Source organism: Pelodiscus sinensis, chromosome 21 (genome assembly GCF_049634645.1).
Source record: "Pelodiscus sinensis isolate JC-2024 chromosome 21, ASM4963464v1, whole genome shotgun sequence".
NCBI lineage: Eukaryota > Metazoa > Chordata > Testudines > Trionychidae > Pelodiscus > Pelodiscus sinensis.
The window spans coordinates 13,168,103-13,312,281 of NC_134731.1; the positions used below are offsets into that span (position 1 = coordinate 13,168,103).

Here is a 144,179-nt window from a genome sequence, read left to right on the forward strand (position 1 = left end):
GTCCTTTTGAATTTTCTCATAGTTAACCAATGCATTCTTTTTTTAGGAATCCACTCTAGAGAGTACCATACCATCTCTTTATAATCTAACAAAGGAACATTCAACCTCTTTGTGGCTTTGTTGCATGTGTTCATTTCTCCATTGTGCTACTAATTCGTTAATCTCTTATAGCTGTGTTCCAGTCAAGAGGGTCTCCTGCTGATTTCCTTACAGAACAATGCTTTGTATCTCCATGTTTTCTGCTTACTGTATACACCAAACAAGAAGATTATGACCTTTGTACAATCCTTCTCTTGTGCTTTTGTGTCATTTGTTTATCTTAGAGTAAAAATACAAGCTTTAACTACAGGAAGCTGCTATCAAAGATGACAATATTCATGGAGCTTTATTTTTCTCTCCCTCAATTATGGCCTCTTTGACAAATTTTCAAAGAGTCTTGGTAGAGCTGTTTGAAAATTTTTCAGTGAACTTCCCTTTTTTGCAGGATAGGGGTGGGGGCTTCTGCAAAATCCTAATATGTCAAAACCTATACTCTTTGCAAAACATAGGGGCTACGTCTACACTGGCCCCTCTTCCGGAAGGGGCATGTAAATTTCACTAGTCGTCGTAGGGAAATCCGCGGGGGATTTAAATACCCCCCGCGGCATTTAAATAAAAATGTCCGCCGCTTTTTTCCGGCTTTTAAAAAAGCCGGAAAAGAGCGTCTAGACTGGCCCCGATCCTCCGGAAAAAGTGCCCTTTTCCGGAGGCTCTTATTCTTACTTCAAAGTAAGAATAAGAGCCTCCGGAAAAGGGCACTTTTTCCGGAGGATCGGGGCCAGTCTAGACGCTCTTTTCCGGCTTTTTTAAAAGCCGGAAAAAAGCGGCGGACATTTTTATTTAAATGCCGCGGGGGGTATTTAAATCCCCCGCGGATTTCCCTACGACGACTAGTGAAATTTACATGCCCCTTCCGGAAGAGGGGCCAGTGTAGACGTAGCCAGGTGGTTTTCAGGTATCTACCAATGCAACCATTTTTAGGAGAAAAAGTTTCAAAGTTGATGCAGCATCCCTTTTTGACATTTTTGAACAGGAAAATTTCACTTTTCTGCACCAAAACAACTTTAGTTAGAAATTTTAGATTTCTAACAAAAAGTAGACACTGAAACGACGTTTTGCAATGATCAAATAAAACATCTTGATTGATAAAGAACAAAAATGGCCTATCAGTTTGTGAAAATAGTCAAGATTTTGATTTTTTTGTACCAATCATGTATGGGGAACGAAAGTTCTCATGAGACAGGAAGACAATTTCCTGTCCAGGTCATAAACAAGTCCACAGAACTACTGCTAGCATCCACAGTTTTGTAAGAGATAAATACCCAGCTACATCTACACTGGCATGATTTTCCAGAAATGCTTTTAACGGAAAAGTTTTCCGTTAAAAGCATTTTCGGAAAAGAGCGTCTAGATTGGCAGGAGTTCCAAGTCATGAAACTCCATAAGCATGGGTGTAGCCTCACTAAAGTCAGTATTATTCAATTAGTTAGCATGTGATTAAGGGTCTGTCTACACAATAATGACAAACACAAGACTGGCCCATGCCAGCTAACTCCGGCTCAGGGGGTTGTTTAATTGTAGAGCAGATGTTTGGGCTTTGACTATTCTTTGGGATCTTGCAAAGGGGGGGGGGGGAATCCCAGAGGCCAGCCTGAGTCCAAATGTCTTTGCCATCATTAAACAGTCCCTTTGTCCAAGCCCTGTGAGCCAATGTGGGTATCTAACTGTAGTAGATATGGCCCAGTCCAGTGTAGCACTTAGGGTAAGTGTTTAGTCCCTTGCAGGATCAAGTCCTTCAACCTCTATCTGACAGAGTCATTCAAAAGCTTAATTTTAAATAGTTGAGTAGAGCCCTGTGCAGATACAAAATCTGTATCCACAAATGGCGATCCACACTGACATCCACGGATGCAGATACCTGTAGATATAAAGCGGATATTTGCAAATGTGCAGGGCTCTATACATGGACAACCTCATTGATGTCAGAGGGGCTACTTTAAGAACATAAAAATAAAAACATACATAAGTCTTTGCATGACTGGGACCTAAAATTGCTTTTCCATGCAAACTCATGTTATTCTGTGTTTGTACAGTGCTCAGGCCCTGAGAAATACTGCAGCCCCATCACCAATCATGTTGTCAATACTTGAATGAAATCGCTTTTAAATGAGAGACATAAACAACTTTAAAAGTCATGAGTATGCGTCTTAAAAAAAAATCAATAAGACAAGCTTGAAGAGGCCATGGAAAACCTCCAAAACGGAGGAGAAGATCAAGTTGGATTTCCAACAAGAAGTCAGACGTTTTCACTCTGAAAATATTGTGGCCTGTGAAAAAGGTTTTGGGGAAAAGCCAAGAGGTTCACAAAAGGTGATACTATTAGCTCAGATTAGAGCCAATACGGCATGGTCTGAGGACTCCATATTCACCAGAGGCAGCAAAAAAGACATGCTGACCATGATCCTAAAAGGATAAAAGAAGCATTTGGAAATGCATTTAAGTATGCTCCCAAGCAGGGAAGCTTTCACTCAAGAGCCACTCTGGGACATTAATAGGGACTGAAGGAAGATAACAACCATTAAGAGGCAACATCAAAGCAGTAGAATAAACTGACCTTTCTGGGCCTGAAAATGGTCACTTCAGTTTTCTCTGAATTTAACTCTAAACTAATAACCCATTGCATGCTCCCACTTGGGCTCTTTTTGGCTATTTGGGCTTCAGACTCTATATCTGAAGAGGACAATTGGAAGTTTTACTTAGCTCTAGCCAGATATTTTGTTTAAAAAAAAAAAAAAAAAACAACCCCCCCCCCCAGAATTTAACAATTCCATGCCCAAGGAAATAAATACCTGTGGCCATACAATGAAAGACTATAGAATCCTGCCTAAATTCCAGTTCAGCAAGTCCATGTACGAGAGAGACAGCAACCCCTAAACTGCAAAGACTGCACAGAAGTATAAATAATGGCATGTAAATCACACTTGCATAGGAGTTAATATGTATTTTGTTTAAGCCACCATTTTTTCTAATAAATGTATATTAGTCACACTTCCCCCCACTATGAAATCAGTGGGACTAATTGTAGTAATAGCCAAGTATGGATATGGATGTGTGATGGAGCAGGGTATTATATTTCAACACATACACTTACCGTTCATTCATATCAGACACCCAGTGCTTCCCTGTGAAATATATGCTATATCTACTCTACATGATTATTATATACTCCTACCACCGCCAATTTAATATAATTGTATGTAATTGGCCTGGGTTTCCAAAAAGGAACGTAAAGTTGGCTTCTAAATCCATATTTAGGACCTGATTTTCTGGTCCTTCTTGGGGCAGCTGGCATTCCCTTAGGCTAGGTCTACACTACAGCTTTTTTTCGGAAAAGCTTTTTTTTCAGAAGAGGCTTTTCCAAAATTTGGCCCATCTCCACTGGTCCAAATTTCAGAAAATGCCCCTTTTGGAAGATCCCGTTTTCCTCATGGAATGAGGAAGACAGGACTTCCAAAAGAGCTCGTCTGCACTGGTGCAAAAAAAAGTGGAAGAGCAAACGCATTCCCTGGACACAGCAGAGTTTTTCTGGGATACTTGCTATATTTACTCTACATGATTATTACATAGTCCTACCACCACTAATCTAGTATTCCAGAAAAACTCCACAGTATAGACGTACCCTTATTGTCAATGCCTCTGCTATAGCCATCAACCTGAATAGCCTATTCACAATATGTTGGTCCGGTTTCAATGTAGATTTTACCTGGAGGATAATACTCAGGACACAGCACATATGCAGCATTCCAGCACATAGTCAACATCTATAACTTCAGATACAAAAATGGATACATGCATATAAAAAGGATAATCATATTTGATAGATTGTAATTTTTCCATTGACATCATAACCTACTTTGTACAATTGTCCAACAGCGGCAATATTAATGATATAAACGGTCACATTGCACTCATACAACATCACAAAATGTACGTGTCATTACTGTAACACAAATTAGTAAATGAGAAAGAGGGCGAATAGCCTGGCCCCATTAAAGTTGATGGGAGTTTTGCCAAAATCTTCAATACAGCCAGGATTTCATCTGAAGTGATTTTAAATGAATGCAGTAAACATTTCAAAACATATATCTAGGAGATGCAGTACAATAAATAAATTGAGCAGAACTGGCTGCAATGTTTAAAAGATCATACTATTCTGAAAGGTAGTAGATAGAGGGTTGCCTGCCTTAAAAATAGCACAGATTTTTAAATACAATTTCCTCATCTGAAATCCATCCATTATTGTTTTTCTTCTCAACTGTTTGTTTTGGCCACTGGGTATTGAACTAACACTACGCAGCTCTCATGGTTTTTCTGTTATTTTTGTAGTTGCTTTGTATTCGGCTCTTAGTTCCAGTGTTCCCTTTGCTCTTGCGGAACTACTCACTCACTATGTGCTCTGAGCAACTGTTTCAAGATAATTAAAGTTTCCCGATCAGTAATAGCCTGTCACTCCTCTTTACAGGTTGACTTTCCTCTTTGGTTTCCTCAGGGAATCCTACAGGAACTTCCACACTTCTCCTTATCAACTTCCATTTAAATGGCTCCTTTTCTAAGCTGATATTCACAGCCATGGGCATAGTAAGTGGGAACCTGCCTCAAGATCTAGGGCAGTAGCTGGTAACATCACATGGAGAGAGATCACGGTCTTACTCTGGTTTTCTACCAGATTGTAGCCCTAGATCTGAGATGATACAAAACCAGGACAAGACTATGATCTTTCTCCACGGGACATGACCAGTCACTACCCGCCTGGAAATACATTACGGATGTGATCTTCACCCGTCAAATCCATGCGAGTTTTCCCATTGACTTGAATGGCAGCAGGATCACCCTGTGAGAATGTTTGTATGCACAGAAGGCTAGCACAATACTCCAGAGGAGTCTCAATAGGGGCAAAGCACTTTACGCACATGTTTAAAGTGCAACTCGTGTTCCAATTAAGTCAACTGAAAGGGGATGGAATCTATAGGAGAAAACTGCTCCACACCATGCCTACGAATTGCTACAGCGTGAACCTCTCCAATCTGGCAGCCTCGGGACCTGATAGGGGCCGAACTAGAGAATTTGCCAAACCATGGGAGGTCGATCTCTTTTTATTTCACCAAGGTAAATAAAAGGAACAGAGCTTGCAATGCTGCTTAGTAATGTATGACTGTTCTGATATACTCTATGACTGTACTGATATACTCTGTATTAGCCTACACCTAGCCAAGGCTTATCCACTCTCTTCACAACAAAGTTTTAGTGTTACACAATTTTACTGTATGGGCACAAGGAAATAAGTAGATCAAGCATTACCAGCACTGCCACTGCTTCCTGGTTCTTAGAAAACATTTAGGGGTGATTTAGAGCTAAATAATAGCACAGAACACTGAGAGCCTGGACTGGTGTCTGTAAACAAACTTTATGGGACCTCGGGAAACTTAGACACAGCCATAATAAGTGGACAACCAGCTAATTAAAACCATGCCAAAATACGGATGTTACCAGACCAGAGTGTTCCAGACTAGAGAAGTTCAAAATGTACTAGATTTTTTTTTGTCAAAAAAAAATTGGAAAATGCCAATTTGTCAAAACTGAAACTTTCTGCAAGGAAGAGCCAGTTTGACTGTTTTTTCTACTTTTTTTTTTAAATTTTCAAAGTGAAACATTTAAATGAAAACATTTGGTTGAAATAATTGTTTACAGATGTAAGCTAATTACAGTAAAATATTTAAAAGGTCAAAATCAAACCAAAATGTTTTAGCCCAAACTACTATGCACATAGAAAGAGAAAATTTGAAATTTCAACTTTGTCTTGATTTGTGATAGGAGCAGGTTTTGAAATCTGTATAATTTTCACAGGATGGGAAAACTGTTTCCCACCCCAGTTGTAGCTAGCTTTGACCATAAGGTTTCCCTTGTTCATAGTAACAAGCCTATACCATTTGTCAAATTGTAACAACAAGCTTCATATTTGTCTTTGATTATTCCATTTTGTTTTAATGTTTCCCGCTAACAAGTCTCCACATTTGTTTTCTTTATTCCTCTTTTTTTAATAGATGTGCTGAAGATGAAACACCTGGCTTTCCCTTTAGTCCATCCGCAAATATAAAGTTTCAAGTGCTTTTCAGAGGTGCTATTGTAATTAGAGTAATTATTAAAGGGTTTACTGTAGCTGGAAGCAGTATATCAAAGAGAATATTATAATGGATCATTTTTAGTGTGGGCTAACAGGTCATTTACTAATCACCACTGATTCCATTAATTAGAAATTCTAAGTGGAAGGGTAATTAACAATGAAAAGATGGGTAGGAAGAAACAAACCCAAAGCTTTGATTAGAAATAGGTTTTAGGTATTCTAAAAAAATGCTTCAGTTCAAGAAAGCATTTTAGACCTTGTCTTCTTTTAAAATGCTATAGTGATGTTGATGGGCCAGTGGGGCAAATCAGTGTAGACAGCAGGGTTCTACTATGGGTGTCGACCTCCCCGAGAGGCCATAGCTAAGTTGGCAGAAGAATTCTTCCATCAGCTTTGTGCTGTCTATACTGAGGGCTAAGTTGGTTTAACTATGTCATGTAGGGGCATGGATTTTTCATGCCACTGAACAATGTAGTGAAGCAGACCTAATTTTCTAGTCAAGACCAGGCTCTTAGCTTTCCTGTTCAGAGCAGTACATAAACATGTCCTCACCTTTATGAATATATTAAATCCAAGTGAAATAAGAACATAAGAACAGCCACACTGGTTAGACAAAAGGTCCATCTAGCCCAGTATCCTGTCTGCTGACAATGGCCAATGCCAGATGCCCAAAGGAAGTGAACAGAACAGGTAGTCATCAAGTGATCCCTCTCCTGCCATCCATTTCCAGCCTCTGACAAACAGAGGCAAGGGACACCATTCCTATCCATGCTGGCTAATAAGTATTGATGGCTCTAACCTCAATGAATCTATCTAGTTCTTTTTTGAACCCTGATAAAGTCTTTGTCTTCACAACATCCTCTGGCAAGGAGTTCCAGGGTTGCCTGTGCACTGTGTGAAGAAAAACTTTCTTTGATTGTTTTAAACCTATTAATTTCATTTGGTAACTGTAGTTCTTATATTATGGGAACATGTGAATAACTTTTCCTTTTTCACTTTGGGTATGTCTACACTACCACCCTAGTTCAAACTAGGGTGGTAATGTAGGCAAACGGAGTTGCAAATGAAGCCCGGGATTTGAATTTTTAAATGTCCTATTCCAAACTACCATTACTCCTCATTTCACTAGGAAGCCTAGTCCGAACTACCTAGTCCGTGCCGCGTGTAGCCGCGCAGCACGGAGTCCGCACTAGCGGACATTTAAAAATGGCGGCACCCGGCGAGATGCAAATAAAGCCCGGGAAATTCAAATCCTGGGCTTCATTTGCAACTCCGGTTGCCTACATTACCACCCTAGTTCGAACTAGGGTGGTAGTGTAGACATACCCTTTCTCCATAACTATCACGATTTTATAGATCTCTATTATATCCCTCCACCCCCCCTTAGTTTCCTCTTTTCTAAACTGAAAATTCCCAGTCTTTTTAATCTCTCTTCACATGGGACCTGTTCCAAATCCCTGATAATTTTTGTTGCCATTTTCTGAAGCTTTTCCAATGCCAAGACCTTTTTGAGATGACACAACCACATCTGTACACAGTATTCAAGATGTGGGCATACCATAGATTTATATAGAGGCCATAAGATAGTCTGTCTTATACTCTATCCCTTTTACAATTATTCCTAACATTCTCTTTGCTTTTCTGACTGCCAATATCAATAGGAATAAAAATATAAAGATAAAATCAGACATGCTTAAATGCTGTCTTGGAGGGGGCTGCTTTTCTGAATCTGTTCTTCTGTCTAGAAACTCATTTCTGTGATCATAGAGCTTTAAATTCACCACTACACTCGAGGGATACAAAGGAGTCACCCAGCAAGCTTTTTGGAGCAGGGTCTGCCTTTTACCATAGGCAAGTCTAGACTTAACACTGCAGTGAAGATGGGAGGGACTAAACCACTTCCCTGAGAGGTGGTCACTATGTTGACAAGTAGTGCTGCCCACTCCGGAGGTTAGGGAAATATAACAAAGTGGTAAGAAACCTGCAGCACCTCCTGGTAATCTGATTGTGGGCCAAGAGAAATTTTGCTGATGTTGACCATCTGCAGGCACCACCCCTTCCATTTCCTAGTGGCCGTGGTTTGCCATTCGTGGCCAACGGGAGCTATGGGAACAGCGTTTGCAGGGGAAGAGACTGCCCAGACGTGCTCCCATTGACTTGGAACAGTGAACCACGCCACTGGAAGATGCAAGGGGCAGTGCTTGTTCATGGTCCGCAAAGTGTCTCAGCCCACACTCAGAATATTCTGATGGCCACATGCAACCTGTAGGTTGCAAACCACTGCTAGAACTACATTGCTCAGGGTATGAATTTACCACCTCCCTGAATGATGTAGTTATACCACTATAAGTTCCTATAAGTTCCGGGTAGCTAATTTTTAGTGTTGGTATAAGAATATAAGTATAAGGATGGTAATAAGTCCTTGGACATGCCCCAGTCATCTTAGTAACTCCTGCCTCCGCAAGAGGCAGTACCTATGGCGGCAGGGGAAGCTTTTAGGTCAGCATAAACTATGTGAGTCAGGTGTAGATACACATTGCCTCAGTTAAGAACTACCTTGATAACAGCCGCATTGCACGGATTTCACATTGTAGCAAGTTTGTGACTCACCACTGTGGTGCCTCCTGCTGGTCATGCTGGGGATTAGATCAGTCCAGCCTTGGAGTGCCCTCTCCTGCTGTTGCCTTCATATCCATTCTCCACCACTTGTCTGGATCCATGTCCCTCCCTTCCCTCAGGGTATAGCCCCACTGTACTGCCTCTCAATTTGGATCCTCTGCTACCAGGGAACCCCAAACCGCTTATCACCACATCGTCCCAGTGACCTACTGCCAGTTGTCATCTAACCCCTGCCTCAAGGCAAACTGCAGTCTGGAATAGCCACTCATCATTGGCAAGGGGCTGTGGATCTGCTGCCTTCAGCCTTGGCTGCTCCTCTGCAGCCCTAGGACCTCCCTGGGCTCCTGTCCCTGGGCCTTTGCTTGGGGTTTATTAGGGCCTGAGCTCCCCTGACTCACCCACTGTGCTCTGTCCAAGGTCCCCTCCTAGCAGGTCCTTCTCCCTCCAGAGCTGGAGCAAGAGTGAGTTCCTTGTGTCCAGCCATCCTTTTCGAGACAGCTGATTGGCTGCCACAAGCCTTCTCCTAATTGACGCCTAGCTCTCTCCCAGACTGTTTTAACCCTTTATACTCCCATGCAGGATAACTGCCCTGTCACAAGCATAAATAATAATAGTCTCCTTGTTTCGCTGACTAGTTAAATTGGTGTCATGGGTATTTTACATGTGTAAAGCAGTGCAAGCCAGCCAGAGTGTGCCATTTAATCTGGCCCAAGGCCTTAAAATGTGATCTCTCTCTCAATTCCCATCTGTCACCCTTTCTTTAGGAACTAGGCAGCAAATCACTTCCTCCTTGCTACAGTCTTTCCTGTGATGCAACATCTTCCCTTTATACAGTGCACACAATAGCTGTTGCACAGGAGTGGGTCCTTGTGATGATCAGAGTCCAGACACTCCCTGGAGGGAACACTGGGTCTGAGCCCCAGGGAATAAGCAATTGAATCAGTGTATGGATGTAAACTTTCTGCCAGGTGGAATCAGTAGCTACAGGGGCCATGTTCAATATCCAAGGGTCCCTCCTACCAATACAATACTGAACTGGCTCGAGCCCCCACCCTGGCCACCACTAAGAGGTAATACTTCCCCACCTGCAAGCATTGAGTCTGTGTATAGCAGATAAAACTTGTAATACAAATGGGAAAGACCCCTGGCTTTAATTTGGGGGAAACAACCATGATTTGAATACCTCTGGCCATGAACAAAACTCTTGTTCTAGAGTCCATTGGGCTGTGTCTTTTGCCGCAAGAAAGTGTTGGTCGGTTTTCCAGTTTTAGCAATGTATCTTGGAATTGTGACATGAAAAAGTAAGTGAAATAAAGATACAGCTCAGAAAGAGTTGGTTGTTCATCACTTGCTGTTTCGTCTTCCTGATCAGAAATAATATTCCATATTGCCACATAGCAGTTGTCAGAGCCAAGTGACAGAAAATAAGCTTTTAGTGGTCACCAATTCAAAAGCAATCTCTCAACTTCATTAAACAAACTAAGCCATCAAGTTGGAACGTGCCTCAAGTTGGAACGTACAGATCTTTCGGAAATAAAGTGTTTTCTGAAAGATCCCTTATTCCTCTTAAAAAAAGGAATAAAGGATCTTTCGGAAAAGGCTTTATTTTCCGAAAGATCCCCGTCTAGACTGGCGCTTTTTTCCGGCAAAGCTCCGAGCCGGAAAAAAGCGGCAGCCATGTTTATGCAAATGAAGCGGGAGGGATTTAAATCCCCACTTCATTTGCAATTGCGATGTGTCTAATTTGCATCCTTTTACAGAAAAGGGATGCAGTCTAGACACAGCCGAGATGTTAAAACGTATTTTGTTAGGTGTGTAACTGCTAATACAGAGGCAGTGGGGTGGGGGAGGGGAGTAGTAGAGACATTGTTATATAAATGACAGAGCTTCTCCCACCAACTTAGTTATCTCCTGGTAGCACTCAAGCACCTTTGCTAAAGAGCTGCTGGTGCAACTCAAAACGGAGCCCTGCTCTCAGACCTGAAGAAGAGCTCTGCATATAGCTTGGCTCTCATTAGTGCTCCCTGCCCATAGAAGGGATCCTGGGTCACAAAGCACCTGAGTCCTGCCCAGCTCCACTCCCCACGGCCGGATTACACAGCTCAGAGCGGGCAGGAGTCAGGCCCTGTGTGGCTACTACCAGGAGCCACCGAGCTGGGAACAAAGGGGGAAGGCAGCAGAGCCTGCTCTGCAAAGCAGCTGCCTGCTACCCAAAGCAGAGAGGCAGACCCCAGGGCAACATAATGGCAGGGCGGCGGGGGGGCAACCATGGGTAGGAAGGTGACTCCCTCATAGCCAGGTCTTTGGGTGTCCCAGTGGGAAGAAGCAGAAATTCCACCCCCGTCAGTTTTGGCTGAGCGCCCATGGAAGGCACCTAAACGCAACCACAAAGCACCTGTGGGCGTCTCTCCTGCACTACGGCACCACAACGCGCTTGACCAGCGCTCAGGAGCAGGGACGGGGCTTCTCCTCCTCCCCAGACGCAACCAGCGCCGATTGCACCCCGCCTCCCAGCCAGTCCGCCTGCCCCCACCCGGCTTCTGCACCCAACCAGAGGCTCCCAGCGCCAATCGTGGCCCCGCCTCCCAGCCACTCCCCCGCCTGGCTTCCGTCGGGGTCCCAGCCGGAAAGCCACAAAATACCAGACATTGCACATGTCCGGTATTTTCTGAATTTTTTTACCTGACAAAGGGCAGAAAAACCAGACTGTCCAGTTGAATACCAGACACCTGGCAACCTTATTCCCCAGCACTGCTCTGATCTGAGTCCCTGGCAGCCAGGTCCCTCCTGCTTTCAATCCAGAGCAGCAGTAAGTTCTTCTGTCCCTCAAGAGCCCTTCTTTATATAGCCCCCAGCTGGGCCCTCATTAGCAACCACTGCCTCAGCTGGGGCTTCACTCTCAGCCCTCACTCAGGGCTGGGTTTTTGCCCTTAAAGGGCCAGTGCAGGGCAAGCACCCTGTCACATAGTGTTAAAGAAATTACATAATACACAGGTAGAGTTGCCAGGTGTCCAGTATTGACACGGATGATCTGGTATTTTCGCCTCCTGTCTGGAAAAAAAATTCAGAAAATACCAGATACCTAAAATGTCCGGTATTTTCTGATTTTTTCCCAGCAAGCAGGCGAAAATCCCGGGTGCTTACTTGGTTCTGCAGGGGAGCTGTCTGCCCCAGAGCAGGGAGACAAGATGGCGGATGGCCCCCAGCAGCCTGTTAGGGCCAAAAAGCCACAAAAGTGTTTCTTAAAGGGGCCACGCTGGTTTATTGTTATTATTATTGTTGTTATTGTTGTTATTAATAATTAATAATATTTATTTATTTATTTATTTATTTTTGCTTAACAACTCGGGGTGGGGGGTCTTTTTTTTCCTCAACAGAATTTTTTCCCCAGTGTTCTTTTTTTGGGGGGGGGGACGTGTTCGGAATTTTTGGTTAAACCATCTGGAAACCCTATACACAGGCTATAAAGAAAAGGAAATTCCGCACATCTTAGTGTCGTGATTGGATTAACTACGGATAAAAGTTGCTTACAGGTCATAATACAGATAGTACACAATCAGCAATAACTATGTAATAAAATGTAGGTGCATAAATTTAACAATACACTTCAAATATTTGAATTCATTATGCGGGTACATAACTCATGGAAATTTTCACAGGGAATTGGTTGTGGAAAGCACATATAAGCAAAGGGAGAAGATTGTCCCTCAGCAAGTCAGAATTTAGGGTGGATTGCCCACTGAAAAATCCAGTGCACCAGGGAAGTATTTGAGTTACCTTTCTGACTGATTCCCTTCAGCGTTCCTCTTCATCCCTCCTATTATGGCCAATGTTGGGTGATATGTTAGAGGTAGATGAACCTCAGCCACTCGATCATGAGTATCTGAATCAGCCGAGCTTAGCGTTGTCCAACTCCACTTTTGCTCAACACTTGCCCATTATTAGGGTCCCATGTGCCCAGAGCTCTGATGATCAATGTGTGGGTATGAGCCTCATTGCTAGTGAATGTGTGGCATGTAAATAGCATGTGAATGTGTGTTGAATATTGTAATTGTGCAGCCACAGCATCTCCTCACAACAGGAGGTGAAGTAATCAGGCAGGAGAGTCACTAGCCAGCCTAGTTGTTTACATGAAACACACTTAAAGTATCCATCAATCTTCCAGTCAGGAAGACACAATGGTGGATCATTAGTTAATGGAATGACACTGATGCTGAAAAGAAAACCTGTCATGGGGCACGGAGGGAATATGCCAGGAGAAAAAGGGGGTGACAGGCAGATAGAATAAAAATCTTTTAAAAACAGGTTTGGGTTTGAGGTCTGGTGTCCAAAACCTGAGATCCAGGATTTAAGTGAGGTTCTGTCCAGAAAGCTGTCCTGGGACACAGGGACTGTTGGGAAACTATCCTGGCAATAGTCAAGAAAAGGGGATTTAGCTATTAGACATGTGCAAAGCGTTTTGAATCACCACACCCTAGGGCAGTTCCCCTCTTTGTCCCTCCTCTTGGTGGGCCTGACCTGAAGCAGGGCTCTTGCACAGCATGCACACCAAGGGGGACTTATAATTGGGAGCAGGTTTCATGCTGACAGGGATGAAGAACCCGAGAGGAAACTCTGAGGACCTGGGCGCTAAGAACTCAGCGAGGCTGATCCAGAGAAGGGAAAAAGACCATAACTCAGGACCAGAAGGAATTATTAATAGTTACCCTGCCTGAAGTCACTAGTTTTGCGGAAGGCAAGGCAGATCCTTTCATTTGTAGTCTAGCTACTGGGATCAAAGCATTGAACCATAGCATCATAGCATTAAGACACCTCAAGTTCTTAAGGCAGATGGTGACAGAACCCCTGATTGGCCTGGGTGACCCTTAAAACATCACAGTTATTGCAGATTAGGTTTTCTAGGCTGCCTAGGGGATTTGGAAGTCCGATTCATTTTATAATATAACTAGAAGATTTACCCAATGTTGTTCGGGACCTTAATTCAATTATTTTTTGGTTTTTGGAAAATAAATGGCAATATATATGCATCATTACTCTGGGGTGGGGCTGGGGATGAAGGGTTCAGTCTGCAGGCTACTCTGGGGAGCGGGGACTAACCCAACACACTCTCACCGCAGCAGTGTGGGGCCAGGTGAAAAATGCCTCTCCATGGCTGCTGCTGCTCCAGCAGGAACAGCTGGGGAAGGGGTGCCTGCTCCCTGGGTGGGACAGGTCCAGGTTTGTCTGCACTTTCCTCTCACTCCCTGAGGAAAGGGAACAGCCAGCAATGTTCCTATATGAATCTGGAGTTGAAGGGCACATGGGGATGGGAGGCACAGGGTTGAGGCAAACCCAGACAGGAGCTAACCCTTTTTATCTGTCTGGTGAATATGTCTCTTTTTTGTATGGTATTATTAGCAGCAATCCCGTTCCAGGCACAGCCCATTGCCCTGGCACAACTGAACTCTTACCCTGATTTAAGTGATGAGAAGAGGAAGTTGTATACCGAATGTGGTGGTCCTAGTTCTTACCATTTAGGAGGAATTCAATCAAACTGACAGAGAATATCTCACTTCCCCTGTATAAAACTATGGTATGCCCACATCTTGAATACTGTGTACAGATGTGGTCTCCTCACCTCAAAAAAGATATTTTGGCCTTGGAAAGGGTTCAGAAAAGGGCAACTAAAATGATTAGGGATTTGGAACGGGTCCCATATGAGGAGAGGTTAAAGCGACTGGGACTTTTCAGTTTAGAAAAGAGGAGACTGAGGGGGGATATGATAGAGGGCTATAAAATCATGAGTGGTGTGGAGAGGGCCGATAAAGAAAAGTTATTTATTAGTTCCCTAAATAGAAGAACTAGAGGACACCAAATGAAATTAATGGGTAGCAGGTTTAAAACTAATAAAAGAAAGTTCTTCTTCACACAGCGTGTAGTCAACCTGTGGAACTCCTTGCTGGAGGAGGCTGTGAAGGCTAGGACTATAATAGAGTTTAAAGAGAAGCTAGATAAATTTATGGAGGTTAGGTCCATAAAAGGCTATTAGCCAGGGGATAAAATGGTGTCCTTGGCCTCTCTTTGTCAGAGGCTGGAGAGGGATGGCAGGAGACAAATCGCTTGATCATTGTCTTCGGTCCACCCACTCTGGGGCACCTGGTGCTTGCCACTGTCGGCAGACAGGATACTGGGCTAGATGGACCTTTGGTCTGTCCCAGTACAGCCGTTCTTATGTTCTTATGAGAAACTCTGTCAAATATATAGTAGATATAATGATAAGGGCAATTGGTTTCTCATACCCCAAGAAACCAACTGGAAAGGTGCACCTCACTCCATCCAATCAGTAAACGGGACCTGTCACCTTGTCTTGTTGGCAGGATTCTGTAGTTCATCCTTTGGAGTTCTCACTGAATTGCCTAGCCTGGATGCTGATCTGCAAAACAAGAAGGTGTGTGAGATGAACAGGCCGGTGCCTTCTGAAAACACATGACAAATGGCACCGGCAGCAAAAAATGATAAAGTTGACATCAATGCTTTTAACAGAGTAAGACCAGAGGTTTTAGTGAGACGATTCTCGCCCCTTTGTCACCTGCAAGGAATAATCATCTAAAAAGGTCAGGAGATTCTATTACTAAGGCAAAGGACCCTGAATTCTGATTTTAAAATCAGAGATGTGGATTCCAACCAGTGCCTTTGTACATTATACATCACAGATCTTTGAAAGCTGAAGGGCACGGAGCTGCATGGAAACAAACGAAAACTCTGCACAATAGCTGCATTGCATGTTATATTTTCAGCAAGTCACTCCTGAATCTGGCTTTGCCTGGTTTCCAGCTACATCACATTCACAGAAGCTTCTCACTGCTCTTACGCTGCAAACTCAGTGCCAAATCATCATGGACCGGCAGCAAAGGTCACAGTAATTGTCAGAGACAAAGGATTCAGGTTGAAGTGCTTAGCAAGCATTTTCCTTTATTCTGCCCTGCCAGTAAGAAGGGGAGGGAGGAAGGAAGAGTTGCATTTTGATTCAATATGTTATTTTTCTTTTTTGCTTAAAGCAGAAGAGAGCCTGCCCCACAGCAGACTACATTTAAGGCCTAATCCAAAGGCCACTGGTGCCCAGGGTCATCTTTCCATCAGGCCCCAGTACTGAATTTTACAGTTTTGGATAGTACTTTGTGAGAGCAAATAAAGGAATTGCAGGTTCGACCTCCCTGGTCCGGCACCCTCGGGACCTAGCCGGTCCTGAATGCGGGAGTTTTCCGGACTAGGGGAGGTCAAATCCAGCTTCTCTGCTGCTGGCCTCTGGACTCTTCCTCCTGGGCTCCTTCCTGGCCACTGACCCCGTTGCCAGCTCAGGTCACCAGACTCCACTGCTGGCCCCAGCTGGTCTTCTTGTCTTGGGCTGTCAGCCTGACTCTGTTGCTAGACTAAGCCAGGCTCCCAGCTGCTGGCCCCTCCATCTCCAGACTCCCAGCTACCAAGGCTGTCTGGTCCAGCAACATCCATTGTCCTTCTGTACCACGGGTGTTGCCAGACCAGAAAGTCCTAAACCAGAGGGATTCAACCTGTAGTATGGTATAAAATTAACGGTTTGTTTTGCACTGTGGCAAGACCAGTTTACTTACTGTACCAGCTACGCTGGAATGTCAAGAGAATATTGGATATTATTAAAGCAGAAAGAAATGAAAGTGGATCCTTTCCTCAGCTAGCAATTAGCACTGAGACTGCTGCAGAAGGCACATTTGTAAAAAACAATGAGCCACATATATCATTCAGGTCTTTTGCACTGCCATGTTTGTATCCACTTCTAGTGGGGTTGTAAAAAATACAATTATGTTAATCGGTATGAAACCAGAAAGAACTACACTTTGTAGAAAGAGTGTAGAATAAACTCTGTTCCCCAGTGGAACAAAAGTCTGTAGAAGTTTCTGCAACCTGCAAGGTTTCTACATTCTTTAGAGCTGGCCCAAGGCAAGCAGCCTGAGTATTCCTTGCTTATGCTTAGAAATGTTGGCGTCTCTAAATCCCAAGTAGCACAGTGATGCAGCAGTTCCTTCTGGTCAACAATTTTTATTTCCTTCCCCCAGAGTTCAAATCGAGGGAACAAACGTCAACCTCCTCTTCAAGAGAGTGAACAATAGAACATAACATAAGAATGGCCGTACTGGGTCAGACCAAAGGTCCATCTAGCCCAGTATCCTGTCTGCCAACAGTGACCAATGCCAGGTGTCCCAGAGGGAGTGAACTGAATGGGCAATGATCAAGCAATCTCTCTGCTGCCATCCATCTCCACCCTCTGACAAACAGACGCTAGGGACACCATTCCTTACCCATCTGGGCTAATAGCCATTAATGCACTTAACCTCCATGAATTTATCTAGTTCTCTTTTAAACATTGTTATAGTCTTAGCCTTCACAACCTCCTCAGGCAAGGAGTTCCACAGGTTGACTGTGCGCGGTGTGAAGAAGAACTTCCTTTTATTTGTTTAAAATCTGCTGCCCATTAGGGGAACAATCAACCTCTGACACTTCACAATGGCTCATTTGGTTTCATTGGTACTTCTTGTGGACAGGACTAGAAGTTTGCATTAACGAATGCTTCTTGTTTGGTGATGTGATGGGGTGGACTAGACCCCCGAGCTCTCTGCTGGAGGCCTTGCCACACACTCCTCCCCAGAAAGAGAGCAGTAGAGAAAACTTCTAAGCGCCATGGAGTGGCAGGTGAGAGGTAGCCAAGCAGGGCTCAGCAGGTCAGTATAAAGAAGGCTGCTGTACAGAGCTTGTCAGTTCTTCTTTGGAGTTCAAGGTGTGTAGACTAGGTATCTGGCTGACTGAAGGAGCAGAAGTGCCATGGAGAGCTTAGTGCACACCAGACTGTAGCCTAGGGTAGCAACTGAAGACCAGGACTTAGCTTAGCTGATAGGAAGAGCTGCAGAACCCAGGATAGAGGGCTATTGGGACTTTGAGACAAAGAGCTCAGGCAAGTAGCTGGGGAAGGGGTGCTCGTGAGAGGTAAGTGCAACCCCATTACAGGTGAATTATACAATGGCAGAAGTTTACAAAGCAAACCCTCAGTATAATTTTATACTCTGGGCTAGAAATGTCAAAAATGAAATCCACACATGAAGCCTCTGACAAGCAGTCCACTGAGTCTGAACACATTCTTATCCTTTAAAATCTATTTTTTAAAATGCTAACACATGGATAATCCAGGCTTGTTTTCAGCTTCTCACTGCTCAGTGGGTCCTAGAAGCCTTGCATGAGCTGTTACCTGGTCTGCCAATGTCACATCCCTCAAAGCTACAAGAACAAATGTCTTTTTTACAGTTTAAAACTCAGTTGCTAAGACAAGGATTTAAATTTTCTGAATGTCATTTTTTCTTTGTTGCATAGAGGCTCTCTTGTTCACTGTGTGTCTCAATGCACAGTTGATTTAAGAAGAAAACACCCATGCCACTATTTAAAAGGCTGGAAGCATAATAACAGCATGGGGCATGCTGGCCTGCTTTCCCCTGCAATAATCTTTTTGCCTCTTCCAAAAATAAAACAAAATCCCAACTCCAAAAAGCTCACAAATCCCTCCATACACAAACCCACAGTTTGGCCTTTGATCCGATTTATTATGAGGAAGTAATCCAGTTCCCCCATGGACACTGTGCTACAATGCTATATCGTTTAGGAATGGAGACCCAATTCTTTCCAGACACAAATATACTAATATTCTAATATACTAATAACAATCATACTTACAATAAACAAGTGTACAAAATGGCTAAATGTACTTTTCAGTGACAGGCAATACAAAGGTAATCGGTACAAAGAAAAACCCATAGCAGCTGATCTCATAGTTTACATTAGGTCTGTCAAGTGATTTAAAAAGTTAATTGAGATTAATTGCACTATTAATAATAGAATACTATTTGTGTAAATATTTTGGATTTTTCTTCCTTTTCCAGTATTTTTATTTCAATTACAACACAATATGAAGGGTACTGTGCTCACTTTCCCCCCCAAATATTTGCAATGTTAAAAAAAAGGAAGTTTACTTTGAATGTTTCATTTAGTGTGACAAGATAGCAAGTGTGAAAAATCAGAACAGAGATTGTGGAATAATAAGTGCCTATATAATTAAAGAAAAACCTTCAAATATCAGGACTGGCCCTATAAAATTCAGAATATCTGGTCCCCTTAGTTTCATCTAATCTTTTCTTTTCTATTATAGATGCATCCTTACCTTGAGTGCCTGGAACTATTGTATATAGATCATCACTAATACCATTAGTGAAGAATAGGCTAGCCTTTCACCTGGATTCACCTGGATTCGTTAGGTTAGATCATGTAACAATTTACATGAACTGAGGCTCTGTCTCTTTGATTTCAGATGAGCCATATACCATCTGAAGATGGTTCTACAGCACTAACGATTAGAGCTGGTCAAATTTTCTAGTAAACCACCATTTCCCTGTGTGTGTGTGCGTGGGGGAGGAGGGAAACCTTTAGTCGAAACCAAAATTTTGAGCAAAACAGTGTTAAGTTTGACAAAATATCTCCTCCCTCCAAAAAAAAAGTGGTTGAAAAAACGTTAAGATAATTGAAACCAAGTTTCACTTTCAAGGTGAAAATGACTATTGTGAAATTTTTGTAAATTTGCACTGAAAAAATCACAAAAACTTTACCACAATGAAATGTTTGACCTTAATCTGAATTTTTATAAATAAAGATTCAGTTTTCAAAAATTTTCTACTATTTCAACTGTTAGCTCTGATTCAGGACAGGAAAAAGTTCAAAAAATATTAAAAGATTCAGGCAGTTTTTCTTTAGCAGAATATTTCACCTATTAAAATTCTGGTCACTTTTATTAAGTGTTTTGTAATTTGCTTGGATTGATCCATAAACTCCAGCATGATACTCTATAAGCAGGCTACATTACAGCAGAAAGTCGACTTAAGCTATGCAAGCTATGCATGAATAATGTAGCTGAAGTCGATGTATGACAAGTTGTGTTACCGTGGGGTCTACACCATGAGCGATTGATAGGAGAAACTCTCCCATTGACTTCCCTTACTTTTCTCATCTAGGGTAGAGTAACAGGAATGCAATCTGCTGTCGATTCGGTAGGTCTTCACTAGACCTTCTAAATCAATTGCTGGTGGATTAATCTCAGAGCACTGACCCACGCTGTAGTGTAGATGTAGCCTTAGTATATTATTGCATACAATGAAGTCTGTAAAGCTATAAAAGATACAGATAGGTACATTTTTAGTAATGCATACAACTCCAATTACAAAAGTGACATTTGTGCTTTGAATTCTCCAGGAAGATATTGTTTTCCATAAGTGTTGTTTTTAAAACTAACTTCTGGACATTGGCACAGGAACCTATTAACTTCAAAGCTTTATAGTCCTCTGAATATTCGGTTTTATTATTCAAGCTTTCAAACTGACACTATATTGCTCCCCAGCATGGCAGCCCTACTAAGCTTTTATTGCTTGCTATGCACTTTGCTTTTGACATTGTAAAGGTGAATAGAAAATATAAAGTTTTGTAGGATAAATGCAATTTATCATTTGATATGGAATATTATATACCCCTTTCTGTCATTGCAGAGATATGTGATGCTGGGAGGGAGTGCCTCAGCTGGGGGTAAATCAATTCAGCTCTATTGACTGATCAGAAATCTGCCTGCTGTTCGTTTCTTAAACCATGCTCTGAAATACTGGACTAGATGGACTGGGGATCTGCTCAGCATCGCAATTCCTTTCTTCCTCTGGCCCCATTATTTCAGTGGTGTTATGCATCTGAGGTATTCAGGTAGATGGAAATGTATCCAGGTGGATGAAAATCAAAGCACAGAGCTTTTTCTTTCTTCCCATATTCATCAATATTAGAATCTACATCACGCATATTTCAGATACTACAAATACAGTGTGATTTTGTTGCTATTTATGCAGTCACTTCAGTGTACTAGCAACAGCAAGGTTAGCATTACTTCAAAGAAAATAAAATCAGATAAAACATGATCGAAACAAAAGTGAGAGGAACTCCTAATTTAAAAAAACCCATAAATTGCTCTCTTTGTATTTACTTTCATCTGCTGGATCTTAAATTTGTTGGCAGTCGGCTGGAGACTAAGCAGGTCATTCATAGAATGTTTGCAGAATAATAGGCATATTACAAAAAGTGAGACTATACATAGGATGAAATCATAGGAAGCCTGAGGCACACTATGACAAACATCATCTCTTGGGATACGATTGAAATAAAGATTCGATATTGATTAGGGCTAGATTATTAAAAAGAACACTAGTGGTGATTAGACAGTAAATGGAAGGATACAGACTATTGATGGGCAAGTACTTGAAATCCAAAGGTTTTACATTTTATTATTTGGTGGCCCCATTCTCCTGTATTACAAAGACTTAAAGAAAAAGGGCCTTTTCCCAATTGCACATAAATACATTAAAAATGGGCCTCAGAAACCTGCAGAAAATGGACTACATTCTCCAGTATGTCCCTCGGAGTCTGCAGAAAGCCTTGAATAGGTCCACAAAATGCAAACTGCTTCCATTCAGACAGGTGTGTTGACTTTAACCTAGTGGCAAGTTAAAACATCTGTGTTAATCATTTTGCTGCTGACCAAAGCACATAGAACAGAGACAGTCATTTTCTGAAGATTGCATAATTGACTGTGAATAGCACAGTGACATTTGGGTAACACAGGTGGACACAGCTTGGTCTCTAGATAGAGACTAGACCACTCATTTTTCCCTTCATTTCTCTGATAAAGCGGAAAACATAAACTTTCATGAAGCATCAGACAGATTCCGAGCTCAATTACTCTGGTTTCATACTGATGAAATATTAGCAAAGCCAGGGTGCTGTATCCTCTGGCACCATGTGTTAAAGTGCTGCTCTGGAGCGTCTACTTTTTGAGTTGGTGACACACCCAATGTGGAAGTTTCAAACAAGGATAACTTTTATCTGGGTTCACAGGTCTGTTTCATTTACATAGTGATCCTAAACATTCATTTAAAATACCCATCACCTGATGTTTTACTTCCCTTCCTATTTTCCTGTTTGTGGCTTTATTTGCTTTCTGTGTGACTTTATTGCTTATTTTTACTGCTCTGTGTTTGTGCACTATTAATCAAATTAAGAGTTGTCATCCCAGAGAAGCTGTATAAGCCTGTATCCTTTCCAGTATAAATAAATATTGTATTAATATTTGCAGGGAGAGCATGAGTATTTCCAGTTGACTCAGATTGCTTTAGCATCTTAAAGCTGAGCTATGTGTGGGATAGTAGGCATTTTGGTGTGTTTACTAGCTTGAGTTGTTAGGATGATAAACTACATGTAGTCCAAGGGTATAGTTAATTTTCTTTTTATTTGATATTAAATAAACATCATAAGCATTACTGCTTGTTAATTATCCCTTGTTTTAAAATTTTTGTCTTCCATACATACAAGCTATTTAATATATATGTAACCCTTCTGCCAGGTAGGCCTGGCAGCAACCAGGGCCGGGTTCAAAATCTTGGGGTCCATCTCACACAGAACTGGCTCGAGCCCCCACCCAGTAACCTGGGAAATTCACGCACCCCTGGGTGCCTCTGAGAGGCAATGCTTCCCCACTCACAAGCGCAGAGTCTGAGTGTAGGAAAAAAACATTTAATGAAACAGAGAGAGAAGTCATACAGCATTAACTTGGGAAAATACCACAAACAGTTCATAACCTAAACATGAGCTAAGCCCCCGCCCCCAGCCAAGAATCACCCAAAGTCCCAAAGTTTGACACCCCAAAAGTCTCTGTCCCTGGTCAGTGCCACTCAGAGTCCAAAAGTTCACCCGCAGGGTTTCACCTCCCAACCTGGGTAGAAATGGGGGTAGGGGAATAGATAGGGGGCACCTTACGAGTCACTCTGCCACGCTCCACCAGCTGTCTCGTTCCACGCCACCGGATGCTACTCTGGTCGCCTGCCGCCGCTCCTACTTGCCGTGCCGCACCGCTGGTCACCTGCCACCGTTCCTCATCTGCCACTGCTCTTACCAGCCATGCCATGCCTCTGGTCACAACTCCTCACTTGCTGCCGCTCCACACCTGCCACCGCTCCGTGCCTGCTGCCGCTCAGCGCCATGCTGCTGGTCGTTGGTCCTCACCTGCCGTCGCTCCATGCCCCACTGCTGGTCACTGGCTCCTCGCTGGCTGCAACGGGTCTGTCTCCCAGCCAAACCAGTGATTTCAGCTCTTTGTGATTTCAACTCTTTAGCCACCACCTGGACTGGCAAAGTATTCCAGCTTCCACTGGACTAGCAAAAAGATTCCTCATGGAGTCTGTTTTATGTCTGCCCTTAAAACAAAAGGGGAAAGGGGCAGGTTGAGACAGTCTTACAGCTCACACCTGGCAGGTGTGAAGCAGGCTGACTCAAGCCCTTTAACCCTTCCTCCCAGCTCAGTTCACTCGACTCTGGAAGGGGGGAGGCTTGTTCCTTGGAGACTTCTTACCATGATGGTGGTGTCTCTCCTGCAAGCATTGGTGGCATGTTTTACAGTTCCCACATTTAGGGGTAGCATGATTCGTGACCCCCATAACATCCCCAAATTATTTACAATACACCACATTCCATTCCAACACTGACCCTCCATCAGCCCTGGCTGAATTGGATTTACATAGTCACACCTCGTATTCCCTTCCCATCCTGGCATGAACTGTATTTACATATCGACAATTAACAGTTAATTACCTTGCACAGCTAAACAATTGTAGTGGGCACACCCACCCCAGGGCAGCTCTGTCCTTTTAGCTGGCTGATAGCAAGCAGCAGTTCAGCCCTGCTTACATATATATTTATATCTAGGTTTTTTGTTTGTGCTGGTGGTGTACATAAGAAAATTCAACCCACCCAAGGATGGAAAATGTTAGTGGGAACTCTGCTTATTACTGTGGTGTCTGCATTTCTCAGTTGTTTCAGAAACCCTAGGCTTCTATTAAACACTGTTTCTGGCAGAAATGGATGGCCAGCATCAGCCAATGTACTATTATTTCGTAAATGATGTTGAACAATCTTGAGACACGATATTGCCAAGTTATCAGCTCTGGGGAGCAATGCACTGCTCTGTGGGTTATACAGTCGTAGCGGTGGCAACATCACCTCACTTTTCTCCTTATCGGCCAATTACTATCAGGAGAATCCTAACTCTAATGGTAGTATACAGCAAAATGGATGTTATTTTGAAATGAAGTACCATGAATTTCTCACTTTCAAGAGAGAAAATTAAAGTGGGTGATATTAAGTGTCTAGGTGATTGGGCATGTTTCCCTTATACATTTCTATATAGTCTAATTTAAGGGCCTACACTTATGAGAGTGCCTAAGGCTGATGAAGAGTTTAATCCAGCCCTGCCACTAGGGACTTCTCAGAGACCAACTCAGCTCTGAGCACTAGACCAGTCCAAGGCCTCTCCTAAGCGACACAAGCTGCTGGTTTACTGGAGAGCCTGGCACACGGTGGCAGCAGAGGTCAGGCATGCCACACTCATCATGGCAGCTTGCTCAGCTCCTCTTCACTCCATCCTGTCCTGCAACCCATTTCCCAGTCCTCTGCGCTCTGCTTCCCCAGGGCAGCAGGAAGCAGAGTGCCCTGGGCCCGGGGCCAGGTTTCTCCACTTGCTGCCACTGTAGTGGAGTGCAGCAGGCTGGGAGGTAGGCACCAGAGCAGGCTGCAGGGTCACTCTGTCTCCCACCACCATAGTGAGTGGAGGGCACTAACCTCTGTTGGCACCTCACCCCAGGCCTCCCAGGTAATGCTCTGTACATAGGACAGTTGAGGCATATTGCCATAGGGCTCCAAAAGCATGGGGCTTTGGGCAGCTGCCCCAAACCATCCTCTGCACACCACTACCCGGCCTTGGCCGAGGAAGATGACAATCTAACCAGTGGACTAAATGTGGTGCTGAATCCTGGACACGTGCCACCGAAGGTATATTGCACATGCCCTAAGAATGAGAGTGAAGTGAAATATAGATGTTGTGGAAGAGTCGGATAAAAGTGAAGGTATTTCCTTGTGAGAAAATTAACTTACTAAACTTAAATGTCGTCTTCTAGCACAAACTCAGGCGGGGTGCTTACTAGGGATGTTAGATATCAGGTCATTGAAAAGTCTTATTGGTTACACAACTATTTGATAGACCCCCGGAGGCAGGGCTGGCAGCCAGTGCATTCTGGCCCCACTCCCAGGGAGCTCCCTGTCAGAGGCAGCAGCACGGAGTGGCAGCGGCCCCTATCTGGGCAGCAGCAAGGTGAGGGGAGGGCAGGCAGCACCACAGAGCCACTGTTGAGGGGAACTAGCTTTTAAGCTTTTAAGCCAGCTTCTGCATCCTTCCTCCTTTCTGCCTCTGATACAGAGGCAACAAGTGGGTTGGGGAGGCGAAATGCATGTAGTCAAGAAGATTAACCAATAAGCCTGCGCTTATCAGTTGATTATATAGTTGGCACCACATTGACATCCCTAGTGCTCACAGCTTTACCACATGCTCAGTGGAATAATTCAGGGCATATAACTTGCAGACACTGATTTTATCCCCTCCCTGTTCCTCACCAGCGCCTCCACCCAAAATATTCCGCAGAGATTGTGTTACATGACTTAAAACCATGCACCGTCATTCCAGGAGTGACTTGATAAGAAGATTAACAGCAGTGAAATTCCTCTGGACAATACACAAAATCCCACAGAAGGTGATCAATGTCATATCCAAGTCATTGCCCATAAATGTGGCTGTTCCGTTTATTAATACATATTGGCTGTGTCTAGACTGGCAAGTTTTTCCACAAAATCATCTGATTTTGCGGAAAAACTTGCCAGCTGTCTACACTGACCGCTTGAATTTCCACAAAAGCACTGACGATCTCATGGAAAATCATCAGTGCTTTTCCGGAAATACTATGCTGCTCCAGTTCGGGCAAAAGACTTTTTCCAAAAGACTTTTGCGCAAAAGGGCCAGTGTAGAGAGCATAGAACTGTTTTCCGCAAAAAAACCCCGATCGTGAAAATGGCGATTGGGGTTTTTTTTTGCGGAAAACCACGTCTAGATTGGTCACGGATACTTTTCCTCAAAAAGTGCTTTTGCGGAAAAGCATCTTGCCAATCTAGACGCGATTTTTCTGAAAATGCTTTCAACGGAAAACTTTTCCGTTAAAAGCATTTTTGGAAAATCATGCCAGTGTAGACGTAGCCATAGAATTTCTCACAGTTATTATAGGCATGTAATAAAAATGGCAAAAGCTGAAGAACCCATATTGCTCTTAGGACCAACACCAGCTTTCCTGTCAGGGCCCAGCTGACTCCAACTATGTGAAGACGTGGCAATCAGCTTGTCACTCCTCAGACACAGACTTTCTGCTTGCAAAATGCAGTTCCTTAGGTAACCCACAGCTCCAGATGCAGCGTATGAAGGGCCATCCCTACAATGACGCATGAATAGAACAAGAAGGATTTAAAAAAAATACAAAACCCACCATCATAAAGGGCTCAAGTCTCCCTTGCCCTGACTTTCCACAGTCATATACTTGCTAGAAGTGGGGAAAATATGCTGATCAGCAGGGCAGTGTGATAAACATACAGCAAAACCTGTGTTATCTGGCACACTCGGGGATTAGGGCATTCCAGTTATCTAAAAATTCTGGTTATCTGAGGGTCCCATCAACCAATGGAAAAACCAATGGACAATAATAGTAAAGCTCAAGATTTTGATATTGGTAGTTTTATAGTGTGAGACAATTGGTCTCATTTCTATTTTAAGTTAAATGTTAAATAAAAATTGTGTTAAGCCAATCATGGTAAACCAATCCAGGCCTGTGCACCTGAAGATGTAACAGTATTGTGGCTGGGGGCAATGCCGGTTAACAAAGTTTTCTGGTTAACAGAGTGCTGGATAACAGAGGTTTCACGGTACAAGGTTCAGATCACTGTATAGTCAGGCCAGTAAATGCGGAGCCCAACCCTGCACACCTCACTGGATGTTTTGGTCCTGACCCACTCTTACCCAGAACAATATCATGTCATGTGAATGAATGGCAATGAATGCCACTGAAAACATCATGGCAACCTCTCAGCCACATGGAAATCATCTCACATTCAAGGTCTCAGGGCCATTAAGGTGAACGGCTCCATTCTTCTGATACAAAGCAAATGGTCTCCTGGGCCTTTTCAATTCAAGGATCAATTTTGCGGGCGGGGGTGGGGGTGGAGGCAGTGGTTTACTGTGCTCCCTAAGAACTAAAACAACCCTCCCCACTCCAATATGAAACGTGAGAGCAAGCGTCATTCGTGGGCTTTTCATCATTCATTCTTTTTAACTGCTCAATCAGCCACAGGGACAGTATAGAATCATAGAATACTAGGACTGGAAGGGACCTCGAGAGGTCATCGAGTCCAGTCCCCTGCCCTCATGGCAGGACCAAATACTGTCTAAACCATCCCTGATAGACATTTATCTCTGGGTACCTATTTCCACACCAAATAATTCTATCAGTAATAATTACAAGCGACATAACACCATATTGCGGAATGAGGAAAACAGAACCACAGCTGGCCCCTGGAAAATTCACAGCACTGGTTTAACCTGCTACCCACTTAAGTCTGAATCAAATTCAGCACTGATTGAAACGCCTAGTCAAGTGCTTTCTCATGGCTGTTCTTATGTCTGGCTCACAAGAAATACAATTTACCAATTAGTGATCACAGATCTTGCATCCCAATGGCTTGCCTATGTGTATGCAAGCGAGAGGGAGAAAGGAACAGGATATAAACCAGCATGAATTTGCTCTCCAACTATTTTCAAAATTGTCTTACACACACACACACACACACACACACACCTCCTCCAGATAGAGAGACCTTAGAACCATTTGGAACACATAAAAGCCTGGACAATATTTGTCATGTGTTTAATACACAAATACAACTCTTTCTTTGAATGCTTTTAGTTTTCTAAATAAAAAACAGTGGGCCGCAGTTCAGTAAAACTCTTGAGCACATGTATAACTCCCGCCCTGTTAGCAAAAGACTTAAGCACGTGCCTAAAGCTAAGCGCATTGCTGTAGCCTTGGTGGCTTGTTGAACCAAGCCGTTAGCAATGGATAAGTGCAGTAGCTTAATACCAACAGCCAATGAGCACCGACTAATCATCAATGGCTTTGCAATGAGTATGGATTAATAGCATCTAACAGCCAGTTTGCATTTACCTTTTCACTTTTTTATTTTAAACAAAGCCCCGTGGAGTTTTCAAACCATTAGAAGTGGGAGACTATCCATTGACTTCATTGAGCTTTGGATCAGATGCTTAGGGGTCACTATCTCAGGGCAGGGAGTGAAGAAGGGCTGCCAACTTTCTACTTACAAAAACCAGAACCCTCCTGCCCTGCCCCTTTTCCAAGGCCCTTGCTCTTCGACCCCCCCTCACTCATTTGCTCATTTTCACTGGGCTGGCTTTGGAGTGGGATCAGAAATGAAACGTTCAGGGTGTGGAAGGGGATTCTGGGCTGAGATGGTGGTTTGGGTGTGGGAGGGGCTGAGGATTCTGGCTGGGGATGCCAGCTCTCGGCCAATGGGAAGTACAGAGCTGGTGCTTGGGGCGGGGGCAGCGTGCAGAGTCTCTTGGCTGCCTCTGTGTGCAGGAGCTGTAGGAGGGGGCATGTTGTTGGTTTGGGGACAGTCACAGCAAGTAGGAAGCCTACTTTAGCCCAGCTATGCCGCCAATCAGATTTTAACAGCCTGGTACACAGTGCTTACTGGAGCCACCAGGGTCCCTTTTCAGCCAGATGTTCTGGTCAAAATCCAGGCACCAGGAAACCCTCAGGTTCATGTACAAGGTATTACAGCAGGCGGGGTGTATGGGGTGTTCAGGGAGGGGTAGCACCTCTGATGTACGGGCATGTCGTGTCCTTTTAGGGCAGCTCGTCCACCTTTGGTCCCCACTTGTCACTCAACTCTCACCTGTGGCTCCTAGTAGCTGTAGCATGTGCAGCGGCCACACCCCGGGCAACAGCTTCGACAGGCTGGCTAAACCAGGTTGAGAGTAGCCGTCGGGTCATCGACCTTCGGTGAGATAGGGACTTGTCTATCCCGAGCATGTGAAGACAGACTCCGGCGGATCGAGCGGATGAGACCTACTAGAATAGGACCAACGGTCATGAAGGTGGTTTCTGCAAGCGATGTGGTACGCTAAGAGCACGGCAAGACATGAAAGATGCCCTGGTCAACCACTGCGCCCAGCCCATCTCCAACCGTCTCGACTTTAGTCCTGCCATTGGAGTAAGATGGAATCTGGGAAGAGAGAGTGAGGCTGACTATGCGCACCTCTCCCTCACTTTAATCCAATTCACGCGCAAGTCTTGACATCTCGACATCTCCTAAGTCCTGTGGCGACGGGCGAGCGACGAAGCAGCAGGTGTGGATACACTGGGAGCTGTAGCCGCGGACCTGCACACAGGCGGCTCAGGTCTAATGGTCGTCTTCTTGCTGGTGGAAGCAACAGCTGGATTCGGTGTCTACCTGAGTGACTGAGCAGCCCTCTTTAGGATTGCACTGCTCACCTCCGTAGTAAGAGGAAGGGGCTAGAAAAGGTGCCCTAAACATTGTTTGCTTCACAGAACCCTGGCCAGCTTACCGCGGCTGGAGGGGATCCCATCTCATGCGGTCGAACAATAAAATTTCGAACAAAATGCAAGGTGACACCACTCACTATTGGCACATGGAACGTACGCACGCTTCAGGACAACCCTTCAGCAGACCGCCCAGAAAGAAGAACAGCCCTGGTCGCCAGAGAGCTCACAAGATTTAACATCGATATTGCGGCACTGTGTGAAACTCGTCTAGCAAATGAAGGTCAGCTCATGGAAACAGGAGGTGGTTACACATTCTTCTGGCGTGGACGCAGCAGTGACGAACGTCGTGAATCTGGAGTTGGCTTTGCGGTTAAGAATCATCTTGTCCGCAAACTTGCCAGTCTTCCCAAGGGCGTGAATGACCGACTCATGACACTGCATCTTCCACTACCGAGAGGAAAGCAAGCCACACTGATCAGCGCTTACGCGCCCACAATGACGAATCCGGATGAAGTAAAGGACAAGTTTTATGAAGATCTCGATGCCCTACTCTCATCCGTGAAGCGCACTGACAGGCTGATTCTACTTGGCGATTTCAACGCGAGAGTAGGATCTGATCACACTGCCTGGGATGGCGTCATTGGAAAAAATGGAATCGGTAAATGTAACAGCAATGGCCTACTATTACTGAAGACATGTGCGGCTCATGATTTGATCATCACCAATACCATCTTCCGCCTGCCCACTCGCAAAAAGACGTCCTGGATGCACCCACGCTCTAAGCACTGGCATCTCATTGATTATGTCATTGTGCGGAGGAAAGACAGACAGGATGTAAGGGTGACCAAGGCCATGCCGAGTGCTGACTGTTGGACTGACCACAGACTTATCATCTCCAAATTAAGCTTTCGCATCAAGCCAAAGAGACGTCCGCAGGGAAACAAAGCTGTGATGAAAAAGATCAATGTCAGTAGACTGAGGAACCCCAACACAGCAACTTTACTAGCAGAAGATCTTGGCAACCAACTTTTAGAGCTGCAATTAGAGGAAAATGCTGAGAAGGACTGGGAACGCTTCCGGGATATTGTGCACTCTTCTGCACTAAAGGTTCTTGGACCCTCACACAGGAAACAGCAGGACTGGTTTGATGAAAACGATGAAGAGATCAAGGCCATACTTGCTGAAAAGCATTGCCTTCACCGTGCTCACCAGAATGACCCATCGTCAACAGCTAAGAAAAATGCCTTCAACAACATTCGCAGGATCGTACAGAACAAGCTTCGTAAGATGCAGGACTCCTGGTTGAGTGCCAAAGCAGATGAAATCCAGAAGTTTTCTGATAGAAACGATGCCAAACGGTTCTACGAAGCCCTTAGATCCTTGTATGGACCTCAGCCCTCAGGGAGTTCCCCTCTACTGGACTCAGATGGTGCAACTCTCATTACTGAGAAGGCTCTGATTTTACAGCGTTGGGCTGAGCACTTCCAATCCGTACTGAACCGCCCATCTTCCATCAATAATGAGGCGATTGATAGAATGCCCCAGGCGGATATCAACCACAGCCTGGATGTCTCACCATCAGAGACTGAAACCTTACAGGCCATCAGCCAGCTGTCCAGTGGCAAGGCCCCAGGATCTGATGCGATTCCAGCGGAAGTCTATAAGGGTGGTGGTGCAGTGCTTGTCAACAAACTCACTCAGCTGTTCCAGTCCTTCTGGAATCAAGGATCTATTCCTCAGGAACTGAAAGACGCGTCTATCGTACACCTCTACAAGAGGAAAGGAAATCGACAAGTTTGCGATAATCATAGAGGAATATCACTGCTTTCCATCGCAGGTAAGATCCTTGCACGAGTGTTGCTGAATCGTCTGATTAACCACCTGGAACAGGGTTTATTACCCGAGACACAGTGCGGCTTCCGCAAAGAGCGTGGCACGGTGGATATGATCTTCGCAGCCCGACAGCTTCAAGAGAAGTGTCAAGAGCAGAATCGTGAACTGTACACCACCTTCGTGGATCTCACCAAGGCTTTTGACACTGTCAGTCGCGAAGGTCTGTGGCGCATCATGTCGAAGTTTGGGTGCCCTGACAGATTCATCTTGATGGTACGTCAGTTCCACGACGGCATGACGGCTCGTGTTTTGGATGATGGAGAAGCTTCAGAGGCCTTTCCCGTCACAAACGGCGTCAAGCAAGGGTGTGTGCTGGCACCGACCCTGTTCAGCATAATGTTTTCAGCCATGCTGTCAGACGCCTTTCAGAACAGTTCCTTGGGAATCAGACTGAGATACAGGACCGATGGGAAATTGTTTAACCTGCGAAGACTCCAGGCTGTCACCAAGATAAAAGAGACTGTGTTACGAGATCTCCTTTTTGCTGATGACTGCGCCCTGAATGCTGGATCAGAGCAGGAAATGCAAGCCAGCATGGACAAATTTGCAGCAGCATGCGACAACTTCGGCCTTCTCATCAACACAAAGAAAACCGAAGTGATGCACCAGCCAGCTCCAAAAGCTCAGCATCAAGTGCCCACCATCACAGTGAAGGGACAAAAGCTGCAAGCAGTGGACCAATTTACATATCTTGGCAGCACCCTCTCCCGCTCAGTGACAATTGACATCGAGGTCAACTGCAGAATCGCCAAGGCAAGCTCTGCCTTCGGCAGACTGTTGACCAAAGTGTGGGACCGCCGTGGAATAAGCCTTGCTACAAAGCTTAAAGTCTATCGAGCAGTAGTGTTAACTACCCTGATGTACGCCAGTGAGACTTGGACTGTATACAGGAGGCACGCTAGGCAACTGAACCACTTCCACACGATTTGCCTCCGCAGACTTCTGAGGATCCGGTGGCAGGATAAGGTGCCAGACACAGAAGTCCTTTCTAGAGCAGGTCTGCCGTCAGTTTACACCCTGCTGATGAAAGCTCAGACACGCTGGGCAGGCCATGTTGCAAGGATGCCAGATCATCGCATCCCTAAACAGCTCTTCTATGGTGAGCTGTTTCAAGGGAAGCGATCGCACGGGGGACAAAAGAAGCGATACAAAGATACGCTTAAAGCCTCTCTCAAGTCCCTGGATATTGACACCACCTCCTGGGAGACCCTGGCACAAGACCGATCAACATGGCACACGTTGATCTACCAAGGCTGTCAAACATCTGAAGCCAGAAGGACAACCATAGCACAAGAGAAGCGAGCACTCCGTAAAGCCAGAGTTGCAAAAGCTGCAACAGTGGTGCCCACACGTCTGCCCGACCTGTGGTAGAACATTCCGTGCCCGTATCGGCCTTATCAGCCATTTGCGGACACACCATGAACAGTCCATAACCTGTTAGATGTCAAGGTCCTCTTCGAATACGATGGACGAACAACAACAACAACATTACAGCAGGCTACACAGTAATTTACAACTGCTTTAGTTGAAGGTATATTTCAATTTAGGTTAATACATTCCCTTCTCAGATAAGGAAGACACAAACTTGAGACAGTTCACTTACATGACTTGAAACCCCTTTATGAATATCCTTGTTTCAATTTAAGAGTGGCTTCTTTTGAATTAGCTGCACCTTGATCCTACTTGACTTAAGTTAAGCTAAAGTAAACCACTTTTAAAATCAAATTAGATTGTCCACACAGATGTTTACACTGGTCTAAATAAATCAGTTTTTTAAAAATCACATTTTAACTTCTGTTGGTGCAACTCTGCATGCATGTAAACCCTAAACTATATTGAAGTATGCCAGTCAATCCAAGTAAGTTTATATGCACACACATGTATAATGGTTTAATTATGTAAAACAAGTAGTCCTGTGGCACCTTAGGCTATGTCTACACTACCAGGTTATTTTGAAATAATAAGTCCCAAAATAACTATTTTGAAATAAGCTTATTCCTCATCACAAGCAGGAGTTATTATATTGAAATAACAAGCCCCTTATTTCTCAAGGTAGTGTGGACGCTTGCCTTGTTGTTTTGAAATAAGTCCCCAGTGTAGACATACCCTTACTACGTCTACACTGGTACCCTTTTCCGGAAATGCTTAAAACGGAACAGTTTTCCATTATAAGTATTTCCGGAAAAAGCACGTCTACATTGGCAGGATGCTTTTCCGGAAAAGCAATTTTTCCGGAAAAGCATCCGTGCCAATGTAGACGCACTTTTCCACAAAAAAGCCCCGATTGTCATTTTCGCGATCGGGGCTTTTTTGTGGAAAAGAAATCTGTGCTGTCTACACTGGCCCTTTTCCGAACAGTTTTCCAGAAAAGGACGTTTGCCCAAACGGGAACAGCATAGTTTTTCCAGAAAAGCACTGATGATTTTACATTAGATCGTTAGTGCTTTTCCGGAAATTCAAGGGGCCAGTGTAGTCAGCTAGCAAGTTATTCCGGAAAAGCGGCTGATTTTCCGGAATAAGTGGCCAGTGTAGACACAGCCTTAGGGTATGTCTACACTGCACACTTATTTTGGAATAAGCTATTCTGGAAGATATGTTCCAAAATGGCTTCGTTCGAAATAGAGCCCCAGGAAGCACTGAAAAGAAACTACTTAGAAAGGCCCTGGTGAAGAGCTATTTCAAAATAGCAGCAGTGGAGCATCCACACTGCAGCTATTTTGAAATAACTATTTCGGAAGAGGAGTTATTCCTCATGGAATGAGCTGCCCATTATTTCGATATTATTTTGAAATAATGGAATTGCTGTGTAGATGCTCATATTGTTATTTCAGAATAACATTAATTATTCTGAAGTAATGGTATAGTGTAACAAAATATATAGATATAGTATCATAAGATTTTGTGGGCAAAACCCACTTCTTCAGATGAGATGATCTTCCAAACAGATATTAAATTAATTCAGTGCAAGCCTGTGTGTGGACAGACCTGACTCTACTAGTACACCAGCAAAAGCATGAATGTACTCACTAATAAGAGTGATCAATGAAAGAATAATTATACTCTGAGAAAAGCTATTTTTGAAATTGTGTTCACCCTGAATAGAAGGCTGGCGTTATTTTATTTTTAAAGTTTGTTCTTTCATCTTGGTTTCAGCTACAGCTGGTACAGATTTATCAACAGCATCGCATTTCCCAAGTTTCCAAGGTTCTTGCATTATTCAAAAGGCAACTCTTTCTGTAATTCATTCTTTGCAGTGAATAGGCAGCTTACAAGATTATCCTTAACAAGAGGCAGTAGTGTATGTACAATAACTGACCTGCCTGATAACATGAATGGTGATAGCTGTGGGAGATGTAGCTAGACCTTCGGTAACCAGATGTGCAGTAGAGTAGGTATGTTGATAACACTGTTATGAGAGGCCCATAAAATCATACTGGACTAGGTCTTCCTCTCTCCTCTGACTGGTTGCATAAAGGTGGGAGAGATGTGATCTGGAAGACTCCACACACTATGGACATGAGAGCAGAATCACTCCCAAGTAAGTGCTCAAGTGAAGGGACCAGCCAATGCACCAGGAGGCCCACAAGTAACAAGTCTGCCCAGATGCGTGTTCCCTCAGGATTACTCCTCAGATCCCTGTCCTGGCCAGCTTTCCCCATAGGATGGGTCTCCTAATCGCTCTTCACTGGACAAAGGAGATTTTTAACTAATCGCTTGTATGCACAGATATGTACATAAAGAAACAAATTGCTAAACAGACTCAAAGCCCAAGCATTTAAACACTGGGGCACAATGCAGCTGAGTCACAACAGCAGGAGTATCGGGAAGGACTCTACCTCAGTAGGCCTTAAACCTGACTCTGTTTGTTGTGGCGTGAAGAAAGTGAGTACAACACGACATCCTTATACTGTAGATGGTATGGCCAGACCGTAACTTTATCCAGTGGTGGATATAGGGCAGGGCGAGTGGGGTGGCTATTCCGGGCCCCTCACTTCAATAGGCCCCAGGGCCGGACTGGCCCAGTGGGATACCGTAAATTTCCTGGTGGGCCGTCCGCTGAAGGGCCAACAGGCAGCTGTTGGAAGAGGAGGGGGATTGTGACGGGGCACTGCAGGCCTGCACTTTAAATTCCCTGGTGCCGGCCAGTATGGGCCATGTGGGTCTGAGGGAGCGCATGCGCACTGTGCTGAAATGCCATGCAACAGCTGAGAGGGGAGATGCCCAGGCGTGGCATGACATCACGGCCCAGGACTTTAAAACTGTGTAGCCCAGCATTGCACCACTCGGTTCAGCATGTGGTCTGGAGCCTGGGCCGGGGTCGCGGCTGCCCTGCAAACTGGAAGGCAGAAGGTGGATGGCAGAGGAAGGGGCTTGTGCTGAGGGGAGGGGGGCAGGTCAGGAGAAGAAAGGAGAAGGCACCAAGGGACAGAGTAGAGGAGAGACAAATGCCAGGGAGCGAACTGGAGACAATGAGGAAAAGGGCAGGAGGGGAGGTATCAGTGGGAGGGGGGACAGGGCGATGCTAGGAGAGGAGAGGGTAAGGGCATTGGGGCCTAAAGAGGAGAGGGGAGGTGCTGGGAGAAGGCTTGAAAGGAGGGGTGGGCATGAGGAAGGCGGGGATGGAGCAAGGCATGTGTGAAAGCATGAGGGCAGAGGGTGGTGAGGGGGTGGGCATCAGGGAAAAAGAGGGCAAAGGGCACAGGGGCAGTGAGGGAAGGGGGAGGCACCAGGAGGGTGCAAGGGTAAGGGAAGGTGCAGGTGCCAGGGGATTCTGGGGGTGAAGCCGAAGGGCAGACACCTGCAGGGGAGGGACCAGCACCAGAGGAGAGAGGCAGGGCAGGTGTGTAGAGGGAAGTGATAGGAGAGGGGATGAGGAGTGGTAGCTCACATGATCAGAGTGGGGCTACTGGAGGAGTGGGCACAGAGGGGATGCCTTTTTTCTATTTTTTCTCCAAAGGGGTGCCCCGCGAAATTGTGCTGCCCTGGGCTCTGCAAAACTCTCATCCGTCCCTGACTTTATCCCTCTGTGCCACCTGGATGTGCCACCTCCCCCCCCCCCCCCAAAATATATAAAATGGCAGCACCCATTGAGCTCCTATCAGCTCAGAGGCTGTGATTGTCTCTAACCCTCATTCATGGAGCACAATGGTGACAAGTTAGTCCATCAGGTGGAGTCACCATTTCACTATCATCTTATTCTGTAGCATTTTACAGTCAGTGCAAGGCAAAAAAGAGTCAGATCTTTTTCCTCCCTTCCTTCCCAGTGCCTTATAGAACCTTGCATATACAGGTTGAACCTCTTTTGTCCGGGACTGCTGGTCTGGCAACATCCATGGGGTATGCCTACACTACAAAGTTAATTCGAACTAACAGACGTTAGTTTGAATTAACTTTGATAGGCGCTACACATACAAACCGCTAGTTCGAACTTAATTCGAACTAGCGGTGCACTTAATTCGAACTAGGTAAACTTCATTCTACGAGGACTAACACCTAGTTCGAATTAAGTAGTTCGAATTAAGGGCTGTGTAGCCCCTTAATTCGAACTAGTGGGAGGCTAGCCCTCCCCAGCTTTCCCTGGTGGCCACTCTGGGCACCACCAGGGAAACTCTTCTGCCCCCTCCCGGCCCCGAGCCCTTAAAGGGGCATGGGCTGGCTACGGTGCCTGTGCCAGGTGCAAGCCTGCCAGCACCCAGCCAGCAGACCCTGCACCTGGCACGGCACGAGACAGCCACCTGCTGCCACCCAGCCCTCCGCCTCTTCCCGGGACCAGGCTGGCGGCTCCCGGGAGCCTGCATGGGGCCGCAAGAGGCGGGCGCCCGCCTGGTCTAGTGTGGAGATCGTGGACCTCATCCACGACCTCTGCACTAGGCACAGGAAAGTGGCCGTCTAGGGCAGGAGAGCTGCCAGCCTGGCCACCCAGGAGCAGATTTGCATGAAAATCAAGGTGGTCCAGTGAGACCCCCGACCCTGAGCCCTGAGCTTAGAACGGTCGTACTGGGTCAGACCAAAGGTCCATCTAGCCCAGTAGCCTGTCTGCCGACAGCGGCCAACACTAGGGACCCTGGAGGGGATGGACCAAAGACAATGACCAAGCCATTTGTCTCGTGCCATCCCTCTCCAGCCTTCCACAAACAGAGGCCAGGGACACCATGCCTACCCCCTGGCTAACAGCACTCCATGGACCCAACCTCCATGACTTTATCTCACTTCTCTTTAAACTCTGTTCTAGTTCTAGCCTTCACAGCCTCCTGCAGCAAGGAGTTCCACAGGTTGACTATTTGCTTTGTGAAGAAGAACTTTCTGTTATTAGTTTGAAGCCTGCTACCCATTCATTTCATTTGGTGTCCCCTAGTCCTTCTATTATGGGAACTAATGAAGAACTTTTCTTTATGCACCCTCTCCACACCACTAATGCTTTTATAGACCTCTATCATATCCCCCCTCAGTCTCCTCTTTTCTAAGCTGAAAAGTCCCAGTCTCTTTAGCCTCTCTTCATATGGGACCTGTTCCAAACCCCTGATCATTTTAGTTGCCCTCCCCTCTCCCACTCTCTCTCTTCCCCACCTCCTTTTCCCAGTCTTCCCGAGTTTTGTTCAATAAAGAGAGTTTCTATATTTGAACACACGTGTCCTTTATTTTGTACATCAGGAAGGGGGGCTAGGGAGGGGAAAGTGGAAGGAGGTGAGGGAGGAATGGGGCATGAGCCCCCGATGGGGAGGACTGGGCTGGCTCTGCGGGCTCCTCCGCGTGGAAGCTCTCCTGCAGCCCCCTGATTGACTCCTCCCTGGATGGCAGCCTGCGGCAAGTGCAGCCGGGCTGATGGCCGAGTGCTGTGATGTGCCGAGTGTGGGCACTCAAGACACTCCAAGCCAGGACTGCTTTGCAAGCGGGGAACCCCTGAGAACTGTCTGTCCAGGGTGGGGGTCGGGTTCCTTTAAGCACAGCCCTCGGCTAGCCTGAGACAGCAGCTCCACGCACTAAGTCCTAAGCTGATGGCCTGCCGGCACTGCTTCCGGCCAGACTTAACCTCAGTTCAGGGTCCACTCAATGTGGACATGCTAGTTCGAATTAACAAAACGCTCATTCAAACTAGTTTTTAGTTCTAGATGCACTAGTTCGAATTAGCTTAGTTCGAATTAACTAATTCGAATTAAGTTAGTTCGAATTAGTGCTGTAATGTAGACATACCCATGGTGTGGCAGGATTTTAGCCAGTTATCATGGGTCTGGCCAAGTTTCCCATGGTCCCATCAAGTTTGTTTACAGCCACCAGTCCTGGCTCTCAGTGTTCTATGCAGTTATTGAACTCTGATTTATCCTCAAAATGTCTTCTAACAGCTCAGTGGGCAGTGGAAGTGTTGGTAATGCTGATAGACAATATTGACCTCCTGTGGTCTGGCAAATTCTCTGGTTCAGCACCGGTCAGGTACCGAGGGTGTCGGGCTACAGAGGTTCAACTTGTATAGGAAAGTGCATTGTCATCTATGATACTTTGAGCCTGTGACTTTATTATGTGCGATTTCTTTATACTGCAGTCTGGCATGTAACTTTTTTAACATGTTCCCTCCAGGAAAGTATGGCTTAGGAAAGATGGTTTTCTTTCTTCATTCTCCACCCTGCTCGCGATCCTCCCAAGCTCATTAGATTCTTATTATAAGCAACCTGAGACCGAACGAGAAATGAATGCCTAAATGCTCCACGCACCAGTGTTTAAGAAGGATTTAATGATTTCAAAAAGTCTTTTTAACAAGTCGCAAATGCATTTTGCAAAGTCCCTTTGCTATATGTAATTGATGCAACTGATGAAAGGCAATCATTACACTGAATAATTTTTGCCTGTTTAAAAGTGTTTTTTATTTTTCATTCTTCCAGAAGGGTGCACAAAATACACTTCTACAGGAAAAAAGACTTGATACTGACATACAGCCGAGTTGTGAAACATCAAATTTGCCCCTTGAACAAAAATTTGCACAGATTTTTTAAAATGTATCTATAAACTCATACTGGCAATAAACAAGAATGATTGTGATAACGGGGCCAAACTGATCCCTGGTGTAACAGTCTCAATGACAATACATCAAGGATTAGTCTGGCCCTATGTTGAGTTTTGTACAGATTGAACATCTCTAGTCCAGCATTCTCAGAACCTGACTGGTTCTGAATCAGAAAATTTTCCGGATCACAGGAGATCAATATTGTCTAGCACAGTATTTCTTAAACTTTTTAAGACTGAGGAACACCAAACAATATTTTTTTTAATGCGGAACACCAAGGATTTTTTGGTCCCCTTTAAGGGTGGCCATTTTGAATTCTGTTCTCCGCAGCACACCTCCGACTGTCACAGTTTAAGACACACTGGTCTAGCAGCATTACCAACACTTCCTGCTTACGGGACTGTTAGAGGACATCTAAATTGAATTAAGTTGCGCAACTTCAGCTATGTCAATTGCATAGCTTAAGTCGAAATAGCTTAATTCGGCTTCTGGCACTGTTTACACAGCAGGAAGTCAAAGGAAGACCACTCTTTCTTCCCCTACTCTTCATGAAATGAGGGTTACCATGAGTTGGAGTAAGAAGTCCTCCGGCTTGACATTATTTCAAAGTAAAGGCTTGTAGTGTATATGCACACTATGTTATTTCGGAATAATGTTATTCTGAAATAATGCTGCTGTGTAGACATAGCCTTAGGGGTAAATTGGAGCTAACTAACAGCACAGAACACTGAGAGCCAGGACTGGTGGCTGTAAACAAACTTTATGGAACTGCAGAAAACTTGGCCACGCCCATGAAAAGTGGACATCCAGCTAATTAAAATCATGCTGGACGACGTCTGTTTCCGGACCAAGGAGCTCTGGACCAGAGAGGTTCAACCTGAATAACAGAGAATAAAATTGGGCGAAAGAGCAAAAAGAAATTAAATAACTTCTTATGGGTGGTAAGAACATAGGAACAGCCATAGTGTGTCAGACCAAAGTTCTAGCCCAGTATCCTATCTGCCAACAGTGGCCAATGCAAGGTGTCCCAATGAGAATGAACAGCACATCAAGTGAACCATCCCCTGTTGCCCATTCTTAGCTTCTGACAAAAGAATGAAGTGAGAATGGAAATCTTCCAGGTACAACATCAATAAGCCCTCAGGACTCGTAGCCATACACCAGGACACAATTGCAGCAGGCAATTCCCCCAGACAGCAGAACGTTAAAGCTCACTAGGGAACTTTTCAAGCACACCAGCAGGGTCCCCAAGGATCATTAATGTGTAACAAGTTAGAAATGAGATCCCCATAGTGCACATCAATCCACCATGTGGACAACCTCTAAGAATCAGCCTCAGTGGACATGATTTTCTCCTGCCACTCACCTTGTGCTATTCCTATGCCCTTCTGAGCGGGTTGCATTCTGCACTCCATTTACTACAACAGCACAAAGCAATGGAGAATCTGGTCTGCTGTCTGTCCTGTTAGTCTTGAGTGAAAATATTTTGCCTTCTATTTCTTCTGTGCAGTGAAATGAATTGTGATGCAGTAGAAGGTAAAATAACCTTCTTTGTATAATTAGCCACATATAGCACTTATAGCATTTAGTGTGCTTGATGGTTCTGTCACCATAACCATGTTGTGATCTATAGCGACAAGGAGGATCAAAATTAAAATGATTATATTAGTCACTTTTAAACACTCACTGACAGGTTTACCCACATTTAAAAGCTTCATTTTTACCACAGTCAAGCACATCCATAAACTCAGGCTAATGAGTTGTATTTAGCCTCTCTTCTCAGTGTTCTGTTGGTGCAGCAAACAGCAATGGATTTTTTAGAGGAGAAAAATGTTACTCTCGGTTGATCGATACATCCTGTGGGCTGGGATTTTTAAAACATTTTGGTGTTCAGTTCCCACAAGGTAAAATCCCAGCCCATCCAATCTCAATGGCAGAAATCCCTCTGTGGTCAATGGAACCAGGAATCTATTTGTCATATTAATGAAATTTGAGATACAAGCTTCCGTTGTCTCTTTTGAAAATCCCAGTGCAGTCCTTACACAAATACCCTCTGACTCCAGTGGGATTTTTCCTGCAGGCTAGATTGGTGTGGCCATCAGTGTTCCCTGTAAGCTGAGCGCTTGCACGACCACCCAAGAGAGATTCAAATGCCTCCCAGGGATTAGCAGAACGCCCACAGCTGGCAGGTGTGTTTCTACTGGTAGTGCACATCCACACATTTCTCAGTGCACATAACAAAACTGATTCTGCACATGGATGGAAAAAATTAGAGGGAACATTGGTGGCCATACAGGGAGAAAGGAACAATGAATATGTTTTCCACCTTGCAGGGCTACTCAGAGCGTATACAGTGAAAATTCAGTTATCCGGCATGTTGGGGCAATGGGATTGCTGGTTAATTGAATATTGTAGCCAACTGAGTGTTATACTATTCCAATGGAATATCAATTTTCAAAGAATTAGAGTGCAATAAAATGAATAAAGTATAAAATAGTACACAGGCACCCACCAATCCAGCAGTAGTACTGCACTTTAAGGTGGCTGGTTTCTTGAAACACTTAGGGTTATGCAAGTAAAAAATTTTATACAGTAGGTTATCTTAGGCTTACCACTATGGGCAACTCATGGCATACACCCAGATCACTAAACATACAGGCTGTGTCTACACTGGGCCACTTATTCCGGAAAGTCAGCCGCTTTTCCAGAATAAGCTGCGAGCTGTCTACACTGGCCCTTGAATTTCCAGAAAAGCAACGATGCTCTACTGTACAAAATCAGCCACTATTCCGGAAAAACTATTCTGCTCCCGCTCGGGCATAAGTCCTTATTCCAGAACACTGTTCTGGAAAAGGGCCAGTGTAGACAGCCCAGTAGTCTTTTCCGGAAAAAAAGCCCCAATCGCGAAAATGGCGATCGGGGCTCTTTTCTGAAAAAGCTCATCTACATTGGCCACAGACGCTTTTCCAGAAAAAGGGCTTTTCTGGAAAAGCAGCCTGCCAATGTAGACGCTCCTTTTCCGGAAAAACTGAAAACGGAATAGTATTCCGTTTTAAGCAGTTCTGGAAATTCATGCCAGTGTAGACACAGCCACACTGAATACTAAAACTATCCTGAACATGATTTAGTTTTTCTTTGATGATTTGGAAGGCACTTCTGGATCTTGCAGTGCTTCAGGGTCATCATTATCAGCATCAATCATTGTGGATGTAGAAGGTGTAGGAGATACGGTCATTACAGATTCAGCCCAGTGATACTCCCTCGAAACTGCTTTTTTGAATAAAACCCTGATTCTAGCTTGCTTACTTGTCTTCTGCTTCTTGTGCACAAAAGTAGAGTACAGAATGTGCAATGTGTAGACGGAGCTTGGTCCTGCCTTGAGGGCGGGGGGCTGGACTCGATGACCTCTTGAGGTCCCTTCCAGTCCTATTATTCTATGATTCTAATTGCATAATGTGCTGGGCAGTATTCTAGTCCCGGTGGTTACTAGATTGAAGATTTATATTGGGAGATATCAGAAATGCTAGTCAATTGAGCTTCCTGGTTAACTGAGTGCCAGATAACAGAGTTTTTACCATACTGAGTGTAGGTACTGACTTGATCTTGCAACATTTAAATTAATGGAAAGCTTTCATGTTCCCTACAGTGTGTTCATGTCTCCAAGTGGGCAGGAAGTGAGGAAAGAATAGCCCTAATTTCACCCTCCATCTACCAATACATTGACTTACAATGATAAGAGGAAGAGATGACTGCCTTGGAGATGAGCAAGGCATAAGCTGGACAAGTGTGCAGCAAATAATTTGCTCAAATTGCAAAGGAAGAGACTCGTAACTCATAGAATCATAAAACTGGAAAGAACTTCAAGAGGTCATCACGTCCAGTCCCCTGCACCCATGGCAGGGCCAAGCACCATCTAAACCATCCCTAACAGGCACATCCCAAGAACTGTGTCTTAGCGGGATGGCTCTGATGCTGTCTGCGTCTTGGTCTTCTCCTGGGGGAGGATACATCTACATGTTGCCCCTTTTTCACTGTGGTACATAAAGCACAATTTTGCTTTATGAGAGGAATGTGAGAGCAGAGCCAAAGAAAATGTCACTGTGAAGTACAAATCTAGCCAAGAGTTCATGCACCTTAATAGTCTCTGGCTTAGAAAAATTATAGGAACTTGAGAAACCCAGTCTGACCAGAAATTCACTTTCTGCATTTTAAAGGGAAAAAAATCCCACACCAGTAAGAAGTTCCAGGCTTGACCAGTGAGCAGTTACACCTTGTAATCATATGTGAATGGGGCTCATCCTCTTGCAATCACCCTTTTGTGGCCGAGGGCATGTCTGCAACTTCTCCGCCCACCTGGCTCTGGGAATGGAGGTGTCCCAGATTGCATCCCTGGTTGGTCGCTTGAGGCCAGACTTTTTCCTATCCCCCTTTTGTAGCTGGTGGACTGTGGGGTACCCAGGCTTACCCACTCGTCTAGGTCCCAGCCCAGGCACAAAACTAGCAGTTGCCTGCTAAGTATCACTGGGGTCCACTGCTACATCACTTCCTTGACCACTTTCCCAAGAATCTGCTCTGCCCATCCCTGTCATAAATAGGAGCTCCTAAGGAGAGTCTGACTTACTTGGAGAGTGAGGAAAGGGTTAAGCAACTGGAGATGCACCGGAGAGAGGGGGCTTTAGTCAGTCAGCCAATAAAAATGCAGATAGGAATTTCAAACTGAGAGGGGAGTGGGGTGTTTCTTCCTCTCTTCTTTGTTTAAGATCAGATCAATTTTTCCCAAGTATGGAGGGAGACGGGCTTTCCCATGAATGGACTTCTTGAAATGTGTAAGCAGGGAAAAGTTTAGTTTAGATAGTCCATCAGGTTTTATTATTTTCCCTGTTGGGGGTTTGGAAATCATGTCTAAGCTGGTTAACTGTTTTTCTCTTTGTAACTATGGATTACAACCCAGGGATTTCCCCTGAGTCTATTTCACTCCATGGCTTTTTAACACCCAGTCATTTACTAAGCTTGCAACAGTAGTTTTGTTTTGATAATAAAAGTGTTTTCTTTTTTGTTTTGATTAACCAGTATTGGTTGATTGTTGTGTCTTTAAGCCTACATGCCTAAATTGTCCAGGAGGAACAGAGCCCATTGTTCTCTGCAGATTCCCTCTGTTTGTTTTCCTAACTCCAAGCAAAATGGAGGTTGGAGTATGGGGGAGAGTTTTGCCTTACGGAGGGGATTCCCAAGTGATCTCCTCCCTGGAAAAGGGTTCATTTTATTTTATTTTTTTTTACTCTCTTGGGTGGCGGTAGCGAGTGAATCAGTCTTTGTCTTTTTGGATCACAGGGAGATTGAGACCAGACAAGTTTGTCTCTAGGAGTAACAGAGACAGATTTTACAAAGTTTATTCTACTAGCCGATTCCCCATCTCTGCACCCGGAGGCTATGTCTACACTCGCGGCTTCTTGTGCCAGAAATATGCAAATGAGGCTAAACATGGACTATCGCTGAGCCTCATTTGCATACCTAATCAGCCACCATTTTTGCAGAAGAGGCTCTTGCACCAGAAGGAGCTTTCTACACTGCACCTTCTTGTGCAAGAAAAACCCTCTTGTGCAATGCTGTTATTCCTGAAAATAATCAGCGTAGTGATAGGAAAATATGCACTCCTTCTGCATAGTTCAGCAAATCAGCATAAAGCTTTCAGCTCATTACCCAGCCAGAGATAAGCAAGATAACACTCATCACTCTGATGGTTAGAAGGAACAAAAATTTGTTATTAAAAAAACCATACAAAAATCAATATGCTAGCATGTGGGCCTTTTCTTCTCATAGTACATCTCCCACTGTCAATAAGGTAAACCCACACTCACACAGTGTTGCGATCTGTCCCCCTCTAGTTGGGGCTGGGCCTTTGAGAAGTTCATAAACCTAGCTAAAGCTAACAGGAGTGTTTCTTTTAGTTTTGGTAGAGACTCATGTTTTAAGATCCAAACTCCCAACTTCTATCCCTGCTTATGGCCCATGCAGGGCAGGTCATAATAACACATTCTATGGCCCATATTTTCAAAAAAGAGGAGCGGTTTGAGCTGCCTGATTGTTTGGGCCTCCAATATGAGGCATCTTAAATGGGCTTGATTTTCAGAAGGCTGGATCTCAGCAATTTCTGATAGTGATTCCCAGGACTCACCAAGCGGCGGTGAGCCCCGCTCGCCAGCCATGCAGTTTTGCACTGTTCTGCGTTCTGCGCAGATCGTTCTGCACATGCGCAGATCGCTCTGCGCCGGCTCTTCTGGGTTGTAATCTACTCGCCACAGGCGAGTAGATTACATTATTTGTCGAGCCCTGGTGATTCCCATTTAAGCTGCATGCCTGTCAGGGGGTTCACGCCCCCCAGTGTGCCTCAGTGCCCCTTGACTGTCCTCATATGGCCCTTCTCAGGGTAAGTTACAGTCTGTATGGGTTGCTCATCATAGGCACAAAGCAGTATATAACTGGCCCTTTAAGCAAGGCCGAGTCCACAAAGCAGTTTATAACTGTTGTAGCGGGGCGCACCCAGGTAGGGGGACCCAGGCCCACCCTACTCCACTGGGTCCCAGCCCAGGGCCCTGTGAGCGACCAAGTAACGGGTCACTCCCTCGGTGGGGCCATCCAGCCGAACGCACCGAGGTTCTCGGGCCAGGAGGGGCAGCTTCCGCTCCTGCCCTGGGCCACTTCCTACCTGGATCCCCGGGCTTCCTTCCCCTGGACTCGTCCAGCTGGCTGCAATCTCCAGGCCGGCGTCCCCTCGGCCGGCAGTCTCCGGGTGGCGCCAACTCATCTCCGTCTTCCTCCCGGCCCCTCCTGGAGTCCCTGGCAACCACTGGGTAAGAGCTCCCTGCTCCAGTCCTTCTCCTTTGGCTGTCTCACTCCAAGGAGATCATGCTCACTCTGCAATCAGCCCTCCACTCGCTTCCTTAAGCAACCTGTGCTTCTCTATATATACCTGCCAGCTGGGCTCTCACTCCCCTAATGGGTTCAGCTGGCTTCCCCAAGCCAATTGTGCTGCCCTAGATAGTTGCTTGCCAGCTGGGCTCTCCCTAGCCACAAATAGCTCCAGCTGGCCTCTTTCTTTCTAGCCCCGGCTCCGGGCCTGAGTCCTGGTCTTAAAGGGCCAGTGCAGGGCAGGCGCCCTGTCACAATGCCCAAAAACAGAGACCGCCCAAATCACTGGAAGATTTTGAAAATGTAAATCTAGATGATTATTTTATAGAGATTAAACCTCTGACATATTCTCTGGGAGCTATTTTGGAGGATGGCTGAATTAAAGGAGATGCATGTTCAAGCAGTAGTATTTCCGGAGTTTTAGTACCAAAAAAATAAAATAAAAAAATACTGCATGTAGTTGATGAATACCAGAGACATACAAGAATGAGAATATGCAGAAGTGTGGACATGCTATTTTGAAATACTTATTTGGGGAGTCATTATTTCAAAATAAGTTATTTTGAAATAATTTCCTAGTGTAGACATGCCCATAGTTAGTAACTGTGACAATGAGTTCAGCAGTTAACAGGACCATGGGCATGGAAGCCCATAGGATCTCACATACTGGACACCTACACAGATGTGAGACCCTATTTGCACTGTTTAGCATGTAGCCATAAGGCCAGGACCAAGCCTACGGTAAGTCTGGGTATTCATGTGTCTACTCCATACAAGGTGACTGTAGGATATCCCATTAATAGGTAGCTTAAACAACACTAAAATTACATTCAGCAAAATGCAATAAAGTCTTCCATATTTCACACAGAAAAGGTAGTCCGTTTGAATACTAATAGGCAAATCTTTTCCTTGTAAGCCATGGTTCAGATATGTAGTCAGGTAGAGAAGAAGGAGAAAGAAGTGACCTCATTTCTGACAGCCACATCATTTTACAGTTCAAAAGTTATTGGAACCTTTCAAAGCATAATGCCCAACCATTTGCATTCCAAATACCTCCCTTATAAACACGAGGATTGCTAAAGGTTACGTATCGCAGCTTTTGCGCCTGTGACCTTTCCTCAAATTAGCGACACAATCAAACACTGATGAGATCATATCTTTGACACAGAGCAAAATTAGGGTAACATTCAGATGTGCTCTTCTCCGATATGACTTCTCCTTCTGTGGGATTAGACAAGAAAAGGAAATTAAATTGTATTAGAGAAACTGATATTCAGCCTTCAGCAATGTGAATCTATTTGAGCACTATGCAGAGTATGCTGTGAAAAGAAAGGGTATGAAATGAAAATTTAGAAAGAGGAACAGGAATCTAAGCAACCATGGAATATAATCCCAGCCACAATGGAGAGCTGATTATAATTCTAGGTCTTGGACATAAATGAAGATGACTGAATTAAGATTTGGAGGCTATGTATGGATACATGATTTGAAACTGTGCTTACACTAACTGAGGATCTGGCTTAATATGTATGAATGGTAGGCACTGAATAGTTTATATTTTGCCTATGATTTGCAACTGTCCAAAAACTCATTTACATGTTTCCTTCTTCCTCTTAGGGGTCAGAATAATTTACCACAAAATAAAATGCATGATCAAGATTAATTGTAAGACTTCCTGTGCAAACAGTACTTCCAGAGAATTGCTGCGAGTGTACAGGATGCCAGAAAGTGAAAAGTTGTACTATACCACACACAGGCTCAGAAAGAAGTTAAGAATTTGCACTGTGATAATTCAGATCCCAGTCCTGTGAGATGTTGAGTTCTCTTAATTCCAGACATCTTCGCCTTGAAGGATCAGACTGACAGTAGTAATGAAAAAAGGAGGAAACAGCAAGAGAAATCCTATTAGTTAAGAAGAAGAAGAAGAAAGGGCCATAGGGAGCACATTGGGCTATATAACTCAAATGACAGAAAATCCTTTCAATCCTAAAACATCACAGAAGGTCAAGTGTCAGCAGAAAAGCAGAACAAGTTGAAAGAGAAAAAGCTATCCATAAAAATGCTTTCCAGATAGCACTATGTTTAAACAGATTTACTCATGTCTCATGTCTAGTTCCCAACAATTCAGGTCACACAACAGTAACGAGAGATGACATCTAAATTCTTATCATGCACTTATCCCCACAGTACTGGATCCCCTTAACAAGGATATTAAAAAAGATCTGTGTATCTTCTCTGTGTCTTTCACTAGGATTTCTTCCAAATATAACAAATCCATACAGTCCAGTAATGAAAAAGAAACACCAAAAAAGCACCAAGTAAAAAAACTTGAGGTGCTCAAAAGTTTGAGGCTGAATTCTCACCTTCCCCAAAAAACCTCCAGCAATAGACTTTGTATGAATGTTTTCATAGGACACTTTCAATTTTTCATCCAGCTTTACCTATATCAAATGAAAGAAATCAGTTTCATTTTCTTCTAGAGAAAGATGGCTCTGGTTCAAGGCAAGCTGGGGCATATCTGTATACAGCCGCTCTCCGAGTTACGAACAAGTTACGGACCAACACTTGGTCTGTAACTCAAATTATTTGTAACTTGGATCCCATAGAGTTACATGGCAACCGCACTGTTCGTAAGCATGGATCGCCGTTCATAACTCAGATCCACATTTACAACCGCATTGGTCGTAAGTGCGGATGGTCGTAAGTGGAGGTGGCCGTAAGTTGGGAATCGGCTGTACAACATTGGTGCACATCAAGCAGAGTGTAAGTGTACCCTATCTAGCCTTCCCTACACCACACGTTTGAAAGACAAACCTCATCTGAAGTTGCATGACCATGTTTCAACTTAGTTCAAGATCCTACAGTCTGGATGGATTTCTTCACCCACAGAGAACACCACTTTGACGTCATAAAGCATTATGGAACAGCTCATGGACCAGACTATGTCTGAGAGCTTAGAGGTCTCACTCATGCCAGCTGCTGATCTGGGCATCTCAAGGCCCATTTCCGATGCCTCCTGATCTGACCGGATGTAAGGGAGCAGAATATCCTCCAGGTGTCCGTGTTTTGCGTGCTCCACAACCTCTGTAAAAGTAAGGGGGAGGTGTTCCTCCCTGGTTGTGGGACAGAGACTGGCCGTGAAGGCAGAGCCTTTGAACAGCTGCACACAGCTGCCATCCAGCAGGCCCATCAGACAGGGATGCTCATCTGGGAGGCCCCAAGGGAGTGTTTCTCACAAGGACCCCTGTGGCAATCTCCCCAGGGTCTCCCCTCTAGGGGCCTGTGCCTTGCCCCTCTCTGCCTTTCCTCCAACAACCCCTCCCTTCCCACCTCCACCACTCTCCCCTGCAGAGATAACACAGAAACATTTTTGGTTTTGAAAAAAAAAGAACTCTTTGGTGATTTATTTGGGGTAGAAGTAACTGGGGAGGGACTGGGGAAAGAACCTGGAAGAGGGGAGAAGGGAGGATGAGAACCTTGGAGTGGGGAAGAAGGAGCTGAAAGAGGGAGGAGGAGGAGGGGAGGCTCAGGGTTGGGGCTGGGAGTGGTGCCTGGCTCGGTAGTTCTTCCGCCTCGTGTGCGGGGACCTCAGTGCCCACGGGGAGTGGAGGGAGGCTACGAGGAAAAGCAAGACAAGGGCTGGAGCAGGGGCAGGCATGGGAGAAGAGGCAGGACCAGGAGCTGGGACTGGAGCAGGAGTGGCAGCTGGAGCAGGAGCTAGCTCCGGGTGGGCGAGGAGAGACGGCACTGTCACGCACGTGTTGCATTCTTCCTGCAGCAGCTCCATCCAAGTCTCTCTCTGCCACTGCATGTCCTCCCAGAGCCTCTGGGCCAGCATCTTGCGCAGGTCCCGGAGTATGGAGACGTGCTCCTGCAGCAGTTCTTCCTGCATTCTCCAGTGCCTGCAGCTGCCCTGGTGTCGGGTGACAGCCTCGGGAGGTGTTGCCCACCCCCCTCTCGCAGCTGGTCCAGCTGGGGAGAATAAAAAGAGAGGGTCAGTCATCCCTGGAGACACTGTCCCTGAAGCCTTGCCCTCATCTGTGAGCTGAGACTGACAGTTCTTGGGTCAGATGAAGGTGATGTCCTGGGAGCCAGGCCATATGAGGCCTAGACAGCAGGCCCCTTCTTACAGAGGCCTAGATGTCCCTAGGAGAGCATGCTTCCCACCACCCCACGTCCCAGGCACAAGCAGGCATGGGAAGTTGCCAGCCACATTTTGATCCTGTGGACGGGAGGGGGGGGTTGCCTTGGTGCCGTGCACATGGTGGGTCTGGCAGTGGTGGCATCCCAAGGGGAGAGAACTTGTATCCATGGCTGCTGGGGGAGTCGGGGTGAAGGTGTAGGGGGGGAGGTGTGTGTGTGAGCAGCAGACACACCTACACTTGGCAGCGCTGTCCCTGGCAGCGGGTGCTGCCTTGAGTGTGCAGGCATGCCCGTGCACCATGTGCGGCACTCCTGAGTGTGTGCGTGTGTGTCTTATCCCCAGCCTCCTTCTAGTGGTGGTTTGTGGTGAGAGGGTGTCCCCCTCAGGGGTCGGAAGTGTGGCTGGCCTCTCCAGACCCTGTGAGAAAGAGCCCAGGGGTGCTCCGGTGCTGCCTCCCCGGGGTGTGTGGCCCAGACTGCCACTGCACATGCATCCATATGCACGGACTGCAGCAGGATTCCCCAGGCCAAGAAGGCCGAGCATGGAGTATGCGCCAGCCCCTCACCACCACCCTGGCTGTGTCGTGCCTGAGATCACTCACCTCATGTTCGCTCCCTTGCGTCGGAGGATGCCTGGGACACATCCAGACTGTGGGATGAGAGCTCCAGTCACCCAGGTCACGGTGCTGGCTGCATTGGGGTCCTTCTCCTCCTCGTCCTCCTCCTCAGTGGCTCTGGCCCCCAGGTGGGGGATGACAGGTGTCTTCAGCTCCAGGTCAACCAGCAGGGGTGGGGAAGGGGCTGCACTGCCCCAGGATGCTATGCAGTTCAGGTCTTGATAATAGGGGCAGGAGTGGGGTTCTGCCCCTGAGCAGCAGCTGCACTCCCTCGCCCTGGCATAGCCCTGGCATAGCTCTTAAACTTTCATCCGGACCGGCTCCTGGGTCCGGATGTGGCCCTTAGTGGGCAGGCTATCAGCCATGCGGCCGTAGATGGCTCTTGGGGGACTCAAGGGTCAGCCATGGTGGCCAGACAATGTGCTGTGCCCACAGCAGCATGGTCGCAAGCCCTTTCCCCTATGGCTTCAGCTTTAAGGGCTGCAGGGGAAGAGGAACTATAGAGTCAGCAGGGACTGAGTGGTCAGCAGGGCACCTGTGAGATTTCCTGGAGGCTCTTTATTTCGAAATAACTCCCCGTGGCACATCCACACATGCCCTGTGCTGAAATAGCTATTTTGGAATCAGCGCTATTCCTTGTGGAACAATGTTTACAGAAATCGGAATAAGCCGTCCGTTATTTCAAATGTATTGCGAAATAGCAGAGTTGCCGTGTAGACACTCACATTGTTATCTCGAAATAACAGTGCAGTGTAGTTGAACCCTTAGGCTCCTTTGAAAATCACAAGTGCTGTACTGAGCCGATATAGATGAAAAAAGCCCCTCCCTCACCACCTAGCAAAAGCCACTTGCTACTCAACTCCTTGCAATAGAATTATCTATTAGAAGCTTGTAATTTCCCACTACTTGTGCATAAAACTGGGAGGCAGGCTTTTCCAATCCACTGCATCTCTGTCATTAGCCTGCTGTTTTTACACAGTGCCTCCGCATGCCAAATTATTCAGGCTGTGCATTCCCCTGCCCAGATCTTTATGGCTCCGTAGAAACTGTAGAGCTGGGAATGAAAACTTTACACAACCTGCTATGATGGATGCAACTTGACTAATGCAGAAGAAAAAAAAATGAAAGAAAAGAGGGCAAAGCCTATACATATATGCAACCCAGCTTTCCAAAAAGCAGAATATTATTTTTCGTTAGCTGCTGATAAAATCTGTGTAAACCAACATTTGTGGTCAATTTAGTTCTTGGATTTGCCAGAAACAAAACAAAACAAAAGACAACAACAACAATCGAGCATTTCAATGAAAATAAAAATAAGAAATATAAACATATACACACCTATGAGACTATAGCTAGATTCTTAGCTCATATAAATCAGCACAGGCTTAACTAAGGGAAACACGGGGCCCATAAGAATCATGGAATCATAGGGTTGGAAGAGACCTCAGGAGTCATCAAGTCCAACCCCCTGCCAAAACAGGACCAAACCCAACTAAATCATCCCAGCCAGGGCTTTGTCAAGCTGGGGCCTAAAAACCTTTAGGGATGGAGATTTCACCACCTCCCTCGGGCACCCGTTCCAGTGCTTCACCACCTTCCTAGTGAAATAGTTTTTCCTCACATCCAACCTAGACCTTCCTCACTGTGACCTGAGACCATTGCTCCTTGTTCTGCCATCTGTCACTACTGAGAACAGTCTCTTTCCATCCACTTTGGAACCTCCCTTAAGGAACTTGAAGGCTGCTATTAAAAATCCCCCCTCTTCCCTCACTCTGATCTTCTGCAGACTAAATAAGCCCAAATTCCTTAGCCTCTCCTCATAAGTCATGTGCTCCAGTCCCCTAATCATTTTTGTTGCCCTCCACTGGACCATCTCCAATGTGTCCACGTCCTTTTTATAGTGGGGGGCCCAGAACTGGACGCAATACTCCAGGTGTGGCCTCACCAGTGCCGAATAAAGAGGAATAATCACTTCTCTAGATCTGCTGGAAATACTCCTCCTAATGCACCCTAACATGCCATTAGCCTTCTTGGTTAAAAGGGCACACTGTTGACTCATATCCAGCTTCTCATCCACCGTAATCCCCAGGTCCTTTTCTGCCAAACTGCTGCTTAGCCAGTTGGTCCCTCTCTTGTAACAGTGTTTGGGATTCTTCCGTCCCAAGTGCAAGACTCTGCACTTGTCCTTGTTGAATCTCATCAGATTTCTCTTGGCCCAATCCTCCAATTTGTCTAGGTCACTCTGGACCCTATCCCTGCCCTCCAACATATCTACTTCTCCCCGTAGCTTAGTGTCATCCGCAAACTTTCTGAGGGTGTAATTCATCCCCTCATCTAGGTCATTAATGAAGATGTTGAGCAAAACCGGCCCCAAAACCGATCCTTGGGGCACTCCACTTGAAACTGACTGCCCACCAGACATTGAACTGTTGATCACTACCCATTGGGCCTGGCAATCTAGCCAGTTTTCTATCTACTTTACATTCCATTTATCCAATCCATATCTCCTTAACTTCCTGGCAAGAATACTGTGGGAGACCATATCAAAAGTGTTGCTAAAGTCAAGGTATATCACATCCACCGAATTTCTCATGTCCCCAGATCCGGTTACCTCATCATAGAAGCTAATCAGTTTGGTCAGGGCATGACTTGTCTGTGGTGAATCCATGTTGACTATTCCTGATCACTTTCCCCTCTTTCAGTGCCTCAAAATGGATTCCTGGAGGATTCCCTCCATGATTTTTCTGGGGACTGAGATGAGGCTGACCAGTTTATAGTTTCCTGGATTGTCCTTCCTTTTTTTAAAGATGGGCATGAATTTTCAAAGATAATGGCCAAAGGCTCTGCAATGACATTTGCCAACTCCCTCAGTACCCTTGGATGTATTATATCTGGACCCATATATTTGTGTATGTCTAGCTTTTCTAAATAGTTCTTAACCTAAGGCATTTGGATAACTGCACCTCTTTAGTGATAGATCCAAAATGGTTCTTGCATTTGTTTTCTGTTTCCACTGTGATGTGTATGAAACTGAGCTCATAATAGACTCAGTCATTCTGAAATAATTGTAAGGGTTTCGCCGATATATATAAATATATACTGCTATATATTGAATATTTCACTGGAGCCAAAACTCAACATCCTGTAAATATTTCAACATCATCTCTGGGGACATGAATCACCCACTGATCATAGAAGCTTTTTTATTAAATTACCTTCAGTAAAAGCGAGCGATGAAGCTGTGGCTAGAAGCTTACACCAGTATCTGGGGAGTTGTAAGCCTAAAGGAACTAATCTGTGACGTGGGGGAAGATAGCCATCCATTCTCTTGCAGATAAAGAGAAAGAGTGGTAGATGTAATGTTCAAGTATTCATTACCCAGGAGAATGGGGGCCATTAATAAATAATTGAAATACTGTGCTACAGGTGTTGCATTAATCATAAAAGGACCCATTTTTAATCACATACTGGATAAGGCATAAGAATTTTTGGAGGAACTTTCTTTACAAAGATTGCAAAAAAGTGCAAGGATGGAAGATAATTGAGTGGCTGTATAATTTCATGATTTTTCAAAGCTAAAGTAAGTTGTTGGGCTATAATACAGATCTCTGCCACAAGAGCTACAGTAGCAAGTGAGAACTCGGATGTTTTTTGAAGTGAGTGATAGAACCCCAAGGCAGGCTGTAACCATAGTTATTGTAGACTTCAGCACAAAAGCTGGAGCTGAGGCAGATAACAGAAGATCCCCAGGACAATATGGACAGTGGTTGTAGCTCTTACGGATAGCATTCTTCATAGCATATTGAGATCCTATTTCTCAGAGCTTCTCACACTGACATTAAGAGCAGCGCATCTAAAAATCAGTGACTAAGGATACACGGTGCAGACAATCTCAGAGTCAGAATAATGTATCTATCTATATTTTGCCTATTCCGATGAGAAAGATATGGGGAATTTATGTACCAACCAAGTGAGATAAAATTATTTTGCCTGATTTCAACTCACCCTCAAATAATGTGTGTTTAAAATTCATGTCCAGCTTAGAAGAGTTAGAAGCTCAAGCTTTACTATTTGTCTGACAGCATCCCAGCGCTAACTTCCATCCCTGAGCCACTGGTACTTCTGTAACCTAGGTCCCTCCTGAAACCTGTCCCTTTCATCCAGTGCCACTTATCCTATGCTCATGCATAGTCTCACTGAAGTTGATGGGAATATTCACATGCTGAGGGCCATATGCAATTAGCAGAAACCAAAGAAGGTCACATGAGCCCCCTGAAACATCAATTTTGATTTGGTGGCATAGGGAGAGAATCACATAGAGAATGAAAAAGTAACCACATCATCCTTGAACATGGCTGTATTTACCCATTCTCAATAAGCTTTGTTTCTGTTGAGGGACCAAAATATGCCAAAATGTCTTGACCTCTATGAATTCAAACTCCGTAAAGCCTATTCCATAAAACTCCATTGTTAGATGTTCCAGTTTTGTACCCAGGGAAGGAGATACACCTAACCAAATAATCAGAGCTTTGCATAATAATACTTGTTTCAGTATCCCTACAGCTGGGAAGTTAGAGAAGTGCAGGGAACTGCCAAGAAAATGTTAAAAAGCGAAGACTGTTAGAAAACCAAGATTAGGATTTGATTTATACCATTAATACAGTATTGTTTCCACAGTTTCATAATGTGCAGAAATGCCAGGTGGAAATAAGAAAGGTAGGGATTTCAACTTTGATATGTTTGCAGGCTGTGAAAGAACAAACTCAAAACTCACGCAAACCGAAATATCACATTGCAACTGCACTTAATTCTATAACTAGGAACATAGATCAATGCAGTGGAAGAAACTTACCAAAGTAGGTGCAACCTTCTGATATACCATGACTGAGTGAGGTCAGTAGGGGTGCATCTACACTGCAAGGCTTAACTCGAAATAAGCAAATTGAGCTACGTCAATTGCGTATCTTATTTTAAAATAGCTTATTTCAAAATAGGGAGCGCCTACATAGTCCTTATTTCAAAATAGAGCACTCTTCCTCCGACTTCCCTTACTCCTCATACCACGAGGGACACAGGAGTTGGAGTAAGAAGTCTTCCAGCTTGACAGCATTTTGACACTATTTCGAAATAACTGCCAGCTGTGTGGATGCGGACTAAGTTATTCAGAATAGCACTAGTTATTTTGAAATAGTGTTGAAGTGTAGACGTACCCTAGGGCTACGTCTACACTGCAGGCCTCTTGCGCAAGAACGGCTGTTCTTGCACCAAAACTTGTGGAGCATTCACACTACGAGCCCATTCTTGCACAAAAAAATGTACTGTAGATCGTCAGAAGAGTTATTCCTCTCCCCATGAGGAATAAGACTTTTTGCACAAGAGTTCTTGTGCAAAAAGGCTAGTGTGGACAGGACCAGGGGTTTCTTGTGTAAGAAACCCCTGTGACTAAAATGGCCATCAGAGCTTTCTTGCGCAAGAGAGCGTCCACACTGCCATGGAAGCTCTTGCACAAAAGCACATCTGTTGCGCAAAGACACATGGCAGTGTGGACTCATTCTTGTGCAAGAAGCCTGTAGTGTAGACCTAGCCAGAGAATACAGCTCATCAAGAGTAGATAGGGTTACTTCTGAACAGTGATGTTGTTGCAGCACTGAATCATGCCTAAACTTAGTGTTAGGGTCACGTAGACTTTGCCCCTCTCCCCTCAATGCTGTCCAGATGAAATGTGCTTAAGAAATTTTTACTAACAGCCAGCCCTGCAAATGTAGCCTGGGAGCTGAGAGTGAAATGGGTTCCACCTTCATCGATGGCAGTGGCTTACATGGGATTTCAAGCCTGTTTTTAAAATATTGGGATGATAAGCCTACCCACAGTTCTGGATTAAACTGGCCTGTTTTGCATCAGTTACATGACCAGGCTCTAAAATTCAGGGAAGGCAGATGACACTTGATGGGTATTTTCTCTTACCCTTCTGTAATGGGGCAGGACTCGCTATTGTGGCGCCACCTGCTGGTTGTCTTGGGAGTTAGCTCAAGTCCAGCTCCCGTGTGCCCTCTTCTGGTGAAGCCACAACTATCCTCGTTCTGACCATCTCCATGGTCTTGATCTTCTCTGGACCCACATCACTCCCTGACCCTGGTATCCTCTTCAGGGCACAGCACTCCAGCTGTACCCCAACTCAGTTCTGCTCTTCCAACGGAACCGGTATTCCTCAGTCCAGCCTGCACCAGAGTGGTGGATTGTAGCCTGTAGTCCAGACTCTCACCCCAAGATGAACTGCTGTACTTTGCTGGTCACTTCCTTCAGCGGTCGGAGGGTAAAGGGGAATGACCCAGGCCCTCCGACTACTCTGGGCCCCGGTTCTGAGATCCTCATGGGCAGCCACCTACTGCCCTCCTCCACTTCCCTCTCTTGCCTGCCTTCCCTGAGCCACTTCCCCGGTGCCCTTGCTCCCTCTTGGTCCTTTGTATCAGGAGCCCAGTCTGGCTGTTATCAGGCTGGAGCTCCCTCTGGCATCCCTAATTTTGCCCAGCACTGTTCTGTCCCTGAGGGTGTGTCTAGACTACAGGGTTTTGTCGACCAAACTGGACTTTTGTCAACAAAACTATACCTGCGTCTACACTACTGCCGAGTTCTGTTGACAGTAAGTCAACAGAACGCGGCAGTTTTGTCGATGGCGGTAAACCTCATTCAATGAGGAATAACGCTTTTTGTTGACAGTTCTATCAACAAAAGGCGCTATTGCATCCACACTGCTTTTTTAGAAGAGAGCGTTTACACTCTCATGTCGAAAAAGCGGCTTGCTTTGTTGACAGAACTGGCTGTAGTCTAGACGCTGTTTGTCGACAGAGGCTTTGTCCAGATACTGTCGACAAAGCCTCTATTGACAAAAGCCTGTAGTCTAGACGTACCCTAAGGCAGCCAGTCCTTCTCCCTTGCCCTTCAGGGGCGGGCTGCCTTCTGCTCTGCAGAGCAGCCCTTTATATCTGGGATGTTGCAGCAAGCTGTTTCCCTGTTGGCTTTCAATAAGCTTATCCCAAATTGGCTGGGTTCTGGGCAGATTCCCTCTGGCCTGCTTTAACCCACCTTATAACAAAATGGGGTAGCTGCCCCACTACACCCTTTCCCTACTTTACTTGAAAGGAGTTACTTCTAACCTAGACTTTAATTCAGCAATCGAACATTAATTTTAACCATTGGGACTATTTGCATGCTTAAAATTAAGCACACAGTTTAGTAATCAGCTGAAGAGGGATGAATTTACTCACATGCTTAAAGTTATGCATCTGCTTAAGTTCTTTGTACTTCTGTGAGACAAAGCACAAATCAAGCCTGCCTAAATACTTATATTGCTTGGTCACAGTCCCCCTTGGTCCCTCCCTCTCTGCAAGGTTGTGATTTCATATACTCAAATTTCAGAAGCAAACCGTGGTTTTAACAAAGGCTTGACATAAAATAAGAGTGAGAAAACCTCTGATTATATGAGATCAGAACTCCTCCAACAGAAACTTGCTATATATTCCCAGCTGTCTACTACATATTTATTGAGATAACACTAAGTGTTAATGTTGCACTACATTTAGAAAACAATCCCTGCAAGCCTTTAAGTTTCATAACCTGTCATGTAATATAACTATCTCTCCAATATGGAGGAGTCCAGGCCAAGGGAGAGTCAGACCAGGAAAATGAGAGCAATATTTTTCCTTCATTACTTATTGTTGTAAATGGCTGACCTTTCTAAAAGTGAAGGATAATTTGATTTTCCCCTTTCTCTGTTTGCTTGTATTGTCTGAAATTAGCTTACCCAATATTAACGATCCAAGATTCTCCCCCAAAACTTACCCAGCAGGTGCAATGTGTTAAATATGTACATTTTAAAAAGGAAAGAGAAAGAAAATCAGTCATTTGTTATTCTAAGAAGTGACTGCAAGGAGAATCACAAATAGACAAATGTATTATTTTTCCTTCTAGACAGCAAGTCCTGAAGCAATAAAGAGGAGAAACACTTCCATTAATTTCAGCTTGGAAAGATCAATACTAGTGACACCAGCTAAAACAGATCCTTTTCTCTAAAGATCCAATCAAAATTGGAGCACAAACACTGTCACTGGAAACAAAGCTGTAAAACATTCCACCCACCCCCCCCTTTGTAATTATTTTGTTTTATTGGAGTCAAGAGATAGCAAGTATTGGGAGGCAAACGCACAACACCTTCTGTCATGACAAAGCCCTTCTTCTGAAAGGCTGTATTCATTTTGCTGTGAAGTGTGGATACTGAGTTTGGCCTGGTGTGTCTTTTTGTAGGCCCTGTTCACATAGTCTACACCACAGGAAAGTACCACAAAACCAGAAGTTGGGAAGCACTAGCACAGGGGTGGGCAAGAAAACCACGGGTCAGATGCAGTTTGCCAGGGTTAGCCTCAGTAGGCTGCCACAACTTTAAATGCCTGAGTCTGCAGGTATGATTGCTATTCCTGGCCCATGAGAACTATGGGAAGTGGTGTCCCAATCCATACCACTTCCTGCAGCTCCCATTGGCCAAGAATGGTGATCCTTGGCCAATGAAAACTCCGAGTGGCCAACCTGCGGATGCATAGGTACATAAGAACAGCCATACTGGGTCAGATCAAAGGTCCGTCTAGCCCAGTATCCTGTCTGCCAGCAATGGCCAGCACCAGGTGCTTCACAGGGAAAGTACAGAACAGATAATCATCAAGTGATCCCTCATTTGCCACCCATTCCCAGCCTCTGACCATTCCTACCCATCCTGGCTAATAGCCATTGATGGACCTAACCTCCATGAATTTGTCTAGTTCCTTTTTGAACCTTGTTAAAATCCTGGTCTTCACAACATCCTCTTGCAAGGAGTTCCACAGGTTAGCTGTGTGCAGTGTGAAGAAAAACTTCCCTGTGTTTCTTTTAAACTTGCTACCTAAAAATATCATTTGGTGACCCTCAAATGAAATTAAATAAAATATGTGGCAGCCTGCCAGGGACGAACCCTAGTGAACCACATTCAGCCGACAGGCTGCTTATTCCCACCCCTGCATTAGCACCTGCTTTCCAGGATACTGATTAAAGTTTTTAACCCTTTGAATGTGGAAAAGGAATGTGGAATGTGGAAAAGGAAGTGTCTCAATGTTTTCTGGTTTACAGTTCCTGGAAGCTAAAATATAAAACAATTACCATTTGTCACATTAGAGTGTGCAGCATAAACCAGAGAGAGGTTGCCAGTTGTCTGCAGCTTCACAAAGCTTTGATGCTTCACAAAGCTTTGCTGCTCTTGTTCCTAACCTTGGCCATTCACACAATCTGTATACCACAACCTGAGAGTAGCTACAAACACACGTACACAGACACAAATTCAGACTGGAATTCTCAGAGGTGCCTACGTCCCATTGGATTTGAATGGAAATTGGGCTCCTGACTGCATTAGGCACCTTCAAAATTGCCAACTTTGGCATGGAGAAGGGAGTTACTCACCTCGTGCAGTAACGAGTGTTCTTCGAGATGTGTGTCCCTGTGGGTGCTCCACTGTAGGTGAAGGGTCGCCCTGACCCACAGATCGGAGCTTTGTATAGCAGTTTCCCCTGTTGAGCCACGCATGCCCATGAGGCGTCTCGAGCCCTTCCCGCCTCCTGAGGAGCGTGACTCAACCCCCTCCCTTTCAGTTCCTCGTCTCCGCCCGAGAATTTTGACTCTGAGCAGAGGAGAGGTAGGGAGGGTCGTGGAGCACCCACGGGGACACGCATCTCGAAGAACACTCGTTACTGCACGAGGTGATTAACTCCCTTTTCTTCTTCGAGTAGTGTCCCCGTGGGTGCTCCACTGTAGGTGACTACAAAGCAGTATTCAGTGTAAGGCTGGAGTCATTGTTTAGCTGTGGTAGAGAGTACTGCTGTGGCAACTGCTGAATCACTCTTGAGTTGTGGAAGGATAGCGTAGTGTTTAGCAAAAGTATGGTTTGAAGACCATGTTGCTGACCGGTAAATGTCTCCTAAGGGGACATTGCCCAGAAAGGCTGTAGAAGCAGCTGTGGCTCGAGTAGAATGTGCTTGCGGTGGGCGTTGTAGCGGTCGATTGCCCAGAGAGTGGCATTTGATTATACATGTCGATATCCACTTTGAGATTCATTGCGATGATATTGGTGTCCCTTTGGATCGTTCAGCAATGGAGATAAAAAGTCTTTCAGATTTGAGAAATGGTTTTGTTCTTTCTAGGAAGAAGGCAACAGCCCTCCGGATGTCCAGAGTGTGCAGGCTGGCGTCTGTCTGCGAAGAATGCGGTTTTGGGAAAAAGGTAGGTAATACGATCGGTTCGTTGAGATGGAATTCTGTACAGACCTTTGGCAAAAATGTGGGGTGGGGTCTCAGTATGACCCTATCCTTTGTGATAACTGTGTAAGGAGGTTCTGACATTAATGCTCCGAGTTCGCTCACCCTCCTGATGGAGGTAATGGCTAAGAGGAAACAGACTTTCATAAAAAGGAAGGGAAGTGGTACTGTTGCCAGTGGCTCAAAGGGAGGTCTGGTGAGGCAGTTCAAAACAAGATTTAGGTCCCACAAAGGGGGTGGGGCCTTATGTGGTGGGTACACATTCTGGAGTCCCTCGAGGAATCTCTTCGTAATTGGATGGTTAAAAATGGAGAAGCCGTCTACTGAGGTATGAAATGCTGCTACTGCAGAGAGGTGTACTCTTAGAGAGGAGATTGACAGTCCTGATGCTTTAAGGTACAGAATGTAGTCTAGGATGGTATTTAGTGGTGAGGCACGGGGCTCCACTTTGGCTCGCTGACACCAGTGGCAGAAACGTATCCATTTCTGTTGGTAAGTTTTCTGAGTAGACTGTCTCCTGCTATGGAGGAGGACGTCTTTTACTTGCTGGGAGCAGCGCTCTTCTACCTCCGAGAACCAGAGAGAGGCCATGCGTGAAGATGCAGGATATTGAGTTGTGGATGCAGTATCCTGCCGTCGTCCTGAGATAGTAGGTCTATCCGGTATGGTAGTGGGTGGGGAGGCTGGACCGCTAGCCGGTGACGGTATGGGTACCAGGTTTGGCGAGACCATGATGGCGCAATCAGGATGACTAGGGCTTTGTCTCTCAGGATCTTGCACAGAACTCTTGGGATGAGCGGTATGGGAGGAAAGGCGTAATGTAGGGGGGCTGTCCATTTGATTAGGAAGGCATCCCCCAGAGAGTGTTTGCCAAGTCCCGCATGTGAGCAGAATTGGGGACATTTGGTGTCCTGGGTAGAAGCAAAGAGGTCTATCAATGGCCATCCCCACTGGTGGAAAATTGAGTTCGCCACCTCCGTATGTAACTCCCATTCGTGGTCCGTGGTGAAGTTTCGGCTGAGGGAGTCCGCTTTGGTATTGTTCACTCCGGGCAAGTAGGATGCTATAAGGGTGACTTGGTTGCGGATGCAAGCGTTCCACAGGCGAATAGCCTCCGCGCATAGAGAGCGGGAGTGGGCTCCACCCTGTCTGTTTATGTAGAACATCGCACAGATGTTGTCTGTTAGGATGCGGACTGTGTGATTGGCGATGTGGGAGGCAAAGTGTGCACAGGCATTTCTTACTGCCCTCAATTCAAGGAGATTGATATGTAAGAGTGTCTCGTTTGGGGACCACCTGCCTTGAACTTCGTGGCCTTCCATATGTGTCCCCCACCCGAGCAGGGAAGCATCTGTGGTGATTTGAATAGTGGGTTCGATTTGTTGGAACGGAACCCCCGCCAGAAGATTGTTTGGCACTGTCCACCATCGTAAGGATGCGAGCACGTCTGGTGGGATAGTAACCATTTTGTTTTGAGGGTGTCTTGATGGGATATAAACGGCTGCAATCCAGAGCTGAAAATATCGAAAGTGCAGACTAGCATGGTGGACTACGTAGGTGGTGGAAGCCATGTGTCCCATTAGTCGGAGGCATGTAAGTATTGTGGTGGTAGGAACTGTGAGCATCCCGTTTATAATTTCTTGCATGGTTGCAAAGCGTTGAGGTAGGTATGCCCGGGCTGTAACTGAGTCCAGGCGTGCGCCAATGAACTCTATGTCTTGAACTGGGTGCAGAATTGATTTGTCTTGGTTGATTAGAAGGCCTAGACGATTGAGGAGGGCCGTGGTCGTATGTATCATAGAGGCGGTTTCAGCGTATGAGGATCCCTTTAGAAGGCAGTCGTCTAGGTAGGGAAATATGATGACGTTCTGCCGTCTGAGATACGCAGTTACGACCTCCAGCACCTTTGAAAATACCCTTGGAGCTGAGAGACCGAAGGGAAGAACCTTGTACTGGAAATGGTCCAGTCCCAACTTGAAGCGTAGGTAGCATCTGTGGGAGGGGTGGATGGTTACACGGAAATAGGCATCTTGGAGGTCAAGGGCTGCGAACCAGTCCCCTCGATCTAGAGCAGGAATGATAGCGGAAAGAGTGACCATCTTGAAATGTTGTCTCTTGAGAAATTTGTTCAGTTTGCGGAGATCCAATATAGGTCTCCAACCCCCTGTTCTTTTCTCGGTCAGGAAATAGTTCGAGTAAAACCCTCTCCCATGGAACTCTCGGGGTACCGTTTCTATAGCCCCAATGACAAGAAGCCGATTGACTTCTTGTTTTAGAAGGGTTTCGTGAGAGTGGTCCCTGAAAAGGGACGAGGTAGGGGGAGGGGTAGGGGGGATAGAAATAAAAGGGATGGTATAGCCCACTCGAATTATCTCTAGGACCCAGCGGTCCAATGTTATTGATTCCCACTGTGGGAGGAAGGCGCGGAAACGGTGGTTGAATAGATGGCCATGTTGAGGTGCGAGATCGAACAGGAGGTCTTGCAGGCCCTCGACCAAATGTTCAAATTAGCTGCTTAGATGGTTGGTTAGCTAGCGGGCGGGCTTAGCTGGGTCGCCTTCTGGGACCTCGCTGTCTTGGTCTGTTGTCTTCATAAGGCCTCTGTGGTCGATTGTATTGTCCATACCGATATCGATTATATGAATTATATGGGGAGTATCGCCTGCGTTTATAGGGTGGCGTGAACATACCTAGCGTGCGAAGTGTGGACTTAGAATTTTTGCTGTTGTGGAGCATTTCGTCCGTAGTGGCTGCAAATAGCTTTTGTTTGTCAAATGGCAAGTCCTCCACTTTGGGCTGGAGTTTGCGGGGAACTCCAGACGACTGGAGCCAAGAAGCTCTACGCATCACCATCACTGTAGCTGTAACTTGGGCTGCAGTGTCAGCTACATCCATTGCCATTTGGAGAGCGGCGCGGCATTGGGTCCCGGCATTGACCGCACTTTTTATACCCTGAGGAGCCGGACATTGTGGGCTCTCTCCCTCTTGAAATTATTATATTTATCTTCTATATTGTTATAGTTTATGTGGTTTTGCTTCTTCTTCTTTTTTTTTTTTTTTTTAAGTCTTTATGTGTTTCTTGTTTTGACAGGCGAGAGAAAGCCGGTTCACCGGAGTCCCGGTCTGAGGTAAGTTCAAGCCCCCTGAGGGGGGGGATTTAATTAAGTCTATTTTTCCTATTTCTATTTTTTTTTATAAAGAAACAAGGAAAGAGTAACTAGGATAAACAGGGGAAGCTAACTATGCCTAAATAACTAAGGGGAAAGTAGTCAGATAGTCTGACAGGGAGCTCCTGGCTGCTCCGTCCGCTGACGAGGGCGGTTAAAGAGGAACTGAAAGGGAGGGGGTTGAGTCACACTCCTCAGGGGGCGGGAAGGACTCGAGATGCCTCCTGGGCATGCGTGGCTCAACAGGGGAAACTGCTATACAAAGCTCCGATCTGCAGCTCAAGGCAACCCTTCACCTACAGTGGAGCACCCACGGGGACACTACTAGAAGAAGAAAGTGTAGTTATGACTAATTTGTATTGCATTGGCAGTTAGGTGCCCTCAGATGTGACTCAGGACATTACTGTGCTAGGTGTTGTGCAAATAGAACTAATGACAGGCCTTCCCCCAAGACTATACAGTTTAAGTAGATAGAATCCTACCTAATCCTGTAACTACAGCTCTGGCGGCTGTGAGACTTGTTTCATTTTAAAAATGGTAATTCAGAACTTGAAGGGTGATACAGAAAAGAATGACTATGGGCCAGATTTGCTGCTGGTGTAAGCAGCTCTGTGTAATGTCAGAGGCCATGGACGAAGTGTTCCCTGTTTCATAAATTGCCTAGGGAGGTTGTGGAGTCTCCATCACTGGAGATATTTAAGAGCAGGTTGGATAGACATTTATCCGGGATGATCTAGACAGTGTTTCTTAAATTGCGTTCCATGGCACACCGGTGTGCCACAAGGCAGTCGGAGGTGTGCTGCAGAGAACAACAGAATTCAAAATGGCCACCGCTAAACGGGCGACTCCTCCCCCCCCCAATAACTTTCCCCCAATCCTTTTTTTCCCTCAATAACTTTCCTCCCGACCCTTTTTCCCCCCGACCTTTTTTTTTTCCTCAACAAAAAATCCTTGGTGTTTCTCATAAAAAAAATATATTGTTTTGTGTTTCTCGGTCTTAAAAAGTTTCCTCTGTGAGGGCAGAGGACTGGGCTTGCGGACCTCTCGAGGTCCCTTCCAGTTCCAATGTTTTATAATTCTATGAGGAAAGAATTTGTCCCTTTCTGTGAAGTATTCCCTTCTTTTTACCTCAGCATGCAGAACAATCTGCTCCTCGTTTTACCCATTGCCTATTAATTTGAGGGCTATATTTTTCGGTCATTTCCACTTAGGAAAATGTGTGTATGCTGTGCATGGCTTGCATTCACTTGATCTATTAAAGCGCCTTTCAACTTTGATTGCTCATGGAAGCCTTTCGTAATCAAGGGAAAGGCACTTCTGTACATCCAACCCTCTTTGTCATCCTTATTACATTAATTGGAATTGATGGAGTAGGGGTGGTAGGAGTTGATTTCACCATTCTGTATGAAGCCTGCTGCTCAAATGAGAGCTGATCTGCTTTGAAAATGCTTCCCCTTTCATGCAGCTCGTGTTTTTTTTTTTTTTTTAAGGCATCTACCATTTAACGCTCTTCATCTTTCAAAAGTGAGCAAATACTTGTACTTAATTTAATTATGATAATCATGCAGGTGTCTTGTGCAGTCCATAAGATGGATTTTGATTTTCCAGCTACAACATTCTGAAAGGGAAGAGAGGGCTCACTTGGTCTATAACGTACGAGTGGGAAGAATGAATTCCAAATACTTAATAATAGTAGCATCAGTGTAGGTTGCACTAATGACATGGCCATGCATGCTCTTAGCCGGTGTTGATTCTGCTGGGGGAAGTGCTCAGTAGGTTCCCCAGGCTCGCTGAGATGGGTGGCTCACTCATTGCCCTTCCTAGTTATGACAGGAGTAGGAGTAGATCTCTAAACCGAAAGGATCTAATGTGCAGGTGTCAGGGGAGGGGAGGGAAGATGGGTCAAAAGGAGAAACTTCTCCAGGGCCTGGTGATTCTAAAGGAATACCAGGTGGCTTTAAGGCAGGAGTGGGCAATAATTTTTGATGGGGGGGCCACTCCAAAGCTACGTCTACACTGCAGGCTTTTTGCACAAGAACTGTTTTGCACAAGAGTTCTTGTGCAAAAAGTCTTGTGCAAGAGTGCATCCACACTGCCATGTGCTTTTGCGCAAGAGCGCCTGACAGTGTGGATGCTCTCTTGCACGAGAAAGCTCTGATGGCCATTTTAGCTATAAGGCTTTCTTGTGCAAGAAACCCTGTTGCCTGTCCACATTGCCTCCTTGCGGAAGAGCAAGAGGGCTTATTCCTTTTGGGGAGAGGAATAACTCTTGCACAAGAAGCCCTGTTTTCTAACGCTGTACTGTAAATTTACATGCACAAGTATACGCGCGTGCAGTGTAGACGCTCTGCAAGTTTTTGTGCAAGAACAGCTGTTCTTGCGCAAAAAGCCTGCACTGGAGACGTAGCCCAAGATTTTGGAAAGTGGTTGAGGGCCGCACTCTTCCATGATATTAATGGAGGAGGAGCAGAGTCTGGGATGGAAGTTGGGTGCGGAAGGGAGCTTGCAGTGAGGGGCTCGGGTGCAGGAGGGAGAATGGGGTCTAGGAGGGAGTTTGGGTGAAGGAGGCAGTTGTGACCTAAGGTAGCAGACTAGGATGCAGGATTTGGGGATGTGACCTAGGCTAGGAGGAGCTTGTGATCTGGGGCAGGAGATTGGGGTGCCAGATCTGGGATGGGGTATTGGTGCAGAAGGGGGCAGAAGGTTTGGGTATGTGAGGGGAGGGGGGCAGAGGGTTGGGGAAGGAAAGGGCTGGGGTGCCAGAGGCAGGCTCCAGGTGGAGATGGCTCGCTACTCCATGTGGCTCCGCTCGGGTATGAGAGGGAAGGGAAGGGAAGGGAAGGGAAGGGAAGGGAAGGGAAGAGAAGAGAAGAGAAGAGAAGAGAAGGGGGAGGGGAAAGGGGAGAAGGGAGCAAGAAGCTTTCCTACATTGCCCCTGTTCCCAGCAAAAATTCTTGGCCCCCCTTGGCCAGAAACTGAGAGATTGGCCAATGGCAGCTAAGAGATTATGCTGGGGGGGGGGGGGGGGCGGGGAGGAGGGAACAGCATGATAAGTCTCCCTCTCCAGCCGTCCAGAGCGGAGAACAGCTGGCTTTCTAAAATGTGAACTGATCTCTGCCTAAGGGCTCCAGCGAGGGGGCTATGAGCTATATGTGTTGGCTTGGCGGGCCGCATCCGGCCCGCTGGCAGCCTCTTGCCCACCCCTGCTTTAAGGGCTGGTGGAAGCAGCACAGTGTACTCCAGGCAGCGCTGAGGACTGGCTGCCCCACCCCATCCCTTCCCCCTGAGGTCCTGGCCCTTCCAGATCACAGAGCCGCATCCCCCCCCCCCCCCCCACACACACACACACTTTACCCAGAGGTTCAGAGAGGCTGTCGCGCCCCTCCTCCCCCGGCTGCAGCCTACACACAGAAGTCCTGAGAGTCTTTGGGGAATGTCGTGGGGAAACCAGAACATCCATGTTGAGGAAAATTCTGAATTTTTGTTCAAAGTGAATCCTCCCTTCCCCCCAAAAAAACCTCACCAGTTGAACTTCCCAAAAAGCTCAATTTTCAACCTAAAATGGTATTTGAATCAGAGTTTGTCTTGCTAGACCACAATTTTTTTTTTTACATTAAAGAGATGTCAAAGCAAAGCAACAACAACAACAAAGTGGTTTGGAAGTAAGAAATTGAAATATTCTATTTGGAAAAGTTCAAACAAAAACATTTTGACATTAGTGAAACATTTGGAATTTTCCAATGAAACTGAACTGGATTTTGGTGATTTGACTTTTACTACACAAGAGTGTTTTGTCCTAAAATTTTTGGCCATCTCGAATGAGAATACGGATGACTGACAGACTGACCAGAGAAGTGACTGAATGGTGTTAGCATAGGGATTCCCTTGTGGGCAGCTCCATGATGCGAGTGCTAATGATATTACTGTCTCATCCATTACAGGAAAGTGCTAGTTAGTACAAATTCTGTTGTCCAACAGTTGAGGTGCGTCTACTCTGTACTTTTAGCTCAGAATAAGATACACAACTTGGGTGCGTCTAGACTGGCAAGATTTTCCGTTAAAAGTATTTCCACAACATCATGCCAGTCTAGATGTAGCCCTTGAGTTACACAAATTGCATATCTTATTTGGATCTAATTTTGAAATAGCTTATTTTAAAATTTAGCGTTGTCTACAGCGCGTCAAATTTTCTAAATAAACCGCTATTCCAAAATGTCCCTTAACCCTTGGGGAACAAGGGCTACAGGGACATTGGAATAGTAAGCCTGTTATTTTGAAATAATGGGCTGGTTCAAAAGACGCAGAATAGCTATTTTGGGATACATCTGGTATCCTGAAATAGTCCTGCAATCTAGATGTACTCTCAGAGAATTGGACCAGGAATTCCTGTATATAGTTCGCCTAAGGCAGTGCTCTCCAACCTTTTTAAGCACAAGATCAGTTTTTGAATTTAAGTGCAATCCAAGATCAAATATAAATTCCTTTGCTCTCCCTCCTTCCCACCCCTTCTCCAAGGCTCCACCTCTGCTCACACCATCCTCCCTCTCTTGCCCATCCTCACTCACTTTCACCGGGCAGAGGGTTGGGGTGCAGGCTCTGGTCTTGGATGAAGGGCTCTGGAGTGCAAGAGGGGCTCTGAGCTGCTCTTCGGACAGGCAGTTGGGCTGCAGGAGGGGATTCTAGGTGCATCCTCTGGGATAGTGTTTGGATGCAGGGATGCTCGGGGCAAGGACAGGGGCTTGGGGCATGGGGGGGTCATGAGTGGGGTAGGAGTTTGGGATGTGGGCTTCAGCTGGGCACGTCTGGTTTGTGGTACAGTGGGGCTAAGGCAGGCTCACTACTGCCTTGGCCCTGGCCCTGGCCCACTCCCCAAAGCAGCGAACGCCATCCCAGGTCCTGTTGTGCCCCCTTTCTAGTCTGTGGAGAAGGGATACAGAGTGGCAGAGGGGACATCCTGACATCAGCACTCCTCCTCTCCCTCCCCTGCCCAGAAAGCAGGAAGCTGTTAGGGAGCAGGGCAGCTCCAAGGCAAAGGGCAGGGGATGAGCAGCAGTGGGGTGAAGGGGCAGCTGAAGTGCTGGCACTTAGTAGCCTCTTGGCCAAATGAGTCAGGATCACCTGTCAGACGCTCTAAGATCTACCAGTAGATCCCAACCTATTGGTTGGTGACCGCTCCAAGGGTTCTGGATGTCTATCTGGGAACGTTATTTGGAGGCACCGTATGGTGTTATTATAAATGATCTTGCTAGGTCTTCATGCTAGAGTCTGTGGCTGTGTCTACATTGGCACCCTTTTCCGGCATTTGCAATCCCCGCGGCATTTGCAATTCCGACTTGGCTAATCTGCATCCCTTTTCTGGTAAAGGGCCAGTGTAGACACAGCCTGTGTGTCTGATGAAGTGGTTTTTGTCTGTGAAAGCTTATGCCCAAATAGATGTGTTAAGTCAGTAAGGTGCCACAGGACTCCTCAGTGTTCTTGCTAGCTTTTTTTCTCGGAATGTATATTCAGGTAGATCTGAGAGAAGTGTTTAATGTCACCCTTTGTCCCATTATTTCTGCATGTTTTGTGCATCACCAAAGTCTTTACAGCCAGATGGAGAAAAAAATTGATGTGTAGCTAGTGGCCATAAATTACATCATGCATGGTTCCATGACCATTTTACCGTGTCAGAAGCACTGCAAGGTCTCAGTACTGCATTCTGCTAAGCATATGGAAGGGGTTCTGAGTACCTGCAAGTCCCATTGAAGTCAGTGGTAATTGAGGGCACTTAGCACCTCATAGAAATGATCAGCACCTTGCAGAATCAGCCTAAGGAAGGACAAACTGGCCAGGAAAATGGAGTTTGCAGGTGTTGAGCTGGTCAGAGTGAACTGGAAAAAGATGAAGCTGCCAGAGGAGCAAAAAGAGCTCATTTGTAAATCATCCCCAGATAGCCACAAAAGCAAGGAAATATTACGCTACCCAACCCCTCATCACCGCCCCCCCCCTTTGTTTTCAATGGGAATTTTCTCTAAATGAGATGCTAAGGTTTTGGGGCTCCAGTGGGAAAAAAACCCAGCAGGAGCTAATAAACATTACGACACGTCCTGGAAGTGACCAGCACTTTGAGACCCCAGATATACCTGTGCTTAGTGTGACGAAGTCTCTCTGTGGCAGCCGTCATCAGTTCATCAAATGCCAGCAGCTTCTGACTATTCAAGCACTGCTTAATAGGCCACCTCAGGACTCACTCTTTGTTCACAGGATGGGGATAGACACACTCGAACTCCAAAGTGTTTTGAGCATCACCCTGGAGGACACATTAGCAGTGTTCCTCTAATTTTTTTTCCAACCATGTGTGGAATAAATTTTGTTATGCACATCCAGACATATGTGAATGTGCACTCCCAGCAGACATGCATGCTGCCAGATGTAAGCACTCTGGGCACTCAGCTAAAGAGCTGGGTGGCATTTGAATCTCTCCTTGGTGACCACTCAAGTGCTGAGCTTACAGGGAACACTGCTCACCAACCATGATCCATAGGACATCCAGAATTCCCAGATTCTCTGCTCCTACAGAAACAGAACAACCCGGCTTACCAGTTACATCTTAGATCTCAGCCCCACTTAATACAGAGATGTTTATAGTGAAAAACAAGTTTAACAAGGTCAGTGATTTGAGAAGCAGCAAGTAGAGTGTAAATAAATGGTTACATATTAAAACAGCCAATCGCATGTTTTCTAGACATTGTTATCACATCATGTTGAACAAAAGCTCACCCCAAATCTCTCCACTGCATCACAGAGAGGCTGGACTATGATCTTCCATTCACAAGGCAGGCATGCGGTCCCTTTGCCTCCTCAGTGAAAAGACTGTACTTGTAGTCCAAAAATCCATTGGCTTCCCTTACAAACAAGCAAAAGCCCACTGCTTGTGTTGTCCTGTCTAGTCTCTCCCCTGGAGACATTACAATCTGAGCAAAATGCTAATGAGGTGATTATAAATAGTTGTTCATTGTGAAGTATATAATAATGATTTTCATGTAGCCAGACAAACATCTTTTGCCTGAAACTTGCTTCATCTTGACCAGCCACAAGACAGACCATAAAAACATATCTTTCTCCTTACATATTATCCATACTTCACAGTGATTACGATAAGCAGTGTTTTACAGGCTTTCAGTGGAGACCTTACATGACATTCATCAACTAGCATGTAGATACCAGATGCAAGGGATCCCTGTAATCCATAGGCATCTCCGAGCCATCTGACAGTGTTAAATAGAAGGTTCATAGGCAATAAATTCCTAAGCAACAATCATTCTGATTATGTGACAATGTTTCTGATAACAGAAATCCTCCCCCAAAGGCTGTAGGACAAGAGCAAAAGCTCTCACAGGCTATGTTGTTCAAAACTTTGCAGGAAGCGTCAATAGAACAGGATGTGTGGTTAGTGGTGTAAAATACTAATGTCACTTCCTTTGGGATCTCCAGCAAAGGCCAAAATAGGATCCTTTTGTGTTAAAAATGTTGTGCAGGACATCTATCAGGCTATTCAGAAGGAAGTTTGTGGCTCTTCTGGGCTTAGGTACACCATGCTGCCTGCAGAGAGGAAACTTAAAAGGAAATGCTTGTCACGGGAAAGGGCAATAACTGGAGAAGACATGTGTGTGTCAGAGCCTGACAGAGACAGATCAGCAAAGCAGGAGACAGTTGCTAACCCAGCCTCATCTGACTGCCTGGACCAGGTGTTACTAAAAAAGCAGGAGGGAAAGCAAGAACAAATGCAAAGGAAAATACTTAATAAGGAACAATCAATAGCACAAATAGAAAATGCACTCACTAACTTGCCCTCAGTTATCTGTCTTCTGCCCCTTCAGGCCCCTCATCTCTCCTGGCTCATGGCACGCCTTTCCTCACAGTACTGCCCCACAGCAGTGCCCCTCACTCAGGGGTCCTCCCCTCCCAGGGAACCCCAATCCCCTACACCCACTTTGCCTCAATGATCCACTGCCAGTCATCATCTAGCCCCGCCTCAGGGGCAAACTGCAGTCAGAAATAGCCACTTATCATTGGCAAGGAGCTGTGGACCGATTGTCTTTTCCTATCACTGGCTGTTTCTCTGCAGCCCTAGTACTCTTCAGGCGCCTTTATCAGGCCTGCAGCCTGGAAGTTGGGTCAAGCCAGACCTCTATAGCTCTGCCTGCCTCTCCCCAGCACTGCTCCATCTCAGGTCCCCTCAGTAGCTTCCCAAGCAGCTAGGTCCCTCCTGCTCCAGAGCTGGAGTAAGAGTGTGTCTGAGATTAGCAGCCCCTATTTATACTGCCCAAGCTGGGCCCTGACTGGCTGCTACCTGCCTCAGCTGATTGTTCAACGGTGCCAGCCCTCTCCCAGGGCTTGGTTTAACCCTTTTCTCATCTGGAGCAGAGTGACTGCCCCACTACCTACACCCTGAGCTGAGGAAGGACTCTGTGTCAGAGATGGAAGCTCTCAAAAACTGTGAACTTGTGGGGAGTCAAAGGCCCAACTCACCAGATATTCTCCCTTCGACTGTTCATTTCTCGACCCCCAAGTTCTCTATCTCCCCCGTCTGTTCCATCCTTCCCCCTTTCTTCCAGTCTTCTTGCTCTCAGCAATTTGCTTAGCTACAGAGAGCAGTGTGTTCATTTTAGCTGACAGTCTTCATGTTTTACCTCAAAAACAACGAGAAGTCCTGTGGCACCTTATAGACTAACAGATTTATTGGAGCATAAGCTTTCATGGGCAAGACCCACCATCAGATGCATCTGAAAGCTTATGCTCCAATAAATCTGTTAGGGTATGTCTACACTAGCCCCCCAGTTCAAACTAGGGAGGCTAATGTAGGCATTCAAAGTTTTTAAATCAAGCCCGGGATTTAAATATTCCGCGCTTGATTTGCATCTTCCCGGCCTGTCGCCATTCTTTGAAATTTACAAGTCCAGACTAACTGCCCACGTCTACATGTGGCAAGGACCCGGTAGTTTGAATTAAAGCCCTAGTTCGAACTACCTGTTATTCCTCCTGGAATGAGGTTTAACAGGTAGTTCGATTTAAACTACCGGCCAGGAAGATGCAAATCAAGCGAGGGATATTTAAATCCAGGGCTTGATTTGCAACTTCGAATGCCTCCATTATCCTCCCTAATTCGAACTAGGGGGCTAGTGTAGACATACCCTTAGTCTATAAGGTGCCACAGGACTTCTTGTTGTTTATGCAGATTCAGACTAACACAGTTACCCCTCTGATACCATTTTACCGCTTCATTTATTATTTAAGAAAGCACATCAGGAAGGTTTGAAGAGTTCTTCCTTGCCTCCTTATCTAAGTAAAAGAAGGTGTTTATAAAGTTGTGTTGATGCCTTGAAGAAGGATGAAGAAGAATAAATGGACATTAGGTAAAAAATCCCAACTCTGAGATGATTACTGAGCTGTAAAAGAAAGTAAGTGGGCCATAAAACGATGCTAGAATTACACTTCGTTCCCACATTACTTAGCTTTAATTTCTGAATTAAGAAGTCTCTCTTTAATAGTCACTCACAATGACTAATTGTTACCTTCTGTTAGTCCCATAAGGTGCCCAATAGCCAAATTATCGCGTCTTTATATTTCAGTAATAGCCGGTCTCTTTAAAGAAAGACCTCCGATCACAGGGAGCTCATGAAGGTGTTTAATGGTACATTAAATGATGTTGAATTACATAGGAATTTGCATAGATTTGCATTTTACATTCATATTAATGCCAGATGAGTTCATTATGATTCATGTAACAATAATGAATGCTAACGGAATAAGTAATGATCATTATGTTACAACTGTGCTGTAATCCTATCTCTTTGCCGTTTCAGGTTCCTAGTCTCAAAGAAAAAAAAGGAAGGCTTGCTTACTATCACTCTGAGCACTGTAATGTTGTTCTACTATTATTGCACAGATATCTCTTGCAGAGGTTTTACTAAGGACTGCCTGAATATTTAAAACTATTATCAATTTGCTGCGTACATGACACCTTACTGAAACTCAAAATGGCTGGGCAATCGGTCAAGGCAATTTTTCTCTTGATCTCCATTATTTGACCAATTCTATCTTTTTGTCCTTCACACTTGAGGAGATCATTATTTTGATTCAGGTAGGATGAATCAGATATGCTTCTTGCTATTTTTATTCCCTGATTTTAAGGTTACAGTGAACTTCATTGGTGTTCATCAAAACTCCTGATTGTTTGAATTGGGTTACCTAAGTTGTTAGTTGCCAGTATATTTCAGTTTGTTTGTGTACTTATGCTTAGGGAGATGCCCAAAACAACAGTATAATAAATAATGTATTTTCCCTGCACACATTTCTGAGTAAAATAATTCATATTAAACATCAGTGAAGCCATGAGAATTTTCAAATACAGTAGACTTGTGATAATCTGGAACCTTTGGCACCTAGGTGGTGCCGGATTATCGGATATGCCAGACTATCAGGAGGTACTATAAACTGGGGATACTATGTACAGTAGTGTGCAGCACTGGCTAATCACTTAAACTATTAGTCACTTTAAACTATTAATACAGTAACTTAAAACACTTAATACAGCACTTTATTCACTTAAACACAAAAATTATACATTTCAACATTAATATGGTCTGTAAATTATTCACTTAAACACTCACTAGGCTCTTGCCATTTTGATGCCGGACTATCTGGAGTGCCGTACAATTAGATGCTGGACTATTGGAGTTTTACTGTATATGCATACCCAAACAATTTCCCAAATAGTCTAGATTGTAATGAACAAACACTAACTGGAGTGGCCCTAATTAAATAGAGGAAGGCAGCCTTTCTACATAACCTTTGGAGCACCCTCTTTACAGAAGAAGATAGCATTTCTGTGGAATTCTAGAACCTGGAATGGGAAAAAAATATACTACAGAGCATTATCTTATTGACTTGACTCTCATAACATTCTATAAGACTTTTCCATGTGGGAGGGAGGGAGGGAATGAAATTCTGGCTCTACTCAGTAAATTGGAGTTTTGCCCTGGCTACAGCAGAGCCAGGATTTCCTTGTAGGAAGCCGTGCATTGTGGTGACCCAATTGTGAATGAATTATGTTTTACATCAACCCAGTTGTAAGTGCAGGGATAGTCCCTAAGAGCCAGATACAAATATATTCACTCATCATGGAGAGCATCCTACTCTCCAAAAAATTCTCCCTTGTTGTCTTTGTGGCTCTCTGAGGCTCAAGGTAATCACTAACTTTGGTTCACAATGGTAGTGCCTCACTCAAGGAATAGCACAGTTAACATATGTATCCATTAGAATTCAATTACTTACACACAGACACACACACAGTGAGAGAGACAGAAAGACACAGAGCGAGAATGTATATACATATATAAATAACCAGAAGACAAGAAATAACTCACTAACTCTCCCCAGCAAACCAAACAAGTAATGGAGCAGAAAGACAGAAAAACAAACAGTTTTGTCATTCAGCATGACATCAGATCTGATTTCTCAGCAGGTGTCACAGAAAGCCTCTCCTGAAAAATCTTTTTTTCCTCAGAAATGCATTATAGCCTACGTGTCTGCATGTTGATTAAAAAAATAGTTTAGAGTTCAACTGTGTCAGTACAGAGCCAAGTACATTTTCCAAGCCATCTTACCAACTGCTGACATCCCTAATTACATAGATCTTAATTTTCTAAAGATAGGAGGGATGACTATAATATCAAAGGGAAAATATTAATTATGCTGAAAGTTAATTAAGACATGTTTCTGTCAGAATTATTCATAGAAAAACAACATTCTTACTCCCAGCAGCACAATTATGTTCTCAAGATGTAAAAAGTACTGCCATGTACCTGTCAAGACTTACCTGGGAAGGGGGAAACACTTGAAAGCAAATTTCAATGCATTGCTTTTATGATTGAATTACTTGTTTGCAACAAAACTGTGGCCAACTGTTTGTTACATACGTTAATATCCATAAGAATTAGGTCCAAAAAGACAAGCAATTTAAACATTTGCAAACTTATATTTACTCTGGGCATTCAGCCTCTCTCAGGATTCAACCCAAAAGGGTGATATTTTGGCCCACTCAAGTCAATGGCAAAACTCTCCTGGAATTCTTCCAGCCAGAATTTTACCTAACAGGCTGATACATAATGGGATCTTGTGCATTCTAGACAGGAGAAAGCCCACTTAAAGATTTATACTAGAACTCGTGTCCAAGGTCCATCAGAAAGATGACATGACAGTTTGCTGATAGATGTCACACAAAGGGGTCTGCTGCAGAGCATTATGGGAGAAAGTGGAGTGGATGGGGGGACTGATTGGCACTGAGGAAGGGCAGTCTTTTATCAGAGGTGGTAAACAAGAGACAGTTTGGGACTGAAAAGAAAGTTGTGCAGGAGGTGAAGGGAAAGCTGTGACTTTCCAATAATTATTGTTTACAGGAGTGACACTTTGGATTTCATGAGGTGCCTATTGAAGTCATGAAGAGTTTGATCACTTCAAAAGGAGAAGGATCAAGCCCATATTTGACTGCTCAAGAGGAACAGAAAGGGTTGATTCTGACCTCATTAGGCCTGCTTTAGAATGATGTGAATCCATCGATTTCCTGTCTTGCACTTACGTGAGTCAACTAATTCTCAAGCCAAAAGGTTATAGTCATCCCCTGGACTAAGATTCACTTTAAAAATGAAAAATAATCTATTAAACATGGATCTGTTCCATTACCTATTGGTCCTATTCTATATCTCTAATCCAATGAGTAGCCCCAGTGGGGGGAAGTATCCGATTGTCCGGTTAGGAAACAGAAATTCTATTTTATAAAAATTAAAGTTGTTAAAGACTTCTTTTCCTTAGCATACCATGAATGCAGGGTTTGAGAGAGAACTGGTAGGTTTTTACTTTTATAAAACGTGAGCTGGTGATGGAATCAGAAAGGACAATTTCTTCTCATCTGCATTAGTGATTCTTCTGGATTTAACATTATCTTTCCTTAATTACAATCCGCCCTAGTGAAGATTGAAGCATTACTTTCACACAGAGCAATGTTTGAAGCCCATGGAATTCAAACATTCATTGGGCAGGACTGTCACAGGCCTACCTGAATCCTTTCTCTAGGCCACTCACAAGGATTCTGACAGGGGATGCAACTGCTTCAAGTCCCAAGTGTGTCTGAAAGGAATTCAGGCACTTCCACTATTTTTGGCCCTCTGGATGTGGCTTAGTCTGTATGCATCTCTTCTTCAGTTCCTGGAACCACATATCCCACTGACCAGTCGCTGGAACCATTGTTGATACCTCAGGCTCTCTCTCTAGCTTAAACACACCCCTCTGCAGAAGCCAGTGGAAAAATGGCCAGAGACCCCAAACAGATCATCTGCTCTTTTAAAATCTTCTAGTCCATCTGTCAGGTAAGTCCCAAGTCAGCTGCCTCAGGAGTCCCCTAACAAAGCACTCTTCCTGGTTGGGAGCCTGCCTATTGTCTGTATTAAATATTTATATTTGAATAGGAGATAATCCTGCATGGATTTAACAATCCATAATTATTGGCCCGGTGTCACCTCCCCTGAGAATTTTAGGCCAGTATGATAATAAAAGCATAAAAGACAAATAGCCCTCACATGCAAAATGGAGTTTGTAGTCCAATAAAAATGCATACCGAGCTCACATAGCATTCATAAATTGTACAGACAAATTCCCCATGTTATCACAGGGACATTTTTGAGAAATATGCACGCAATACCTTGCCATTTCAGCCTTCTGTAGCAGCCTTCCTTCCCCACTCTCGCTATGTTACTTTGCTGCTGTAAAGCCCCAGTAGGAACAGTACAACTTTCTTTAACAACAACTAGGGGGGAAAATGTTAGAATGTATATGCTTGGTTTTTTGTCTCCATGGATACCAATGCAAAATCCCTTCTTAAATAAGGCATCTTCCTGCAAAATATTTTATCAGCTACAAAAAATCCCAAACAAACAAACAAACACAAAAAACAACAACCCTGTGAAGTGGATAATGATATTTAAAAAATTATGTCAGGCAACTCATAGTACTTCCTGCTTCATTTAATAATGTGTGCCTAACATGTATGACAGCTATGCTGATTTCTTTTGTTCCATAAAATTCAACATTGTGTTGTCTTAGAACGAACTTTGGAAGATTAGATTATTTTGTTCTCTGCCAGCCCTTCGGGGTTGCTTATGGTTGAATGGGTTTACAAGTTGACATTGCCCCAGGTTTCCATCAGGCTGAGTGTGTCTGTAGGTCACTCTGCTGGTGGAAGCTGGGAGAAACAAAAAGCCTCGTGCATTTTTCCTCTGGGATGCTAGCTAGGGGCTGATGTCAATAGAAGTGTCATCTTAGTGATTGAAAAAAGAAACAAAAACCAAAAAAACCCCAACTAGAGCGCAAAGGTCGTGCCTTCATAACTATGTTGAATCAAATTGCTCCTGCAAAGCCAGGGTTCATTTTCCCATTTGCTACAGGAGAAAGATGCTTCTAGATTTATTCAATACTAATTATTTAGAGAAAACTCCAATCAGTTTGCTCCCCGCCCCCAAAAAACTGGCAACAAAGTCATATAGATTAGGCTACCCGGCATAGGCAAAGAAGCGAGGATTTAAATAATCCCCACTTCATTAAAATAAACATGGCCGCCACGCTGTGCCGACGATCAGCTGATCCGGCACAGCGCGGTAGTCTAGATGTGGATCAGTTGGCTGGGGAAGCCTTTGCCAACTGATCCTGTAAGCCTCTTTGCCTATGCCGGGTAGCCTAATCTACATGCCTCTGTCATCAGAGGCATGTAGTCTAGACATACCCATTGGGTACATCTACACTAGCCCCCTAGATTGATCTAGGGAGGCTAATGAAGGCGACCGAAATTGCAAATCAAGCCCGGGATTTAAATATTCCATACTTGATTTGCATGTTCCCAGCTGGTCGCCATTTTTTGAAATTGACTAGCCAGAAATAACTGCCCGCATCTACACGCAGCAGTGAAATGGGATTCCGATTTAAAGACCCTAAATTGAATTAGCTGGTAAACCTCATTGCAGGAGTAATTTTTTCTGACATTTGGCCTCATGTAGACCAGTCAAATATCAGAAAAATCTCTTCCAAGAAAAGAACTGGAAGAAGCTACGCAAATGAGAGCACAATTTGCACACCTCCTTTTGAAAAAAACCCACACAGTAGCCATACCCTAAGTGAGCTGGTTGTGTCCCATTCATAGCTTTTGATGTGAAAAAGTGGATGTTAAGAGCAGGAGAAATTGGCTTTGTAGTGCTCCAACCTGTTAATGTTTTTATCCAAGTCCAAACTTGTAGATGAATTTCAGTTCTGCAATCTTTCTCTCTGTAATTGGTTAGTGAAATTCCTTTGTAGACCAATGGCTACTTTTAAATCCATGATTGAGTGACCAGGGAGATTAAAATGTTCCCCTATAGGTTTATGCGTGTTTGCCATTTCTGATGTCTGATTGAATCCATTTATGCTTTTTTGTAGAGACTGTCTAGTTTGGCCAATATACATGGCAGAAGGGGCATTGCTGGCACTTATCACATTAGAGCAGGAGTGGCCAATCCACAGCTCTCGAGACGCATGTGGCTCTTTAATTAAGGAAATGCAGCTGCTGCTGCTTCTGATCAGTGTGCCTGGACTGCTCACAGCTGGTCGCTCTGCACACATGCCCCAGTACCTGGAGGGAGAAGCGTGTGGCAGTGGTGGTGGCTCCGGGATCCAGGCATTACGTTAGAGTGGTTAGAATCGGGGCAGGGGGACTGGAAGTGCCTAGCTCTGGGGGAGGGGGAGGCATTGGGTAAGAATTGGGGTGCCTGAGGGTGCCTGGCTCTGCAGGACGGGAAGGGCAATGGGTTAGAGTGAGTTGTGGGGGAGGGCTGAAGCACCTTAAACTCAAAGCCTTCATGGATGCAAAATAAGGCATCCAACACACATGTCATTTAAATTTCAGGATGAAAAAAGAATCAGCATGTACCTGGTTTACACTGTGTTTCTTTAAAGAAAATTCAAAGCCTATTGTTTGCCAGGCTGAAGCAAATATTCTGAGATATGAGTCTCTCCCTTATTGTTTTTGAACCTCTCATGTTTGCAATCTGGGACAGACCTGAATTTTTAGAACTATAAAAAAGCCATAATCTTCATAAGAAAAAAAAAAAAGAGAGAGAGAAAGCCATACCAGAGATCAACAATCTGGAATGAAACAGGCACTTCAAATTGTGATAATTTACTTCTCAGTTCAGTTTAATTTTAAAAAAAAAACTCACAGGATATAATAGGGAAGTAGTGTTAAATTTAAAATACATGGTGAGGATGCTTTTTTTTTTAAAGTGTGAAAATATTGCTGTATTTTTAACGCTTTTTTTTAAATATTATGTTTGTTCCTTGCCAAGTTCTCTGAAGATCTATGGACTGGCCGTGAATTTTTTAAGTGACTAGAGACTTCACTGGTTTTTGTCCGAAATGTCCTGTAATGTTATTTTTATCACTACATTTTGTATACTATATCTACCTATCTTTCTATATACAGATATATAAAATAAATATATAATACGTGGCTCTTTGCACTCTATGCACTACTATTTTGGCTCTCCATCTGTAACTGGTTGGCCACCCCTACATTAGAGGATGTGCAGTTGTGTCAGGGGTTCATAATAAAAGATAAGGGGGTATATTAGTGCACAGCACTAGTAATCTTTCCAGGCCAGATACTCAGTTGGTTTCAGTCCAAGTATTCTATTGATATCATTGCAGCCCTGAATATCAAATTAATGGAAGTAATTGTAGTATTCATTATGATTATGAACCAAATCTATATTTGCAATATCAATCAATAAAATAATAACTATCCACTTCTTCATCTTTCACTTGAGTCCCCTTCCTGTTAATCATAGTGGGACTTGTACGATACTGAAAATTTGCCCTTCTATGTACAAAAATAACAAATTTATTATACAGAAGACCAGATTTTTCTAATGTTTAGACTTATTTTTGTTTCCTGATGTCCCTATTTTCAGACCCCTCATTGTACTGTGCACTGCATGGACATAAGGTACAGTCATTATTCATGCTAAGACACTGATCACCTGTTGTCACAAAGGATGGAAGACAAAAATTAAGGTAAGGTGATATAAAAAACCACCGGTGCAAGGGAGGCAGAGGCTACATCTACACTGGCGTGTTCTAGTGCAAAAACTCTTTTGCAGAAGAGTTTTTCTGCAAAAACTCTTCCAGAAGAGAGCGTCTACACTGGCATGTGCTTTTGCGCAAGAGATGTGCTTTTGCACAAGAGCATCCATGCCAGTGTAGATGACCTCTTAAGCAAGAAAGCTCTGATGGCCATTTTAATCATAGGGCTTTCTTGCGCAAGAAATTAATGTTGCCTGTTTACACTGGCCTCTTGCACAAGAACAGTTGCGCAAAAGGGCTTATTCCTGAGCGGGAGCATCAGAATTCTGTCCAAGAAGCCCTGATTTCATATGTTAGAACATCAGTTTACTTGCACAAGAACACGTGGCCAGTGTAGACAGGCAGCAAGTTTTTGTGCAAGAGCGGCCACTTTGGCGCAAGATCGCGCCAGTGTAGACACAGCCTGAGAATATGAGTGATGGAAAAAGTAGCTATAAGTTATTGTGCATAGCTTCCAGATCATTTGGAAATGTTATATCAAATTAATTCCTTTTTTAAGAAAAGACTGTAAGTCTTATGTGACCCTAGGCTAGATTTTTTTGGGTAAGTTAAAAACTTCTGAAGACATTGATTTATACTGAAATCTACATTACCACCCATGACAGTGTAAGCCTACACATACTAAATATATTTATCTGAGTCTGTCTCCTACTCCTCCACTTCCCCAGGTAAAAGATCTCTTTTAAGCAGCAGTAAACGAAGAAAGAAGCACTCTATTGCAGCTTCTCATTGATCCACTCCATAACTGTTTCTGAATAGGACCTGAATGCCAAAGATGATTCCTGAGCTCATGTGTCAGAGCAGATACTCTGCCGGAGACTCAGGAAAATCTTTTCCTTCATTTCTCAGTCCACTTGGTATGTTCACTCTGGAAGCTGTCAGCAGCAGTGTTGTCAGGGGATATTTTAATACATTCTTCGCAAGCTGCATTTTGCATGGTGTCTGAAATTTTGCATAAGGTAGATACAGATGATATTTGGTCTGACAAGTGATAATAGAGACACGCCCCAGGAAGCAGTTCTAGGACCAGGGTGGTTCACTAGAGATTCTACACTGAAAAACTGACTGAGGAGCTGAAGTGAATGGGACAATATTTGCAGAGAACCCAAGTTATGGGTTAGACGAAACTCAGAGGACTGGGAGGAACTCCAAATGCTAAGTAATTAGGCACCAGATGGGTAAATGCTTCCATGATTTACTGTATGTTCACAGTTCTGACTCTCACCAGCTTGATAAGCAAACCACTGACCTATGCAGACAACGGTCTAATCAAGGCTGGTGACAGACTTCACCAGGCACGTGGCAATGTAGAGGGTGCTCAGCTCCAGACCCCTGAAAGGGGCAGGGCCTTAGGCAGCAGGGTAGGGCTATAGCAGCCATCTCTCTGTGCTACCCAGACTGCACCGTGTGGGGTTCAGCAGTGATTTAAAGGGCCAGGGGCTCTGACTGCCACTGTTGCTACAGTAGCAGCAGCAACCCAGAGCCCTGAGCCCTTTTAAATTGCTGGGACCCAGGGCAATTGCCCCTTTAATGCTCCCCCATTGGTGGCACTGAGTCTAATATAGTGGCGGGTTATTGCAAATCCATGTTGCCATATGTGAGCGTCTTCTAATACCAAAGGAACAAACATTTACCCCCAGGTTAATACACAATTCAGATTTTAGCCAAATATCACACTATTCACCAATTCTTAGTAAACTAAAGATTTATTTTAAAAAAGAATAAAGCTGTAAATAATTAATAGATCATATACAGCTTTATGATTGTATAGTCCTCATGTCTGGTTTGTAGTAGTGATGGAAGAAACAGATGGCTTGCAAAATTTTCTCTTGCAACTTTCAAAAGATTGGAAGATCCTCAGTCTATTGTTCAAAATATCATTTTCATTGTAAATCAGCACGCTAGAGAATTGGAACAGGAATAGGGAAAAGTGGTGATATCAGAGCTTGCAGTTGATAGCCCAGCTCAAGGGTATGGAAAGATAATGGCCCAATATGAAATTTGGAGTCACATGTGCATGGAAAGTAAGTGGTAAAAGATGAAACTGAGTGTCCATAGCCCTGTTGTAAATCTACCGAGGAATGTCACCCAGGCATACATCACATGTTTGAAATATAGATATATAATCATGAGTCAGAATGTCAGATATAAAGAGGATACATGAATATACAGAGGACTATCATAGTTAGCAATTCATATAGTTTTACTGATACCTTACATGACATACTTTGTACAAGATTTATGAGAATTGTGTAACAGGGATATAAATGGTCACTTTTCTTATATACAGTATCAAACTCTTTCCTGAGTATTCCCTGTGATATCCTCCCCTTTAAATAATTGGGCACTTTGTATGCAGGGTGAAGCTGCACAAATATCCTGGGATTTAGACACTGCTAATTTCCCCCCCATCTGATTTTTCAATGGCATGGCCTTCAAGAAGATCATTGGGGGATTAAACAAAAACTCACCCTGTTTATTGTTAGAGAATCATTTTCCCCGCCTACATGCATTTTTTTGCTTGGAGTCATTCATTGCAGTCATTCACTAAAAACCCACCTTAAGCTTCAGTTATTAGTGATTTAATGAGGAGTCTTTTAATTATAACATCTGTTGTTTTAATTACCAAAGGAATTATAATTAGACTCCCTGTAGATGCCTGCTGCTAAACCAGAGGCTCAGAAAACATTCTTGACATCAGAAGAACATAGCGGGTACTCAGTAGGTCTGCCACCATGGAGTGCGGCCTGTCATTTGGAATAGTCAATCTTAATTTTAATTAATCTTTGTGGAAAAGAAAAAATTGTGAGGCAGAGCTTGTAGAATTACAGATACAAGTGAACTCAACATGTTGAACTCTGACATATTTCTTACACTAATATTAGGCTTCTTGGTTTGTTGACATCAAAAACAAATAAACCATGTCATCACTTAAAGACTATTTCATCCTCTATGCAAATATTTAATGGTTTTATGAATGTCTGTTTATCTCACTTTTTAATTAAAAGTGGAATTGAAGTGCACAGTAGAGAGAAGACTAAGGGTACATTTTATTTTCCAAAGAGGGTCTTTTGAAAGTGAAAGGAGTCTGGATACATTTTTTCAGGGGAAAAAAAAACTTTCAAAAAACCGCTCTTCCTTAAAAAAAGGAGGTTTATGCAGTTTTTTGAAAAAGGGTTACAGGTATCTTCAATATGAATTTGCGTATCTTCTTTCGTAAATAAAACATAGTCTAGACTTAACCTAACATTCTTATTTAGGACTACTTTCTGTGCAGAGCTAAGCAAAGTTCAGAATTTCCATTCTGCAGGAAATTCTGACATAACATTTGTTTTCATTTTTAAAAAATTGGACAAAATTGAAATTTCCACGTTTTCTGTCAGACAAATGAAGGAAAGAACGACCTTATCTGGGAATGCTGAAATATGTTGGTTTTGACAGTTTTACTCAAAACTAAGAATGTCAACATTTCCTAGAACAATTTTTCATAAACAATTTTTATAAAAGAATCAAACTTGCTACCTGCCGCTGATACGGAAAAACAAGGAAAGTTTTTGTGACAGTGCTCAACCTCACAGCAGAATAGTTTATGGTAGGAAGTGAAGAACACTGTCTCCAGTTGAAATTACAGGATTTAAAAGTCTCTCCCCTTCCTCTGAAACAGAATTTCAATTAATTTGGGATGAAATATACCCCTGTGCAGAGAACAAAGCTTGCATACCATTTAAATCCCATTACAGCCTTTAAGAACTGGATTTATGCAGGGCATAGTCCTTTCACCATGTTTCAGGTTCATCAAAATGATCCAGAAGATTCTCATTTGGCAGAAAGTGCATTTTCTATCAGAACATCATTCGGATGGGACATTCCTGACCAGCTCTATTTCTAAAGGTGATAGTCCACCGCAAGGACTATGCACCACTTACGTCTCCTTCACAGATTATGACTTGGAACCATTGTTACCCCAAGTGTATTTTGAGTATGCAATTAAGAATTTGATTTAAGTTGTTTAGATCTCAATGTTACATGACTGACATTGCCTTAAAGTAGTTGTTTTAGTGGAATGCAGTGAGTACCACTTGACAGATTATTGACTTTATGTACCACACTATTAAAATTAGAACAGATTAGTGCTCTTCATTCCTTCTTAAGGTGCAGACCTCTTAGTGGGATTAATAAGTGTTAGATTCCAGAAGAAACAGTCCTTCTGAGATATTCAAAATAGCAAAAGGTTAAATTATAACAAGTACAGTAGAATCATAACAAGTACAGAGGGACACTGTCCCTGCTTTATGATGATGTGCACACTTAAATTAGTACAGTAGAGTAGATTTTTTTTAGAGTGGCATGAAGATACAATAAAAACTCTTATTTGGCATGTTGGGGAAATGGGAGGGGGGGGGGTGTTCCAGTAAATAGAATACTTTGGGTAACAAATATATTTTACCAATGGAATATCAATTTTCAAAGGATTAGAGTGCAATAAAATGAATGAAGTATAAAATAATACACAGGTACTCACCAGTACCGCAGCAGTACTACACTGCAGAGAGGTTGGTTTCTTGAAGCACATAGATGTATGCTGGTAAAGTTTTCTATAGAGTGGATTATCTATGGACACTACATATTGCTACAGGCAGTGCATGACACACACCCAGATTACTAAAAATACATTTAACACTAAAACTGTATTGAACATAATTTAATCTTTCTTTGATGGATTTGGAAGGCACTTCAGGATCTTGCAATGCTCCAGGGTCATCATTATCAACATCAATCATTGCAGATGTAGAAGGTGTATGTAGAAGATAGGGTCATTATAGATTCAGCCCAATGATACACCACTGGAAGCTGCTTAATCCCTGATTTCAGCTTGCTTACTTGTCCTGTCTCTTGCATAAAAGTGAAGTGCAGAATATGGAACTGCATAACATGCTGGGCAGTATACTAGTCCTAGTTGCTAGACTGAAGAGAATGGGTGATATCAGAAATGCCAGTTTGAGCTTTCTGGTGAATTGAGAGAGAAAATAACAGAACTTTTACTGCTTCCAGGGGTAGCCGAGTTAGTCTGTACAGGATAAACTTTAAAAACAACAAAAGATCTGGTAGCACTTTATAGGCTAACAAAACATGTAGATGGTATCATGAGCTTTCGTGGGCACAGCCCACTTCTTCAGATGACCGGGGAGTTTAGTATGTGCAGAATAAATAGGGGAGAAGGGAAAGGGGAGGAAGGAAAAAGAGAAGGGGGCAAGAAACAAGGAGCAGAGGGAATGGAAAAATCAAAGGGAAAAACAAGTAGGCAGAGCTGGTGCCTATAAGCACCTGATGATTGGATAGTTAAAAGGAAGTAGAACTAACACAAGAATCCGCACAGAGAACTGTTGCCACCTTCACTGAATGTTATGTAGGTAATGTCCCAGCCATCCATTGTCCCAATTGAGGAGATGATCATAGCGAGAATTGAATTTGTGGATGAATTGTAATTCTAATGCCTCCCTGTATATTTGACTAGTTCCTTTCTTCAAACGGGTCTCTTCTCCATTTCTGAATAGACATTCAAACTTACCTGCATCCTGCTTCAAAGACCTTTTCAGACCACACTTGAAAGAGAATCCTCTGAACTGTCATTCATGCTTAAATTTGACACTTTACGCCTAAGTTTAAACAAAGACATTAATTATCTTACCCATTACAAAGATAGCTTCCCCAATTATCACTTCTAATATTAGCTCACAGACATTTACCCCCCCCCCCCCATCCCCATTCTGTTCTGAAATTTGATTTGTCCTTTTCATATGTGTTCATTCTTTTAAACTCTATCCTTTGGTATATATGGTTGTGACAATTTTCTTCCACTATTTGATCTGAGGAAGTGGATCTGGCCCACGAAAGCTTATCACCTAATAAACCATCTTGTTAGTCTTTAAAGTGCTACATAGTCCTGTTTTTTGTTAACAATCAGGCAGTGAACCAAACTCACTGACGTCAAGGGGCATCTTTCCATGGACTTCAATCACTTTGCATCAGGCCCTCCATGGTCATCTGTGCATATTGGCAAAATACTAGGAAATAAAAATGCCTAATAGCGAAGACAGACTGAAAAGCCACCTTAAAATGTAGCTTCTACAGTGCAAATGGACAGAAAACACAATGCATAGGGCTGAATAACCCCCAATATTTTAACGGGCAATAATTTAGAGATTGAATATCATGACCACAGTTGTCAAAATACCCCAATTATTATGTAATAGCAGGTATTGGGGTGGGGGAGGTGGAGTAATAGCTCCCACGGGCCCCCCAGGCAAGGTGTGTGTGGAGCCAGCTCCAGACCCTCAGAAGGGGAGGGGTCTCAGGCAGAAGGGGTGGGAGCAGGGCAGCCAGCCCTCAGCACTGCCCAGAGTACAGTGATGGGGCCCTCCTTGAGCTCTTAGAAACATGCAGAGCAGCATTGCAGCAATAATTTAAAGGTGCCTGGGGCTCTGCCTGCAGCTGCCCCTTTGCCACCCCTGCTGGCAGACCTGATGGTGGGTCATTATGGGGGACTGAAGCTAACGTGCCATGCTTCTACCGTTAACCCAGGGAAAGACACACATTGCATGGATCAAACATTAGCGATGGATGTGAGCCACTCACAGCATTCTCCACTAATTATCTGCACTGGATCTTTAGTATGGATCTGTAGGATGCCTATGAGGTAGGGTCATAAAACACAGGAGATGACCCTGCTGTCAAAATAGGAACAGAGAGCATCTTTTCACGATCAGAGAGCGAGTCTTCCAGAGCCCTCACTGTGAAGCAGCTGGATCTGAAGACTTGTTTAACCCCAGCATGAGAGCGAAACAATGTCAACAAACAATTAACATGCCCCCAACCATGCAATTAAATCAATGGTAAGTGGGGAAATCCAGCAGAAAAAGCAATTATTGTATTAATTACAAAGAAACCCAGTTTGCAACTAGTGTAGCACCAAGAGTCACTAAACTACAAAAGGCCAGGGCTTTGCCTCCTTCTTTAGAGAGGTCGTAGAGCCTATTAGTAAGAGTAAAAGAGGGTGTTGCTTAACTGTAAGTTTCCAGCCTACTATTACACTGATGAATATTAGGTATAATTTAGTTACAGTAATGCTCAGCATAGGACAGGTGCATTCCAGGACACTCTGTGTTTCAAGGAGCTTGCAATCTCTGGACAGAGCCTAGTGAAAAGGAAACACTAGATATTTCATTTGCAAATCAGTTTGAGCAGAAGGTTAGAAGTGGGTTGTTAGAGGGGATTTAAATTTGCACAGTGTATGAGTCATGCAGAAAAGCTCAGTGAGGTCATACTATGAGGCAGTGTGTTACACAGGTCAGGGCAGCACAATGACAGTAAGATTCTATTCCTAGTTCTGCCCCAGCTGACCCTTTCCATGGGAGGAGGCAAGGGTGGATTGAGGGAATGGTAAAACCAAGAAAAAAATATGTGCCTTGTGGCCTTTATAGAAGGTATCAGATCCAGGCTCTGGCGAAGCAAGCCAGGGAACAAAGAATGGAGTCAATCTTTCAGGGTGTGCTTTCCCACTTAAACTGAACGAAGAGGTGGTGGTGGTAGAGGGGACTTGTTTGGAATGCCCTTCCTGATCCCCACTGAGCAATATCTCAGGTAGCCAGGACCTCAAACAATTGAAAGTTTTAGGGTGAATACTTGCCTTGTTTAACTCTAAGGAGGCCAAGATTTCATTTTCAGTATAAATTAGATGGCCCTCAGGTACCTATAACCAGATAGGGGGTGTAGGTTTTGAATCTCCCATAGTCAGGGGGTGTTTAGAGCAGCATATTATGAAGTTGAAGTAGATGGATCACAACCATCTCAAAAGCCAGAGTCATCCTGCAGAGATTATTTTGGGCTCATTACTGATTAGAAGTATCATTATTGCACAACCACTAGATTTAGATCATGGGTCCCATTCTGTAAGGCAATGAGCACCTTCTATGAAGTGCCAAACAAGTGCTTTTTTTGGGATGTAAGCATTAACCAGTGTCAGACTTTAGGGCAATGCAGAGAGGGGCCAGAGCTGTTCTTTGGATTCCCCACATATGCAGACCAGGTGACTTTCTTTGATTCCATCTCAGAACTACATAATCTGAAGCCAGGTCGACACTAGACCTGGAAGGTTGGATTAAGGTATGCAACTCCAGCTACGTAAAATACATAGCTGGAGTTGTCATATCTTAAGCCAATCTTAGCGCTGTTTTCACAGAGGGAGGCCGATGGGAGCAAACACTCCCGCCAGCTTCCATTACTCATCTGCTACTGCCGGGAGTATCAGCTCCAGCCCTCCCCTCAGTGTTCAATTTAGTTGGTCTTAACTAGACATGTTAAATCAAATACCAGAAGATTGATCTCTGATGTGGCAAGTGTAGATGTGGCCTAAGTAGCTCTGAGATAAATGGACAGGTAAAGCCCTTTCTTAGTTGTAAGAAAATGAAAATAAATCCCCAAAAGGTGCTGAGTATGTGGAAAGTACCTAATTGGCACCTGAGGAAAATGGTGCATCTAATACACATGTGATTAAACTGGGGAGCTCTTCAGGGGAAAGCATGAATGTCTACTTTTTGAGCTAAAGAGCTCTTGGAGGCCAGTAACAGACCCATATTTTCTATAGATCGGGGCCAAACGTTGCTCCATGGGTCACAGTGGCATGGAGTTCTTTATTTTCAAGGATGTTCAGCATGGCTCTGCATCAATACAATACCTGAGATGGGAAAGCATGAAGACATGGATAAATATGAACCTTTTTGGAGTTGGCCGAACCACTGTGCCTCTTACACATCTCTCATCCCTAATTAGCAATCAGACTCCACATGCTTTTTAAATGAAAAGAACAAATGCTGCAGCTCTGAACATTTAGAATCCATCCTTTCATGATGCCAGATGAAATGACTTTCATTTCATATGAAGGCGACAAGGAGCCTAGAAAAAGAACAGAACTATGACACATTTTTGATCCATGATTTTCTAGTTATATTGGCCTCTCAGGAGATGAGAAGAAACATTAGCCAAGTAATTATTTCCAAGCAAATTCAAGATGTGTGCTGCAATGGTGAATGAGGTGGAAGGCGGCAGAAACAATTGCTAAATATCAATAGTTTTATGTACACAATTAAAATACAGCCAAGAATCCTTTAATATAAATAAAGGGATTCAATGTTATTGCTAGGTTAAAGCTCTAACTCAGCACAATAGTTGAAGATTTGTTTCTGACTCCCAATCCCTTTCAGTAATCACAGCTGGTTTCTTGGCAAGAAGTTTCCAGTTATGAAATATTGCTTGAGCTGAGTAGCTATGGATTATCTCCAATAAAGCACTGTAATATGGGACAAAACTCTATAAACCAGTTTACTATATGGCTCTGTCACCTTACTGGAAAAAAATTATAAAAACAAACAAACAAAAAACAAAACAATTGATGGCAAAGTGTCAAACATAATAAAGTTGGTGTATAGTCATTCTTTCCATAATTTGCTTTTAGTAAAATGATCTTCTGCATAAGCCACATTTTTTTCATGGGTGATACAAAGGTTGAACAAAGAAATGAGAAAAACTTAAAAAATAATAAATAGACTTGCAGCACTTTAGAGACTAACAAAAAAAAATAGATGGTATCATGAGCTTTCGTGGGCACAGAAGTGGGTTATTTTTTCAATTTTTCCAGTTACAGACTAACAGGACTACCCCTCTGAAACAAAGAAATGAGAAGAGAGGCAAAAGGTTCCTCTGTCAGCTGAACCAACTGATCTGTCAAAGAGGCACGACAGGAGTCCACTGAAGGCCAGAGCACCAGGGGAAAGAATCTGATGAGGATAAAACGTAACTTAAAGCTGGACAGTCTGCCACATCAGAAAGAAAGCTGACAAGTAGAAGGTGTGTATTGACCAGTATGGTTCTGCTTAGCTGAAAGGACTACCAAAACATTTATCATTCATTCATGAGCAACCTGCAAGGATCACATGGAATTCTCAAACACAAGAGGACAACATTTTAAATTAATCAGATTGAAGTAGGGTGAAATTCACCTCTGCACACCTCAAGGTGAAATGAGGCTGGCACGGAGCATTTTGCAGAGAGTGTAGGACGTGAGTTTCATGTTCTCGGGACACTGGACTAGATATAGCATAGTCTTGCAAGCCTTCTGTGGCTGCTCTCTCCAGACTGAGCTGGAATAGGGGAAGGAGCACTAGAATAGCCCGTAAACCATTGGCTGAACTTATGCACAGGGACTTGCTGGTCACACTCCCTCTTATCCCTGAGGCTGGGCTGTGTAGAGCCCCAGGTTCACTGAAATAGGTAGTGTGGAACATCACTTCACCTCTGCTCCATGTTCTTCCATCCTCAGCCAACAGAACAGTGGGAATTTTGTACATCTGAGAACTTGTTATACACCCCTTCCCTGGCCTTCGAATCACCCAACAGGCCAACTGTTTCCAATATTTATAAGCAACAGTGTGTTGTTTACTGAGGCCCGTCCTCCAGCACAGCAACATACAATTGGATGTAAACTTCTCCCTTAGCTCACACTCCAGGGAGGGAGAGAATGGAGATCTCCTTATCCTAAGATCCAGTAGCCCTTGGCCTCTGCCAGCCCCTCTGTGATGGGGTGGAGCTACCCCGCCACTCGCCAGCACCGCCGGAAGTGGTCGGCGGCGGGGGAACAGGCGAGACAGGCCGCTTGGCCCCGGGGCGTCTGAGCGGCGAGGAGTTAGCACGTCACCACCAGGCGCCCGGGCCAGGTACAGGGTCTGCTGGCTGGGTGCTGGCAGGCTTGCACCTGGCACGGGCACCGTAGCCAGCCCTTGCCCCTTTAAGGGGTCCGGGGCCGGGAGGGGGGCAGACGAGTTTCCCTGGTGTTGGCCAGAGTGGCCACCAGGGAAACCTGGGGAGGGCTAGCCTCCCACTAGTTCGAATTAAGGGTCTACACAGCACTTAATTCGGACTAGTAAGTTCGAACTAGGCTTAATCCTCGTGGAATAAGGATTACCTAGTTCGAACTAAGCGCTCCGTTAGTTCAAATTAAATTTGAACTAACGGAGTGCTAGTGTAGCACCTATGAAAGTTAGTTCAAACTAACATCAGTTAGTTCGAACTAACTTTGTAGTGTAGACATACCCTCAGAGACTACCCCCGCCCCCACACCAAGAGACAAGTCCGCCAGTTTTTAGGCCTTGCCGGCTACTATCGGCGATTTATAAATCGTTTCGCCTCACTGGCAGCCCCTTTAACGGATCTCACAAAGAAAGACCAACCCCAACGGGTAGTGTGGACACCCCAAAGGGTGCAGACATTCGAAACGCTCCGCCAATGCCCGATGTCGGGCCCGGTATTATGACCACCCGATTTTGAAAAACCGTTCCTGTTACAAACGGATGCCTCCGATGTAGGGCTCGGGGCAGTCCTCGCACAGGAGGACAAGGGCACGGAGTACCCAGTGGCATATCTGAGTAGGAAGCTGTTCCCAAGGGAAAAAAACTATGCCGTAATAGAGAAGGAAGCGTTAACTATTAAGTGGGCAGTAGATTCTCTGCGCTACTTTCTTACAGGTAATCCCTTCACGTTGGTGACTGACCACGCACCCTTGAAGTGGATGCAGACTGTGAAAGACACCAACGCACGAGTCCTACGATGGTATTTAAGTCTGCAACCTTTTTGTTTTGAAGTCAAACATAAACCAGGTAAAGACAACCTGAACGCAGACTGCCTCTCGCGGATGCTGGTTGATGAGCAACCAGGTAGCGTAAGGACTGAGGGAAGGGGGGAGATGTGTGACTGGGTGGAGCTACCCCGCCACTCGCCGGCGCCGCCGGAAGCGGTAGGCGGCGGGGGAACAGGCGAGACAGGCCCTGTTCGCAGTGTTAGGGCCCTGGGTCGGGGTCCGGAGAGAGGGTGGGCCCGGACCCCCCACTCCGTCCGGGAGGCACTAAATCTGGCGGTAATCCGCGCAACACAGGACAGCAGTGAGGTCGGGGCACCCGACCACGACCGCACCCCTTGACACCCTCTCTCTGTGCATCCTTCTTATCCTTTAAGTGTTCCCAGCTGATGAATTGTTTATTAGCCAGGGAAGCTAATGATCCAACCGGCTGACCACATTCAGTGATGAATCCTGACCACGTGCCACCTGATGCAAGTTATACATATGATAAGAAGCTCAGTGCTTTGCCTAATTAAGTCATTGGTTCACTATCCCCCAATTAATCGACTCCAGCGGGGAAAATAGCTAGTGTAAGTGGTGGGTCAGCTCTGGGCTCCTAACACTCTCTTAGGGTAGGTCTACACTTGCACCCTAGTTCGAACTAGGGATGCAAATGCAGGCATTCGAAATAGTCAATGAAGCAGGGATTTAACTATCCCGTGCTTCATTAGCATGATCTCGCCAGCGCACTAGTTCGAATCACAGCTGATTTGAACCAGGAAGTGCACACCGCGATGCATTAGTTTGAACCAAACCCCTTGGTTCGAACTAATGTTACTCCTCATTTTTTGGTTTGAACTAATGTGTCCCGGTGCGCACATCCTGGTTCGAATCAGCTGCGATTCGAACTAGTGCGCTGGCGAGATCATGCTAATGAAGCACGGGATATTTAAATCGCCACTTCATTGACTATTTCAAAAGCCTGCATTTGCATCCCTAGTTTGAACTAGGGTGCAAGTGTAGACATACCCTTACAGACCCCTCTAGGTTGGTGAATGAATTTCATCCTAGAGGAAAATTCTAAACTCCTGCAGACCTTAATGAGAGTTCTTAGGGGTGCTGGGCCTTGGGCAAGGTGGGGAGGGGCTCTCTGTGCTCCCAAAAGGGGCAGGGCCTCACGTGGAAGGGGCAGGGCTAGGCTGCCAACCCTCTGCACTGCCCAGAGTGCTATCCCTCGCCCTCAAAGCCGCATAAAGCTCCAGGTGCTATAGCAACCTGAAAGTTAGCATCAAAGAGGACTTTAGAATCTGGCCCTCAATAATCTGCCCTTCAGTTGCATGGTTATTTCATTAATGGCCCGACTTTAAAACTTGGTCCAAGAACAATTAGGTCCAAGAACGATTAGGCTGGGAAGGATTTGATTTTTATCATTAAATGTCAATAATGATCAGTTTAACTGACATGGGATGTAGAAGATTGGTTTTAACAATTATAAATGCTTCAACATTTTGAATCTCAACATCTACTAATTAAATAATTGGGGTTAGACCTCTCTCCTGCATTGTCTGTCTTCCCGCAACTGTAAAAATAGATCAAAAGTTGAAAAAAGTTTTAAAACATTGATATTAGCTGTCAAAATCATAATATAAAAATTGAATTCTGCCAAACTGAATAATGCAGCTCTAGATTCACATCTAACATGAACTGAGTAGTGCTACAATTTGCACAAAGGGTCACATTCCCTAGCTCCTAATATACACCAGTAAAAATTAAAGGAATGTCATGAGTAAGAGCAGGGCTTTGATATGTCGTGTACAAGAGAAACCCAGGACCAGAGCTGCTGCGGATATAAGTACTAAAGTCAAGAGAATTATGCCAGATGAAAATTTAATTCTGATAAGGGAGGTAGTGTGGTTTAGAAGCTGGATTAGAGTTACAGAGACTTACGTTTTTACCAGCTCTACCATCTGCCTCTTGCATAATCTTGGGCAAGTCATTTCTCCTCAGTGCCAGTTTCCCTGACTGTAAAATGGGGGCAATCATAGAATCATAGAACCATAGAGATGGAAAAGACCTCAGAAGGTCATCAAGTGCAGCCCTCTGCCCAAGGCAGGACCAATCCCAACTAAATCAACCGGCCAGGGCTTTGTCAAGCCGAGACTTAAAAATCTCTAGGGATGGAGACTCCACTACTTCCCTAGGTAACCCATTCCAGTGCTTCACGACTTTCCTAGTAAAATACTTTCTCATAATATCCAACCTGGCCCTTTTACACCACAACTTGAGACCACTGTTCCTTGTTCTGCCATCCATCACTACTGTGAACAGCCTTTCTCCAGCCACTTTGGAACCTCCCTTCAGGAAGTTGAAGGCTGCTATCAAATCCCCCCTCACTCTTCACTTCTGCAGACTAAACAGACCCAACTCCCTCAGCCTCTCCTAATAAGTCATATGCTCCACCCCCCTAATCATTCTGGTCACCCTCCGCTGGACCCTCTCCAATGCGTCCACATCCTTTTTGTAGAGGGGGGCCCAAAACTGGACACAATATTCCAGATGTGGCCTCACAAGAGCCGAATAAAGGGGAATAATCACATCTCTGGATCTGCTGGCAATGCTCCTCCTAACGCACCCTAATATGCCATTAGCCTTCTTGGCTACAAGGGCATACTGACTCATATCCAGCTTCTCATCCACTATAACCCCCAGGTCCTATTCTGCCAAACTACTGCATAGATAGTTGGTCCCCAGCCTTTAACAGTGCTTGGGATTCTTCCGTCCCAAGTGCAGGACTCTGCACTTGTCCTTGTTGAACCTCATCAGATTTCTTGTGGCCCAATTCTCCAATTTGTCTAAGTCACTCTGGACCCTATCTCTGCCCTCAAGCGTATCTACCTCTCCCCCTATCTTAGTGTCATCTGCAGACTTGCAGAGGGTGCAATCCATCCCCTTATCCAGGTCATTAATAAAGATATTGAAAAAAACTTGTCCTAGAACCGAACCTTGGGGCACCCCGCTACAAACCGACCGCCATCCTGACATCGAACCGTTGATCACTACCTACTGGGCCCAAACTTCTAGCCAGCTTTCTATCCATCTTACCATCCATTTATCCAATCCACATTCCCTTAACTTGCTCGCAAAAATATTTTGGGAGACCGTATCAAGAGCCTTGCTAAAGTCAAGTATCACATCCACTGACTTTCCCATGTCTACAGAGCATGGTACCAGTTATCTCATCATAGAAGCTAATCAGATTGGTCAGGCACGACTTGCCCTTTGTGAATCAATGCTGACTATTTTTGATCACTTTCCCCTCTTCCTCAAAATGGATCCTTAAGGATCCCTTCCATGATTTTTCCAGGGACTGAGGTAACACTGACTGGCCTATAGTTCCCTGGATCGTTCTTCTTCCCTTATTTGAAGATGGGCACTAAATTTGCCTTTTTCCAATCATCCAGGATCTCTCCCGATCTCCACGACTTTTCAAAGACAATGGCCAAAGCTCCGCAATGACATTTGCCAACTCCCACAGTACCCTCGGATGCATTAAGTCTGGACCCATGAATTTGTGTACGTTTAGCTTTTATACGTATCAGAGGGGTAGCTGTGTTAGTCTGGATCTGAAAAAGCAACAAGCAGTCCCGTAGCACCTTAGGGTATGTCTACACTAGAGCGCTAATTCGAACTAACTTAGTTCAAATTAGTTAATTCGAACTAAGCTAATTCGAACTAACGCATCTAGAACTAAAAACTAGTTTTAATTAGCGTTTTGCTAATTCGAACTAGCGCGTCCACATTAAGTGGACCCTGAACCGGGGTTAAGGATGGCCAGAAGCAGTGCCGGCAGGGCATCAGAGGAGGACTTAGAGCGTGGAGATGCTGTCTCAGGCTAGCCGAGGGCTGTGCTTAAAGGGTCCTGACCCCCACCCCGGACAGACAGTTCTCAGGGGTGCCCCGCTTGCAAAGCAGTCCTGGCTTGGAGTGCCCTGAGTGCCCACACTCGGCACATCACAGCACTCGGCCATCAGCCTGGCTGCACTTGCCGCAGGCTGCCATCTGGGGAGAGGGAGCAATTGGGGGGCTGCAGGAGAGCTTCCACCCCCAGAAGCCCGCAAAGCCAGCCCAGTCCTCCCTATCGGGGGCTCGTGCCCCATTCCTCCCTCACCTCCTTCCACTTACCCTTCCCTAGCCCCTCTTCTTGATGTACAAAATAAAGATAATGTGTCTTACAAAATGGAATCTGTCTTTATTGAACAAAACTGGGGGAGACTGGGAAAAGGAGGTGGGAGAGGGGAAGAGAGAGGCTGGGAGAGAGGAGGGCAACTAAAATGATCAGAGGTTTGGAACAGGTCCCATATGAAGAGAGGCTAAAGAGACTGGGACTTTTCAGCTTAGAGGAGATGGAGGGGGGACAGGATAGAGGTCTCTAAAAGCAGGAGTTGGGTGGAGACGGTGCATACAGAAAAGTTCTTCATTAGTTCCCATAAAGAAGGACTAGAGGACACCAAAGGAAAGGAATGGGTAGCAGGCTTCAAACTAGTAACAGAAAGTTCTTCTTCACAAAGCAAAGAGTCAACCTGTGGAACTCCTTGCTGCAGGAGGCCGTGAAGGCTAGAACTAGAACAGAGTTTAAAGGGAAGTGAGATCAAGTCATGGAAGTCGGGTCCATGGAGTGGTATTAGCCAGGGGGTAGGAGTGGTGTCCTGCCCAAGGTTTGTGGAAGGCTGGAGAGGGATGGCACAAGACAAATGGCTTGGTCACTGTCTTCTGTCCATCCCCTTCAGGGTCCCTAGGGTTGGCTGCTGTCAGCAGACAGGCTACTGGGCTAGATGGACCTTTGGTCTGACCCAGGACGGCCATTGTAAGCTCAGGGCTCAGGGTCGGGGGTCTCAGTGGACCACCTTGATTCTCTTGCACACCTGCTCTTGGGTGGCCAGGCTGGCAGCTATCCTGCCCTAGACGGCCACTTTCCTGTGCCTAGTGCGGAGATCGTGGACGAGGTCCATGATGTCTGCACTAGACCAGGCGGGTGCCCGCCTCTTGCGGTCCCGGGCAAGCTCCCGGGAGCCCCCAGCCTGGTCCCGGGAAGAGGGGGAGGGCTGGGGGGCATCGGGTGGCTGGCTCGAGCCGTGCCAGGTGCAGGGTCTGCTGGCTGGGTGCTGGCAGGCTTGCACCTGGCACGGGCACCGTAGCCAGCCCATGCCCCTTTAAGGGGTCCGGGGCCGGGAGGGGGTCAACAGAGTTTCCCTGGTGTTGGCCAGAGTGGCCACCAGGGAAAGCTGGGGAGGGCTAGCCTCCCACTAGTTCGAATTAAGGGGCTACACATCCCTTAATTCGAACTAGTAAGTTCGAACTAGGCTTAGTCCTCGTAGAATGAGGTTTACCTAGTTTGAACTAAGCGCTCAGTTAGTTTGAATTAAGTTTGAACTAGCGGAGCGCTAGTGTAGCGCCTATCAAAGTTAATTCGAACTAACGGACGTTAGTTCGAATTAACTTTGTAGTGTAGACATACCCTTATAGACTAACAGATGTATTGGAGCATAAGCTTTCATGGGCAAAGACCCACTTCATGCATCTGATGAAGTGGGTCTTTGCCCATGAAATCTTATGTTCCAATACATCTGTTAGTCTATAAGGTGCTATAGGACTCCTTGTAACTTTTCTAAATAATTCCTAACCTGTTCTTTACCCACCAAAGGCTGTCGATCTTCATCCCATCTTGCGTCACTTAGCGCATTAGTCTGGGAGCTGATCTTGTTCGTGAAGACAGAGGCAAAGAAAGTACTGAGTACTTCAGATTTCCCCACATCATTTGTCACTAGGTTACCTCCTTCATCCAGTAGGGGCCCCACACATGCCTGTAGAAACCGTTTTTGTTATCTCTTCACATCCTTTGCCAGTCACAATTCCAACTGTGCTTTCGCCTTCCTATAACCCCCCGGCATTCTCGAGCTATATATTTATAGCTCTCCCTGGTCATTTGTCCAAGTTTCCACTATTTGTAAGCTCCCTTTTTGTGCTTCAGTTCACCAAGGATTTGCCCTGTAAGCCAATCCGGTCTCCTACCATGTTTGCCTCTCTTGCTATGCATCAGGATGGTTTCTTTCTGTGCCTTCAATAAGGCTTCTTTAAAATACTGCCAGCTGTCCTGGACTCCTTTTCCCTTCATGTTAGCATCCCAGGGGATTCTGCCCATCAGGTCTCTGAGGGAGGTGAAGTCTGCTCAGGCACTTCACTAGGCACAGGAAAGTGGCCGTCGAGGGCAGGAGAGCTGCCAGCCTGGCCACCCAGGAGCAGGTGTGCATGAAAATCAAGGGGGTCCACTGAGACCCCCGACCCTGAGCCCTGAGCTTACAATGGCCGTCCTGGGTCAGACCAAAGGTCCATCTAGCCCAGTAGCCTGTCTGCCGACAGCAGCCAACACTAGGGACCCTGGTGGGGATGGACCAACGACAGTGACCAAGCCATTTGTCTCGTGCCATCCCTCTCCAGCCTTCCACAAACTTTGGGCAGGGACACCATTCCTATCCCCTGGCTAATACCACTCCATGGACCCAACCTCCATCACTTGATCTCACTTCTCTTTGAACTCTGTTCTAGTTCTAGCCTTCACAGCCTCCTGCAGCAAGGAGTTCCACAGGTTGACTCTTTGCTTTGTGAAGAAGAACTTTCTGTTACTAGTTTGAAGCCTGCTACCCATTCCTTTCCATTGGTGTCCATTAGTCCTTCTATTATGGGAACTAATGAAGAACTTTTCTTGATGCACCCTCTCCACCCCACTCATGCTTTTATAGACCTACTATCCTATCCCCCCTCAGTCTCCTCTTTTCTAATCTGAAAAGTCCCAGTCTCTTTAGCCTCTCTTCATATGGGACCTGTTCCAAACCTCTGATCATTTAAGTTGCCCTCCCCTCTCCCACCCTCTCCCTTTCCCTCTCCTACCTCCTTTTCCCAGTCTCCCCCAGTTTTGTTCAATAAAGAGAGATTGTATTTTGAACACAATTGTCCTTTATTTAGTACATCAGGAAGGGGGGCTAAGGAGGGGTAAGTGGAAGGAGGTGAGGGAGGAATGGGGTACGAGCCCCCGATGGGGAGGACTGGGATGGCTCTGTGGGCTTCTGGGGGTGGAAGCTCTCCTGCAGCCCCCCAATTGCTCCCTCTCCCCAGATGGCAGCCTGCGGCAAGTGCAGCCGGGCTGATGGCTGAGTGCTGTGATGTGCCCAGTGTGGGTACTCCGGGCACTCCAAGCCAGGACTGCTTTGCAAGCGGGGCACCCCTGAGAACTGTTTGTCCGAGGTGGGGGTCGGGTCCCTTTAAGCACAGCCTGAGGCTAGCCTGAGGCAGCATCTCCACGCTCTAAGTCCTCCTCTGATGCCCTGCCAGCACTGCTTCCGGCCATCCTCAACCCCGGTTCAGGGTCCACTTAATGTGGACATGCTCATTCGAATTAGCAAAACGCTAATTCGAACTAGTTTTAGTCTGGATCCGTTAGTTAATTCGAACTAAGCTAATTCAAACTAAGTTAGTTCGAATTAGCGCTGTAGTGTAGACATACCCCCTGTCTCTTGTCTTCTCTGTAAAGTGCTTAGATATGATAAGAGCTTGAAGGTCTTATTCTTATCTTTCTTCTACAGGAGCAAGCCCTGGCAAAGGTAGAGTTAATAAGACTGAGAAGTCCAACCTTGGCACACCTTTCAGATAACTATAAATTGAGATCAGAGGGTACTACTGTAGCTTAGTATGTTTGGAAAATCAGACCTCTTACTTTGATGCCTAAATAAGAATTTGGGAACCTAATTTTGGGTTTTTATCAAGCTTTGACCTAAATCAGCTATTACAGTGGGATGGAGCTGGGGGTTGGGGGAATTCTGTTTTGGATGGATTCTTATGACGTTTTCAATGGCAAAATAAATTTGATTTGCAGAAGCCATGAAGGAACTGAGATTTTACTTGAGCTATTGAATATGATAAAAGACTGAATATGTCAGCAAGTGTAGCAGTTCAGTAACTATTAAAAAACCCAATAATCGTGCCATAAGATCTACAGTGCTGGAACAGAAAAATGTAGCAAGAAGTCTGCCTTGGAAAGTAAGCCATTGTTGTGATTATTCAAAGAAATAGTCTCGTGTGTATTCAATGAGGAAAGGATTGCATGCGTTTATCACCAGAAGTAGGAATAGAACAGCTGATCCCTGGATAGAAGGATAAATATGTAAGGAAACAGAAGGCTAGCCACCCCCCTCCCTTTTTTTTAAACATAAGATCTCCTGTAACAGAGCCAACCAGTTTTTTACCTAGTTCAATATTCTCTGACCAACAGTCAATGCCTCAGAGGGCAGTGCCGGAATCCCTATAATGGATAATTAATGGAATATACTTTATTTAAGGGAAGTTTTATCCTAACCCCAAACAGTTAGGATAGGCCTATATAGTACACTTAACCCACGTTTTTATGTGGGTTTTAATGTTTTAAGCTCATGCTAGCTGGGCAGCTGTGGATGTGGGTTAGGGCACAAGGGTCTGCTTTAACTCAGGCTCCAATTTACCTAGCTTGTGGTGAGGGTACAGGCTAAGTTACTTGAGTGCCAATATTCCTCCAATAGCTTTCCCACGATTCGTTGCTCAGAACAGCCAAAGTCTCCCACTGAAGTGCCTAAGCACAAACAACTATAGAAATGACCTTATACACAAATGGGCAAATGTAGAAACACTGAGACGAGAACAGGTCTCTGCCGTGGGGTTACTCACACCCAGTCTTTGCATCCTGGCTAGTCTATCGCCCTATTTATTTATGCACCTTAGACACAGCATTAGTGACTGGAAACAGAGTTTATGCCAAGAATGGGCAACCTAGGCTAGTGAGTATGCCACATGAGTCGCCCTCCATCTCAGTGGGGTGCAAAATTGTCGTAATCAAGATAGTCTCCTGGGCTAGGGTAGTTTTGCTAACTGCGTTTGCATATCTAGAATTTGTAGGGTGTGTCGATTAAACCGTAGCTGTGCATGGGAGCGCACTGCTCTCAGTCAGTATTGTGTTCAATCAGCACACACCTGATTTCACGTGCCCTTGCTTTATGTACATGTCACTTTAGTAATACTGGTAGGAAAATAACCTACACCAATGGCAACCAGCAGAATCTCGCAATCCTGCTCATGGATAACGGTAAAGCAAAAGTCTCGTGGGCCACACATAGTACCCCGAGGGGCTGCAAATGGTCCTCAGGCCATAGGTAGCCAACTGCTCGTTTATACTCTTTTTGATTTTGTGTCCAATATTATTCAACTGCAATATAAGCCTCTTTAAGCATGTGTTTCTGGTCTTTGTTTGAATCTTTTAAGCTTCTGAATTCATTGATAGTGCATAGTACCCCCCTGCCCCCCAAAAAAGTAGTATTTCCTTCCATTTTCCACCACTTCTTCCCCAAAAGTCTTAAGATTAAGGCATCTAAGATTAATTTCTGATCTGAGTTGTGTGCACACAACACCCATTGATAGTAAAGGAAATTGTACATATTTTACCAAGAGAAGAGCATGATCTTTGGCCTCTTCTTCCTATAGTTGCATAATTCCCAATACATTTAGGCTATGTCTAGACTGCAAGCCTCTTTCGAAAGAGCCTCTTTCGAAAGAGAGCGTCTAGACTGCAGGCGGAATTTCGAAAAAGCAAGCCGCTTTTTCGAAAGAAAGCACCCAGTGAGTCTGGATGCTCTCTTTCTAAAAAGCCTGTTTGCTTTCAAGAACGCCTTTTTTCGAAAGAGCACTTTCGAAAGAAGGCGTTCTTCCTCGTGGAATTAGGTTTACCACCGTCGAAAGAAAAGCCGCATTCTTTCGATTTAATTTCGAAAGAATGCGGCTGCAGTCTAGACGCAGGTGAAGTTTTTTCGAAAAAAGGCTACTTTTTTCGGAAAAAACCCCTGAGTCTGGACACAGCCCCAGTTACATATCTGGGTGGGGAAGGGGAATAACCAGCCTCACAATTTCCAACCTACCAGAGGGATAGATAAGTAAATTCTCTTCTCATACAAGATTGCTCCCAGCTGAAAGAGGGAAATAGATCTTAAGATTTACCTCAGATCCAGCTCAATGAAAACCACATTCTTAGGCATGGATGCTGGAAAGTATTACACATGTACTCAACATTAAATGCATTCATATGCAACCACTCAACTGTGCAAGTTAATTACATATCTGAGTCTTTGCTGGTTTGGCATCTTAGACAATTTGATCTTCAGGGCAAGAATTGCCTCTTTCTATGTGCCTAGTACAATGATGCCAATGGGCACTACTCCAGCATAACAACTAGATAATGTTAGTATATTTGCAAAAAAAATTAGGGCCTATGAAAAATGAAGAGTATTTAATGGTTATTTCAAGATTTGAGTAATTTTCTTTCACTATCACTTTTGGCAAATCCTAGTTTCCTTTCATCTTTACTATAATGGTGCCATTTCTGATTGTTATTATTTTCTCTTCCCTGGATCACAAAACACTATCTAAAAGATTCTGTGTGTCAAGAGGTGTCCAACAGATTGCATCATGCTGCACTGCAATGTGTTAAAACTTAACAGCTGATTCTGATGACAAGGTAAGGGAAAAATATACACGGACATCATGCATTCACCTTGCCAGTTTGTGTCCAACCCTGTAGATCACCACTGATTTAAAACAACACTCTTGACCTCGCTGGACATAACTGAGCCCTACTGAGATGAATTTGGAAGGAAATGAGAAGAATTTTCATATTTTTATCTGCAACACTGATATAAACAAAGTCTAAATAAAAAACCCCAAACTGTACTGTGTTTGCATTACATGGCATCTTGCCTGCTTGGTTGCTGGAGAGTTGGCTCTACAGCGGAATTTGGGGGTAGAGTGGGGTTTCCGCTTTACCTGCCTGATTTCCAGAGAGCTGGCACTAATTCAGCCTGCTACTAGGTGAATGATTCATACCCAGTACTATAGTCAGGGAATGTGTCTTTTTCTTTTCATATCCTACCCTTGAAGAGGGCCATGATTTTCCTTAAAGTTTCTCTTTTACATTTTTCCTCCATGATTCAGAATCATTCACCAAATAATAAGTGAATAATTCTTGGTTAGCAGCTCACATGAGTATTTAATATTCATGCTGCTTCACTTAGGCACACTGGTTGTTTCACATATTCTTATTACCTGGCTGGATGAGGGAGACATGTACCCTCGGGAGTCTAGCACATAGGGTTGCCAATTTTGATTGGACTCATTCCTGTAGGTTTTATCTCATGACAATCTATAATTAAAGATGAATCTTTTATTCCTGGAGGTTCCAGACCAATCCTGGTTGCCAACCATCCAATGTTCCCTCTAATCTCTTCCATCCATGTGTGGAATAATGTTGTATGTGCACCAAGTTGTGTGTGAATGTGCACTGCCGTACAAACAAAAATCCTAGCAGTGGGTGCTCTGCTAATTCGCTGGGTGGCATCTGAATGTCTCCTGAGTGGTCGCATAAGCAAGGAACACTACTGGCAAACCTACTAGCACAGAACCAGAATTTTAAATTCAAACTGTGCTCTCGTCAGTTCCTCTGCAATATGCATTGAGGAGCAGGTTGCTATGTGCCCATGTAAAGCTGAGACACAGAATATAGGGGATGAATTGTTCAGAAGCTGCTTACCAGACCTACACGGAACCTTTCAGAGTTGTCATTCTTCTCATGGGTGCTGAATCTTCTGTCCCTGGGGAGTGCTCAACTCCCATTCTGCCTCATGCCCTGCTCACTCCACCTCATCCCTCCCAAGCCCTACTCCACCCCAAACTTTTCCCACCTCCCAATCCACCCCCTCCCCTCAGCGCCTTCCGCACACAGACTAACAGCTAATAGCTAGCAGTGGGCGGAAGGTGCTAGGGGCAGAGGGTGGAGTTGATCAGTGGGACCTGCTGGCAGGCCAGAAAAGGGAAAGTACTAATCACTGGGATTGCTGGTGGGTGCTGAGCACCTACTAATTTTCTCCATGGCGGTTCCAGCCCCAGAGAGTCTCCCCATGGAGACGTATAATCTTCAGCAACACACTAATGAAATATTTTTTAAGCAAATTTTAAACTAAGGTCCTGTCGACTCAAAGCGTCATTTCAGAAATTGACTGTGTAGACCTAGGGTTGGCAAAAGCCCAGTAAATGTCTTTGTCATCACTTGAATGGCTCTTTGACTGGTTCAGTGTGCTACAAAGAGCTCTCGCAGGCTTTTCCTCTTTTAAGTTCACTAGATCATCTCTGGAGGAAGCAAAGCCTCAGACCAGGGATAGGAGGAGGTGATGGGTGGACATTAAGACCCAAATGTTCAGGAGCCCTATAAAGATGCATATTCCGTGTACAGGTAAGGACAGCTCTGCTCACTCAGTACTTTAGGCACAACCCTGAATGAGAGATGCCATGAGAGCAGCACCACCCTAAGAATAGCCCCAGGAGCAGAACCGGCCCAAGGTATGGGCCAACCGGGCTACCACCCGGGGCACCCCATTGTAGGGGGCGCCGTGCAGGGCTGCCGGGCTGGGCAGGGGCAGCACTGCGCATGCTCCACACACCCGGGGCGGGGCCACGCATGCGCTAGGCACCTGGGGGCGGGGCCACACATGCGCTGGGCACGCGGGGATGGGAGGGCGCCATGCGCCCGGGGGTGGAGCCTCGCATGCATCGCACTCCCAGGGGTGGCGTCACACTCCCATGGCCCGTGAATGGCTCAGGCCGGCCCTGCCCAGGAGATGTTGAGGCACTATCCCCTTGCTCCGTGTGGGGAGGCTAGTCGTTTGCTGTTAGCCTAGATGGAGAGCCTCCCTGCCACTTGTTCAGCTGACCTAACCAACACAGTGGGAGGGGTGGAGACAAGTTTCTGCCCATTCTACTCTACTCCCAGAGTTCAGACACACTTCACTCTCATAACTCCTGCATTTCTAACCCCCTGGTCTAGGAAGCCCAGCAGTGCGCAACCTGTCGGTCTGTCTTCCTGAGGGGTCGCAGCGCCAAGCCAGCTGCCATTTTGTTTTCCTGGCTCAGCATCCGATGTATGTGTGGCGGGGGGAGTGGCAGGGGAGCGGACCAGATCTTTAAATTAAAGGGGCCTCAACAAAATGTTCCCAGCCTTTTTTTTTTTTCCCCCAACCAAAGTTTTCCTGGCCCTGGGGTTCGCGAATTAAAAAAGGTTGAGCACCACTGATCTAGCCCACTGTTAAATCACAAGGATACTGTGTCTAGCAGAAAAACAAACAAAAACAAAACCCCCTCCCCCCCCCCCACACACACACAAAGGCTATAACAAGCGACAGCAGAATGAACTGACTCAGAGCCAGGCTTCCGAATTGCTTAAGTTATTTCAAAAGGCACTGAAAACTCTGCATGGTTATTATACTGGTAAGTGAAAAACAGAATAGGAAAGGCAGATGTTATCTTGACCCGTACTTACAGGAGCCTGTACTGATTTTTATTTTTGGCTCACAATCTCAACATATTCATCAGAGGGAGGGGAATGAGAGAGGAAAAAAAGACAGTAACAGCAAAACCAGCTGCACAAAAAAACAATTATTATTTTGCTTATGTGAGTCATGAACATAGCAGAAGAAAAACAGGAAAATGACCCCAGGTTCCTTCCATCTACTTTTATATTTGCTATTCCTCATTTCAGTATTTTCTCTTTTCTTCTGACACCTCACTCGCCTCTCTCTCACTTTTTTTTTCTTCTTAGGCATTCTCTTCCCTCTCCACTAAGGCATTGTTTACATGTTCTACAGACAGCTGTTCTTCCTGTTTTCAGTGACTCACAGTGGAGAGCTGCATTTGTTACTGTCTGGCACTGCATTAGCATCAGATATCATATGTTAAGCAGAGTTTAGTCTGCTCTTGGTCCCATGGCACCCCAGAGAGAGTGATGGGAGGATAACAAACTGCTTACAGCAAAGGCGATGCTGAGATTTCTAATCTTGAGAGTATAATTCAGGTCTCAATGAAGAAAAATGAACGGAGTCAGTACAAACCTTCCCTTCTGTTTGGGTCTATCAACTCAGGCATAGGATCTACAGCTGGCCTGGAAAGGAAAATGACTTTAAAACAACCCCATCATTTTGACAGGAAAAAAACCCATGTCATTCCAAATAGAAACAGAAATGCATGATTTTTTTCAGGAAGGGATTTCCAGAAAAATCTGTTACAGTACTTGCTACTTTCTCCTAGCTGTTTTGGGGATTAGCTTTGCAAGGTCAAGTGCCCCAGCCTGCAGTTGCAGGCTCTCTCTCTGCCTCTCTTGCAGCCCCTTCCTTGCTCCATGAGTTGCTACTGTCTCTATGGGTATGTTTACCCAACAACATTATTTCAAAATAACTAGCTTTATTTCCAAACAACTTAGTCTGCGTCTACACAGCAGGAAGTTATTTCGAAATAATGACAAAATACTGTCTAGGTGGAGGACTTCTTACTCCAACTCCTGTAACCTTCATTGTATGAGGAGTAAGGGAAGTCAGAAGCTCTGTTTCGAAATAAGTGCTGTGTAGATGCTCCCAATTCCGAAATAAGCTATTTTGAAATAAGATACGCAATTGATATAGATCAATTTGCGTAGTTTATTTCGAGTTAAGCTCTGCTTTGTAGATGCACCCTCCATGACTCAGCCCTCCAGTCAGGACATTACAGCTGTTTCCCCCTTACTCCATCTTATGTAGTTTTTCCATTCACTGCCGCAAAGGACTGAGTCCCCAGCAAGGAATCTGGGACCACCCACAATTCGTTATTCTAACTCAGAGACTGTCTAGTCATCAGTTAAAGTATTTTCTCTGCTACATCATGTCATCTTTCTCTGAGTCATTTCCTTATCAACTATAATTCTCGCCTCTCTACTCCAATTGCCAGCCTCCCAATTTCTTTCTTCCTGGGAGTAACCATAGGCTCTCTCTCTCTCCTGAGTCCTTTTGTGTCCAATTCCTTGCCTTTATTCATCCAGCCCTTCTCATTCCTCCTCAGTTGGGTCAGGAAGATAGCTCAGCCACCTACTTCCTCTCAGCTGAGGCCTGTCAGGCTAATTAGCTCTCCACTCATCAATCTACATTAACTCTCTCATAGCTGATGAGGACCAAACAAGGTAACTGAAAGTGAATGTTTCAGTTTGCTGGCTGCAAGTTCTTTTCTTTTTGCAAGTGAGAGTGAAATTGTCTGCAGCTTGGTAGCTAGGCCACTAAGAAACAGTCATTTGATTTTCCCAACAGAAACTCAGACTTCGAAATTTTACCTCAGAAAATTTTGGTTTTGCAAAACAGGATTTTTCTATCGTAAAATCATTGTCACTGAAATTTCCCAATCAGCTCTAGTACTAATGCGGATGAGTATTTGTATAGAGTTGCTCTGGCATTGCCCTTAGGCAGTACAATTCTGGTTCATCCCTTTCACTGAAAAGGTGACTTTCAATTCAATGATACATATGCACTGTCCTTTTACCTCTCAGAGGCTAAGACTTCCTTTTTGTGCCTTTCACAACTCTGGCATATTACCCAGGGCCAATCAGAGGTGGGGGCAAGTGGGCAAGAGGGCCATTTCACCTGGGCATCAAGCGCAAAGGGGTCCTCATGTTTAGACAATTGCTAATTTTGGGGCACTTGATAGAGATGCACAAAAGAACAAGTTGTGCAACCAATTGGACCAAAATGGGACACACTTTCAGCTTAAAACTGCTAATTAAAACAAATAAAAGATGTGATTTGGTAAAAGGCATAATTTTTTGGGTAACTGGTATAGATTTTTGTCATATTAAAGAGTTAAAAGTGTTCATAAATACGAATGAATATATTTTGGTTCTGATGGCACAAGATAAGACCTTGATAAGCATGTCCTCTCAGATCAGCTGATTATATAAACAAACCACTTCTATTGGTGCGTGCTGGATCAGTGTTGTCATTTTTTCTTTTGATTATGGCTTGTGGCCTCTAAAGCTGGAAGTGCCCTGGGCCTCTCTGGATCTCTGAGAAGACCTGACATTACCTGTAGTAAATAGGAACTCAATTCTACACCGCCTCATATTGTGTGCAGCACGGGTTTTCAAGCTGGAGGCCTCTCGCATACTTGTGCTTCCCATATTGCTATATATGGCTTGCCAGTCACCCGCATGTCCTGATAGCCTCAAAGAAGGGTCTACCGGCATAGGCGAGGGAAAGTCTAGTCTGAGAATCTTTCTGGGATACAGGAGTGCGCTACCATGCTGACTATCTTGATGGTGCCAGTTACCTACATGGATTTTACCAGCAGAAACTGTGGTGCCTAAGGACTTCACACACCTACAAAGCAGCTGAGGGTGGGTTGTGAGAAGGTTAGTGGTGCCTGAATCATAGGCTACATCTAGACTACATGCCTTCTTCGAAAGAGGCTTTGTCGAAAGATATTTTCGAAAAAGCCTCTTTCGAAAAAGAGCATCTAGACTTCAGTCAGTACTTTTGAAAAAGCAAGCTGCTTTTTTGAAAGAGAGCACCCAGGAAGTCTGGATGCTCTCTCTCAAAAAAAGCACAGTTTGCATTACATAGCACCTTTTTTCGAAAGCGCACTTTCGAAAAAAAGGCATTCTTCCTCATAAAACAAGGTTTTCCACCGTTGACAAAACCGCCATGTTCTTTTGATTTACTGTTGACAGAACATGGCAGAAGTCTAGACGCAGGTAAGGATTTTTCAAAAAAAGTCCGCTTTTTTCAAAAAAATCCCTGTAGTCTAGACACACCCATAGAATCATAGAACACTAGAACTAGAAGGGGCCTTGAGAGGTCATTGAGTCCAGTCCCCTGCCCCCATGGCAGGACCCAGTGCCATCTAGATCATCCCTGAGAGATGTCTATCTAACCTGCTCTTAAATATCTCCAGAGATGGAGATTCCACAACCTCCTTAGGCAATTTATTCCAGTGTTTAACCACCCTGATAGTTAGGAAGTTTTTCCTAATGTCCAACCTAAACGTCCCTTGCTGCAATTTAAACCCATTGCTTTTTGTCCTATCTTAGAGGCTAAGGAGAACCATTTTTCCTCCCTCCTCCTCGTGACACCCTTTAGGTACCTGAAAAATGTTGGACTTGGGTACCTAAAGTCTAGCCCCCTCATGCTTATGAAAATTCCTTTTGGTGTCTGCCTCTTTAGACTCCTTTGAAAGTCTGCCCCACAGCCCTTTGGCACCCAAATGCCTCAGATATTTCCTCCACCCTGAGAGAAGGCCTTGTTTACACAAACCATCTGGGGCAGGCTGGGATGAGAATCTACCCTGTGGTAGTTTTATCTGCCACAGTGTAAGGATATGTGGACACAAGCGGGATAAGAGGTTCCCCTGCTTGCAGGAGAGGCTTGAGGAGAGCTGCCGGCAGCTGGCGCCCTAAGTGGAATGAGCGATTGGCACCCCCGCCTCCATAGCCCTCAATGGCGTGACATCATCTTTGGGCACCGCATTAAACGTGGTGCCCTAAGCAACTGCTGAGGTTGCCTACATCCACGGGCCGCCCCTGTCTGCTTGAGTAGCCATACTAGCACTAGTTCATATTGAGCTAGTGTGCTACAAACAGTAGCAGTCATAGCCACAGTAGCATGAGTAGCAGTGAGCAGTGGCACAGGCTAGCTGAACCAAATACATACATAGAGCTCAGCAAATCCTCAGATGTCAATGCAAATATCTTTGCAGATACAGATAGAAATTTTGTATCCATTCACTGCTCTATACATACCCTCCTGAAACTTGTTGGTACATACTCAGCAATTCTCTGACTTCCCACAGGTCCATGCTACTGCAGCTATGGGATTATATTTTAGCACTCTAACTCTGTGAGAGCTAACATGAATATTCCTGCATGAGCTTGAAATTGCCCTTAGCTAACAGTATTGAAGTAGCCTAAATATCCATGTGGATCCTCCAGCCATGCACTAACAATTCCTAAGTACACTTTGATCTACTCCCATTTCAAAATGGGGCATAGAGCAGTACACTAAGGGACTTTCAATGCATGGTAGCAGAGTTTACATGGACATTTAACACATGGCAGGCTGGCATGGGGTAGTTTCACTCTCTAGCTTGCAGCTAACACTGTTTATGTGGACAAAGCTCTAGATCCAAAGACATCACAAAATAACCATTTTATTCAACTCACCAAAAAAAATTGCTGCTATATGATCTGATTGTATGGAGACCTCATCAGACCAAACCTTCACAGAGAAGCAAATGAAAAGGGTGACAGGTGGCCAGAAAGGGGAACACCTGTGCTTTATTGCATATTGTATCATAGCAGATAAAAATTATTATAATCTATCTATGAAATCTGTTATAGAAGGTTTTTTCTCTCTGAAGGTGAAATAAATAGGAAACTGGAAAAACAAAAACCTTTGTAGACCTACCATAGGAGTCAAACAAATATCATTCACACCCCATAACAGACAAAGTAGCACAGAGGTTACACAATCTCACTTTACAAAGAAGAAGGAACAATGTTTCTAAGATAGTAAAAGTAAGTCTCTATATTTCGTGACATTGGCTTTCAGAATCTCTCAGCCAAATATATGTGGTTGGGTGTCTTGTCCGTAACTACTGCTCTAATCTGTCCCTCCTAAATCCAGGAATAGATTCCCATTCTGATTTCTGATTTCTCATTCCCATCCCATCAGGAGTTCTGATTTCTAGCATTCCCACTGCTTTCTAACAAATAGTTATATAGAACTGCAGTGTTTCACAACTACAAAAGACATATCATCTCATTTGAAGAAGATCACAGGAAATTACTCCAAGAGACAAACAAAACTTCTGGGAACCTCCTCCAGAACAGTTTTTTGGATTTATTTGAAACTTGTATTAAGGTAAAGATACAATAAAACATTAAAATACCATATTGTATATGACTGATTCCTTATTCGGAATCAGGCTAATATTCAAAGAATGTGGCTAAAAATTCTGGATTGCTGGCTGAGGCACCTTCTCCTCCCAGCAAACTACAAAGGGTGACCAAATATCTAATTACCACCCTTCTGGGCTGCTCCTCTCTAGTGTACGTACTTGGTGTGGGGGACAGGCTGGGATGGCAAAAAAAGAAGCCACCTATGTGCAAAAAAAATTTTATACAGATTGTGTAGTGCTGGGTAAGTAGAGCAACAACAACAACAACAAAAACAGATGGTGGTCCCTAATGGTGATGCCAAAAACCAGTAAGTGGGTCATAAGTCTGTGTACATATCAGTGTTCCTGCCAGTTGCAAACTGATGCTTTGGGGATCGCTCAGGATAGACATCAGAGCACTTTAAAAACAAACAAACAAATGATACACGACAGATGAAGAAAGAATGAACCTTTAAATAATAAAGGAGTCATCGACTGATAATGACAAGCTTAATTGTGTATAGCAATCTTCCATTCGTTCTCATGCTGCCACTTTGGGTCTCTCAGCTTTCTTTACAGATCATAAACACAGATGTACACTATCAGAGGTAGCAAAAGAAAGATCTTACAAATAAGGGAACTAGTTACTAGGAGTAACAAGTCCAAAATACCTTTTCCAAACACATAAAGACCTTTAAAATACATATAATTCATGCATACAAGGAAGGGCAAAGACAGCAGTCTATCTGTATAAAGATGTGAGGCTGTGTTTAAAAAGAAGCCCCTGGATCTGGCTCATGATAATTGTGCATTCAACTGTAAATTCAGCTCAATGAGACTTTATTGACATGACAAGCTATGCAAGTGTGTAACAGAGACAGACACCTCCAGACTCCATCTGCAGCAGAGATGATCCACACAGCCAAGGTGCACATTGTGTTAAGGGTGTGATTCTCTGCAACTATTTGTCATTTCTGCTCTACTTTGATCCAGGACAAGCTGTATTCTCTAGTATAAGTCCAAGATATGTTCCGAAAAACTTGGATGTATAGAGAAACAATTTAAAGTGGGTAATTTTTTTCCCGCAGCTGACTTTCATTTGCGCAATTTTTTTTTTTTTTGCATGACTTGAGAGGGAAATGGGAGGACTTATAATGCATCAGTTCCTACAAACATCAACAAGCTGACTTATAGCAGGGATGCCCTGTAGCAGATTGCACCTTCATGCTGTGCCTCCTCTCTGTATTCTCCCATGGTCAAGCAGAGTTTTACCTTTTTTCCTTTTCAGTGAGGGTGTGTCTAGACTACCGGGTTTTTGTTTTTTGTTTTTTTTTTTGAAAAACGGCTGTTTTTCCAAAAAAACTTCACTTACGTCTACGCTGCTATTGAGTTCTTTTGAAAGAAAATTGAAAGAATGCAGGGGTTTTCCTGCCATTGGTAAGCCTCGTTCTACGAGAAAGAATGCCTTTTCCGAAAGAGCTCTTTTGGAAAAAGGTGTGTGGACGCAGAAGAGGGATTTTTGAGAGAAGAGGCCTCCAGGAAAAAGCACAGGTGCCCTGGTGGCCATTCTGTCTGTAGTAATCACAGCTTGTGTGCAAGAGAGCGTCCAATGAGTGTGGACACTATCTTTTGAAAAAGCAGATTGCTTTTTCAATGATCTTTTGAAGTGTGGCTGCTCTCTTTCAGAAGAAGTTTTTTCAAAAGATCTCTTCTGAAAATGCTTCTTTCAAAAGAATTCTTCAGTCTAGACGTACCTTTAGATTTATTTTATGGTTCCTGATAAAGCAAGGGAAAACACCTCACTCATCTTTGTATGTGAGACCGTAGAGCAGACAAGGTATGCTTCTTTGTTTTAATTTCTCCGGTCCTATCGGGGGCACAGGTTCCCCTCTTTGGCTTTAGACTGTGTTATATCTCAGAGGAAGCTTAGGCAGGATTATGCTATGTCAGAGGGTATGTCTACACTACCCCCCTAGTTCTAACTAGGGGGGTAATGTATGCATACCGAACTTGCTAATGAAGCCCGGGATTTGAATTTCCCGGGCTTCATTAGCATAAAGCCGGCGCCGCTTTATTAGGAAGCCTAATCCGAACTATCTAGTCCGTGCCGCGTGTAGCCGCGCGGCACGGGGTTCGCACTAGCCGGCTTTTAAAAATGGCGGCGCCGGCTTTATGCTAATGAAGCCCGGGAAATTCAAAACCCGGGCTTCATTAGCAAGTTCGGTATGCATACATTACCCCCCTAGTTCGAACTAGGGGGGTAGTTAGACATACCCAGAGGGAGGTAGTATTGTGGATACAGCACTAGCTTAGAACTCAGTAGGCCTAGATTCTATTCCCAGTTCTGACCTAGGAAATTATCTAGGGCAAGGAATTTCACTTTCCAATGCCTCAGTTCCCCCTTCCATAGAATGGGGATATGCAATCGCCTTCTTCTGTAAATTGCTTTGAGATCTACTAATGAAAATCACTAAATAAGGGGAAAGTTTTATTATGCTCTGTCTCCTGATTTTGATGTCTAGTTTGTGAGCCCTGATTCTGTGTTTGATGAGAATTCAACGTATTTTTACACATCACTGAGGTGAGCTCTGCTAGTGTAAGCAGTCAGTCGTGGTGCCGTTTTGGATTTGCTATGGGTGGCTTTGTAGTTTGGATAGTCTAGCAACTTGATGGTGAGTAATAGGTAAAGAAGGGAATGCAAAGTTTCTGGAGTAAAGCTAACAGCATTAAATCTTTTGAACAAATAGACATTTTAATTTTAAAACTTTTTTTTAAATTCAACAATCTGAAAACTAGAACTGGTAGAAATTCTTCAAAATTAGACATTTCAATTTTTTAATTCTTGGTCACAAGTAGATGTTTCATTAGTTGCATACATCATCCAAGCATGGAAAAAAAACTGTTGAAAATATTGTTTTAACTAATCCACCCACCCACTGACCTACCCAGGACTTAAGTGAATTCACTCTTAGCAAATCTTTACAATAAATTATCCATGAATATTGTGCTCATACTATAGATTATTCAAGTGTGACTATATCAGAGAAATCCCCAATATGTTCGTGTTCAAATCATAAGCAGAAATAAAAGGCAAAATGACTCAGCAGGAATTATTGGCTCAACTCAACAAATCACTCACCTACCTGAGAGCACTTTGATGGTTTTTTTTTTTTTTTTTAATCTCAACACTGATGCATTTAGCAACAAGTCACAATTACTATTGTCAGAATGAGAGGCACTTAATAATATTGTACCTTCAATTAAAGATTTCAATTGTCTTAAATAAGCTGCATAATATGCATTTAATAAGATTGCCTATGTTAATTATATATCAATTTGTTGCTAAAAGAGCACTAAAGATTTAATAAGAGATAAATCTAACTGTCATGTAATTAACTCAAAGCTACATAAAGGAATAAGGCTGAAAATCACCCTTGTGTAGAGTCTGCGCATTAGCTCTATATGCACCACTTCATGTACTCTCAATCCTTAAATGGCAAATTTCACCCGAATTGCAAAATGATCTTCTTATCCCTACTAGATACTTGCAAAGAGATTTTTATGCCTGTAATGCTTTACATGAAACTCAGTACCATGATAATTAGATAAAAATGCACATTTAAATATTATGCACTTTAGCGGTTGCTACTTTGTTACATGGCAATTAGACAGAAGAAAAACACATTCCTTTAGAATATGAATGTGTTCATTAGAATCTAAGTGCTATTTGACTCTACAGCAACAGCAGCCAAGGTTTAGAAGTATATTGCGTAAAATACAATTTGCGTGTTTATTTACCACCTGACATTTCACATGCTGCCCGCTGCAAGGCTGACTTTGCCTGAACCATGGAACTTGGAGTGCAAGTCCACGCTTGCGTAGATATACTCATGCTAGTGTTCATTGAGCTAGCGTGATGAAAATAGTCATGGCAGGCAGCAGCAACTTCCTGCATGAGCTAGCTACCCCAAGAAGCAGCCTGGCCGGATCCAGTGGATGAATACTCATGGTGGCTAGACATAGAACTATACAATACTAGAACTGGAAGGGACCTTGAGAGGTCATCAAGTCCAGTCCTTTGCCCTCATGGCAGGGCCAAGTACCATCTAGATCATCCCTGATAGATATTTGTCTAACCTGCTCTTAAATGTCCCCAGTGATGGTGATTCTACAACTACTCTAGGCAATTTATTCCAGTGTTTAACCATGCTAATAGTTAGGAAGTATTTCCTAATGTCCAGCCTAAACCTCCCTTGCTTTTTGCCCCATCCTCAGAGTTGAGGAGAATAATTTTTTTCCCTTCCCCTTGCAACCCCCTTTTAGGTCATTCCGTGTGGCTACTCACCAGTGCCCATGTTTCCTCTGCTGTACTAATTCGTATAACATGCTGTCTTGATGACTTCTAGCACAAGTATGTCTATAGGAGCTGGGGATCCCCATCCTACCTCCCAATGTAGATGTCACCTTTGGGTTGGAGGAGGAGCAGGGAATGGAGGTAATTTTGGCTTCACTTCTGGGTAGAATAGTTCATCCACTGTGGGAGCAAGATAGCTCTTTAGGCCCTGATTCAGGAATGCCCTAATTGTGTTCATCTCTGCCCAGGAAATCGCTTTAATGGAAGTTACGCTCATGCTTAAAATGGTGTTAAATTCAATGAGTCATAAGCATGTGTTTTGCTGAATCAGGCCTTGCAGCAGGCCTGTATCAATACATTAGTATCCCCTAGAGCAAAGGAGGCAAACCGGGGATAGTGTGACTCAGAGGAGTGACACATTGTCTCCCAGGGCATCCTGTAGGGTGGTGTAGCACTGACCTCTTCCTGCGCTCAAAGCTGTGTCTCAGTGAAATGACAGCGCTACATTTTCCCATTCGCATAGTATCCCACTGCAGAATGAAGAATCAATGCATTGCTACAGCTGCACCATCATTTTCATTCTCTCTTTCTTTCCTTATAATTAATTGCATCACTCTACAACGGTCTCCGCGAAGACCGATATGAGCGAGATTATTCTAATCACTGCAAACATCCTTCTCATAAATATTATTAATACGCTCAATTGTCCAAGGAAAGAGAATAGTTATCACTTAACACATGCAGGAACATAAAAAAAATCATTGATTTGGTGGATCAATTTTTGACAATAACTAATCTCAGTAATTAATCTTAATAAGATTGTTTCAAAAAAAAGGAGGGGGAAAGAAAGTGTTTAAGCAGCATTACATGATTATCAGTGTCATTTTCCATGCACAAGCATTGCCTGATTGACAATGACTTTGGGTGAGGGAGATCTGTGTGGAGATGGGCTATTTGCCTGTCCTAACAGGCTGGCTGTCTAGGATCAGAAGAAAGGCAGAAAAGAGACGCATCTCCTAGTATAAATAATTATATGGAGCTAGTTATAATAAAGAAGTGTCATGTATTACTTTTGCGATATAAGAAGCTTGCTGCAGTGATAACGATGGGACATCAATTATCCTTTTAAGTGTCTTTTGCATCTGATTTTCTTTGTTCTCGTTTGTTTCAATTTATTTGCATGAATTTTAACCTCATTGGCAGAGAGAACCCGAACCTGAAGATGGAAGGGGGGTTAGAGTGAAGATAGTGGCTTCAGTGACTTGGAGATGTGATCCCATGTGCTCCTCCCACCATCCTCCATCACCTCTGCTCATGGGAGGGATTAATGGCCCTACTGACTGTCTGACTCCTTTGTTTACACACACACACACACACACACACACACACACACAGAGAGTACATAGAAGCTTCCCACACTGCGTTGACCAATCCTCACCTGGAGAGGCCTCATCAACAGTCAAAGTACTAAATACAGCAGGGAGTTGGAACTATGTGCTCAGATAGCAACAGGATTGATGCAAGACAATGGGAGTTTTTCCATTGTGACGGACCGGGTCGGGTCAGGGCATCCGCTCAGGGCAAATTGCTCAAAACTCTGGGCTCCTTACAGCCCCAGACCGGAGACCTTCCCAAACAGGCCACAAATCAGTGCTTCAGCTGCCAATCTGGCCAGCCAGAAGCCTCAAGAGCAAGACGCCTCTGACACCCCGGCTCTCCCTGTGCCCCAATCAGCCCCGGGCCTAACATACAGAGGAAGGGTTTTAGAACCCAACCTCACTTATCCCAAACAGATTCTTCCAGTCCCAAGAAACCAGCCACAGGTCCCAGTCATTTTACACTCTGGATCTTACCCACAAGACCACACTGAGCCAATCCTTTAGAAGCTAAAATCTAAAGGTTTATTAATGAATGGAAGAAAAGCATGAGAGTAAGGTTGTAAAGGAGAATACGTTACATGCATCGAATCAGCACGTTCTCAATGCGGGCTCTTAACAGAGATGTTACAACTGCTATCTTAAAAGTCTCTGGTGTACATCCTATGTCAGGATAGGCCCACAGTTCTTCCTGGCTCGTTGTTCCCTGCACGGCTGCATCTGAGATCAGGAGCTGATCTCAAGACCTAATGGAGTCTGCCACATGGCATTTTATATCCATCTCTGGTCTTTTCCAGGCTGGTGTGGGTCACATGGCCCCAGGGACCTATCCTTGTGTCCCAAGCCAGCAATCATTATTCTGGCTGGTCTGCAGGCATCCAGATTCATTCCTCGGATGTGTCTTTGGCACCTAGAGGTCTATTGTCCCTGGAGCCTCGCTAATTAGCATAGCCATTGAATGAACATTCCAGGCACATTGCTCTGCCTCAGACAGAGAATTTTCCAGCATCAACACAGAGTACATACTTATAACTCCACATACAGATATTAAACAAATACATGAATAGCATATACAGAATCAGTAGAACAGAAGCTTTCATGTGACACCTCACATGACCCTCTTTGTACAGACTTTTGGGGCAAACACCCCCCCCCCAGAGGTGCAAGAGTGCTCTTTAGAATCCAATAACGTGACACCATTAACTTCCATACGTTTGAGAGTAAGTCTAAGCTAAGGCCACTAGCTATTATCAGTTGTTTGAAGATGTTTTCAATACTCATTGTTTTTGCAAATATTATGGTAATAGTTATGCCTCAAATCTTTAATGTATTTCTCCTCAGTTGACTCACCCTCCCATGAGATGGAGAAGTACTATCATCTCATTTTATAGATGGGAAACTTGAAGCACAGGGGGACTTAGGCTATGTCTACACTACAAAGATAAATCAGAAAGATATGAAATTTGCAGTACGCAAATTGCGTATCTTTTTCCAATTTACTTCTGAAAGAGGTTTTTCCAAAATTTGGCCCATCTACACGGGGCCAAATTTCAGAAAAAAACCCTCTTTTGGAACATCCCTTCTTCCTCATAAAATGAGGTTTACAGGGATGCCGACAAAGTGTCCAATTTTCCAACATTTTTTTCAGAAAAGCAGATGCATTCCTTGGACGTGACAGCTTTTCCTGGATACCTTTGGTATCCCGGAAAAGCTCTGCAGTCTAGACATAGCCTTAGGGCCAGATTTTAAAAGGGATTTGAGTGCCTAAAGATCCAACTGGGCACCTAACTGTACCGTCAAAAGCATCTGGAACCTAACTCCCATGGAAATGGATGGTCAATAAGAATTAGATGGCTACATCCACAGATCACTTTTTTAAATGGTACTTTGGAGTCTTAGTCACTTAGCCCAGAAGGAGGATTGTCCTTCATTAGTTAGGATTCCTCACAGGCTAAGCTTAAGGAGAAAAAGCGAAGCTAGCCCAGATCTAAAACCTGCTGAATCCATTTAAACCACAGATAAATAAAGCTGTTTAGGAATTTTTCAGTAATTCTTTATTGAAAAATACTAATTTGTCTAAACCAAAACTTATAACTGAAAAGGGTTTGTTTTGGCAAGTTCCTCAACATCAACATTTTTTGGGAGGGAAGGTTCAAACTGGTCTAACTATCTTGTTTTGAGGTTTAGAATTTTAAATTCTGTTTCAAAATGACTTCATTTGAAAATTTAAATAAAAATAAAACACAAATAAATTATCAAAATGGAAACGAAACATTTTGAAATTGTGAAAATGAAACATTTTGGCTGACCCAAACTAAAAACATCTAATTTTTTTTGCCAAAATTGGGAGGAGGGGGGGATTGAGACTTATTTTGATTCAAGGGAACATATTTTGACATTTTTCATATCAAATTTTCATCTGATTAGGAAACTGTTTCCTGTCCATTTCTATGTTTAAATTATTTGATTATCAGAAGCATCAAAAGACTGCAGTACTCTTTAAAAAATACTACTCGGAATAAAATTAGCCCACATTATAGTAAAAGGAGCTCATAAAAAAACCTGGTTAAATCAAATAGCATGCTACTGATCATCAGCTCTCTAAATCAAGAAATCTGGCAGATTCTTCAAGCAAGAATCAATCTTTCTGTCTCTGTAGTAAATTCTGCAATATTTTTTCCAGCTGGGGTTGGAAAATGTAACTGCCAAGCTGAAGATTTATTGGAAAACATTCTGACACATTGTTTAAATGTGATGATTCATGGTGCTTTTAAACAGTAGGTTAAAAAAGCTGACGCTGTACTTGGTTTTAGTGGAAGTGGATAGGACTAGTGCATTCTTTTTACTTATCAGCATGAGTCTCAAGTTAGCTCTCTCATTTTTAATTGTTTATGTTCAATGATGGCTAAAAGCCTTGGGGTGCGTCTAGACAGTACCCTTCTGTCAGAATAAGCTACACAAATTGCATAGCTTATTCTGAGTCTAAATCAAAAGAGTTTATTTTGAAATTTGTAGACATCCATAGCCTACTCACTGTTGCCAGTGAGGTGCCAACGTAACCAAAGGCATACATCTTTCTCCCTGCACTGTCTCAAGAATTCATGGTGGTACTAAAACATGTTACTTATCATAAAGAACAACCTCTTCCAAGGACCAGCTCACATTTTCATTTCCACATATGAGGGATGATAGAAACATGTATTATTTTTCTCAGAACACTTTTAAAAAAATTATTTCATTAAAATTTTTAGGGGTTCTCGCTTAAAAATGAACTTCTGGGGGAAAGGGTGGTATTTGGTTTTTGAAAATTGAAAAAAAAATGGGAGTTTGGAGAGGTTAGTAAATTAAACATTTTCAGATGGGAGGGGGTTTCAACATTTAAAAAAATTCTCATAGGTGTGATGGTAAAACAAATACATAAAATGTTATAATGTTAAACAAATTAGCATTTTACTCATGTTTATTACAGCAATGCTTAGGGACCAACCAAGAACAAGGCCCTATCATGCCAGGCACTACAAACAGAAAGTTGTAGAAAGTCTTTGCCAAGAAGAGCCTACAGTCAGGGCCAGCCGACAACATTTTGGTACCTCAAATGATGCCCCAATGCCCCCCGGCTTGGGCCAAAACTTTGAAAGGTCTCGATTCTGCCTTCTTCCTGTTCTACTCCTCTGATACCTACATATGCACCAGCAGCAGACAGTTTTCTACACTCTGGCTATGTCTACACTGTCAGGTTCTTGCACAAGAATGGCTGTTCTTGAGCAAGAATCCACAGAGCGTCCACGCTGCCCGCCCATCTTGCACAAGAAGATTTACAGTACGGTGTCAGAAGACAGGGCTTCTTGCGCAAGAGCTACGGTCTTTTCTAACAAGTGTAAGCCCTCTTGCACTAAAGCTCTTGCGCAAGAGGGCAGCGTGGACGCACGGCAGGGGTTTCTTGTGCAAGAAAGCCCTATGGCTAAAATGGTCATCAGAGCTTTCTTGCACAATAGAGTGTCCACACTGCCATGGATGATCTTGCGCAAAAGCACATGGCCGTGTGGACATGTTCTTGTGGAAGCGTTCTTGCACAAGAACCCTTGCACAAGTTGTTCTTGAGCAAGAATCCGCCAGTGTAGACATAGCCTCTGGGTCTTAGGGCGCCCCCCGCCCGTGTCTGGCACTTGAAGCGGCTGCTTCAGTTTCCCTCATGGTAAGGCCAGACCTGCCTACAGTTCTAAATAGACAAAACAGACACAGGAATGGGGGGAAGTGTACAAATGTAAGGCTTTCTGTGTCACTTTAAGTTTGATCAGTGGGCAAGTATATAAGATAACTCCACAGCACTCACTCCTCCAGCTCCAGGCAACAATTGACTGTAGTACTGCAACTCCTTTTATATGGCTCTCCTGGACTCTGATTGGCTGCTCCCTGCAATCTCTCTCCAAATGACTGCTTTCCTCACAACCACTCGGTGCAGACTGGAGGACTTCTCTGTGACCCTGAGGCCTGCAGCAAGAAGCACCTGGGCATAATCCATCAGAAAAAATACCCTCTGTAGTAGTTTTATACTGCCAAGCACAGTGGATACACAAATCTGAATAGGATCTTTTCCACAATAAGAAGTAGGGTTTTGGAAGCCATGTATATCCTTAGTTTATTAGCATTTTGCTCCCATGTCCTGATTTTACATGCATGCCATTCATTTCATTCACAAAGTCCCTTACTAACACTATGCCTCATGCCAAATCTGCAGTAAGGTAAATGTGAGAATACCCACTTTAGAGATAGGCAGAGAGGATAAGTAGCTGCTGCGTGCCATACAATAGGTCAATACAAATGAAGTTCACTGAGCACATTGATACACCAGAGGAAAAAAAGTCTGGCCATTAAGACACTGGACTAGGACTCAGCAAATCAGGATTCAGTTCCCAGCTCCATCAGACTCCTGTGTGTAGTGGCGGATATAGGGCAGGGTGAGCGGGGCGTCTGCCCTGGGTCCAATAGGCCCTGCGCATGCACTACCACCTGTTGGCTGTGGCTGGGGCGCATGCGTGAAATTGTGCTGCCCTAGCTCCCATGCTTCAATAGGCCCCGTGACCTGGGCCCTGCAAAACTCTCATCCACCCCTGCCTGTGTGTGACCTTAAACAAGTCACTTTCCCCCCAGTCTCAGTTCCCACTCCTCCCACATCAGCAAACGCAGGAATAGTAACACTACCTGCTCTTTGACTTGCCTATTTAAATTCTTCAGGGCAGGGACTGTCTTACTATATATTTGCACAATTCCTCTCTGAATGAAGCCCTGATCTCAGCTGGAGTTTCTAGGGCAGGTCTACACTACAGGAAGATCGAGTCTCCAGAGGTCGATCTTCTAGCATTTGAGTTAGTGGATCTAGTGTAGACCCCCAAATCGAATGTTGAGGGCAGCCCCTGCTGAAATTTGGTACTCCTTGATCTGCAAGGAGTAAGGAAAGCCGAAGGGAGCATGAACACCTGTCAGCCTCTCACAGCATAGATGCCAAAATGGCTCGGCTTGAGGGAAGTTGAATCCAGCTACGCGTTTTCTGTAGCAGGATGGTGTATCTTAAGCTGACCTGCTTGGTCTAGTGCAGACCAGGCCTAGGTCCCTTTAGTACCACAAATAATTAATAACAATAGAAACACATTGTTCTTTGTGTGGTAGAATCCTAATTCCTACTTCTCTTATGCTTTAAGTGATTTGTTTATGCAAGGAGAGAATGTAGTTAGGATTGGCGTATGGAAGGACAGGAGCCAGTCAGGGTTTCTAGAGGGATAGGTTTCATGGAGGAGACCTGCTTGTCTTCAATTCTTCTGCACTGCTCTCCAGAGTAGAACACAGTGAATTTTCCAGCGCTCACCTTAGTGTCCAATGCCCAAACATTCCTCATCTCAAACAAATATGGAGCATTTAGTGAAACTATTCTAGGAAATTCTGGCTAAGGAAGATCAGAGACAGAACTTGCAAGGTTTTTTTTTTTCTTCTTTTTTCATGGTCCTTTAACAAATGGAACTTTAATGCTGACGTGAACTTTGCAACAGCAGCAGCAGCCAGCAGCGTCCTGCAGGAGATGTAAATGGTTATGCACATGTTCACACTAGCAGGTGATATATGGTTCCAGAGCCCGAGGAAATGCACCTGCCAGCTCATCTGACATCCTGCCACTTCCCAGGGAACTGTAAAGATGCTGCTGAAAGCACAGAAAAGGTCAGCCCAGGGAAGAATAGTGGAAAGGTATGTACAACAAAACAAGCAAGAATCCAAGGCTAACTAGCAGTCCTTCTTCCCCACCTCTCCCATTAGTTTCAGAGCTATGCTGAGAACTTGGTTGGATAAGGGAGTGTAAGCCATACTAGAGATCACTGGAAGTGTTTCTCTAGCTTCACAGAACACTGTAGCAAATCCATAGCCCCAGTGTATTTCAAGCCAGGTTCAACAAGGAATGTCAGTGATTTCCCAGGAGAGATCCTGAAGCCACAGAAAGTGTGGAGTAGGAGGGGAACACACTTCTGAGATTAATAATCTATTGAAAGTAATTAGAGTAATTGAACAGAGCCGTGTACTTCATTTCACACTGGGGTTGCTAGGCATTCAGTTATCAACTGGAAAGTCCTGTTGAAAGGGGGTTTGCACAATGCCCCATCAGTACTGCTGACCAGTCACCAGAAGTCCAGTTACCACAGTAACTGCAATCCACATCCAGTGTTGGCAGGGCAGGAAGAGCAGCGGTCGCTGGAGGAGGAGGGATTCTGGCAGCTCGCGGAGTTTGGGGAGTTTAGCTGTTGACCAGGGTTCACCAGTCATGACAGCCCATCCTGTCTTCTCAGCCTCGTAGGGCCCCAGTTCTTTCTGGGTGGGGCACTGATAACCCCCCTTCGCCCCACTGTGCCCCAAGGCTCCACCTCTGCGCCCACCGCAGGCGAACTCTGCAGGTAGCAGGTGAGTCCTGCGGGAGGTGGGAGTGAGTGAGGTAGTGGGGAGTGAGCAATGGGTGTCCGGTTTTGAAAAACTGGAAATTGGCAACTGTATTTCATCCTCATTATCAGATCTCACAAACCAAGCAAGGTGAGGTCTAGTCAGTATTCTGATGGGGGACCCTCCTAGGTGAAGGAAGTGACAGTGAATCAGTAACAAGGAATCTTCGCTTTGAAGTCCCAGTTTAGCAAAGCACTTTAAAGCGTGTGCTTCACTTTAAAGCTGCGAGTAATTACATTTGTATTAGCAAAGGATTCAAATGTTTAACTTCAACTAGAGGGTTTAAGCATGTGCTTCAAATTAAGCACATGCCTAAATTGGCCTCTGTTGGCACATGCGTTAGTATTATATCCATGCCCCATTACTATTTGGCTACATCTACACTACATTTGCATGAGTCAATCTCATTTGCATAATTTCTGCCAATCCGTTCTTTTGTGCTGGGGTTTGTGCGCAAAACCAAGAAGTGTAGATGTTTTCTTGCAGAAAGGTTTTTTTGCACAAAAAGATCGGTATACCTCCTTTTTGGGAGCATAAGGATCTTGGGGAAAAAGTGTTTTTTGCACAAAGAAAACATCCACACTGCTTGCTTTTGCGCAAAAACCCCAGCACAAAAACAGACTGGCATAAAATATGCAAATGAGATCACAACTCATGCAGATGAGTCCCTCATTAGCATATTTTTTGCCAAGAAAACTTGTAGTATAGACATAGCCTTTGGGTCTTGTCATTAAGAGGTAAAAGAGGTTCTCTGATCATTTGTGCTGATTAAAGAACTGTTGGAACATTTGAGGTTGATAGTTTCTGTTAATCCTGGCTTCCCTGGCCAATATTCAAGTTGGCTAAATACATTTTAACTTTGTAAAATTCTCCTCTGCATTGTTAGTTGGTTATTTCCCATCTGAAACTGATGTCATCCTGCTCTGCACAGCTGAACAGGTGCAGTATTCAATCCCAGGGGTGGCTGCATTTCACTGGTGGGTGAAATGATTGCTATATATCATTTGTATACCCATTCAGATTTTTTAAGTGCATCCTTCAGGATGAAAGGCTGTATAAATGCAAGATGTATATTGGTATTCTGTTATCCACAGTAAAAAAGTGGAAGGTTCTAAACATTAATATGGGAAAGAGGCACTGTTAAGGGCATGGAATTCAGCCTTGAAAATTCCTTTATGCTAAATGAACAATTTAATTTTTGAGCTGATTCTGAGCATCACAGAGCTGTCTCTTGCAAGTGAACTTTTCCTCGAGAGCTCAAATGCAGAGAATTTATTTCACTGGCAGTTTGAAAAGACACAATGGCTGTGTCTACATTGGCATGATTTTGCACAAAAGCACCTGCTTTTGCGCAAAAACATGCTGCCTGTTTACACTGGCGGGAAGTTCTTGTGCAAGAACACTAACGTTCTAATGTGTGAAATCAGTGCTTCTTGCGCAAGAACTATGATGCTCCCGCTCAGGAATAAGTCCTCTTGCGCAACTGTTCTTGTACAAGAGGCCAGTGTAAACAGGCAACATGAATTTCTTGCGCAAAAAAGCCCGATGGCTAAAATAGCCATCGGCGCTTTCTTGCACAAGAGAGCGTCTACACTTGCACAGATGCTTTTGCACAAAAGCACATGCCAGTGTAGATGCTCTCTTGTGCAAATACTTTAACGCAAAAACTCTTGCGTTAAAAGTATTTGCGCAAAATCTTGCCAATGTATATGTAGCCTAAACGTTTTCTGGTGTGAACAAGAGAAATTGAACTGTTTCCTTACTAGTGTGGCTTAAAACTGACCTAGAATCGCCTTTCATGAGAGTTTTGGGTTCAGTTTGGATTTCAATGAGAAATACTGTGCGCTTGCCAGAAAAGCTGAAGAATTGGTTTGTTTCAAAACACATATAAATAGGACAACAGCAGCAGTGTCTGCAAAGTTAGAGCATTTAAGCATAATGCTGTTCCACTGAATCTCTTCATTTCATGAATGGGCATGGTTATTCTTCTGCCAAAGGCCTGTAGCCATTAAGAATTACTGTCCTAGCTCAACCCCTGTTGGCCCAGAGCTTTATACATGATAATTTAGTAGGGCAGAGAATTGCAATACCTTGCAGCTACACTTGTGTCTACTTAGAACCAGTTAAAAATGCTTAAGTTTGAACAATTTTTTTAAAAAAGATTTCAGATATATTTTTTGAAGATGATTTTTTTTCCAGCCAAAAACTAATATTTCAATTTGAAGAAGATGTAGTTCGGGTGCCTTTTTGACCCCCCTCTCTTCTCCTGTAAAGGCTGGTCTTCCTGATCAGACTACATCTCCCATGATGCAGCAGTCTCTTTTCCTGGCCTGGAAAGCAGTTCATCATGGGAGCTCCTGGCCAGGCTGTATCAAGATGAAAGGAGTTACAGGTGAGCGGGGACATAAAGCAACCAAACTACAACTCCCATGTGGGACCAGAGAAGCATTTCCAAATTAAGATATATTGGGGTTTTGTTTAAATATTTTGTTGTTTTTTTAATGTCAAGATTTTTGGCTACACCAAACCCTTTCCACCAAAAACAATTGTTGTAAACCCAATTTGCCTTCAAAGCAGGGGGGATTGATAGACTTGCTGGGCCCTTCAGCAAGAGAGAGGGGTGCTCTGCACCCCTGGAAGTGACAGGACTTCTGGCATAAGGAAGAGGGCTGAGGAGCAACCAACCCTCTGCTTTACCCAAACTGTCTTGCTCAGATTGTGACTGGCCAGAGAGTGTCTGGGGAAAGATGAGGCTTCTTGCTTAAGTTTGCCTGCTGTGAGGAAGTGGGTGTGAGGTGGGCACAGAAAAGAAAAGTGATTGTCCAGTGACACCAATAAAGCTCAACATGAGCACAGAAGTCCACCAGTGTGGAGTAGGTTGCAAGATTGGTGCCCTAGACTATTAAAACATTGACTGAAACTACTGCATCTGTTTCTTTGGATGAATGCAAAGTAAAGGTGCGATGAAGCTGGTATTAAAAATGAGTGAACAATTTCCCTTAAAAATTAATCACTCCTGACAGCTAATATAATTGTAACATCCAGACAGCCTCCATCAATTAGTCAGAAGTTTTCCAAAAAAGATATTGATTTGTTGTTTCTCAGAAACCCAGCACACTAGATTGAAGATGAGAATTACAAAAAGCAAAGGAAGAAATTAGACCTTGATTAATAAGACAAACAAAAAGGAGGCTAGGTTTTTGGCAGAACCCTGGTGTTTTTGAAGGTTCCTGGTGCCAGAAAGACACATTTAACACACATTCTTAAATATGTCCAACTAATTAATTTGGTTAAAAACACAACAATTTTAGGAGCATTTTTCATTGTCTCTTCAATATGTCCATCTATCTGTGATGCTTACTCAGGGGTGGGCAATAATTTGAGCGGGGGCCACTTCAAAAAACTTAAAGTGGTCACAGGCTGCCTTGCAAGGGGCGGGGCCTTGGAGGGAAAGGTGGGGCCTTTAAATAGCAGGAGTTGAAAGGGCTCATGCCTCTTCTGCGGCTCCCAGGCAACATGTTAGCTGGAGATGAGAGCTGCAAGCCCTTTCAATTCCTGCTATTTAAAGGGCTCACTGCTCCCAGCCTCACTGCTAGTATGTTGTCTGGGAGCCAGGACATACCAGCCCTTTCAACTACTTCGGTTTAAAGGGCTCATGCCTTCCCTGGGCCTATTGCTTGCCAGCCACAGGGAAAGTGTGAGCTCTTTAAATAGAAGCCGTTGAATCCCAGGCAACATGCTAGCGTGGGGCTGGAGCTGCGAGCACTTTCAATTGCTTCTATTCAAAGGGCTTGAGTCTTCTGTGCAGTTGCCAGGCAATGCGTTGCCCAGGTGCTAGGAGGTGGGGTCTGGAATAGCTGCGCAGGCCAGATCAAAGCCCTAGGCGGGCCAGATCCCGCCAGTTGAGTGGCTTTTGCCCACCCCATGCTTACATTTTCCCCACCACTATAATATCTGAATGCTTCATACTCCTTTATGTATTTTCCTCCTAACAGGAGGAAACTCGGGGAGTGTTACCTCCATTTTAAAGATGGGGAACTCAGGGTGTGACTAGACTACAGGGTTTTTTCGAAAAAACTTCCCCTGCATCTAGACTGCTGCAACGTTATTTCAAAAGTTAATTGAAAGAATGCGGCAGTTTTTTCGACTGCGGAAAACCTCGTTTTACAAGGAAGAATGCCTTTTTTTCCCCAAAGCGTTCTTTCGAAAAAAGGCGCTATATAATGCAAACTGCATTTTTGAAAGAGAGCATCTAGACTGCCTGGGTGCTCTTTCGAAAAAGTGGCTTGCTTTTTTGAAGGTACAGGTAGTCCGAGTTACGCGGATCCGACTTATGTTGGATCCGCAGTTACGAACGGGGCCCGTCTCCCTGGTCTCCAGCAGACCAGGGAGAGGAAGCAAAGCGGTGGAGCACGCAGGCAGCGGACAGCCCAGATGCGTCTGGGCTGTCCGCGTGTTCTGCGGCTTTGTTCCCCGTCTCCCTGGTCTGCACACCAGGGAGACGGGGAGCAAAGCAGAGCAAAGCCGCGGAGTCCGAGGGCAGCAGGACAGCCACGGCGCGTCTGGGCTGTCCTGCTGCCCCCGTGCTCTGCGGCTTTGCTCCGGACGCCCGTGGTACAGCAGCTGGGGCGCTGCCGGTTGGTCCCGTAGCGCCACTCTGGGCGTTACTGGACCAACCCAGCAGCACCGCAGCTACTCTGCCCCAGGTGTCCCCAAGTCAGCTGCTGCTGAAGCTGACCAGTGGCTGACTACAGGAAGCCCCTGCCCCGGGCTTCCTGGAATCAGCCACTGATCAGTTTCAGCAGCAGCTGACTTGGGGATGCCTGGGGTTCTTAAGTTGAATCTGTATGTAAGTCAGAACTGGCGTCCAGATTCAGCCACTGTTGAAACTGATCAGTTTCAGCAGTGGCTGAATCTGGACGTCAGTTCCGACTTACATACAGATTCAACTTAACAAACCTACAGTCCCTATCTTGTACTTAACCCGGGGACTGCCTGTACTGGTTGTAGTCTAGACGCTCTTTCGAAAGAAGCTTTTTTGAAAGTATCTGTCGAAAAAGCCTGTTCAAAAGAGGCTTGCAGTCTAGACGTAGCCTCAGGGTGCATCTTCACAGCACCATTAGCTCTAAATAAGAAGCCATTTGAACTACATAAATTGCATGGCTTATTTCGATCTTATTTCGAAATACCTTATTTTGACATTTGGCATAGCACTTATTTCAAAATAAATCACTATTCTGAAATGTCCCTTACTCCTCATGGAATGAGGTTTACAGGGACGTCAGAATAGCAAGCCTATTATATTTCAAAATGATGGGTGCACTCAAAAGTTGCAGAATAGCACTGCAGCGTAGATGTAGCCTAAGAGACTAAGTGACTTGCCTGAGGTCAGGCAGGAAGTTTGTGTCAGAGGAGAAGCCTGGAGTCCCAAATTATGGACAAGTACCATAACACGTTAGTCTTGGAGGCATTCTGCTATTGTTGCATTTGGAGCCATAGGAAAATTGCAGAATTCCCCCAGGATTGAAACTTTGAGTATCTCACTCCGATATACTGCGATTAAATTGCTAAGAGGCCTTGAAGTCAGAAATAAGGATTAGGTTCTGCCCTCCTGACTCACACTGATTAGTATCTGAAAGCATAGTACCTCATTTGTAGTACCTGCCCAGGCAGTATGGTACTAGTCACCATGAAAGAGGGTCACAGAAGCAGCCTCTTAGGGCCCAAATAAAGAGTGTATGTTACAGCATGGTTATCAGTGGGAGAAATGAGATGGAGAGCATGTAAAATATTAGCTTACACATGTTCAGTGCACCACTCCTAGCCAAATGCCAGCAAATAAATGTGGTGGGATTTTTAAGAGTTCCTGGGTGGCTTGTCTATTTTTAGGCACAGAAGTCCAATTGTTAAATGAAAGTAATTCTGGTGCTTCTGAAAGTTTGAGCCATTGATGTATTGACATTGCTGAGTTACATTGCTGTGTTGTTGGGGATTTTTCAGAGGGTGTTAATTTTTCTAGAAATAGAAATGGCAGGTCCGGCCAGAGTGGAGGAGTCCGATCTGGAAGAGGAAGATGAACAGTGATAGCACAATACGAGTCTGGTCATTATAGCACAGGAAGCATTTGAAATTGGAGAAGGAAGTGGAGCAGATTATACCTCATGAATGAGAAATAGCATGTGGGAAAATACTAAGGCCCAGTCCTCAAAAGGTATTTTGGCACTCAACTTCTGGGCCTAAGAAGCTTAAAGAAAAATTACTGGTAGGTGACCATAGCTGAGGACACCAGCTGATCAGCACAGAGTCATCAGCAGCTAAAGAGTAGTCAAAGCCTATCAATGCCTGTGGATTAAAATTTAAAACTTGAAGCAGGGCCCAATATTACTCCCTATCAAGTTATAACAAAGCTGCTCCTATATGCGGCCTAAGTCATTTATCAGAATCCCTTTCAAAGATTAAAAATAACCAAGTTATTCAACCCAACCAAAGTCCCCCATTACCTGAGGCTTCCTTTAGGTGAGTTGCTTTAAGCCAGCTCTTTCTTTGTATAGGCACAGAACGCCTGACTTTTTTTAATTCTTGTGTTTATTAGAAGTCTTGTTTGAGGATGAAAGGAGAATGGCTTTGGGGAGAGGGAGCTAAGGGGGCGTAATGTGGTTGACCTTTCCTTTTGTGAGTGGAAATCCACTAGCTCTGGTTTTTAACATCTAAGCTGTTTCAGAGAAATACATTGTGGAGGCTCAAGTGGCCAGAGAGGCAGCACAAGCTGAAGTGATGTACGACCAGTGTCCATGAGAGCAGCATGCTTTTTGCCTTTGGCGCGGATGGCCACAACAGCAGCTTTTGACAAAGGTGAGGGGGCCCCAGTGGGAAGCGGCACTGCCAGCTTTCTTAATCTTTTCATTCCTGTCTTCTTCAGCATGGGGCAGCAGAAAGGCAAGTAGGGAGGGGGAGGAATTTAACCTAAGCAGCAGATGAAGGTCGACATCGCAAAGCTTGCTGAAAACAACTGACGTCCGAAAGGTTTTTCTAGGCTGTCTTCTGCTTTGCTGAGCCCACAACATTTTCTGTTTCTCCTAAGTTATTTTGGAACAGTGCTAGTTATTTCAAAATAGTGTTTTAGTGTAGATGGGCCTTGAGTAGTTCAATTTCTTTTCCAAGAAAGCTCATGTCCCTGGCATGAAAAAATGCATGGCGTTGTGAATGGAAAGGCTGGAATGTGGTAGGTGCAGACTGCAAGACGGATTCAGAGCAAAGTTTATATGTAAAACAGCATATCTGCAGCTGGTGTAAATTGTCATGGCTCCCCATTGGCTGAGATGGAGCTATGACAATTTGCAAGTGCTACAAAAGCCTGAAAATATTGCCTATAGAATGAGTAGGAAATGGTAGTATGTTGCTGGGATGGGCTAGATAAGTGGTCTCCAACCCTTTACACCCAAGATCACTTTTTAAATGTCAGAACAAGCCAAGATCTACCAACCTCCTCCCCCCCCCCCCCCCAAGAACCCACCCCTTCCTTGAAGCCCTGCCCTCTCTATTCTCCTCCTCTCCATCACTTGCTATCCCCAGCCCTTATACACTCTACACTGCCACTTCCCCCCCCCCCGATTCTTCTGTAGGAAGAGGTTTTTCCAACATTTGGCCTGTCGAGCCTGGACCAAATGTCAGAAACCACCCTTCTTTCAGAAGCCCCCCTTATTCCTCATGGAACGAGGAATACAGGGGTTACTGAAAGAGCATGTTTGCTCTTCCACTAAACAAATGTGGAAGAACAAATGCGCCACTGGATGTGGAAGAGTTTTTCCGGAATATCTCTGGAAAAACTCCTGCAGTCTAGCTGTACCCTCACTGGGTTGAGACAGAATATGTGGGCTCCGGGATGGGAATAAGGAATTTGGGTGTGGGAAGGGGTGAATGGTGTGAGCTCTGGAGGACATTTGGATGCAGGAGGAGGTGGAGCAGGGGACACTGGCTCGGGGACGGGCCTTCAGGCTGGGGAGTGTTGGGGTCAGATGGAGGGTTGGGGTCAGATGGAGGGTTGGGGTACTAAGTAAGCCACAGGCTTGTGGATGTGAGGGTGCAGGAATTTGGGCTGGGGTATGTGCGGGGCTCAGGGCAGGGGGTTCTAGTATATGATAGGCTCAGATCTAGGGTTGAGAGGGGGTGCAGAAGTGTTATGATGCTGCATCCAGATGGGGGTTTGGCCCCAATTGGGGGCTTGTTGGCCAGGCTTCATTTTTAAATAAAATACTATGTTAAATAAAGACAATGCAGAAACTTTGTGTTTATGAGAAGGACAGGGAACCTGTTCTGAGTCAGGGGTCACTGACCCACAGAAAAGTCAGTTGGGAGCCACACAAGTGAGATACAAAAAAATAACTCCTCCAAAAAAACCCCAATCCTCACTAATGTGGCCCCTGTGGGAGCAGGGGACTTGGTACTGGGGAAGGGTGCTAGTGGGTGCTGGGGGGGCAGGGTTCTGCATCAGGGGACAGGGTGTTGTGCAGCGGGGGCAACACCCATCCCCAGCAAGTTCCCGGCACACCACAGACCTGGGGGAGAGAAGCAGCCAGCACACTTCCAGAACCCCCGGAAGTGGCGCACAGCTGCCAGACTTCTGTCCACCCCGCAGGAAGCCAGCGCTACCTCCATTGTCGCTAGAGGTAGGTAGTGGGGCTTCTTGGGAGTGGAGGGAAATTGGAGGGGGGCCCAAACATCTCATGATTGAATGGTCAAGCCCTTGCGAGTGACCAGTCGATCTTGATCGACAGGTTGATGACCACGGGGCTAGATTGAGCCTTTAGGCTCAGTCCTGAGTAAGAGCTGGTGCAAATTCTAGGAGCAACCCAGAGAAGGAAACAGTCTGTAAGTCACACTTTCTCCCTAGCATTCCTCTTAGACTCATAAGATTGGAAGAGACCTCAGATGGTCATTGAATCCAATCCCCTGCTGAAAACAGGACCAACCCTAACAAAATCATCCCAGCCAGGATTTTGTCAAGCTGGAACTTCTAGGAGTGTGATTCCACTATCTCCCGAGACACTCCATTCCAGTGCTTCTCCGCCCTCCTAGTGAAAGAGCTTTTCCTAATATCCACTGCAACTGAGACCATTGCTCCTCATTCTGTCATGTTGCTTTGAGCAAGGAATAAGTCATCCTTGAACTGGTACAATTTACCTACCGCCTCTTCTCTAGCCAGTGATTAAGGAGGATGGAATGCAGGCATGGTCCATGTGCTTATGAGAGCAAGAGTCTATAGTCTGCACCACTCAAACTCAAGATTCCAACAGAGGCTAAGAAGCTTTTCCAGTAGAGATCTTCCAGTAGAGATCTTCCAAAAGATAGCATCCATACTGCAAAAGCACATCTAAAAAGGATCTGCTTTTTCAGTAAAGAGTGTCCATTCAATGTGGGACACTATCTCACATTTAAACAGAGATTACTATGGGTGGAGTGGCCGCCAGAGCACCTGTGCTTTTTCTTCTTCCTTCGAAAGAACTCCCTCTTCCTCGTCCACACACGCCTTTTTCCGAAAGAGCTCTTTCCGAAAAAGGCTTCTTCCTCGTAGAAAGAGGTTTACCAATGTCAGAAAACCCTTCTGTTCTTTAGATTTTCTTTTGGAAGAACACAATTGCAGCGTGCACGTAAGTGAAGTTTTCAGAAAAGTGGCCATTTTTCCGAAAAAAAAACCCCTCTGCAGTATAGAAATACCCTAAAGCAGGAGTGAGCAATAATTTTTTGCCAGAGGCCACACAGAAAGAGGCAGGTCATCAAGCAGAAAGGGTGGGGCCAAGATATTTCTGGGTTTCCCGTGCCCAGACAATGATTGGTTTGGGGGTGAGGGAGTGCCTTTGCCCTCACCCCATGTTCCCTCAAGGTGCCCGTGCCCCTGGCATGGGAGGAGACTTCCCTCGCTCTCCTGCCCCTAGGCCAAGTAGGGCCTGGGGGCGGGGGAGCGCTTCAAAGTGCTGCATGCTCTTGGCAGGGTGGGAGGAGACTTCACATGCTCCCTTGCCCCCAGACCCTAATTGGCCTGTGGGTGAGGAAGCAGCAGGGCCTCCGCTGGCTGGAGCTACCCACTTGGCAGGCCAGATTAGGCTGTGGAGGCCCTTTTGCCCACCCCTGCCCTAAAGCTTTACACCCCTCAAATCCCCTGGAAGCCCGTCCTTCTGGTGCTAAAAGCACAGTCTTTGAATGGATGATGCCAGGCTATTCTTTGTGAAATTCAGACTTATCTGTGGCAAGTCATCTGGAGAGATCAGCATTATTTATTTATTTATAACAGCAGATGTGGATTTCACTCCACAGGTGCATAAAGGGCCCAGTCATTGCCTTGTGGAGTGAACAAAGATGCTATAAAAGCAGCAACAGAGCACAATGTGGTGGAGGGAGGAGGCCAATAGGAAGAGGATAATGATCTTGGGGAACATAATTTTCGAAGGGAAGCAGACAGCATCGGTATTTGGTACACTATAAAGATTGATACTTGTAGATTTATTGAATGAGGATTTTTTAAAACTTTATTTTGAAGTTGTCAATGAAATTTGTGAATGAGAAGGATTACATGGAAAGGGTGGCCATTTGCAAAATATTCCACAGATTTTTAAGTCCAGAAGGAATCATTAGATCATCATTCTAATCTGATCTCCTCAATGACACATGCTATAGAATTTCACCCAGTTATGCCTGCACTGAGCCCAATATCTTGCATTTGACTGAAGAACATGTCTGAGAAAGGCATTGAGTCTTGAAAGCAAAGCTTTATTAAAGATATTAAAGCCTTATTAAAGGGATTGGAGCTTTGTAGGGGAACTTCTTGATACTTCCCAGGACTTCTTGAAGGTTCTGTACTATTTTAGATAGAGTGGTGGTGATCATGGTAGAAGAACCTGAGTGACTTTCAGCAGTATTTTCAGAAACGTGACTATGCATCCACCATACTCAGTGTGTTTGCTCATCCTCACACCAGGAGATGTACGTGCAGTTGAGTATCTTGTTCTGTTAGAGTTTGAAAGTTTTTAAAAAGTATATTTGTTGCTATGTACTTAGGTTAGAGGAGTCAGGTCAAAGAAGTGAGTTTTGCACTCGGTGTGAAGGATGATGGGCCCTAGTTCCTAAAAGAGTTTATTCTATAGCCTTGGACCGAGCCCCAGGGGCAATTTTGTCTCCCCCATAAACAGACTTCACCTTTTCTGTAGAAAGTTAACATAGCTTTCTGTCACCTTTCTCTCCAGTCACATGTATGTTGTCAGTTCTTCCTCTTTGAATTGCTACTGAATTATAGCTCAATATAAAATAATCAGTTTTCAGATTTTTTATATATGTTTCAGAGTATGTCAAGTGAATTGCATTCTAAAGTAGAAACGGAGAGGGAAAGAAGTAAATCCAGAGGCCAGAGCATAGAGAACAAAAACTGGGATTTTCAGATGTACTTGAGATTTAGGAATCTAAGTCCATTGACATTCATGGAACTTTGTCCTGCTAAGACACTTTCATGCTTTGAAAATTTTCACCAAAAGTATAGAACTGATTCAATGCCAATAGAAAAAACTCTTTTTTATTAGCTATGGATCAGGTCCTACCAGAGCAAGGTCTACTCCATACGGCTCTCAGATTATTCACAATTAAACTCTAAATGAATCCCATGAGGTTGTGCAGTCAAAAGTAATGCTTCCTGTAGCTAAGGAATCTCCCTGAAATGGAACCACCCAAAAGGACAAGACCATCACAGAGAATATTTTCAGTCATCTTGCCAGTGGACCCAGGAATAATTTAACCTTTCAGAAAAAAAAAAGCCAACCATCCTAAAAAGCCAAAGACAGTTCTTCTAGCAAGCACCTTTTATAGGAATTCCATTCATTTGGCTTCCTTAGCAATCCCTACCTTGAGGACATGGAACTGCATGCTTTGTCAGCTTAATCTTCACCTTAAGAAATTTCTTGGCGAAACTAGTATTAAGGGGAAACAAAGGTCAGAAACTTTGCAACTCTTTAAAATGCATTCAGTTCCAAACGTGAATTTTGAAAATATGAAATCCCCAGCTCAAATACACGAGGGTGGTCAACATTTTAAAAATGATCAAGTTGTGCACATTCAATGTGTCACTTCACATGGGGTTTTTACAGAGCTCTTATTGTTAGAGGGCAAATGCAAGGAAAGAACATGACAGACATAATTCCAGTCTAAACCATGCGTTGCACAATAAATTGCCTGATTGTGTAGGCCTAGTTATTAAATTTTGCCTTGTAGTGGTGCATAGTGGTCATAAACCAGGACCATCTTCTGCTTTGCTCTGTACAAATCCTGAACAAAAGGGTGCAATGGTAGTTTTGTGCTCACAGAAATTATAAATATTTGGTTGCAATTTTCAAATGGGCCTAAGAGATTTAGGTGCCAAAATGATGCCATGGATTTTAAATAAAGCATAGAATCACCAACATAGAATTGTAGAACACTAGAACTGGAAGGCACCTCAAGAGATCGAGTCCAGTCCCCTGACCTCATGGCAGGACCCAGTACTGTCTAGACCATCCCTGATAGAGGTCTATCTAATCTGCTCTTAAATATCTCCAGAAATGGAGATTCCACAACCTCCATAGGCAATTTATTCCAGTATTTAACCACTCTGATAGTTAGGAAGTTTTTCCTAATGTCTGACCTAAAACTCCCTTGCTGCAGTTTAAGCCCATAGCTGCCTATCCTCAGAGGCCAAGGATAACAATTTTTCTCCTTCCTTGTGACACCCTTTTAGATGCCTGAAAACTGCTATCATGTCCCCTCTCAGTCTTCTCTTTTCCAAACTAAACAAGCCCAATTTTCAGTCTTCCTTCATTAGTCATGTTTCTAGACCTTTCATCATTCTTGTTGTTCTTCTCTGAACCTTCTCCAGTTTCTCCACATCTTTCTTGAAATGTGGTGCCCAGAACTGGGCACAATACTCCACTTGAGGCCTGATCGGTGCAGATTAGAGTGGAAGAATGACTTCTCGTGTCTTGTTCACAACACTCCTGTTAATGCATCTCAGAATCATGTTTGCTTTTTTTGCAACAGTGTCACACTCTTGACTCATTTAGCTTGTGGTACACTATGACTCCTAGATTCCTTTCTGCAGTACTCCTTCCTGGACAGTTCCTTTCCATTGTGTGTGCGTGCGTCTACACTACAGTGTTATTTCAAAATAGCTTATTTCGAAATAACGAATTACACACAAAATGCATTTTGAAATAGCATTTTGCTATTTTGAAATAGCACATCCACACTGAGTGGACTCTGAATCGCATTTAAGGCTGGCCAGTATCAGTTCCAGCAGAACTCCAGGTCAGGACTTACTGTGTGCGGCTGCTGCCTGAGGCTGAGGTCTGTGCTTAAAGGGAACCCCTGCCCCCGGACAGCCTGTTCTCAGGTTTCCCTGCTTGTTTTTCTACCTTGATGATGGACAAAGCATTTTGTCTCTGCGTGCTCTGGTTGCCCTTATTCGGGACACTACAGCACTCTGCAACATGGAGCCAGAGCTGCCCCTGGGCACTCTAGTGCTTCTCTTGGACATATTGCTGTGAGCCTGGCTGCACTTTCTGCAGGCTACCATGTAGGAGGTCCATCAGGGGGGTGTCAGTATCCAGGAGGCCCTGCAGTAGAGCTTCTACCCTGAGGAGCACTAAGAGCCTCCCTAGTCTGACCCACTGGGGGCTTGTGCCTCATTCCTCCCTCACATCCTTCCACTTACCCCTCCCTAGCCCCCCTTCCTGATGTCAAATAATATAAACGTATTTTCATGAACAAACTCTTTAACAAAACTGGGGGAGGGAGAATGAAACTCTGGTGATACTGGGGAAAGGAGGCAGGAGAGGTTAGAAGAGAGTGGGAGAGGGGAGGGGGAAACCTGGGAGGAGGGAGCTAGAAGGAAGAAGCAAGGGGAAGAAGTGGGAAGGGAAGCTCGGGGCTCAGGGGTGGGGGGGGGTCTCGCCGGACCAACTTGATTTTCAGGCAAACCTGCTCCTGGGTTTGCATGTGGCCTTTGGTGGCCAGGCTGGCAGCTATCCTGCCATAGACAGCCACATTCCTCCATCTAGTGTGGAGATCATTGACGTTGGGGGCATCCCTCCCATAAGGTCCATGATCATGACCCTGGACCAGGAAGGCGCCTGCCTTCCCCAGGCCCTGTCAGGCTCCTGGGAGCTGGCAGACTGCTCCTGGGGAGCAGTGGAGGGCTGGCTGCCAGTGGCTTTCTGGCTCACATTTTGGGGCCACTGGGTCGGGGCAGTGACTGCTGGCTCTGGGCTGGCAGGCTTGGAGCTGGCACAGGCATCGTGGCCAGAGTCAACCCCTTTAAGGGATCCAGGAAGGTGGCAGGAGAGAGAGAAGTGTTCTTGGTTGAGGCTGGAGTGGCCACCAGGGGACCCTGGGAAGGCTGGAGGCCCCCTATTTTGAAGCGTCTACACAGCACTTATTTAGAAATAGCTATTTCGAATTTGGCATTCCTCATAGAATGAGGTTTACCTAATTTGAAATAAGCGCTCCACTATTTTGAATTTATTTCGAAATAGTGGTTTGGCTGTGTAGATGCTAGGAAAGTTATTTCAAGATAACGGCTGTTATTTTGAAATAACTTTGCTGTGTAGACATACACTGTGTGTGAAACTGATTGTTCCTTCCTAACTGGAGTACTTTGCATTTGTCCTTATTAAACTTCATCCTATTTACCTCGGACCATTTCTCCAGTTTGTCCAGTTCATTTTAATGATGTCCCTATCCTCCAAAGCAGTTGCAACCCCTCCCAGCTTGGTATCATCTGCAAACTTAATAAGCGTACTCGCTATGCCCATAAAGCATGCTCACATCTGAATAAAAATACATAAACTAAACATTTTGAGCCTGCTAGAGTATAGTAGCTGGACTATTATATTTTAAAAGATTGCCCATGCAGTTGCCTTAGAAATGAGGAATAGGATTTTTAAAAGCATTGAAATGACTTGAGTACAGGTGCCATGGATTCAGGGAGTTTGTGTTCAAAGCCCAGCTCCTTAAAGGTATATAGGCACCCAACTTCCACTGAAATCAATGACCCTGGAATGAAAAGGTACATAGAACAGAAAGGAATTGAATAGAAATATCTTTGAAGAACTGGGCCAAAATCCCCAGGGTGCTTTTTAGAAATCCCATCCTGCAGCTATGCCCAGGCCTGTGACAAGGGAGGGAGAAACTGAGTTTTATTCCTGACTCTACCATATTTTCATCTGTGTTCTCTGGAGGAATGTCACTTCATCCAGCTGTGCTCCAGGGTCCCCATCTGTCAAGTGAAGATAACGATCCTTTTGAGAGTTTAGCAGAGACCTTGGGAGTTTTCACCTTCCTCTGTAGCATGGGGCATGGTCACAGCTGGTGTTAAACTTTCTGTAACCTGAAGGCTTTAAAAATCATGATTTGAGGACTTCAGCTGGAGGTTATGGGTCTAGGACAGGAGGGGATGGGTAAGATTCTGCCACCTAAGATATGCAAGAGGTCAGACTACATGATCATGCTAATCCCTTCTGTCTTTAAAAACCTGAATTTCAGTGCTCTGAGACAGATGACTGAAAAATATTAAACAAAAGCTAAAATATCAACATTATTTGATATTAAACAATAATGTTATCTGTCACATTTGAATTCCAGAGAAAAACAGTCTTTGAAAGGTTCTGATACTAGCTGTTGACTGTGTCCTAGCAGGTTAAAAATGATTTTTTTCGGGCCTGAATTTTTCCCCCTCCCCCACGATTTTCATGTTTTCAATGGGCATTTGAACTCAGTTCATAATTCAACATACTGAAACAGACTCCATTCATAATGCAAAGAGTGCCATTTACATAGATTAGCCTCTCTTTGGAAACATGTCAGATATATCCCTGCCATTCCTTCTGTCACTAATGAAACTCAAAGGTGTACTTTTGAAATCCACTCCTGCTTGCAATTTATTGCTGAGAATAACGTTTGTTGCCTTCACATTCTGCAGCGAGAATGCCTGTGCAATTCAAAGTGAAGCATTTGTTCCCATTGGCTGGCACTTAACTGGGTTTGTGTACCCAGATGGAATGCAAGACAAGTGCATAGAAGTGACAGTCAGTTTGGAGAAATGATTGAAGGTGAATTTTTTGAAGGTGAGGAGGTAGCTTCCCAAACAATAACATATCCCCAAATCTGTGGATATGAATGAAACATGCAGGTAGGCTCACATGGATGCCATACTCACATTAACACTGATTTGACAGCAGCAAAGTGTACGTTCTAAGGGGAACACAAAGTTAAAGTCCTACCTCATGCACTGTACTTTATACAGCAATCACAATCAACATTTCTTGACCCTCAGCTGTCAAAAGTCAAAGTTGCTCAATTTATTCAATAGAAATATTCTAATTAATACCAGGAAGGGATTTGGCCCTGTGAGGGGGTTTACTCACCACTGCCGCATCCCCGGCAGTCTGTCCTAGGAATTAGCTTCTTCAGCTGGCAGGGTACCTTCCCTCCGGTGGTGTTTCTCCTCTTTCCTCCAGGCCAGGTCGTCCTCTTCAACACACTGCCCTCCGGCAGTGCCCAAGTCAGTCTCTGAGCCCCCCCTTCCAGGGGTAGTTGTTTCACCAGCAGGCCGTTATTCAGGCCCTGCAGTCTGGGGGTTTGCTTGGCCAGAGCTCCCCAGCCCTGCCCTAGCTCCAGGGAGCCACCTATTCCCCCAGCAGCCAGGCTTTCACTGCCCTCCCTAGGAGCAACGGCCCATGCTCTTATATAGCTCCCAGCTGGGCCCTAATCCACTAATGCAGCCTCAGCTGGGGCTAAACTCCCCGGGCCTGCTTCAGGCTGGGGTTTGCCCTTAAAGGGCCAGTGCAGGGCAAACGCCCTGTCACAGGCCCTCACAGCTAGTTCCCAGATTAGATATAGGGGAATGATGAGAGATCTTACCACTTAGACATATAGGGTGCATCTGCACTGCACCCTTGGCCTAAAATAAGCTATGCAATTTGAACTATGCAAATTGCGTAGCTTATTTTGAGTTAATTTTGAAATAAACCACTATTCCAAAATGTCCCTTAATCATCATGGAATGAGGTTTACAGGAACATCAGAATAGCTAGCCCATTACAGTTCAAAATAATAGGCTTGTTTCAAAGATGCAGAATAGCTATTTTGGGATACCAAAAGTATCCCGAAATAGTGCCGCAGTGTAGATGTACCTTCGATGTAAAATTTACCAAGACACCTAAGTGCTGTTTCAAATGTGAGCTAGCAGCAGATGTTCAAAGCACCTATGGACACACCTAAAGGGATTTTCCATAATACAGAAGGAAGATAAGGATCAAAGTCCTGTTGATTTTAAAAGGACTTAAACATTAGACTAGCTTAGATGCTTTTTAAATTCTTCTTGGCAACTATTTGCACTTTTAGGCACTTAAATACCTTTGGAAATCTGGTCCTTGGGAGCTTTTCACTGAGAGTTTCCTACCTGCCTAAGTTAGCTTTGCAAAATGTCATTTAGGCTCCTAAATCACATAAGCTAATTTCCCAAAAGGTATTTTAAGGATTTCTACATCAATTAGCTGCCTAATACCTTTGAGGATCTAGATCTTAAGCACTTTTGAAAATGTCACTCTTCTTTTCATGTCACCATCAAGTATGTTGAAGGGAAGAGTTTTGAAAGGGCCTATGGAATTTAGGTGCACAAATCCTATTGATTTTCAAGGGGTTTTGTGCCCCTAAATCCTTTAGATATGTTTGAAAATCTTCTCCCATCTGCTGGAAAATTATCACCTCTGATTTTGTATACAAGTCAGGGGTGGAATCTGTATCTTCTTTTGTATTTTGCCAAGTGTTCACTACATTGATAGAAGATAATAGACAGAATTATGGCAGAAGCTGTGTTGTTTACATTATCATACCGATGACAGTGCCCTCCTGTTAAATATGATGGGATTTTGCCAATAGCAAATTAGGGGTCAGTTCCTTCTCTGGTATAAATGAGGGTAGCTCCACAAAGCATTTCTTTTGCTTGCCAGAAGAAGAAATTGCACATCATGAGCACGTGATGAGAGATTAACAAGACTGGGACTTTTCAGCTTGGAAAAGAGACGACTAAGGGAGGATATGATAGGGGACTATAAAATCATGACTGGTGTGGAGAAAGTAAATAAGAAAAACATTGTTTACTTGTTCCCATAACATAAGAACTAGGGGTCACTAAGGGCATGTCTGCAGTAGGAAATTATTTCAAAATAATTAAATGTGAAATAACTCCTGAAATAACTATTTCAAAATAAGCTTATTCCCCAAGGAAAGCAGGAGTACAGATTTCAAAATAGCCAGCCTGTTATTTTGAAATTACAGGATGCTCCACTGATTACTTTGAAATAAGGTGGGGGGTGATTCTTTCGAACTAACTCCCTAGTGTAGACCAGGGCCATATTAAACAAATAAAAAGACGTACTTATTCACACAACACACATTCAACCTATGACTCTCCTTGCCAGAGGATGTTGTGAAAGACAGAACATTAACAGGGTTCAAAAAATAACTAGATACACTCATGGAGGATAGGTCCATCAATGGCTACTAGCCAGGATGATCAGGGATGGTGTCTCTACCCTCTGTTTGTCAGAAGGGCAACAGGGGGTTGATCATTTGATGATTACCTGTTCTGTGCATTCCCTCTGGGGTACCTGGTATTGGCCATGGTTGGGAGGGTTGCCAGGTGTGTGGTATTCAACTGGACAGTCTGGTTTTTGGGCCCTCTGTCCAGTAGAAAAATTCAGAAAATACTGGACATGTGCAATGTCCGCTATTTTCTGGTTTCCCAGCTGGGTGCCCATGGAAGCCTGGCGAGGGCAGGAGGAGCGGCTGGGGGGGCGGGGCATGATCGGCGCTTGGAGCATCTGGTTGCATCTGATGTAGGAGTGACACCACGGGGAGGAGGAGAAGCCCTGTCCGTGCTCCTGAGCGCTGTTCAAGCGTGTTGTGGAACCGTAGCCGGACTCGCTCGTGCTTTGCCGGGATCGTGTGCGGGACAGGCAGCACTCTGGGATCTGCATGTGCCCGGGTCAGTCCCGCTCCCTGCTGGCTGATTCTCTCCCCCACCTGTCGCCCGCTCCTCCCCCCCCTCCAGCCAGCCCCGCTCCTCCCGACCAGCCCTGCTTCCTGCTGGCCGGTTCTCCTCCTCCTCCCCCTGCCAGGCCCACTCCCCCCGGCACCCTCCCCCCTGAACTCCCCTGGCTAGCCCTGCTGCCCCCAACTCCCTCCCCCTAGCCAGCCCCGCTG

General features: G+C 44.6%; 1 long non-coding RNA gene across 1 annotated transcript; it reads right to left on the reverse strand.

Annotated features, from left to right (window-relative positions):
* Nucleotides 1–14,965: 14,965 nt before the first annotated feature.
* Nucleotides 14,966–71,816, reverse strand: LOC142819264 (uncharacterized). The gene is made up of 4 exons (XR_012897090.1): nt 71,240–71,816; nt 22,869–23,169; nt 21,302–21,413; nt 14,966–15,251 (listed from the first exon to the last, which is right to left on the reverse strand). It is a non-coding gene; the product is annotated as an uncharacterized LOC142819264 (long non-coding RNA).
* Between the last annotated feature and the right edge of the window lie 72,363 nt (nt 71,817–144,179).